At 41.5% G+C, this 144,179-nt stretch overlaps 1 protein-coding gene across 1 annotated transcript; it reads right to left on the bottom strand.

Moving 5' to 3' along the window:
- Nucleotides 1-31,658: 31,658 nt before the first annotated feature.
- cdh12a (cadherin 12, type 2a (N-cadherin 2)) lies at nucleotides 31,659-108,820 on the bottom strand. The gene is made up of 12 exons (XM_056244922.1): nucleotides 108,503-108,820; nucleotides 94,199-94,563; nucleotides 81,484-81,778; nucleotides 79,854-79,973; nucleotides 67,051-67,218; nucleotides 66,366-66,553; nucleotides 55,580-55,833; nucleotides 49,463-49,599; nucleotides 48,880-49,001; nucleotides 47,400-47,514; nucleotides 35,791-36,042; nucleotides 31,659-32,444 (listed from the first exon to the last, which is right to left on the bottom strand). Exons 2-12 carry the CDS (start codon nucleotides 94,430-94,432, stop codon nucleotides 31,915-31,917), a joined length of 2,415 nt encoding a protein of 804 aa, XP_056100897.1. The 5' UTR covers nucleotides 94,433-94,563; nucleotides 108,503-108,820; the 3' UTR covers nucleotides 31,659-31,914.
- Nucleotides 108,821-144,179: the final 35,359 nt, after the last annotated feature.

Below are 144,179 nucleotides of genomic sequence, written 5' to 3'. Positions count from 1 at the left end.
AGACGTACCGCCGGGGGGAGAGAGATGTTTATATCCCTGAGTAAGATGGGTACATCCTCAAAATACCCACATTTCAACGTATACCGACTCGTTGATAATTTTAGAGGTTTCTGAAACGCATCACCCCTAACAGGGAGCTCGTGGTTATCCTGCAGCAGACATTGATCACAAACAATAACAAAAAATGCGTCATCCTCATTAAATGCATACCACGTCAACGGATATTCAAATTCGACCAATGCCACCTCCCACAGGCCTTTTAAAATTATACTTCTGGCCAGTCTAGTTCTGTAATTGGATATACAATTCTCAGGATAGATGCCACTCGAGGCATTGCACGGGAGCGTGACGTAGAACCCCTCCTCAGACATAATTCACATAAATGACACCTGTCACGAATTCACTACGGCTTTAAGACGGTTTGTAGATCCATCACCTGCTTTTCGGGGACCCAGCTGTTGAATTTTGTAGGCCAGCCAAGCCACTTGACGAGAACGTACATGACTTTTCCACGACGTTGCTTGTCCAGTATTTTTTCAACTTTGAAAGCCGAATTATTACTAACTATAATCCTCTGTAATTCTTGTTCATAAAAACAACCTTCAATCAAGTCCCCATCATAGTCCTGTATCCGATACACGACCGGATTTCGGGGTATACACGCCGTTATGGTGAAGTATTCTTCAGTATAATTCTGTTCGTACCCCTTTGCGAAAATATTACGGGTTTTAGATACTCGTACAACGTCTCCAATCGAGAATTTAAACTTGGGTGTCTCTTTACGTTTTTCCCCATATAAATTATTAAACACCACATTTTCATTTTCCTTATCCACATCCACTGGTCTCATTTTAATTGATTTGTGGTAGCTTGAATTATAGCCATCTGTCAGGTCTTGCAATATGTCACAGTAGCGTTTGGAATTTATAGCTGTCAAATAACGCCACATTCGTCCTTTTAAAGTTCTATTAAATCTTTCGACCACACTCGCTTTTAAATCGCTGGCTGTTGCAAAATGATGTATGTTATATTTTTTCATCAATTGCTGAAAATGTTTATTGAAAAATTCTGTACCCTTATCTGTCTGTAACTTGACAGGTATCCGGCCCTCTCTCAAAGTAGACGTAAAAGCTTTAACCACTTATTTTAACCTCTTATTTTTCAAAGGTCTGGTCCAAGCGTATTTACTGAAAGTATCTATAACCGTAATTATATATTTAATACCCTGATTGTGTTTAGAAAAAGAAGACATATCGACTAAGTCCATCTGAAACTGTTGGTTTTTCCCATACACCACTACACGGTTCCGTTTATATTTTATTGGTGCAGTTCGATGGAGCGTGTATGTGTCCTGACTTGAAAGCCATTCGGTCACCTCTTTATCAGATAATTTTACACCGTATTCCTGTAAAACAGCCTGTTTTAATCTGTTTTTACCCCCCAAAGCACCGGAATTTGCAGGGTCATAGTAAATCTTTTTCATAAGGTCCTGATTAGCCATGTCGTCACTGTGGGTTTTCAGAGAATAATGAGTCAGATGGCGAAAGTTGTCAAGATTTTATTTTTATTTTTTGCAATCACACGTATGTATATATATATATATCATCAAACAACAAAGGCTTTTTTATTTTTTCCATGTACATTTATTTTTTCCGTGTACATTTATTTATTTCAGGAATATCAATTAATTTTTTACAAAAACACACATTTTTTCAGGATTTACAAGCATACATAATGAATTAAATGTCGATCATCCAAACAGTAAAATAAACCTCACACATTTCAAAATTTCTCTCCAGAATGTGTTCAAGTAACAGGTCAATAATTTGGGGGACATCCGCCCCCCTCTTTCTTAACAATCTGCAGACATCAGTTACATACGTACAAAGACATACAATGTTTCCTATTCTAAGAGAGTTCTGACATTCAGGCATTAGTTCGAGGATGTTTTTGACAGTCGTGTACGGATCGGAGTTATGGCTGACGGATATGTTCACCATGTTATTCCAGTCGCTCGATGACTCGCGTGCAGTGTTCATATGACTCATTAACTTCGCTAGACCTGTATCATCCATAGTCGCGTGGGTATTTGTTGCATGATTATCATCGATAATCTTGTAGAGCAGACTTGATACCCCGTGTTTAACATGCGATTTAAAGAAATACTTGGTGATCCAGAATGTGCAGAGATTTCACATTTTCACACAGCGGTAGACTCAGGTTTTTCGACTGCGACCAGTTTCCACTTATCGACAGCAGAGTAGATAATCTCCTCGCAACTTTCATCCACAAGTTTCTGTCTGATAGATCCTAGGTGTTCCACGATGTACATCTCATCCCGGAGTTCGAACAAAATCGTCTCGATAGACCCCTGGATTCTTTGCAGGTGCGGAGTAGTTCCATACAGAGTCAGAGCATGCGCCAGGATATTTTTTAACCCATGGCTGAGGACCTCCTGTCTGATCTCGTCAAAACATCCATAGAAGTAATAGGGACACGGCTCAAATAAACAGGAATGTCTTGTCTGGGACGGATGATCCACAGTGCAACCGTCGCATGTTTGCTTCATCCGCTTGTCTATTAAAAATTCCAATATGATGGCTACAACCGCCTTAATAATCCTATGACCGGCATCCCCTATACACGCATCCGGTTCGTCACCGGTCGTGACGCCAGGGCTCTCGTAGACTGCTGGGGGTGGAGCCGCAGAGGATGCACCAGAACCATGACTTGTGAGGAATGCAAGGTTGTGGTATCCAAAATCTGTACAAAATTTATTCAGCCAGTCGATGTTTCTCTGTGTACATCCATTCGATGCATCTGACACCCCCAAAACCGGTGATAATCCTATTGGTGGGTATCCATCAATAGTTCCAAGAGGTGAGTATGATGAGGTGACATCTTCCTGAGACATGTTGTGAGTGTGAGCCAGACTGTCAGTATGGGGAGGTATTTAATGTTTGTAGAGTGTGGGAGGAGCTATATGAACACCCCTCCTGCTGGGCGTGCACCATTCAGGGTGAAACAGTTTGACTTTGATGTTTTTGTACCTCTCATAAGCATCGGACCATTGAAAAAGCTTATGTATTTTAGAAAAAATGTCTTCCAGTACGGGTAAATCCTTCCATTGAAACATAAATTTTAAATCGTAGTATTCTAAATGTTCACTCTCGGTAATGGGCCATGAACACACGGATGCATCCTTTCCGAAATCACTGCAGAGTATGTATATGTAATCCTCTGCATATTTGTGGACAGGATCAGCGAGTAGTCTGTATCGTGTCCCCATTGTTAACCCGCTCCACTCAGCAATGAAAAGAGGCTCGTCTCCTCCGTCTTTCAAGTCTCTCCAGACTTTTGTATAAAATAAAATCCAATCTCGCTCCGTGAACATCAAATCGGGGTCTTCCGTCATATTCGTTGTAAATTTCTCATCACCGTCCACGTTGCTCAGTCTAACTTCTCGATTGTTTTTATCAAAATTGTACATGCACGCACGGCCACCTGACAGGTGGAATACATATTCCACACGCTCCGCTGGCTCGTGGAGAAACCTCGTTAATGAAGGACCGTGTTTTTTCCGCGGTGCCAAAGTCAGATCCTCCATAACCTCATCAATCCTTCTTTCAGGAGTCTTGGGGGCTGCAGTGGCCATAGTTTTCTACTTGAATAAAAAAATCACAAGTATTACGCTCTGAGCTCGCGCTCGTTTTTAAATCTCATGTGACATCACACCATGAGGGTGTGGTTTGTGTATGACGCTAGGGTCCTCCCTGTGCGGTGTTTTCCCACACACGTCACGTGTGGGTGTGCCGTGGGAGGAGTCAGGGTGTGGGGTGGTGTACAGACCTTGCTGTCATCATTGCTGTCAGACCTCCTGTACGATCAGATGTGTTTTTTATCGTGCATCCCGGAGATTACACTCTGTGCTCTTTCACACATGTTTAAACACAAAACTGGTTAAACTTATCTTCCTCTTTCAACGTTTTGCACAAACGATTATTTGTCTGATGACATTTTAACACTAACACTTATAAGAAATACAATTTATACTTTTAACATTTATACACTGTTTTAAAACTGGTTTTGAATGTACAACAGACTTTGATAAAACACTGAACTTACCTCGTCAACCTTACGGTCAACCTTCTTAAAAAAAAAATACAAAATAAAAAAAATAAAAAAAGATTTGAAAACACATTGTTTTAATGTTTTTTCAACATTTTTTAACGTTTTACATTTTTAAAATCATAAAACTCTCTCTGACACACTTCAAATCCTCACAACCCTAAGGGGAGGGGTGGCCGGAGGGGGTGAGGGAGGTGGGAAGAGGAGGGGGGACCGTGGGAAAATTCCCACGGTCCAGGTGTTCAGACCGGAAGTGGGTGGGAGGGATAAAAAGGGGCGGGGCTTGAGGGTGGGAACCATTTTATTGGGCAATAAATCACTCAAAGTGACATATTGTGCCCTTATACCTCTCTCTAGCCTGTCAAACTTTGGAAGATTATAAATGATAACATATAATTCATTTGAAAAAAAATAGTATTAGACTAATGTGAGTTCCTTGCATCAAGCATTTTTCATGTTTTATCATTATTGTTGCAGAGAAAGATTAATAAAGAACCCCTACCATGTTATTTTCCACAAAAAGCTGCATTTACAAAATTAGAGATACTTAGAGATAATTAGAGATGCCTTTGTCATAGCATTTTTTTTGCACAGAGAAGCCATACATGCATATAAGCTGCAATTGCAGATTGTGTACAATTCATATTTAAAAAAATAAGAATACAAAAAGTATAAATTATAAATAAAATGTGAGATAAATAAATTAATAATAATAATAATATATTGTGACGATCTGCGGCTGGAGTGCCCGCTTGAGCCTCTGGGGGGCACTCCTTCCTAGTTTATTGTTTCCTTTATGTTTTACCCTGGACTGATTATGGTTTATTTGTTGCACCTGTTTTAGATTGAGCGCACCTGTCTTAAGCCTGAGTTTTCCCTTGGTTTATTGCTCAGTATTGTATGTGTCTGACTGCATTACCTAGCCTTGTTCCAGTTTCCTTGTATTCTAGTGTTTCGGTTCCCTGATTATCTGCCTGTTCCCGGTTTCCCGTTTGCCTTATCCCTGCACGTATTTGATGTTTGTTTGGACTGCTTACCTGGTTTTGACCCCTGCCTGTTTCCTTGTACCTGTCTCTGGATTCTCCTCTTAATAAAGCCTGCGTTTGGATAACCTCTGTCCATGTTCCATGTGCAGTTTCATGACAGAATACTGAGCCACAACTGATCCAGCGGCTGAGAGGAACACGGACCTCGATATGGATCCCACAGCGCAGATCGTAAGCCTCCTTCAAGGAGAACGTCTACTCAAGGTTTTTGTGACAGATTTTTTGAGGCTCTCTCGTCAGTCCTACTTGAATGATTTCTGTTTGATGATGTTCTTTCGGGGAGGACTGTCTGAACCGCTCGGCTCTGCTATACCGTTTTCGTGTTCAAGCTGGACTCTAACCCAATATATTGACCTGGCCCTTTCCATGAGCGGTTCGGCTTTTACTGTGGATTTTTTGAAACTTTTGCTTCACAAAGGACCCGACGATTCGCCACTTTACAAGGTACCCACTGAATCCACGCATCAATTGTCTCCCGGCGAACCCGCGCTTCACTTCAGCCCTGCCGAGACCGCGCTCCACAAGCCTGCAATTCACGTCTGTCCAGCCGAACCCGTGCTTCACGTGAGCCAAGTCGAGCCTGCTTTTCACGACATGCCTGAGTTTCTGTCTTCCGAGCCCGCGGTTCACGAGTCAAGTGAGTCAAGTCCCGAGTCAAGTGAGTCAAGTGAGTCAAGTGAATCAAGTGCCAAGTCAAGTGAATCAAGTGCCGTGTCAAGTGAGTCAAGTCCCAAGTCAAGTGAGTCAAGTGCCAAGTCAAGTGAGTCAAGTGCCAAGTCAAGTGAATCGAGTGAGTCAAGTGAATCAAGTGCCGTGTCAAGTGAATCAAGTGCCGTGTCAAGTGAATCGAGTGAGTCAAGTGCCAAGTCAAGTGCCAAGTCGAGTGAGTCAAGTGAGTCAAGATCCGAATCTAACCAAGTGAGTGAATCTAGCCAAGTGAGAGATTCAAGCCCAGTGAAGCGCCGTCGCAGAAGGAAGAGGAGGACTCGTTTGGCTCGCCAGGCTCCGGAGGGCGTTCCCAGATTCCTCGCCCTGCCGGCCCCGCCTCTGCGCCTCGCCCTGCCTGCGCCCTTCAAGCTCCGGGAGGCCTTTCCTGAACCCGTTTACCACCTGGAGATTTCTCCCGTGGATTTCCCCAAGTATTTTTTGGGGGGGGGCAGGAGGTACCCTGTGAGGGTCATGGCGACGACGTCGACATGGACCTCACCCTCGTCCGAGTGTGCTCCGCCCTGGCTCCCTTCCGAGTGTGCTCCGCCCTGGCTCCCTTCCGAGTGTGCTCCGCCCTGGCTCCCTTTTGAGTGTGCTCCGCCCTGGTCGTCGGCACGCCCTGCTCCGCCCTGGTCGCCCACGCTCCACGGCCCAGGCCCGCCTTGCTTGTGTCCTGGTCCCGTTCCCCTGCACGGGCCTGGCCCTCCATCCCATCCCCCATCGACCTCCCTCCGGAGCTCTTAGGAGCGTCTGGAAGCCGCTCCTTAGAGGGGGGGTTATGTGACGATCTGCGGCTGGAGTGCCCGCTTGAGCCTCTGGGGGGCACTCCTTCCTAGTTTATTGTTTCCTTTATGTTTTACCCTGGACTGATTATGGTTTATTTGTTGCACCTGTTTTAGATTGAGCGCACCTGTCTTAAGCCTGAGTTTTCCCTTGGTTTATTGCTCAGTATTGTATGTGTCTGACTGCATTACCTACCCTAGTGAAAAAAAAGTATGCTAAGTATACTTGCAGCCAGACTAATTGTCAGTATACTTCAAGTGTGTTAATGATTAGTTAACTTGAAGTGTGCTATTTTGGATAAATTTTTTTTGTACTAAGTGTATTTTAGTTATAATTAAATTATACTAAAGTGTAACTTTAAGTGTATTTAGTGTACTTTTTGATGCTAAATTGAGACAATTTCAAGTACACTTTAAGTACATGCGTATTTTCATGCTTAAAGTGTACTTTATTTGTGTTACAAGTACATTACAAATTCATTATGAGTGTCTTCGAAACATATTTGTACTATATTTTAATGTACTAAATTATGCTAAAATGGAACCACTTCCAGTACATTTAAGTATTTCTTTGCAGTTCATTAAAAATATACTTTCATATGTCTTAAACTAGTTATAATATATGTGAAGCATAATTTTAATGTACTTCAAGAACATTTAAATAGCATTAAAAGTGTATTAGCATTACACTAATAGCTTATTATAAAGCTGTTTTATTCAGTATTTAAAATGGTATATTAAAAGTGCAAAAATAATTAAATAAACATTAAGACATGCACAGACTTTGAAAATCAAGAAAACTTTAATATAGTATCTTGTGTAAATTACATAAGAGTAAAAAAAGAAATAAAAGTAAATTAAAAAGATCAGTGAAATGCTATGACAGAGCTATATTTATAATTTTTTTGTAGAACATTTCAGTTATACATGTATTACTGAAAAGTACACTATGAATTTTACATCACTAAAGCATCACAATGCAATTTTCTTTAAAAAAAAAAGTTTCAGAAAAATAATGTGCAGAAGTGAATAATGCATTATTTACAAACTTAGGCCTACAAATGGCTGAACCAGAGAAACAGAAGAGTTTGAATGTCACATCTTCATCTTCAAGTAGACGATCACTTCTCTGAGTTCGACTCATTTTCTGCAACTGAGGCTTGTAGTATTTGAAGACTGCTTTATCAGAGGATCTTTGAAAAGGAAGAAGAATTAATATAAAATTAACCAATGATTAACATTTTTGTATCCATGTTTCAATATATGTATAATAATTTGCATAGAAATGCATTAGAATTCTGTTGACTTCTCAGTTTACCTTTAAAAGCTTTGGCTATATCCTCCTCAGCAAGCTTTATCCTCTTGTCTGTCGTCACTGTACAGCACTCTAGGAGTTACATTGAACATGAGATTAGAAGAAGCCCAACACAATTTACAGTGAGCAAAGTTCAATCAAAAAGTTACAGATATAGTTATTTGCAGCAATAAAGCAACCTGTGAGTATTAGAGGATATGTTTTATATTGATAATTGTGGTTTATTTAAAAAACCTAGGGTATTTCCCATGAACCTGTCTATTGCAAAGAAAGATCTAAAGATTTAAGGAAATTAGAAGTTGTTAAAAATATTGTATGCAAGGACAACTAGGACAAGTGACTTACAGCTTTACTAAAAAACACAATTAAATAAACTGATTTTTACATGAATGACTCAAAGGCAGCACAAATTAGACACCTGAAATGGACACGCGTCGCTAACATTTTCCTAACTGTCGACCACCGCTCAATTAGGCCTGATTCAAAAATCTCTATAATAGAGGTGATATGAGATCAAACCATACTTACTACTCTCTTCTTCGCTTGTCTCTGCACTCAGATTTCAGTTTTTCTTCTATAGCAGCTGGTCTGAAAAACAACAAATACTAATATGAAAAAAAGAAAGAATTATAGATGCATACATATGGCAATAATGTTGTCAAGCTTGAACTACTATAAACACCAATCAACACACTCTTACCATAATTGTCTGGTCAGCTTAAGACAAAGTAACTTTGTTCATAACATGTATTTTTTCCCCAAACTTTTCAAAGAAAGATCATTTACATAATGAAGCCAAATTTTTCAGGAAATCAGAAATAAACACACAGCTTCATTTTGCAAATAAAAATAATGTTAATGCAATGTTGTACATGTTATAATGACTAATTATGTTTTTTGCAGATGCATTGGACACAATGTTTTATATTTGTTTTAAGACAAACAAATGTCTCCACATAGATTTTAAAAAGATTTATTAAGATTAAAAAACTAAACAGTGAGCTTTTTATCTATGCAAACAGCAACTAAAACTTACCAGTAACTTCTGAGGCAGTATCTTCATCTCTTCGAGTCTGCTTCGACGTGAAAAGCTTGGCTCTGATTGGTCAAATTGAATGTAGCTCAACTGAAAAAGACGTGCTGTTACACTTTGTGTCAAAAATACGACTGGCAAAGACAAGTAACGTTAATGTAATACAAATCTTACCTAGAATAATCACAACATAATGAGGTTCCAAATGTCACACGCCATGCAAACTTGAAGAAGGTGGGTAAAATCACGTTTGTCATAACGCTACGTTTCAAAAAGTTAATCACAAAAAATACCACCTAATCCATATGAATCGCGTGGTTTCCTCCTACTCCTCTAAAGAGACACGATCGCTCTATATATTTTTAACAGTTTAAATTTAGACTTCTAAATCTAATCACATTCAAGTAACATACACGCACAGCATATTATCTGATAAACGGAAGCTCTGAGTGAGGTGCGAGCGAGCTCATTATCATAAGAACCAATCACAACCACTTAACGGCTCTGGAACCAATCAGGACTAGTCACGTGTATTATGCTATTGTTCGAATTTAACTAAGTACAAACTTTTGTTTGTATCTATGATCATGTATCTATGATCAATTTCAAATAATATGATGTTGAAATCCTTGTGGGAATTTTAGTAGTGCAAACGTAGCATGCAGTGGACAACAGCCTTTTACAAGTAGCCTAAAACAAGTAAAAGTGAACAACATTAATTAGGTATGCTTATTGCAATGCTTAATAATAGTTGACAAATGTGTCTAATACATTATAAGTTGGTACATTGTAAATATATATATTTTTAAATATTAAAATGATAAATACATACATATTTAAAATATATTGCAGTTAGGCCTAAGTGTTTATAAAGTTCATATATTTTAAACACACTAAAAGCTTAATCATTTTGCTATGTTCTTACACAAAGTACTCCAAAAATGTATTGTAAGTAAGAGCAACATAAGTATGTTTTCTTTAAATGCACTAAAACTTCACTAAAAGTATTCTTGTGTTTAGCATATTTCTTAAAAATGTAACTAAGCATATTATAATTACCAAAGTATACTTATAGTGCACTTTTTAGAAATATGTTAAAATTATGCTTGTTTTTAGCATATTTTTAAAAGTATAATTAAACATGTATTTATTACCAATGTACTTCTAGTGCACTTGTTAGAAATATATTAAAAGTATACTTGTGTTTAGCATATTTCTTAAAAGTGTAACAAAGCATATATTTTTATCCAATGTACTTATAGTGGACTTTTTAGAAATATGTTAAAAGTATGCTTGTTTTTCAATATACTTTTAGAAAATATACTAAAGTACAATTATTTTAAAGTGTGTTAAAAGTTGTATTGTAAAAATAGGTAAAAAGGATGATGCTAATATACTTTTAATATATTTAAAGATAGTACACTTTTTGTTAGTATATTTGCAATGTACTACTGAAAAAGGGAATATATTTCAAATACAATAAAGTATACTTTTTTTCCACTTGGGTAGCCTTGTTCCAGTTTCCTTGTATTCTAGTGTTTCGGTTCCCTGATTATCTGCCTGTTCCCGGTTTCCCGTTTGCCTTATCCCTGCACGGATTTGATGTTTGTTTGGACTGCTTACCTGGTTTTGACCCCTGCCTGTTTCCTTGTACCTGTCTCTGGATTCTCCTCTTAATAAAGCCTGCGTTTGGATCACCTCTGTCCATGTTCCATGTGCAGTTTCATGACATATATACTGCCCTGTTGTTGCATTTCAAGATTCAAGAGAGCTTTATTGTCACACAGTCATACAAGTATGAGGCAGTGAAAAACTAGTCCTTTAAGGCCTTGTGTGCAACATTTAAATTGGCACAACATAAATGTATAGAGACACAAAGTAAAAAAAATATCAAGACAAAAAGTACCACATGGCACTAGAACAATTAGTAAACAATTACACATAAAAAGAGGCAAAGCAGCGCAAGGTGAGTGGTTTTCATGCGGCATTGTGTCTGTTAAATTATCTATTGAGAATTGTTACCATTCTGTAATTATATTGCTTTCACATAAACCTCTGAACCGATTTGGGCATATGAAGACAAAAGTCTTGACACACTTGTAATGAGGTTAGATGAGATATAGTTGCAAGGACAGTGCGACTCTCATCATTAGTGCACCTGTTTTTCAGAATCACTACCATGAAACCCCAGTGTGAGAGCTTTGGGGTCAAAATAAATTAGCACCAGTGATTCTAAAGCCTTGTAGAATGGCTGAGAGGGCTGTCAGAAAGTCCAGATGGTGTTTTCAATGGAAGGTGTGCAGACAGAATAAACACACCCTGCTTTTCAGAAATACCTGGAAGTGCGAGGCTGGTAACAAGCAATTTTTATGGTTTCTGGGGTAAAAAATAAAAATAAAAAATGACAATGCCAGTCAATAGCACACTAAACTCTAGTGACCCTACATGTGAGAGGAGAGCAGCTCTGGAGAAATATACCATTAATTACAAAGCAATCGTATGACGGATCCTATGGTTCTGCTTGAGAACCTTAAAATGTCATGCTGGATGATAAAAAAAAAATTGTAAATAGAACTGTACCCTGTACTATTCAATAGCAGTCAGCATGTGCTGGTCTGCAGGGGCTGCCTGAGGGAATGAGCAATTTCAGGCTCCAGAGCAGCGGTGTGGAGGGATCCCCGCTCATGTGCTCTGAATGTGGATGATATCTGCTGGAGAGAGACACCATCTGATGTAGCTGTGTTGTCTCTGTCCTGTTCTAGATAGATAGATAGATAGATAGATAGATAGATAGATAGATAGATAGATAGATAGATAGATAGATAGATAGATAGATAGATAGATAGATAGATAGATCACTCAAAAAATGAATTTATTACCTTACTTGATTCAATCAAAGAAGGTTTTTTACACACAATTTAATTTATTTCATTCAAATTAAATCATGTGATTAAATTTAATTAAATCAAATTCAATTATGTTTAATTCATTTTCTTATGGTTAAACATGCATTTTCATTCATCATTATGCAATGTATAATGAAAAAGAAGAAAGAAAAAAGACTGGTGTCATGTCTTACTGACCCCAAACTTTTGAACTGTATACAATGTATACAATTGTTTTTAATACAAGTTTGTAAATAACTATAAATATAAATAAAATTAGATCAATTAATACAAATGTTTAAAGAAATGTATTATTTTTAAAAATATTTATGTACATATTTTATTTATATAATTTTATCTGAGTATCTCTCTCTGTCTCTCTCTTTTTGACTCAATTTTAAAGAACCCTTTATGCAATAAAGGTTCTATATAGAGAGAAATTAAATGATTTAATGTTTAACATGTTATTTCAAAATTGTCTAGTGATAAACTGTTTAAGAGCTTTTTAATTAAAATGTAATTAAAATTGAAAACTAATTGAAACTAAATTAATTAATTTAAACTAAATCCATAAAATGTTCCAATATTTAACCTTTTCTTCTAAGAGTGTATGTGGTTATTTTTGGAGTACAAGTGGCAATCCGCTTCTGCCTAAACTCTAACATGTTTGGATTGGACCCTTGGTATTTCTGTCTGTGTGGCAGTGAATGGTTAGGCATTTATAGCTGATTTCCTTCAAGTTCTTTCTTTTAAATGGCAGAAAATATACAAGGGGCACACATAATTGGAGCGATGTGATTAGTCTGCTTTTTAGAGGTGTGCAAATGAAGATGAATGTGAGTTTCTCCAGTGCTAATGGCAAACTAAAATGGAAGGGGATACAGGGTTAAGAGCAAGGCGAGTGGCAGTATTCTGAGAGTCTAATGATGACAGCAAGAAATGGGCCACCCTCACAGTGGGGAAGTGGAGGAGACAACCAGTTTTCAGCTCACACACGTCAGACAGACATGAGGCAGATTGACGTGTACTGGTGTAAGTCAGTGGTGTAAGACATTCTTTCCAAGGACACCATTGTGTGAAGAAGCAGAGTGGCAGGTAAGAAACCTTTCACATCACGACCACGACAAAAAGATTTTAATTGGTTTGTAGACTCTACTAAGTCTCCCTCGAAGGTATATACGACCCTTAGCAGAGCCAGTGTCTTGTTATTATCTTATAGAATGGCACCTGAAAATGAGTGTTATGACAGCAACTAAAAATCAATGGAATACTGATATTAAAGAAATACCAAAAAACCTAAATATTTTTTTCTTATGTGAAATAAAAGTTTAGATGCAGATGCCTGAGACAAGATGACTGACAAGACGTTGAGTCACCGAGATAGATGTAGGCCCTATAACAATATCTCTATTTACAACTGCCATTATCATTTTTTACCACTTAGAGAATATTGACCATGATAGTCAAAGACTTTCTACCACTGAAGCGAAATGAAAACCTTTGACCTCAACCTTTCAAACAAAGACCACTTTGTCATCTCCAGTTACTTTGTCATGGCCACCATGGCTTTGGGGGGTATGGTTCCTTTGCTCTACGGTCCATAAATCTGGCGAGCGAGTGCTGGTTCGGTGGGCTCCAGAGATGAGGAATAGTCCCGCTGAGATTGATGGAAAGGAGCTTGATTAGGGGACAAGGGGTGATTAAAAAGCTTGCGGAGAAATCAAAATGACTCCCATGGGAAGTGGATGGAGGACTCTGAGCTTTGGTATTATCAAGCAATATATTTGTCTTCTCATGTGCAAGCAGAAATATGCTAGCCTCTTCAATATGCTAATGCCATCTCATAATCAAATGCAAAATATGAGTATTTTCTGCAGCGGGAATATTGTTTTCATTATTCTTTGCGTTATGCAGCAAACATGCTGACATATTCTGAATGTAAAAAAAAAAAAGGCGAAGGATAGCAATGGGTCCTCTGGCCTTTAAGGATAGCCTATGCGTTGGATTCACTCGCGCATGACCAGTCTAATCTGTAATAACTTACTGCTCACTCTATAGTGTGAGGTTGTGTGCACATGGTAAAATTGGAAGGATTTGTGGCCTAATCTGGAGTGTGCTCTACCTGAAAGAAATGCATTTGATGTTCACGTTTGCAGATGCATTTTCTTTCCTTCCTAAACATATTGCTTAAAGGGAAAGTTCACCCCAAAATGAAAATCCTGTCCACATTTACTCACCCTTATGTCAATCCAGCTGTTTTTGTTCATACAGTGAAAGGCAATGGGATCCAAAACAACATTTGTCCTCATTGACTTACATTTTATGGACAGAAAAAAATAAATCAGTTTTGTGTTCCATAGAGGAAATAATGTAAACAATGGCAGAATTTTCATTTTTGGTTGAACTGTGTCTTTAAACATATACTTGCACCTCGCCAAACATGCTGCCCTTTTTATAAGGAAAATCAGAGGCAATTGCATAGAATAATTTAATGCTGTGACCAGCTCCCCAAAACACTTTCTCCCTATTAAAGGAAAACGGCCTGATTTTGTGATGGTGATGAGTTCACTGATCCATTTTACACTGCTAACATCATATACAACAGTAGTGAATGGAGTGCTTTTGCAGATTGAACAAAGTTTTTTATTTTTAAGGTGTGTTGATGCCCTCTGGGGGAAAACACAACACATTGTTTTAATCTGTAGGTTTAAGGTTTTCAATGAGGCTTAAAATAAATTAAATAACACTTGCTTTAAATACTTGGTTATTGGTACTAGACATGTAATCATTACAGATACAATATAGAATTGAAGTAAGCCTTTTGATTTACCTGGATTTGTGCAGTCATGAAATTTGATCAGACTCATCAATGTTATTTTTCAATGGGTAAGTATAAGCTATATTTTCTGTGAATGTATACGAGAATTCCGATTCATTAGCCGCTATAGGGAAGAGGAAGAGGAACTAGAAGAATGAGAAAGTGCAGTACAAACCAGTGTGTTTATTATTACGATAATAATGTATTATATTTTAAAGACCCCCCCTATATGGTGAAAATCAAGTTGTTTATAATGTCTATTAATGTTGTTTATATGTCTATGGGGTGTTTTTACTGCTTTAAGACAAACATGTGCAAATTCATGTCAACACCATTGCTGAGTATTTTCTCTTTAAAAGTGCAGTGAAAAAAAGACAAAATCGCAAAAATGCAGTTTGAAATCGCTGGTATTTCTTACGTCACAAACTACCTTGTTACCAATCACATCAACGTGCCGGAGGGCTTTAGCAAATCATTACTATGCTCTGAAGCAGGGGAGTCTCAAGAGAAGCCAGATTATCCCAGTATATTTTTCTGTTGATATGAAAAATTGGGTACATTGAGCAATATAGCAGGTGTATGATGTACAGTATATTGCGATGTTATGATTAACTACGTATATACAGGGGTGCACATAGCTTTTTTGGTCTGGTTCTCAAGGGAGCACCTGCGATGCTTCTTGGTACTCACACTTTACACGGCACACTTATCCTACAAGCTGCCTAAATGTAAAATAACACCATTTGTTCACTGCAGAAATTAAATATAGGTGCATCTTTGTTATTTATTTTTTATTTTATCAAAATTAAGTGACACAGACAACAGCAGGGATATTAGGATGCTGTCACTTTAAGACCGAATACACGGACGGAATATACTGACACACATCCAGTTTCTTTCTCAACTGTTCACTCATGATATAACTGAGAGAATACTTGCCGAGATGGGTATTTTGGTATTCACGATACAGCACAGCTTCTCGTAACTTATTAATTACGCGTATACTAAAAGAAGCAAGGGTGTAGAGTTACATTCAAGCTATTTTAAGTTATGAAGAATTCTTTTACACAGGAAAAAAAGTTTAAATATGTAATTTTGGTGATCAAAGATGAGTTTTAAGGGATACAATTATTGACTACAGGGGGACTTTAAAATAATATATAATAAAAAATACCCAGGAAAATAGACAAGTATAATCTGCTTAACACGCAATAATACGTCTTCATGATTTTATTGAACACAATGTCAGCATTCACAGCAGAAGGTGGAAAAAATACCTGAGCCTTTAAATCTAATGGACTGATTGACTCTCACTTGGCGGCAATGACCTACACCGAATGTTTCCTGTAAATGCGGTTCGGACCTGCACAACAGTCTGGAGTGATTTTGCACCATTCTTTACAAAACTTTCGCAGTTCAGCAGTATTCTTGACTTGCCTGGTGTGTATTGCTCTCTTGAGGTCATGACAAAGCATCTCAGTCTGGTTGAGGACTCCAGAAGGAGCATTTTCCTCTATTGAAGATGTTTTTTTGTTGATTTACTCCAGTACTTTGAGTCGTTGTCCTCTTGCAGCACCTCAACTTCCGTTTCAGCTTAAATTGGCGGACATACACCCTTACATTATCCTGCAAAATGTTCTGATAAAATTGGGGAATTTTTTTTTTGTCGATGATAGCAAGCTGTCCAGACCCTGAGGCAGTAAAGCAGAGCCAATGCATAGCATTTTGTGTCTTTTCCCAAACAACTCAACTTTGTGTTATTTTCTGTCCAGATAAAATTCCGCTGCACCACTGTGGAACAATTTTGGTCTTTAAACACTAATCTTGTTTAGGGTCGACAAAGATGTTTGGATCTGCCAGGGATTTCCACAAGTCTTAAACTGACAACCTGAGATTCTTCTCAACATCAAGTACCCTGCGTTGTAATCTTGCAGTCACCTTGGTATAGGAAACCAACTAGCAACCGTGCTAAACTTCGTCAATTTATAGATGTTTTGTCTTACGGTGGAACGGTGAACATCAAGCCTTTTAGAGAGATTGTAATCTTAAGTGATCTGAGCTCTCTTTTGTTCTCGGCAAGGCACAAACATCTCCATTCTTATTGATTGGACTCAAGGTTAGTCAACCCATGACTCCAGTTAACTGTTGGAAAAGTCAATAGCCTAGGGATGTACTCACAATTTTTTTTTTTTTACAGTGTCTCCAATAAAGACATAAAACCTTTGTTGTGTTATTTGTCTAAGCTGACTGTGTTTGTCTATTATTCTGACTAAGATCCAATTTTATTACCAATACATGTGAAAATCCAGCCAAATATAGAAGGTTAACACCTTTTAGAGCCACTATTCTCTGAAATCATTTACATGTAAATCAGTTGACACACACACACACACACACACACACACACACACCATTTTACAATGATCTGAAATAATTGATGCAGTTGTGTATTTCTCCAGGAAACGTAACACACACATGACGACAGGCCTGCGCTCATCCAATTACTGAGAAATAATTTTTTATTGTTAGTATCCTAACTGGGGATAAGAGAGTATGAATCACATACTGTAGTGCTTGGTAGCAACTAGGTGGAGATGGAGTACGCTTCCATCACTTAAATGAAATTGTTGCGCTATGATACAAGAATCAATATTAATTTCAGGAAAGAACAGAGGCTTCAAAATAAAGCCGCCTATCTGCTCTGTCCTATTGGTTCTTTTTATAAAGCGAAATAACACTCACTCAGCAGGGGAGAAAAAAGCTTTTTACTTCCAAACAAAAAGACACCAGTGTATAAAGGTAAAAATATAAAAATAAAAATGGTGTGCTTTTCAACACTAACAAGCAACCCTCTTTGTCAGGTTAAGAAAGACTCTTTTGTTCTGATACAATGAAGCAGACACATTGTTTGCTGGTACTAAGTCAATTTATGTTGCAGTATGTACCAGTGAAAAATAGTTATTTAAAAGTGAATATAAAACCCAAAACCAAACGTGACACCTTCAAAGTGGCAGTTTTATTTTAAAATGAAACCCAAAGGGGTCTCCAAAAGATGATTTCTTAAAAAGTAATTGAATACATTTAGGTAGTAAAACAATACATAAATCTTTCCAACAACCCTCTAAAACTTAATGATTCCCAACCTCCTAAATTACTTGTGTGAAAGAATTTGTCTGATAATCAAAGGGTGGCTGATCAATGTGACATCATCAACTGTCAATTAAACTGCCATATTTTGCTCACTTGTCACGAATATAATTATTTTGATATCTGTTTCACCTGAGGTGCTGTTAACATATATCCTTGTGCTCAATCAACACCCTTGAAAACCACATGTGACTTGATGTGTTATAATCTGCAGCATGTACATTCGCACATAGGTGTCATCTCCAATGGTTCATTTTGTATCAAAGTTTCTTACAGCTCCTGAAATTTTATTGCAGCTTTGGATATGCACATCAAACAGCTTACAAACAACTTCAGCGCAGTGCTGTTTTTGATATCCTCTAGATGAAGCAAAAAAGCCATTTATCACCATTAAACTGTCCTCATGCAAACTCATGATGTATCAGTATATTAAGAACACTTTCAGTCCGCCCCTTTCTCTGAGAGAAGAGAGAGTGCGACAAGAAGAGAGGCTTACCTCTGAATCCCGGATGGTTGGTGAAGAAACTTTTTAGTGACATTTTTAGAGCAATGAAAGTGAGTGTGATTCAGCAGAGACTGAATCGCTTCCTTAGAATTCATAGCACTTGCAGAAAACAATGCATTTGTAGTGTGGAAAAGGGAATTGGGGCCTTGTTATGGAGGAGGGAAGGAAAATATAGCCTCCAAAACACCCACGTGATGCAAGACAAATGTCTCTCATTTTTTATTAATATGACCTATATATTACTTGAGAATCTTCATCTTTGTGTGAACTATTCCTTTATCATTTACACACCCTCATGATGGTTTAAACCTGTGTGATGGTCTGTTTCACATGGAAGACAAAAAGAGAAATTTAGCAAAGTCAAATTTATCACTAGTCAGTTAGGACAATTAGATGCAGACATTAATTATGCATGATTTACGAATAATCAAATGTTTCGTTTGATTAACAAAGTTATTACAGGCAGGAGACTGCGGTCCATCAAGACTAAAACCACACGCCACAAAAACAGTTTCTATTCATCGCCAAATGGCCTCATCAACACTGTTTCAACAGTGGCGTAACTTTGCTTTAAAAAGTGGGTGGGACAGGTGGGGGGCTAATACAATGCTAAATCATAAATCAGATGTACCTATGTACAATAACATAACGATGTCCAGCAATCGATTTAAATAGTACATTGTGTTTAATTTGTCGTTTTATGAGATCTAATATATGTTGGTGCCGAGAATTTTCACGTGAAGAAAAACATAGATGGTCCAGTGGCAGTCCGCACTCGTATAGTTTTTTCTTTTCTTTTTTTTCACATTAAAACCGATTATGTTTATCAGTGGTTGTATATCAAGCAGGGACACATTTGTGTGCATTTTACTTTGTGATTTCACCGGAACGAATAGAGAGTCTCCGCAACGGATTAAAGCGTGCGTCCATGTGAAGACTGTGCACGACGCAGCGCGAGCCACAAGAGAACACTGTATCCGCGCCACTGATCGCAGTCAACGAGCACTTTGATCACTTGATTTCAAAAACAACACATTTCAGCATGCTAGATCGCCTCTTATTTAACAAACGAACGAAATGAATGCTCTGCTAGTTAACTAGAGATGCTTTATTTGTATTAGTTACATCCGTGCCGCGAGATGTTTCAAAAGTGGTGGGGACAATATCGACCCTGGCAAAAAGTGGTGGGGACATGTCCCACCCGTCCCAGCCGCAAATTACCACCTATGGTTTCATACAAGTTACATTAATAGCATTGTCACATTAGTCTGCTATGCTGCATCTTCAAAGTTCAAACTGTGACTTTTTGCACACATTACACTAATGTACAGTTTAATGTACTGTGTTCAATTTGAAAATAGATGTATATTTCTATTAATATTTGTATTCCTTGTTTTTATTTATTATTTTGATGCACATGTGCACCAGGACAAAGTCCTTGTACAAGTTGTACTTGGCAATAAAAGCTGATTCTGATAGACCAGCCCGTTCTCATCCCAAGGCGTCATATATGTGACGCTTTTGACATTTCGTCGAAATCTTACGCACATGGCATCCTTTAGCGTCAATATGAGACGCAGAACCCAAGGCATCATACGTGTGATGCTTTTGACATTTCGTCGAAATCCGACGCACATGGCATTAGCTTCAATATGAGACGCAGATCCCAATGCGTCATAACCGTAACCCTACCCCAGACCTAAACCTACCCATAACAGTGCGTGTTATATTGACGCTAAAGGATGCCATGTGCGTAAGATTTCGACGAAATGTCATATGGCGTCACCTATATGACGCCAAAGGATGAGAATGTGTTGGATAGACTATCAATCTTTTTAGAATGCATAAAGTTACTGATGATTCAAATGTGCATGCATGCAAACAGATGAAAACACTTTAGAAATACTTGAAAATAAGACAATTCGGCGATTATAACTTCATCTTCAAGGCATCTTCTGTACGCTCAAGCTCTGAGGATCCTATCACTCTCAGTTAGAGTCAGATGTGCCCAATTTAGTTAGGTGCAGTGTGTATTTTTTAGCGACATCTAGCGGTTCGGTTGCGAGTTGCACTAATGGCTCAGCCCACTGCTCACCCCTCCCTTTTGAAGAAGCTACGGTGGCTAAAACAGGACAAACATATCGTCGTCTGAGACAGCAGAGAATAGCCAGAGTAAGCCAAGAGTGTGTAACATTGTCACTGTTTCTGTACCACAACACAGTCCATTAGAAACCACATCATGGATAAAGTTTTCAAAGCCATAGTCAGGTGAGGATCAAGGGTCTTTATATAATATAATAATAGGCTAGTAATCAGCTGATTGTCTCACAAACGTAACCATCACATTTCTCCCCACATAGCAAACCCATAATACAGCGAGGGAGGAGAACCACATGAAACTATGCAACTATATATTTTTTCTAACAGGGTAGTAAAACTTTAGCTGGCTAATATGAGCTGTTACTGTGGCTGAGCTGGTTAAAGCGTAAAGTCTTGTTTGTACTCGACGCGTTCGCATGAGCCCAAAGGTGCGTGCGGAAAAAATGACATGATTGTAATAGCGCACGCCCCTCCGCATCCCCTAGACACCACTTACTACTAGGGATGTAACGATTCACTCGCAACCGGTTGAAAATCGATAAAAATGTGTGACGATTCAAGTCGGTTGAAATGTTAAACGAATCGCGATACACGTTTTAAACAGCAGGGCGCGTTTACTGTATAGCCTACTGTGAAGTTGTGAACCTCGTTTTACAGACACAATAGCAGCGAGCACACACTGGCGTGTTTTCACTTCATTCATGGAACTTGATTGTGTGAGCCAAGCTCAACTTCCATAGGAATGAACTGAAAACGCTCGGTTTGCTCCGCTCGCGCCGCACCAGTGTGTGCACGCGCCGTCAAACAGTAGACATGGCGACGGCAAGCGTAGATGTTGACGTTGACTCATTCAAATCGGAGGTGTGGCGGCATTTTGACTTTCCGTAGACTAATAATAATCACCACCGTGAGAAGCACCAGCCACCTCCGTTTTCATGTAAAAGTCATTAATACGACAATTGCGAGTCACGGAGATCACAAGGTGCATCAGTGTTTCCGTGACAACCAGATGTTGTATTTATTTTACTATCTCTTTCTCTAAATGTGTTTTTTTTTTTACTCTTACTAGTGTAATGATACAAATTATAACAAATTAGAATCTTGCCTTTATTACAATGTAAAACCCCTGTCAATCTGGTACTAATTTTACACAGTCTTTTACATAGAGTGCCAGTGTCCAGCCTCTTGACCAAACAGAAAGAAGGACTGAGTTGAAACAACCTTGAAGGGAATTTTTTTAATGTAGTTTTATTATTTGACAAATATATTTTAAATTAAGAAGAAATGTGCAGCATTTTGTCTGAGAAATAATAAAAGGGACACTTTTGTCTTAAATCTCATTTGTTAAAAAAATCGTGAGAAAATCGTATCGTGAAACAAGTATCGTGAATCGTATCGCATCGTGAGATGAGTGAATCGTTACATCCCTACTTACTACACACAATAGGCTTTTTTTCACTGATTTTGAAAACTCTTCGCAATCGACTTAAAATGCTTCCAAGGTCGACTTGTCGACCGCGATCGACGGGTTGGAGATTCCTGTAACATACTGTTTTACGGTCAATGACGAGTACTAATCAGCTGTCTCACGAATGTAACCAGCACATTTATCCCCACATAGCAAAGTCATAACACAGGAAGGGAGAAGAACTAAGTTACATGAAACAATCCAACTACATATTTGACACCACTGACAAGGGAAAAGTCACTACTCACGGTGTTTATGGCTAGCTTCTAGCTTTCTGCGGCTTCTCTTTTAAGGTAGTGACGAAACGCGCTCTGTAGCGCTGTTTGTTTGCTGTCGGCTACGGTAGAAATATGACGTCACAAATATGTCGACCTTCATAGAAGGGGGTGCCCGTGGTTATGTAGATATAAATGTCTCATTCTAAGGTAATAAAACATTATGGTTTATTAAGTAAGTTCTTTATGCACCACTGAAAACATAGTTATGGATGTCATATTGCATTTCTGTTAATAGACACTCAAAAACTTTACACAATGCACCTTTAACTAAATGACTCACTTCGACTGGATCAATGAATCAGTTGTCCACTCAAGAATAGCTACACTTGGATCAGTACAATTTGTAAATGAATCATTCTGTGTGATTTGTGAACTGAATCAACAGGATCATCGAAGATAAATTAAGTTTCAAAAGAATGATTCGATCATGAAGTGGACAGCTTTGTTACATTTCGGAGTGGGTTTAGATTTCTTCAGTTCGAAATAACAAGGTATGAAACATAGTTGATTTGGAATGTAGTGATGTAAAAGTTTCCCAAAATGAAAAAAATCTTGTAAAGTATTTGAAAAATCCACTGTTTTTGTGTTGCACTTAAGATTGATAGTCAGATAGGTTTGCAACAACATTAGGGTAAATTAATTTTTTTCATTCATAGTTAATAACCCTAGTAAAACAGATGTGTTTTTACCTTTCCTTAAGTATTCATTTTTAAAAGTGATTCGTTGGCATTGCAGGGTGACCCGTGTAAAACGATTCCTCTAAGAGAGACGTGGAATGTCTGTTCCAGTACTCTGTTGTAGGTCAGTAATCTGCCAGTGTTGGGAGTAACGCGTTACAAAAGTAATGCATTACAGTAACATATTACTTTTTGCTGTAACGCAGTAGTGTAAGGCATTACTAATACATTTTCAGTAATATTTTACTATATAACATGTTCAGTTACGCTTGCGTTACAACACACTTTTTGTTTTAATTGTAAAAAAACAACAGCAAAAAAAACACCAAGACCGCGAGACGAATGAAAAATGCAAGTAGGCTAAGTTACCCGTTCGTGGTCAGTCAATAGCGCCAAGTTTGTAAATAAAGACTAAATGGCAGCGTCTGATATATTTTTTATAGCGATTTATTTTTTACAGGAGTGCCGTGAGGCATGATTTCGGCCTCTGTGCTCGCGCTGGCCAGTGGAAAAGCGGATACTAGTGAAGATGGCATGAAGAAGACTGTACATTCGCGAGATGGACGTATGCGCATTAGGCTACTCCATTTGTTCTGTGTTTTCTTTCTAAACAGTTAGGCTATGTTTATATGGTATTTTTCTTGTTTTCATCGCAATCATTTTTGATGCAGTGGTGACGCGTTCACGTAACATGATGAAAGGAAAGCAACTAAAAGCTGTCACAAAGAACCGGCAAAAGCAATGATTATGAATATGTCAAAAATAGCAAGGAGACGTTTTAATTGTTTAATAATAAAGATGAAGTTGACGTTGCTGACTCGCGATCTTCGCAGTAGTGAATGCACCAGAGAGAAAGGTACATTTCATACAGATAAGCAGAGAGCAGTCCGTTTACTTTCGTTTTGAATTGTTCTGTTTACAAGTAGACATTTCAATATTTTTCAGGTCTGTGAAGTAGACTAGGCTACCTTATAGCCTACGCTGAGTTTCGGTTAATTCCGGTTCACGCGCAGGCGCCTCCGTGTCGTGATTATCTATTGTCTGCTATATTTACTTCTTATTTATTAAATCCAAGCAATTGGTGGATTAAACATTGATTAAAATTAAGATACAATTAGTACAAATCGAAATTCACTTTAAAGAAATTTGTGTCTTCTGTTTTAGGTCTCTGTGAAAGTTTTAAAACAGTCTTTTAGTGCCGCTTCAGAGCAGTTGCGTCCGTAACGGAGAACTGTCACGTAGCTACATTGTTTTTTCCTCATAAATGCCAACACGAAAAATAAAATAAAATGAATATTTTATGTTCTGTGGAGAGCCAACCCTTCTTCATCCGGTGGATAGTATTACTTTTGATTTGCGCAGTGTAATTCACAGAATTACAAAAAATATATTTTGCCTCCTAAAAGTAAAAAAAAAATTTGTCACGCATGAGTGCATTCGTATTTCCCTCATATAAAATATAAAACGCATGTGTAGACTGATATTTTTCTAATGTCTGGACCCTTTTAAGGAGGTATCCTATGGATAAACAGACGTTTCAATATATTGGTATTAAATGCATTTTCTGAGAATTTATATTTCAAGTTTTGACTGCAAATGTCACGTCCAAAACGCTGGTATTCACCAATTTTAAATAATTTATCCTCAACTAGTTTTGTGGTGTAGGTCTATTTTATAATGTTAACTTCAAAATTCAAATAATACTAATAGTAATTTAAAGATGTGGTAGCATTGGATCTGGACGGGAAGGATAACTCTTGGAGTTGGAAGGGGTGTGTCGCGATTCTACAGGTTCGTGGATCTGAGTGTCGCGATTTCGGTTTCATATAGCATATCGTTACAGCCTTAGAATGTTAAGTTCTATACTGTATAGCTATTTTGGTGAAAGTAACTCAAAAGTAATACAGGAGTAATGTAACGCATTACAATCTGAGACAGTAATATTGTAAGGTAATGAATTACTTTTAAATTATAGTAACAAGTAATGTATAATGTATTACAGTTTGGAAGTAACTTGCACAGCACTGTAATCTGCAAAGACCTCTTCAGACTGCACACAGCCTTGAGCTTCTTCTGCAGAAAGCATGTCATCTTAAAACAGACATGATGTTTTGCTTGATTTTGCATTCTTTGTTTAACCCTCTGGGGACGGATTGGGCGGTACCGCCCAAAATGGCATACTTTTACAAATGTGTAATTATCTTAAAAACTATTAATGATAGAGAGCTGCGGTCTTTTTTACCGTCTTCCTCAGATTCCGCTGAAAACAGTGATACCCGGCTTTGTAAATATACACACTTCCTTGTTGCGCAATACCACTATGTAAAAGGCCAATGAAATCGATGTTGTTTGGCAGATTCCGCGAACAACAACCAATTGAAAAATTGCCGATGGAGAAATATTTTTCTTACCCAATCAGAGGAAGGTTTACCATGACCTTTCTAGCAAATCAGAGGACTCTGTAGCCTTGCAAGGGGTGGTACTATATCCACCTTATTCTGCTCTAAACAATGCGCGCCGCCATGACGACGACTCCGGTTGCCTACTTCCGGTTCGTAAGTTACTGTATTAGCAGTGAGAGAATGAGTTCAGGCTCTACGTGCTGTTGTTGGTTGTTTTAACAATTCAAAGAAGATTAAAAAAAAATTTTTTTAGAAACTGGGTGCTTTGAGCATAAGATAAAAAGGAGAGAATGCCCATGTCCGGTTCGTATTCAATGCTAGAGAGTAGACGTTTTTGGTTAGCTACGCTAAAACTGAAGCATCCAACGAAAAAGGTGTAGGCCTATGTCTCTCCGCACCATTTTGTTAACAAACGCCTAATACGTTAACAGTAGGGATGGGCATTTCAAGCAAAAATAATAATCGAAGATCACTGGGTATTATTCAATTATTATTCGAAAATCGCACCACTCCATCACATCACGCACACATGCATGTATAGGCTATAAGCTACACACCAGAGCACATGAGCAAAGCGGAGCAGTGATGCTTAAATATAAGTTAAAACAAAAACTAAACATACGTTTTATATGTAAGTTTCACAATATAATGTTTTTTATTTTTTATTTCATCTATGTTGATTATATGAAAAGGGAACCGCATGGGATGAGTCAGATATGAGCATAATGCCCAATATATCGGAAAACATTTGGAATGGCTCAGACTCAGACAGAGATTTTGACCTCTTATTAAGTTTTGTTTTGTAGAAAGCCTTTCAATAAAGTGAATTTCGTTTAGTATAAATTGTATCTTCATTTTAATCAATGTTTTATCAACAAGTTGCCTGGAATACTAATAAATAAGCAGCAAATATATACAGGACACGGAGCCGCGGCCGCGTGAACTGGAGCGCGTCTTATTAATCAACGAAACTCAGCGCAGGCTATAAGTTACTTGCCTCACATACATGAGAAGTATATCTACAGAAAGATTGAAATATGTACTTTTAAACAAAATAATTAAAAATGAGCAAAAATGGGCTGCTCTCTGCTTATGTATAGGTTATTCGTATGAAGTGTGCATTTCTCTCTATAGGCGCGTTCTCTACTGCGAACATGGCGAGTCAGCATCATCAAATTTATCTTTACAGTCGACACTTACAGAAAACACTAGTTTATTAATAAACAATTCAAATGTTTCATGCATAATCATTACTTTTGCTGTTTTTTTTTTGTGGCAAGCTTTATGCGTGCGTTGTGATGCAGAATAGTCAATATATTACGAAAACGCCCATTATGGTTTAGCATTCTCTCCCATACAGTATACATAACTTCCAACCCAACTTCCGTCGTGCACGGGCAGGGGCAGCCCTACTTATTTAACATATTTTCTAACCAGCACATCACTGCGGCGTTCTGAGCGAGCGGCGCTTAATCTTCATAAAGCTTCGAACCGGAAAAGGACAACCGGCTTCCGGTTCAAACCCGCTATGAATCATGGGTAAATTCGCTAACCAGGAAAAAGGTGGATAATTAGGGATATGCCGCAAACAGCGTTGAATGGAGAGAAGGAGAGAGAGCGAACGGAGGTTTACGGAGCGGATTATCAGAGATTTATATGAGAGAGAGAGAGACAGAACAATTATAATATATATATATACACATACATACAATTATAGCATTATTTATTGTTTTAGCACTTTTATGATGGCAAGCAGTAAAGATTTACGGTGGAACAAGCTCTGGAACAATTACTGGAGAGTGACGAGGAGAAAGCATTGCTTAGAAAATTCTAAGCATTCCTAAGAAAAACGCCTGGGACTATTTGTAAATAAAGTTACATTTTTCATTGTTCTTTACACATTTTATTTAACAATTACACATGTCTGTCAAGCAAAGGCTTTGACAAATATATTTTTTGTTCAAAAACTGTTCACTATTTTTGTGTGATTTTCAGAAATAAATGAGAAAAATCTAATTTCCGTTTTTGAAATTCTCTAGTTTATAGTACATTTTTCACTCATACTTCCTTTATAAACACATTACATGCATGCTTATGTTATCTTAGGGTCTTCTGAATCCATAGATACCAAACACATAGTGATCCATCTCCATTACATATGGTTTACAAGCCCAAATGTAAAAATAGAGAAAACGGACCAAAAAGGGCGCAGTCCCCAGAGGGTTAATAAGAAGCGCCAGATGGTGTTTACATGTTTGATGTGGTTTTGGTGCTATATGGAATTGAACATAAGGGATTTCTTTTTGAGTCTGTGCAATGTCTTTGACTGCATATAGTACAAAAAAAGTGAAATCCTTTGAAGTCTAAGGCGACTGCATCTATGAGTTTTATGAAGGATAAGTCATTTGGCAGGTGAGGCAAGGACACTGTCAAGTGTCAAATTTTCTGGGGGGAATAAATAATAAAATACAAAAATAAATATGTATATATATATTTACTTTTCTCCAGTTGTTTAAAGTCACAAAAGTTTTAAAACTTAAAACAAAGAAAACAAACCTAGTTGCAAATGGGTAGAGAAGAATAAACTTCTTATTTAGGTAATTAAAGTAAAATCTATCTCTTTTTATGATGATGTTATAAATGTAAAACAAGAAAAAAATACTAAAATATTAAGAGATGTATGGCCTGTACTTAATTTATATATATATATATATATATATATATATATATATATATATATATTACAATTATTTGTTGGGTATTATTTTTGTTAATTAGTGGTTAGTGCTAGAAAATGAATAATTTACAAAATATTAAGACAATAATACTGTCACCATTAGGCTCTTTGGACTTTCAGTTTGTTTTGATTTCCACGTGTGTTCCCCTGTCTGAGTTTCCCGCCACCAATCTGTATCCATGGACACTGATTACCTCCCTCACAGCTGCCTGTCATTTGTATCAATCATCTCTGTGTATTTAGTTCCTGCCTGTCTTCAGTTCAGTGTCCGGTATTGTTTGTGTTTGACACGCTGTTACACCCGTTTGCCTGTCTTGAGAATAAAACTCGTTTTGGATTTATTCCTTCTTCTGTCCTTCCTGAACCACCCCGTGACAAATACATTAGTAGAGGGACAATTCAAAAAGATGTTGATACGAGACAATTAATCATAACTTTCGTGGAGCAAGACCTGTCAAAAGCTAAAATCATCCTTGTTTTACTGTGTTAATTGCATAACTTTACAGCATTATTATTAAAGTTCAGCTTTATCTGGCTCAGACTTATAGAACTTGACATTTAGAATCTACTTGACATTTCTATGTGCATTAACAGGTTCTAAAACTGAAGGCAAGTCATCTTTCTCAATACTTAGTAAGTATTGTAAGAGTAAGATGCCCTCTTTCGACTGTGAGAGAGCACAGAAGGTGTTTTTTGGTTTTTGTTTAGTTTCTGGAAAGGGAAGGAATTGAAAAGAGGAAATGTTTTTATAAAGGATACGCCGTCTGTGATCAACAGCTTGATTATACACAGGAAGAGAAAAATGCACGTGCAACCAGAAGAAAAAAAGTAATTTCCTTGTTTTTTTGTGTCTTCATGCAGGTTATGAATAAGTCCATGTTTTTATTCTATTTATTAACTCATATTGGTGAGTTCAGTATTTGTAACAGTTGAAATTGACAATGAAACAGTAAGCAAAATTGGCAAAACATTGTTTGTCAGGCCTGTTTCACACCACATGTGTAAGCAACACATTTATTTCAGCACCAAATTAACAGTTTATATTCATACCGAGTTTTAGCACTGAGCCTATGCCATATGAAGCATACTAAAAAAATAAAATTAATTGTAAACCTGTTTATCCACCCAAACCTGAAATTATAGCGTGAACAATTACCCATTGTTTACCCAAAAAATCTGTTGGGCTGGATTTAAGATGATTTAAAAACACTTTTAAAGACACACAGGCAGCCTTTAAAGGGCACCTATTATGCCCCTATATTCACAAGAAGTAAAATACGTCTCTGATGTCCCCAGAGTGTGTATGTGAAGTTTTAGCTCAAAATACCCAACAGATAATTTTTTACAGCATGTTTAAATTGTCACTTTTTGGGGCTCAGAAAAACGCGCCATTTTAGTGTGTATCCCTTTAAATGCAAATGAGCTGGTGGGGTATGTGCAAAAGTAGTTACATTGCCCCAATCTGAGAACGGCTTGTTCTGAGATAGTGCATATGTTTTATGGGGATTAAAAAAAAAAAAAAAAGCACTGGGTGGATTTTTATCATTATAGGGTGGTTGTGTACACACACTTCCATTACACATTTATGTTCAAACGCATGTAAAAGTGAATTTTGCATAATAGGTGCCCTTTAAGTCTGACTGAATCCAGAAAATGTAACCAGTTTATCATAACTTTGAGGTTTAGGTTCCACATATAATATGATTCATATGTTTGTAATAGTTTCCAATACGCAGGTTACAAATCTTATTATTTTTTTAAGTAATGAGTAAAGTAACACATTACTTTTAATATATATAACTTTTAAATATCTGAGTTACTTTTTCAAATAAGTAAAGCAAGCTACTTTGTTTTCCCATTTATGGACTGACAGCTCTCCTGTTCACTTGTTGAGAGAAATTGAAGGTACAGAGGCGTTGTGTGCTCTGTGTGAACATGATGGTTATTGTAGTTCTTAAATGTGAACATACATTTACTCTCACTTGCACAAAAACAGATTAAGTATTCTTCAAAATAAATAAAAACAGAAATGAAAATATTACACAAACCTTCAATAATTAAATATGTTATAATACAAATATACTTTATGTATTAAATCTCACTTTATTAACCAATGTCTTTGCTGCTGACCTACGACGATCCAATTCAACCATACCAATAAGAGGTATACCGAAGGGGGGCCGGTACGCAGAGTGTGGCATTTCAAGCACTTCGAAACAGTGAATCATTTTACAAAATAATTACTAAAATTGATTGGACATTTTAAAAACCTTAGTTACTGCCATCACTACCCAGGGGGCACTATATTTTAAAATAATTTTAAAATAGAAAAGTTATTATTATTATTTCATAATATTACTGTATTTTCCTATATTTTTGAGCAAATAATTGCTGCCATGGTGAGAATAAAAAAAAAACATTAAAATGTTTACCAACCCACAATTAAATAAATGTTTTATTATAATAAACATAAAAATGAAACGAAATATACAGTAAATCTATATAATTGATATAAAAATACGCGTAGGCCTGCGGTATGTAACAGGCCTAACTCGAATCTGAACCAAGAGGGGAAAAGGCAAAGAGCATTTATCACAAATATAATAACTTTATTTTCCAAAGTTTCCATTCGAGTTTGTTATAGACAAGTTTATACAATATATTCAATAATAAATAAGAGATTCTTTCAAATTCTCTTTTGATAACTTTTGACAAAGAGGTCTCATTAGCTCCTCTATCAGAGAGACTGATAAAATAAAAATAAAAAGTAAATCAAAATTCGGTTGGCCAATACAGAATCACTGGAATCAGCTGCCCTTAGAGTAAGCCACAGCTCTGATGAATCGCTGTAGGGTGATGTCAGAGCGCCACCACAACAGTTAGACAGGAAGACAGCAGGCACACAGAGCCTGTGGCTATCAAACTAGTGACAGAGGCCCGTAGGACAGTATGGAGAGGGTTGGAGGGGCTTGTTCACCATGGAAGCAAGCAGCACAGTCTGGGGCAGTTTGTGAGGGCGATCTAAACAGATGTGTTCATGAGGCATCTGTGAGATGTACTGATTTTGACGTCCAGGGCATTGGCCTGACAGAATTCCTGCTAAGTGCTGGTAAATATGTTTGGAAGGAGAGCCAGCAGGGTGACGCTTTTTTTAATGTGATGTTTATCCTATTTTTCCCCCTCCTCTTAGTCCATGTACACAGAGCTTATAGACTTCCCTTGCTTGAATCATTGCAAAAACACTGTCAACAGTTGAAAGATAAATAAAACTGTTAATGAGGCACTTTTTATATCAAAGAGGTTTTTTTTTGGTTCTTTGACTTAGAGAAGTATAAAACAGACATTAAAATGCAATCGGAAAAATTACAGTTCCACGTTTTTCTTTCCTAAATAATGAACAGAAGAGTGTAAAATATGCATGAGGTATAGGAAAGGCACATAGCCAGCCTTGTCAAGGTGTCTTTCCCAAGCCACGTCGTCTTCATTTAAAGGATCAACTCACCCCAAAATTAATATTTTGCCAACATTTTCTCACCCTCATGGCATTCCAAACCTGTTTGACTGATTTTCTTCTGCGGCAGAAAGTTTTTTTTAAACTTTTTCTGACTTTCATTGTCTTTCACAGTTTGAAAGTGACTTCTGTGTGGACTGTACTTCATACATTGCTACACTACTGACAAATTCTCGCTGTTGTGAAATTAAGCCGATTTTTTTCCCCCGAATGTGACTGCAACTTTACACAGAAGAAAGTAAGTCATACAGGTTTGGAACGACATGAGAATAAGTAAACGATGACAATTTTCATTTTAGGGTGGACAATCCCTTTAAGTGCCATGCCTGAAATAAATAAATGTTGTGTTTGTCACAGAGCGCCTTAAAATGCTCTCAGTCCAGTCTGTCCTTTAGTGCCTCAGCATGTGCTTCATTTTCCACCTTCTCCATGGCCTTACACTCATTCTCTTTAAATATCCCAGCCAGCGTTTTGAAACGAGGACCCCAGTCACAGAGATTTCTGTAATCCTCCTTGGGTTCGAGAACCCAAGACTCAATGGAACTGAGGGACTCTGCCACCGAACCCTCTCCCTCATATGCATATGTAACCAGAGAGTCATACGGAGGTGTGGAGTTCTCTAGAAGACAATGATGGATGTAGGTTCTGATGTCCTCGCTGTCCTCTTTGGACACGCACGCACTAGCCAGATCAGGCTCGTCCTCTGATCTTATTTTTTGCAGCTGAGCCGTCTCTTTGATGCCTTTGGGATTGCGTAACGTACCTATGTCGAAGGCCTGGGTGTCCTCTTCCCCGCCCCCCTCATCGTCGTAGTGGATCACATTGTCCCGAACGTCCTCTTTGGACGACATCAGAGTGTCCTCCTTCTTGTGTTTTCTCAGGCCCATATAGAGCACCACCATCACTGCAAGACACCAGAGGCGCATAACTTGTTTTCTGGCGTAATGCACATTGACATACATACAGTACAGGACCTTTGAGGGACAACAGACTAGAGAAAAAGAGGGGTGGTCACATGTTCCAGAGCCATTAGCTGATTTTTTTTTTTGTTTTTTGTTTTTTGACGTCGGTTTTCAAAATGAGACTAAAGAGAACGGCAGCCCGAGGGTAGCCATAATGCAGTTTTGACATGCTGTCTGTCAACATCGTAGTGCCTCGGTTGTGTGAGAGGAGGGGAGGTAGTTTTTTCTGAGCTTTCATCTCCCTCCTCTGAGGCAGACAGTACTCGCTTGCCCCACTCTGCTCAAAGAAAGATGTGAGAGAGAAAGAGACGGGTAGGCACAGGCGCTGCTGTGAGAATGATAGATTATACCTAGAAATTCAGACTTTCAGATGAAGCAGAAGGGAAAATTTGGACAAATCAACCTGCATGTGTTATTAGGGGAAGGTTTTCTCATGTTGTTATTTTCCAGTCTTTAGGAACATACTATTTATTATCACATTCGAATCATTATTTCTGCATCAGCTCCCCCAAGTGGTTGCCATATAAAGGAATCTTTTTTTTTTCTGTAATGCTGCCAAATGAAAATATGAAGTCAAAGCACATCACTTCACTGCACTGTCTGCTACAGAATTCACTTGCCTAGTACTTATTGCAATACAGTGCTTTTATTTCAATTCTTCCTCAGGCGTTTCTCGTTACTCCTGTTCCATTTTTTTTTATTCTTTATTTTAGGGATCATAACCTGCCACATTCCGTACTTAAAGGACAACTCCGGCGCAAAATGAACCTTTGGTCTAATAACACATTGGTACCTAGTCGACCGTTCTCTGAGATTTGTTTTTATGATAATCAAATGTAAAGAGTTTTATCTCTAAAAACTGTTTAGCGTATAACGCTATATAGGGCATGGAGTAATGAAAAATCGCTAGTTAATACCACTAACAAGGCTCAAAATAGCCCCACACTAACACGGTAACATAATGAGGGTCCCCACATGCAAAACGAAGCCTTGAGAACTTTGTAAGTGTACAGACAGTTTAATAAGAAGATATTTCATAAAGACAGTCCACTTCACATATACAGGCAGGAGCCATCTTTGGAAAACAGTCTCGACCAGTCAAACCACGAACACCGTGCCAAGTGAGCTGAACTGTGACTTGTAATCTCAAATGGTCCATTGTTTCCGGAAGAAAGCACTGAGCGCATAAGAGAAGCACTGAACGCAAGAGAGAAAATAATAATAATAATAAAAAAAGGAGACTTAAAGTAGACACTAAAGAGATGGCGGATTATTCAACCGACGAACCGTTTATGTTTGATGGACGGTCTTATCTTTTCGAGCCGGAATATACTGATGAAGAGCTGTAGGAGCTCTGTGAAAGGGCTACGAGAGCGAGAAAGCTACCGGTGGTCAATGCCGCAACACAGCCTCGTACTTCGGGAAACTGGTGGTGTACCTGCGGACATTGTGAAGCTATGGACACCGAACAGGAGTGCCTGTGTTGCACGGAGCGGGACCTGTTGAGTCGCGACAACCAAGAGACGCATTGTTTTGTACAGTCTGAAGATTCCCCCGCTCTGATAAACAAGGCTGTACTTGAATCTTTTTTCCATGTCCCGAAAATAAATTGGAGGCGGCGACCCGATATCGGAGGGACCATATGGACAGTTATCCACTGAGTAAGTGCACTAGACAAGTTATGTTTTAAATCGGTGCAATTATTTCTGATATATAGAGCAAATATTGCGTGATTTTAGTTTGCATCGCCAGCTGTAAGTCTTGCTCATTGATCTGCATGAATGACCGATAAACCTCTTGCCCTCCCTCTCCCCAGCCAGTGCAGACTTTAAACAGATATAATTCATACATTTCCATGTAATTAGATTTCACAAACGTAATTCCGTGTTCGTGGTTTGACTGGTCGAGACTGTTTTCCAAAGATGGCTCCTGCCTGTATACGCGAAGTGGACTGTCTTTATAAAATATCTTCTTATTAAACTGTCTGTACACTTACAAAGTTCTCAATGCTTCGTTTTGCATGTGGGGACCCTCATTATGTTACCGTGTTAGTGTGGGGCTATTTTGAGCCTTGTTAGTGGTATTAACTAGCGATTTTTATTTTTCAATACTCTATGCCCTATATAGCGTTATACGCTAAACAGTTTTTAGAGATACAACTCTTTATATTCGATTATCATGAAAACAAATACAGAGAACGGTCGACTAGGTACCAATGTGTTATTAGACCAAAGGTTCATTTTGCGCCGGAGTTGTCCTTTAATGTAGTGCATACTTATGTTTATATATGGTGTTTCTTTAACTATGGGCACTTTGGCTCAAAAACCATACTTTCATATCCTCACTGTTTTATTTAATTTGTCCACTAACAATGTCCTACAGTGTGTTTACATACATAACAAAACAATTGTATTTTTTTCTGAAAGTCATTAACATTTCCACATCTCGCATCTGTTATTAATAGCATGCTGTTATTAATGAAAAAAAAAAAAAAAACAGAAATTCCAAAAGGGTTTAAATGAAGTACAATACAAGTAATCTCTTAACAAGTTATATGAAAAAGAGTATACAATCTCTACACTAATGCTGTTTTTTTTATTATTTATTTAGGCAATCCTGAATTTTTTTCTATCATAGTTTCCACAAAAATATTAAGCAGTACAATATTTTCAACATTAATAATACTAATAAGAAGAAATGTTTCTTGAGCACCAAACCAGCACATTAGAATGATTTCTGAAGGATCATGTGACCCTGAAGACTAGAGCAATGATGCTGAAAATGCAGCTTTGCCAACACAAGAATAAATTACATTTTAAAATATAATACAATAGAAAATTTTCAACTTGAATAATATTACACATAATATCTGCTATACTTTTGAGCAAATAAATTCAGCCTGGGTAAGCATGAGAGACAGAATCTTACCAACCTCAAACTTTTGAACGGTAATGTATATACTGTATAAAGGCATATAAGTCATGTAAGTTCTTTGTGAAAGAATCAGCTATAGTTGTAATAAAAATCCACCTCTAGGAGATAAAAGTCACAGAAGTTGAAGAAATACCCATACTTATAATATTTACTTTTTGATTTTATATACTTTGTTTTGTTTCCATGATTTTCGGTATCCTTGGGCCAAATAAAATGATAAATAAAAACAATATTGATTACAAAAACGTAACCCCTGTTTTTTTTTTATGTCTTCTCTATTTAGCACATTAAATGCATTATTCTTTGTCTTGCCATAATCCAGTATTCTGTTGGACACAAACGTGTATAACTCACCCAGCAGAATGACAATGCACAGCAGTATGGCCATCAGAGCTCCAGTGCTGAGTCCCATGGGAAAGAACACGGCTTCCGCATTGCAGGAAAGGAGGGAGCCGTCTGTGTCGCAGGTACACACCCGCACAGACACCGTCCCAGTGCTGCTTTGTATCGGGTACCCGCTATCCTCCACGACGACCGGTACCAGGTACATGCTCTGCTCTAGCCTCCGAAACCCCCCTCGCCTGGTCGCCACTCCAGCTGTGTTGTCTGAAAACCGAGAGACCATCAAAGTATCTATAATGCAGATTTAGTGGAGGCTATAAACAATTCTTAGATAATCAGTGATAATCACACTCATGCTCTCAGGGATCATAACCTGCCATTCCAACATTTCTCCATGACAGAATATTATGAATTCATGAGGTACAGACACTGGCCTAATTCCAGAATTAAGTAGAAAAATGGATCCCTTTGAAGTGGAAATAAGTACAGAAAAAAGTGGTTCTGGTTAAGGGGATAACAAGCTAACATGAGTTACTCCTGGGAAAAGCATTACCTTTCTGAGAAGAGCCTCTGACGTAGCTGGAGTCCAAACAAAACTAGAATGCTCAACACCTCAGGCTGTTTTTATTCAGTGTTTTAATCTCAATAGGTATGTTTCTGCCAATAACTTTAATTAGCAGAATTAACTATACATTTAATTTCATCCTAACTGAGGAATTATTGGTTAAGTGGTAATATAGCCTTAAGATAAAGCTTTAGGCTAAAATATTCCCAGTGTTTTCCCTTTTAAAAAAGACCCACAAGTTGTTTTTTTTAGCAAGGTACTTGATACCAAGTCATTCCAGGAGGATTGTTTGGCCCTAAGTGTACTCTAAGTCGCTTTGTATAAAAGTTTCTGCCAAAAGACTTCTTGCTGACCACTCACTCAAGCTACTCAGGCCAAAGCAAAAGCTTTTATTTCCCAATGTCATTGTAGATAGGCAGAGCGAGATAGCCATTGTAGATAGCCAGTGCGAGCCAAAGCTAGCAAACGTGTCGGGCAGGGCCAATAGCCTTTGAACCTCAAGCACTGAGCCCAAAATCAAGGTGTTTCCGGGGCGGTAGCCCCACAGTGCTAACCTAAAACCTGCCCTTACCACGCCTCCATCACAGAAAAAAACATCACACAACCCCACCGTTTCAACAGCTGACTGAAAACTAGATAATAGATCCCAAAATGAGCATGCCAGAAGTGAACGTTTAGTCTAAAGACTTAAGATTCCAGCATTGATATTTGACAAATGTTTTACAATAAAAATGTTACAGTGACAGTAATCTGTGCCAGACGTGCACAACAATCATGCTGAATCAAACTGATAATTACCATTTCACATGAAACGAGAACACCCATTCAGTTACACCTGCTTCCATTTATTTGCCATCACAAGCATGCACAAAACAACCCCATTAAGGCTTTTAAGTCCAAAGGCTTACACATTTAGAAAAATATTGATAACATATCATATGTTAACCACATCACATTTCTTCAGAAAGAGTGAGCATTTCTATTTCCACGAAATAATGCAATGTTTGAGCGATTCCTCCTGTCTCACTATCCTGTTATCCCTTCAGCAAGAGCAACAGAGGGAGCTCATGAGAAGAAAACAGGAGTTAGCCTGTGAGTTTTATGAGTAAACCGGTATGTAAAAGTGCATGCAATTTATGAAATGCGGATGCATTTGTCCGGTATGGCACAGGGAAGAGACAGATGAAACATGAAACCAATTAAATACTCGATTTTAATCATGTATGATTTGTCTACATTCTTCAAGCAGTCTCTGGAATGTTCCATACACATATGTGTGTATTATCGCAATGGTTAGGGGTAGGCAACTTCGGTCCTAGAGAGAACTGTCCTGCCAACCCTGAAAGAAACTCACCTGCCTGTAGCCTTATTCCGAGTTCACACTGCACGATTTTCAAAGTAGTCGGGTCACTGTTCTTTTCACACTGCGTGACTATTTGGGTTAACATTCAGCTGCTGTGTTCACACTGGATGATGGATTGGCGACAGGAGGTTTCACACTGCATGACTTTACAAAAGAAATAATCACCGACAACTTCTGTCTGGTCCGTAAACTACGTTTCACAACCAAACACGCGAGAAGTGATAAGGAAATAACGCAAGATCACGCGTGCGTGAGACCGAGTTCTTGTGCGAGACTGAAATTGTTATTAAAAATGATAGCCTGCAAAAAACTTGTGATCCAAATTGTATGTGCACTGATTTGCAGCGAAAAGGAGAAAAAGAAAAACAGCTTATGCAGGAGGAAATGGTTGGGGAGACGAGAGCAAGGATTGTGTGTTCTGCAAAGAGAGTTGGGGGTAAATGAATAAATGTGCTGCTGGTCAAGCAAATGTGTGTGCTTATAATTGTTTCTGTTTGATATAATTGTAAAAATATATCTATTAAAATAATGATATTCTGGATTTAGGATTTATGGAGTTAGGTCCAGATTAGCATTCCAAATATCTCACATGCGTTGGCGACTCAATCTGATCGCATCTTTGATAATTCACACTGCGTGATTGTCACTCGCGTGAACGAGCACCGATTTGCCTATGATTTCGGGCATTTGTCGGCGAACTCCCCAAACCTGTCGGTGAGCGAAAATTGGGCCTAAATTCCTTCAGTGTGAACTCGGCATTAGGGACTGTTTACATGACACCGTTTTCAACTAAAAACGCACAACTTTTTGTAAGTTTTGTCCATTCATTTACACGACAAGAGCATTTTGGATGCCTGAAAACGCAAGTTTTAAAAACGGGTTTCAAAGTGCACGTTTTTGAAAACGGTCTCCCTGTAAACAACAAACACGCGAATCTCTGAAGACGATGGCGTCACGCACATGCTTATTATGTAGTGTCCGTGACGTCACTTTTGGATGCCTGAAAACGCAAGTTTTAAAAACGGGTTTCAAAGTGCACGTTTTTGAAAACGGTCTCCCTGTAAACAACAAACACGCGAATCTCTGAAGACGATGGCGTCACGCACATGCTTATTATGTAGTGTCCGTGACGTCACTCGTAGGTTTCTGAAGAGCGTTTTTGAAGCCTAAAGTGGGCGAGGCCGGCCATCGCCATCTTGGCAGCGTGTCACCTCTCGTCACTCCCGGATAAAATAAAATGGGCAAAGAGGCGTGACGTGGGTTAAAATCTGATTTTGGCCACCTCTCAATTTCTCAAATAGGTTAAACCAAAGGTATTAACTTACCTCAGAAGTTCAAGTAAATGCACTAGAAATCCGCACTCATTCAAGGGTGTGCATCTATTGCATGGACGGAGAGAAAGCACTGACACCTGCAGGATTTCATCTGACGGTACTTTTTATTTAACACTAAAAAGTTAAATAAGCATATCTGTTCCGTGAGAGCAACAGTAGCGCATAACGAGTGTGGTCTCTATATCTATAGACGTTTTTAGCAACAAAATTGTTTTAAAATGTCTTAGGCCTAAATGTTGAAGTTAGCTGGTAGCCTGGAATAATAACATTGCACAGCGGTGTTGACCCTCTCCTTACTCAGGTAAACTCTGCCTTTGTTTATGACCACTCCTCAAGCCCCAGTTGGCTGGCTTTAGACCAAGGTATTTGGCGGGCCAAAACCTCTTGGCCATTGCCCCTGAGGAAGCCCCGGAAGTGACAATGGAAATGCGACTGGCCCTGGCACACACTAGCACGCTCACTTTTGTCCCGACAGTGGATACATGGCTAATGAGGTCTCTGCAATTAAAAATCCCATTCTCCATTGAGAAACTGATTTTTAATGATTTCATAGAACCCTTTCAAAAGAGACCTATTATGAGCTCTATCAGTCAGTTTAAAACGTTTTTCATTAAGAATATATTTATAAATATTTATATGCAAAGTTCCAGGTGATGAAGTACACAATAATTATCCTGAAGATAATTAGCTCCACCAATCAGAGAATCACAGCAAACTAATCAGGATAAAAGAACACAGCAGTGACTGTCGTCTACTATGAAGCATTGTGATTGACAATCAATGGGGTCAGTAAGATTTTTTTTTTTGGATAAGTCGTCTCTTATGCTCATCAAGGCTGTGTTAATTTAATCAAAAATACAGTAAAAACAGCAATATTGTGAAATAGTATTACAATTTCTAATAACTGTTTTCTATTTTAATATGTTTTAAAATGTAATTTATTCCTGTGATGGCAAAGCTGAATTTTCAGCATCACTACACCAGTCTTCAGTGTCACATGATCCTTCAGAAATCATTCTAATATGCTGACTTGGTGCTCAAGAAGCATTTCTTATTATTATCAATGTTGAAAACTGTTGTGCTGCTTAAAAAAATTTGTGGAAGGTGATCATTTTTTTCAGGATCCTTCGATGAACAGAAAGTTCAAAAGAACATCATTTATTTAAAATAGAAAACTTTTATATCAATATAAATGTGTTTTACTGTGACTTTAGATCAATTTAATGGCTGAATTAAAAAAAACAATTATTTAAATAATACCCTAAAATCCTGAACAAAAATAATGGTGTGATTCGTCTTGGAGCTGATTCATTTGGTTTGTGGCTTAGAATTATTTATTGACGTATATGTTATTGACTGATAAATTAAAATAAGGCAAATGGCGTGCAACTTTAATTCTATCATAATTCAGTTTATGTAAAAAAATATGATACAGATTCAAATTTGAAGCATCAAAGTCAGTTTAGACTACCCTCTTTGATTCAAGTGTCTAGCCAAGTGTTTGTTATGACCCAGAGGAAATTGAAAATATTTTTCATCCAAGCTTGAAAACACAGCAGGTGCCTGTTGGTCTGACGGTGAGGGCTTTGCTTGGCGCTCATAGCACTGAGTCAACGCGTCGAGATGCGCTTGTCCTCGCCTGGAAGGTTGACTGACCCCGTCATGAGAGGTTTGTTACGCCTGGCCAGCTGGGGGATTTCTCTTGACAAGGTAGGAGTCATTAAAGCACACCTTGTGCCTGTTTGGCTGTGTAGCCCTGAGTGACCCTGTCTCTGTGAATCACAGTTGATGATATTCATGTGTTGAGAACACTGTGGACTGAGCACAGAGCGAGGCTCACGCGGCAAATGGATCACGAGGTGATGTGCTGCTCTGGGATGCGACCACTCACGTCACAGCACTAGTTCGGTAGCTTATTTGTTCTCCCAGTAGATACTGCTATACAGTATGTATGTTGTTTATCTGAATAATATGGTCTAAAAAAATCTAACTTTTAGTACATTTCACATTTCATCTTTAAATGCTATTCCAGGTGATTTTTATAAGGGTATCTACTATAGACAGTTCCCTTTCGAAGGGAACTCAACAATACGTCATCGACGTTATGGGGAACGCCTCAGGCGTGACAGGTGTCTGAAATCACTATCAAATCACGTCAATCACATTGACCGGCGACAGCCCGTGAATCATTAGCGTGAATGATTAACGTGCGACCTGGAAGTATATAAGGACGCCTTGCAAACATGACAAATCATCTTTTCATCTTCAGGGACTGTTTTGTCTGTAACTGCTTTGAAAATCAGGTAATTATGAAATGCTTTCAGAAGTGTGCAGACCCGTGCCCAAGATATTTGTAGCCGGGTGACACACGTGAACTGTGCATTTTTTGTCTGGGAAGGAAGACGCGCACAGGCGGTTCTCGAGGGAACTGCCTGTACAAATTGTGATCGCGCCTGTCCCTCTTCTCGAGAGAAGAGGGTTCAGCGTCTGGATGTCACAGTTGAAGCTCGCCGATCGCCTTGAGAGGGGTGTAATCCTCTCAGACGATGCGGCGGCTGATGAGAAGCTGCAATTGGATGAAGTTTTTCAAAAAAAAAAAAAAAAAAGGGAAAACTTAGTCCGGCAGCAAGCGCTCTCCCGGACAAACAGGAGATGGCTGATGAGGGTGGAAATAATAAAATATTTTCCTGTATCTTCTCAGCCACCCTGCCCCGTGTATGCTGAGCTGGTTGGTATTATAGAACGCGCCGCGGGCAGGCTGCAGCTGCCGTGGCTGCTCGTTGGGGGAGAAATCGCTCGCGATGAGAGCGGTTTTTCCCCGGTCATGGAACCACCAGCTCAGGTGAGCCTTTCATTTCTTCCCGATCTCATACTGAGATCGAGAGGACATGGAAGGACCCATACTCTGCCTGTATCCACCAACATCAGCTGGCTAGCTCGCTGATGTTGAGAGGATAGGAGAGCGTGGGTATGCGTGGATGGGAAGAGGGATCTGAGGGAGGTGATCCGGCACAAACGCACGTTGCGTTGGTCTTGGATCATCTTCCCTGAGGGCGTGATTATATCTTTGCCTTTTCCTCTCTTCCCCGACTCCCCAGGCGCTTCTTACATCAGGCCTGAGGCTGGGCTCATGGTTAGAACAATGTTCTGATGGCCCGCCTCGGCTTGGTTAGTGAGAGTGCCTCTTTCAGGTATGTAAAGGTGGTAGACCCCATGTTCATGAAGAACTGTCTGGTGAGTCTTCACTTTGCACGCTGCAGGTGAGCTGCTGGTCTTTTCAAGGAGTATATTTTTTGTGATAAAAAATAACATATTTCTCTTTACAGACCTCGTTCCCTGTATAAAGAGTTATGGGGTCATGTCAAGGTAATAAAGGTAAGGTAACTTTATTGGATTATTAGGGCCCTGAAGTTCCCCGTTAGGTGGCCAGAATGATAACTATGTTAGCCTTCGGGCTACTAGCCACCTCAGGGTAGAGTAGTTGGTCTCTCTCTGATAGAATGTTTACTTAGAGTGTTGACTGACGCTAGAGCTTCAGATAGATCTTATGTCCGGCCCATGGGACCGTTTTGACTTTTCTGAGTATTTCGCCCCTTGAGCTCTGTTGAGTTTTCATTAGGTTGAGCGTTCTGCAGCCCTTTGTATGGAATAATACAGACTATATTCTTTAGTAGGCTGTGGCTCCTCTGAGCCCTCAGATAGATCTATGCTTACAGGTTGGCCCTCACCAGGGCCGCCTCTGTAGCTGGCCTAGGCTGTGCCAGGGATATTAGAGGCGTTCTGCTAAAATTAGCATTTCTTCCTCTGACCCTTCACTTTGTGAATGTAGGTTTTGGCATCCCTGTGTAATCAGCCTCCTCCCATGGGAGTCGTTAGGCCAAGGCCCGCCCCCTTCTCTGCATTCTGGGGTGACTAGAGTAATGCAGCGTGGTGCAGAGGATGGTTTATAAGGACATGGTAGGCCTCAGTTAGGCCTCCGTGGTATATAAGTCCTTTTGAGCAGGGTTAGGCCGTCTTTCGCTTCACGAAGAAGACTGAGTCTCCTGCCCGACCCTGCCGTGCAGAACTGGCCTACGGATTTAGGCCACCAGTGTAGGCTTCACTAATACCTTGCTGAGCTACTGCTCAGGCTGTGGGTTGTAGGTGGTTGGCTTTCATTCAAGCCCCACTCCCCTAGGTTGGGCACAGATGTTTTTCTGTTACCCCTAGAGCCGCTGGCAGGCCCGCACCCTGGTAAACTCAGGGTGAGGTGTGAGTATTCCCCTGTGATTCAGGGTAGGTCTGAGCACTTCACTCCCAGTTCTGTTTTTATCCTACCTCGCACTACTATGGCTCGGGTCGAGTATGAAGTAAGCCTTCACTTCTTCTTTGGTCGAAGTTCGCTCCCCTGAAGCCAGAGCATTGCCCTGTGCTGACGCCCATGCATAGATGGTAGGCCCCTGACTAACTGGGGCCTCCACTGAGGCAGAGTGACGTATGTTGTACTCCCCTTGTTCTAAGGGTATTAGCTCTCTATGCTGAGTACACTGCCATGGGCAATGTGATTAGGCACCAGGATGCTGTAGGCGCTGTGTAAACAGCTTATCTGCCAACGAAGGCTGCGCCATCAGGTAGTAGGCCTCAGCAGGCCTCCTTGTATGAGCAGCCCCCAAGAGGGCGCTATAGGCTACTTCTCGAGAGAGTTGGTTGGCCTTGGTGGTTCGGGCAGTTGACTCACAGGTGGGTAGTAGGCCTTAAACAGGCCTCTTCGGAGGTGAGTCCCAACATTGTGGGTCATGCTTTAATGCCGCTACAGGTAGCTAGCCGTACTAGGCCTCCTGTGGGTGGGCCCAATAGTTACATTGGTGTAGTATGGTTCCCAACAGTGTTCCTTTGTAGCAGAATTGACTTGCTATCAGCTAGTAGGCCCAACCGGGCCTCCCTGATAGGCGAGTCCCCAGCTGGCTGGCCTTAGCAGGCCGCCTTGGAACTGTCACCCGGACTCAGCTACCAGTTGCTATCAGGCAGTAGGCCCCTCAGGCCTCCCTGAGGGTGAATTCCCACTTAAGATGGTTATCAGGTAGTAGGCCTCACCAGGCCTCCCTGAAGAGACAAGCCCAAGGACGGGCAACTGGACAGCTAGCCTGGCTTACTATCGGGTAGCAGTAAAAAGCTCCCAGATATTATGGCTGTCAGGTAGTAGGCCTCACTAGGCCTCCCTGAAAACGAGTTCCCACATGCTGTGATTATCAGGTAGCAGGCCTCACCAGGCCTCCCTGAGGGTGAGTTCCCCACGTACTATCGCTATCAGGTAGTAGGCCTCTCTAGGCCTCCCTGTAGGTGACCACATACTGTTGCTATCAGGTAGTAGGCCTTACCAGGCCTCCCTGAAGGTGAGTTCCCACAGACTGTAGCAATCAGGTAGTAGGCCTCACCAGGCCTCCCTGAAGGTGAGCTCCCCACATACTGTGGTTGTAAGGTAGCAGGCCTCACCAGGCCTCCCTGAAGGTGAGCTCCCCACATACTGTGGTTGTAAGGTAGCAGGCCTCACCGGGCCTCCCTGAAGGTGAGCTCCCCACATACTGTGGTTGTAGGGTAGCAGGCCTCACCGGGCCTCCCTGAAGGTGAGTTCCCACATACTGTGGTTATCAGGTAGTAGGCCTCTCTAGGCCTCCCTGTGGGTGACCACATACTGTTGCTATCAGGTAGTAGGCCTTACCAGGCCTCCCTGAAGGTGAGTTCCCACAGACTGTAGCAATCAGGTAGTAGGCCTCACCAGGCCTCCCTGAAGGCCAGGCCTCCCTGAAGGTGAGCTCCCCACATACTGTGGTTGTAAGGTAGCAGGCCTCACCAGGCCTCCCTGAAGGTGAGCTCCCCACATACTGTGGTTATCGGGTAGTAGGCCTCTCCGGGCCTCCCTGTAATGTTTCTCTAATGGTGCTGGGTTTATGAAGCTAGTGGCCTCTTGCTATCAGTTTCAGCTAGCCTTATTAGGCAGCTGCTGAGGGCGAGCTTGCGCCCTGGCTCGCTAAAGTGTTTATTCTCTGCTATTTGTTCCCTCCTGGAACCTTTCCTGCCTACAGCCTGGTTTGCCTACCAGGCAGACCTTTTGCTCCCCTCACTGAGGGTCTCTATGAGCATGCGGCTTCCTGAGTCTGGTCAGACGGTCGTAGGCCTCTTGTGAGGCCTCCCGGTTAGATCAGCCATTAGGCCTTCACAGGCCTCCTCAGTGTTTGCAAACACTGGGTTGATCCATGGATCGAGTAGAGAAACTCCCCTCGCTAGCAAGGGTCATAAAGCACTATGCTGAGTCATACTCTCCGGGATATCCCGTCTCTGAGATCCGGGCCGAGTGGTTCACTACCAGCGTCGCAGTCCCTCGGGTTGGATGCCTTACTTAAGGCAAGTGTCCAGAGGCTCTGTCTTCGGACAGACAGGAAGTGGCCAGACTAAGTGTCTATGCTCTGACACCAGGTCACGCCGTCCTGGTGGCATATCGGGGTGAGTACGTTCCCCTGAATAGTGACTGGCTGGGGTTCCTTCGGGTTCCCTAGCCACATTCCCTAGAAGGGACCCCTTCTAATTGAAGTTGTGGTCCCACATACTGTTGCTATCAGGTAGTAGGCCTCACCAGGCCTCCTTGTGAGATCAGGAAGCTAGTGGCCTCTTGCTATCATTTTAGCTGGCCTTATCAGGCAGCTGCTGAAGGCGAGCTTGCGCCCTGGCTCGACTGAAGTGTTCATTCTCTGCTGCTGGTTCCCTCTCGGAACCTCTTTCCTGCCTACAGCCTGGTTTTGCCTACCAGGGGGACCATATGCTCCCCTCATTGAGGGTCACTGTGAGCACGCGGACTCCTGAGTCTGGTCAGACGGTCGTAGGCCTCTCGTGAGGCCTCCCAGTTAGATCAGCCCTTAGGCCTTCACAGGCCTCCTCAGTGTTTGTAACACAAGCACTGGGTAGATCCATGGATCGAGTAGAGTAACTCCCCTCGCTGGCTACCAGGGGGACCATATGCTCCCCTCATTGAGGGTCACTGTGAGCACGCGGACTCCTGAGTCTGGTCAGACGGTCGTAGGCCTCTCGTGAGGCCTCCCAGTTAGATCAGTCCTTAGGCCTTCACAGACCTCCTCAGTGTTTGCAAACACTGGGTTGATCCATGGATCGAGTAGAGAAACTCCCCTCGCTAGCAAGGGTCATAAAGCACTATGCTGAGTCATACTCTCCGGGATGTCCCGTCTCTGAGATCCGGGCCGAGTGGTTCACTGCCAGCGTCGCAGTCCCTCGGGTTGGATGCCTTACTTAAGGTTTTTTTCCAGAGGCTCTGTCTTCGGACAGACAGGAAGTGGCCAGACTAAGTGTCTATGTATCTGACGCCAGGTCAGGCCGTCCTGGTGGCATATCGGGGTGAGTACGTTCCCCTGAATAGTGACTGGCTGGGGTTCCTTCGGATTCCCTAGCCACATTCCCTAGAAGGGGCCCCTTCTAATTGAAGTTGTGGTCCTAGGCCTTTGAGCAGGCCCAGGTAGGCTTTCATTTAACTATGTTTATGGAGGTTTTCCTGTTAGGCTTATAGCTTGGGCTATGACCGTAGGGAATGCTGTCACTGACAGCCCAGTGTGACCTGAGGGTGAGTGGTTCTAGCATTTCATTTGAATTTGCTGGTTCGGACAGTTGTCACTGCCTGAGGGCATGCACTCCCCTCAGCATGGCGGCGTGGGTATATCGTTCCCCATAACGTCGATGACGTATTGTTGAGTTCCCTTCGAAAGGGAACGTCTCAGGTTACAAATGTAACCTTTGTTCCCTGAGAACAGGGAACGAGACAATACGTCTCCCTGCCATGCCTCGGGGCTTGCCTGCCGTACAGTCCCTTCAGACGATAAGGTGATTTGTCATGTTTGCAAGGCGCCCTTATATACTTCCAGGTCGCACGTTAATCATTCACGCTAATGATTCACGGGCTGTCGCCGGTCAATGTGATTGACGTGATTTGATAGTGATTTCAGACACCTGTCACGCCTGAGGCGTTCCCCATAACGTCGATGACGTATTGTCTCGTTCCCTGTTCTCAGGGAACAAAGGTTACATTTGTAACCTGAGACGTTTCTATAGAAGGTGTCTAAAGATATTCAGTTGAAAATAACCTTAGTTTACCCCCAAAAATAATAATTTCAAATAATGAGGACCGACGTTGTTTTGGACCCCATTAAGCTCATTAAATGAACTAAAAGTTAAAACCTTTTTTAAATTATCTTCTTTCGTGTTCAGCAGAAGAAAAATAAGTCATACATGTTTGGAACAATATGAAGTGCGAGTAAATGACGACACTTTTCATTTTTGGGTGAACTATCTCTTTAAGTGACGAGTTTTTCCAACTTACTTCCATAGTCCCTGATTGTGAAGTTTCTGTTCCTGGTCTGTGATGGGGATTTGAAGTAGAATCGGTGCTCTACAGCTGGCATGTCTTTGTCTGTGGCACTGATGATCTGAATCACCTAGAGAACAGATACAGGACAGTGATCTGAATAAAACACCACAGGAAAGAGCTTGCATATTCGTAAAAGCACTTCTAGTGTTCAGAAGACAGCAGTAGTCATTTTGATTGACAGAGCTGACGTGCTTGACTCATCAAACCTCAAAGGGAGCATTTGAGGTTGCTAACTGTCTTTATGACTCAACCACATGGGGCATAATTTATGACTGGTTCGCTGTCAACTTCATAAACCTCTAATGACAAAGTCATACATTCTGAGAGAATGACAGGATTTAACATGGCAGAGAAAAAAAAAATCTAGTATCAATGCTCTTTAGTTATTTTATATTGTATTATAAATGTGTGCAAATAAAAATTAAGTTTGTACTTTCTGACTACAGTCATTTGTTTCTGACTACATTAGAATCACCAAACAGTACCGCAAAAGTAATGATTTGTTTCAAACAGGTTTAACACTTTACAAACAGATATTCCCTCCCCCAGACCCATGCTATTGGCTCCAATGTTGCTGTGTCTTGCTGGTTAGTGTTTACACTTTTCGAGGGCTTATAGTTGTCTCTGCATATTAAACTGGGATAAAAGAAAGTTTTTCAAACTTGACAACATTGTAAGCTTTTTTTAGTAATAACATTTATCATGAAAATATATTATTGTCAGACATTCAGCAAGTAATACGAAAGGAATCATTAATAAAAAAATAAAATAAAAAAGTCCAGCCTAAAAAAAACAGTAATTAAGTTAAGATTTACACATTTCAATTATGAGACATTTTCAAATAAAGCATTTCAGAATAAATTGTGAATTCAGAATAGATATGAAGTATACAAAATGTAAAATATGAAGCTTTTTAAAAATATTTGTTAAATTGCTAGCGTACTTGTAATGTATCATGAATATCTATTAGCCTATTGCCAGATATTTAGTAAATGGTAATACATTGATAATTATAAATTTAAATAATCCAGCTTAAAATAAAATACTTATCTGTTTTTAAGATTTTCACATTTCAATTGTATGAGAAATTTCCATCAAATTGAAATTAATAATAAAAATGGAAAAATGCATCAATTTCTCTTCAAGGGTTTGTGTTGATCAGTTCTGATCATCTTTAGTAAATTCTGAAAAGGCTTTGTTGTGTCATCTACTTCGCACATTTCTGCATATAAGCAAGGCAACTACGTTCTCTGGTATAAAAGACTGAATAGGGAGACACTGATAGGCAGGGTTGTACTGGGAGTAGCTCTCTTTCAGCATGAAAGGAGAAGATCAAGGCACACTTCTCTCACATTAATTCACTGCGGCACCCAACAACAGGCACAGAAACTCAAATTGAAGCACAGGTAGATATTCACACACACATACTTACCTGCCCTACTTTTGCATTTTCACAAACAAACGTCTCATATATAAATGGAAGTTCTGGGGGAAACTCATTGACATCCAGCACCTTGACTGTGACAGTAACTTTGCTGGACAGCAGGGGGTTGTCTGAAAGATCAAACAAGGTATTGTCCATGAATAAGATCAGTGGAAACTGAAAAATATGAGACACATTTCATGGAATACATTATTGCAACAAAAAAAACAACGGAATTTGGCTGGATCGGATATATATTTGCTGAAAACTTTGTAGTTGTGGCTGCATTTCATTAGCAAATCAGCTTGATGTAAAAAATATACATATATAACTTATTCGGTTGATCTCTTGACAAATCTCTTTAATTTTAGCAGGACTGAGCTTTTATTTATGATTTTAAAAATTAAGTTTAAGCCTCTAGAAGTAAAGCACTGTTGTATTTTCATTCTTCTCCACTAGATGGGGGTGTGGTCTTTAGAAATGTGTTCAACCATCTCCATTTCAATGAACAGTTATAATATGCTGGTAAATCTGCTATGCTGGTCATATTGTATCTGTGCATCTGGATAAACACACAATCCACCATACTTACTAACTTTTGTTGCTACAACAGTGACGTTGTGTTCAGCGATTCTCTCTCTGTCCAGGGCTTCACTGACAGACAGAGTTCCTTCAACAGGGTCAATGTCAAAGTGGTTTTCAGAGTCCTTTCTCCACTCAATAGAATATCTACAAACCAATTGATGAAAGACAACAACAACAAACAAATGGATCAATCACATTCAAGGATTATATATATATATATATATATTTGATTAGTTCACTTTGGTATAGATAATTTAAATATAAAATGTTTGGTTATGTTTCATCAGTGATTAATTATAATGCCAGCTAAAGATTGGTAGATATTGAATCAAATGTAGGCTATATTATTTTAACACGCATGAGTTACGTGCATATTTAAAGAGATAGTTCACAGAAAAATGAAAGCGCTTTTCATTTACTCACTGTGCATTTCTTTATTTAGCCGAACACAAAATAAGGTATTTTGAAGAATGCTGGTAACCAGTGATGCCCACTGATTTCCATTGTAAAAAACAACAACAACAAAAAACAGACACTTTTCAAAATATCTTTTGTATCCCACAGAAGAAAAATCCCACATCCCACATATCCATGAGAATATGCAAATTGGTCCCCGCCTTCACTCAATCACACCAGCTCAATACACTCTACAGTCATTTACTGTAGTAAATGCTATGGCAATTGTGAATAGGCTACTCCAGTATACTCGGACGTGACAGCAATGATCAATCATGAAAACAATGATCGCCGTGACAAAAAACTATATATATATATTTTTTTTCTGATTGGTTATTGTGGCATTTTGGGCAGTTGCTGATGTCTGATTGGTTAGGACAGCATGCAGTCCAGACTGGCGAAATAAAGTGAAATGGATTTAACTGCACACAGTGGTGCCTGGAATCACTTGAAAATACAGTTAAAGGCAGACTGAAGTGCCTTGAAACGTGCAGCTTCATTTAATGTGTTGTTGATGTAATTTCCACTGAAACAGGAAGACAGGACAGGACATGTCGAACCTCTCCTTTCTTCAAATAGCCAATAGAGTTTAGTTTATATCACAGGTCAGCCAGAGCCGTTGAGCTCATTAAATTGCTTTAAGAGCTCCTCCATATTGCTTTAAAATATGCCATTCTGTGTAGAATTCAAATGGATCCGAAACATTTTCTGGTCTGCGCCTACTCGCGCATGTGATCCGCTCTTTGCTTCTGGACCGGAGCAGACTGCGTGTGAGCTGCGACAGTTCGTGTGACACTAATGTGAATCCAGACTTCAATCCCCAATGGAAGGCATATTTACACTGTCTGAATCGTTACAGTAATGAAATTAGTTAATAATGGAATATTGTAACGCATTGCAAGAAAAAAAAAAAGAAAAAAAATCCCCATTTCTGATATTAAAATTACTCCATATAGAATTGATGAGTTCAGAAGAGTAGGTTTTCTCAATAATGATATTGTTCTTAAAATAACTCTAATATCTAAATTTGATTAAATACATAAGATCAATCACTAGATGCATGAATCATGCTGTTGTAGAAAAGTATGTATACACTTAAAGGGTTAGTTCACCCAAAAACGAAAATTCTGTCAGTAATTACCCTCCCTCATGTTGTTCCAACCCCGTAAGACTTTCGTTCATCTGCGGAACACAAATTAAGATATTTTTGATTAAATCTGAGAGCTTGATCACTCCTCCATAGGCTTCTTAAGGGATCGAAACTGACCGGCCCAAAAGTTATTAAAGACATCGTTAAAATAGTCCGAGTTACTACAGTGGCTCAATCTTAAGTTTATCAAGCGACGGGAATACTTTTTGTGCGCAAAAAACAAACAAAAATAACGACTTTATTCAACTAATCATTTCCTTCTCTGTTCGGCCGTGATAGTTCACGTAGTGAAACTACGCAAAACGTCTGTTGTACGTCACGCATCACACACATGACCAGCGTCGGCCAATTAGTGAGCCTACGTGTGACGTGCAAACTAGAAGCTTTGCGCAATATAACTACGTTAAATATCACGGCCCACAGAGAAGGAAATGATTAGTTGAATAAAGTCGTTATTTTTGTTTGTTTTTTTGCGCACAAAAAGTATTCTCGTCGCTTGATAAACTTAAGATTGAGCCACTGTAGTCACTTGGTTTCGATCCCTTAAGAAGCCTATGGAGGAGTGATCCAGCTCTCAGATTTAATAAAAAATATCTTAATTTGTGTTCCGAAGATGAACGGAAGTCTTACGGGGTTGGAACAACATGAGGGCGAGTAATTACTGACAGAATTTTCACATTTGGGTGAACTAACCCTTTCAATTCTGCTTACTGCCCCTGTGTATGAGCACTCTGGTCTTTTTGAACCTGTCTGTGTCTGCTACTTTTCAGCCCACAGCTTGACCCTGTTCCTTAGTACAATCAGCCCAGTGGATCATCTGAAAAAGAGGAAGTCTGCGCTTTCCCTGTAGCATCAGACTTTATCAGGGTTACATTCCTGCTCCTTTCTTTCGGTCTCATGTGTCTCCCTACCTGCTTGCCTGAGGTATTCTGCTATTCAAGCAAAACCTCAGCGAGAGTCTCAACTGGATTCTTCTAGTAAGCACTACTCAATACTAAACTTCAACTTAGTAACTTCACAAAATGAATTTTATTTTCAAATCACCCCTCATCAAATATTCCATCATTTAGTAAAGTTCAGCAGGTTCTACATTTTAAAGTGTAAATTGCAGGTTAACCACCACAACCAATTAATGTGTAAATTAAAGTGCTCAATGTGTATATATGTAAAAATTTCTGTCTTAAAATGCGTTAAAATAACATTTATTGGGGTTTCTTCAAAGGTAGCATGTTTTTTACCGTAACTGGGTGATGACGTCATAAAAGGGAGCGCGGGCGGTAATGCACTCACTCTGTGTGTGCCGGTTGAGGGAGAATAAAACGATTCGCGGGTCTCCCGCAAACTAGAAATATCTATGAATTAGGGCTGTCAAATGATTAATCACGATTAATCACATCCAAAATAAAAGTTTTTTTTACATAATATATGTGGGTGCACTGTGTATAATTATTTTGTATATATATAAATACACACACATGCATGTATATTTAAGAAAAAAATATTATTTATATATAAAATATTTATATTTATATATAATATAAATTATATATAAATCTATATACAGCATATACATGAAAATATTTCTTAAATATATACAAGCATGTGTGTGTATTTATATATATAAAATAATTATACACAGTGCACCCACATATATTATGTAAAAAAAAACTTTTATTTTGAATGTGATTAATCGTGATTAATCATTTGACAGCCCTACTATGAATAAAACATAAAAACTAATACATTTTTATTCATCTGTTGCAGAAAAGCAATAAGAACAACTAAAACAAAATAGAAACGGTTTACAGGCAGAGTTTCTATTTCTAACATGTCTGCAGCGTTGACCGATGTAGCCAATCACAGACATATGTGTTGATTTCTTGAACGCAATAATGGCCAATCAGAAGCATTTACGATGGACTCCCCTCACCGCTCAAAACTGACTTTTTGTTCAGTGCTGAATTCTGTATGCTGGCAAATCCTCAAATTATAACAAACATAGTGTATATATTATGAAAGATTCATTGATAATAACAGAGATGTGTGAGATCGCGATGAACTGATGTCAGCTTTTTAGGAATTATTATGGGAGCGCACTTTGCGCGCAGTCATGCCAGACTATGCACGCAGTTATAACAGTGATCAGGAGCATGTATGCTGATGTGTATGGTGGAGACACATAGGCTAACTTGAAAGTATTTGGAGGTACAGAAAAAAAAAGTCTTTTTGCGGGTGGGAGCAGGACAAAACATAAATGTTGCGGGCGGGAGAAAGTAATATAGAAAGTATGTTGAGAACGTCAGTTATAACAACCCACGTATTAAAAAATAGTCGGGTTTAAACCGGGCTCATAATTACAGTTAATGTGTCGGGCAGAGCCGAACCGGGCTCGGACACAGCGGGCTCGGGTAGGGTCTTGCTTGATTTTTTTGGGCCCGATCTAAGCTCTACCTCGGGTAAGTTATGCTAACACTTACAGGCACGAATCAGCCGTTTGTCCTTGGGGAACTTGTGGAGCCTCTCCCCAGTTTTTGATGTATTCGTACATCCCGCACAAACAAAATAGTTAACCATTTTTGCTAGCTAGGTCTCCAATATAACGTAACTCCAGGCCTGGAGCATAGACAGTAAAAGCTTGGAGTACCTTTTATGACGTCACGCCCAGCCTAGTGGAAGGGAGGGGGCGTGCTTAAAACCACTGTAAAACGCACCAACTTTTCATATTATATTCAGCATTTTGGTATAAAAAACATAAAAAAACAATGGTGGGCGGTTCTTATCTTTATGTTTAGTAAGCACATTGCATTATCTTCGTAAAATTTTTTACCTGCAATTTACACTTTAAATAAAGAAAACTTGACTTGGGGGGTTCAGAAGATAAACAGTTATCACCATGTTCAGAATTGCATTATACCAAATTCATATTTTTGCACAAAGTTGCATAATGTACTGTATATCATGTGACATTCAAGTATATCAACTACTATACAGTTCTACAGTGCCTGTCCACTTTTAGCGGCCTTGGTGTCGGAAAAATATATATATATATTTTTAAAACAAACCAATGAGCTACAACATTAAACTTTGATTTGAAGCAAAAAATGTGTTTGTAAATCAGACAAAAGACGAATATATATATATATATATATATATATTAAAAGAAAAAAGGCTAATGGCTTCAATAAAAGTATATTCCATTGATTAACAACCTCATAGCTAACAGTTGGTCTGTCTGAGTTTTCATTAAAAATCTATTCCCCAATAGTATAAATGGTATTTTTACTTCTGGAACCCAGAAGATGTTCGACTTGTTAAATGTACCAGAATAAATATAATTTTTTTTGTATCGGGCTGTCCAAAGATATGACATTGTCCCCAATAAATTAATTAAAATAACTATTTAATTACAAAACTGTATTTCCATCACTCTTTGATTTAAACACGCATGCGGTCACAAGGGCAACAACAATACAGTATACTATACTGCGTAAAACAGCATTATGCTATATTGCTTTTATTCAACAGTGTAATAAACAAGAAGTAAATATTGAGTAACTTACATTTTACACACAACATTAACAGTTATTGTATGTATTTTTGCTCCGCCTACAAAAATAGTTTCAAACAAAGTAAATGCAGAATCAACCGTTGCGTCTCTGAGCCACACATAGCATGCCATTCATGAATGAATCAGTTTAAGTAAATGATTAAATAATCATAAAGAAATCATAAACTCACTTTTCGCCACCTACTGGCAGAACCAACAGTATTTGGAACACGCAAACACAGACAAGCGCAGTGATACAAACGGTAAAATGCCCGTCTTTATCTTGTTGAATGTCCATCCCACGAAAGTCACTTTGTATGTAACAACAATAACTTCATACAACAAATCTGTATATAACAATAAATATTAAAAACAAAATAATCACTACTCATATCATAGCTGAAATAGATACTTCAAAAAACATTTGAATCCACACAATGCAACACTAAATTTAACAAATAGGAAATGAATGCACTGAGGTGAAATATTTAACAAGAGCTGTGGTTTTCTAAATTACTACCACCTCCATTTATGTACGTCCATGAAATATTCATATTATAACAAATGCTTTCATAAAGACAATGTGCTGTCAAGATCTCAGATGCTTTAAACATGATCAACATTGTAGCTAACACTTTCAGGCGCTTAAATGAAGAACTAAATAAAGCAAATGTGCAACATTAAATAAGGTCCACACTTGCAAACTGCACCAGAAGTTTGTCAGAGTGGATTGAATCAAAGCGATACACACTCTGTTCAAACCAAATGTACTGAACCCACGGGACCACACGTTTTTTATTGTTTTATGTTGTCTAGTATACTTGGATGTAAAGTGGTTTTGAGTTCCCAAAGGATGTTGTCTACACATGTATTAAAGGCGGGTAAAATGGTGTGTGCTTCAATTTGACCTACATCTGTGTGTGTGTGTGTGTGTGTGTGTGTGTGTGTGTGTGTGTGTATTGCCCACATACCTTACAGGACTGTTGCCTACATCTAGGTCCTCAGCTGTGATGGCTCCGACGATGATGCCCACTGGTGTGTCTTCGTATGTCTCCATTCTATAAGACAGCCGGCTGAAGACAGGAGGTTCCTCCACATCTAGAACATTCACTTTAACTGTGGCAGTGTCCTTAAAAGGTCCCAAATGTAGGAACCGATGATCAAGAACTGCGTTTGAAGCCTCTACTTTAAAGGTGTAGGCCTTTCTGGTTTCATAGTCCAAACGCTGTAAAATGAATAATGAGACATGGTTAAAAGCCTTTTAATTTACTGATCTATTTATTTTCTTGTCATTTGTGGCAGCAAAAAGTAAGTGTTGTAAAATTGTTTGTGGCTGTATTGTCAAAGAATAACACAACACAACCAACTTTATTCAGGTCATAAAACTATAAAGTAAAAATGGTTTCCACAACAGAGGGCTCATGCAGAGATCAGAAGTGAGGGGAGCGGAAAGGAAAGGCTGCTGCTCACTCTACCCTGGAATCACAGGAGGGAGAATAAAGGAAAAGAAGAAGAAAGCAAGGAGAAAAGTCTTTGGCCAGTGGCTCTTGCATCACTGCGCTCATTCAGCCCTGTAAAGGCAGAAATTGGCACAGTCACACCTGAAAAGCAAAGAGTTGTGGCAACTAAGCTCACACATTTGATTTCGATGTTTTATGGGGACATTCCAAAGACATAATTATTTGATAGCGTACAAACTGTTTCTATCCCAGTGATATTCAAATGGCGGACCTGCTCGGTTCCATCCGGACCGCGTGACATAATTCAAAATTGCGCAATTTTAGCACTTCTACAGATTAAAGTGAGCAGCGCGTCAAAACAACGCAGCGGTTCACACCATAAGCACTCAGGGTCGTTTACGATAATGATCTTACGGCGGTACATCCTACAATATTTTTATGTAAAACCAAATGCGCTTCATTCAAGCCTTTTCCACTCCGTGCGCGTTGCTTCTCTTCCCTTGCTAAAGATGTAAAGAGCCACATTAAGAGCTGCAGATTACATGGTTATTTTAACAACAGTAAACACAGTGAGCAGAAAAATAGATCCTTTTGTTTAAACACCTCATAAAAAGAGGATGCAACAAATACAATTATTTTTATCTGTCATAAAAAAATAACTCTGACATTTAACTAAACCAGGTTTGTGACAAGTTAATGCATGGCACCTATAGACGGGTAGACGGGGGGGAGGGGGGGGGGGGGGGGGGGGGGCATTAAGAACATTTCATAATAAACATTTGGAAAATTATTTTTAGAGATGACAAGGAAGACAAATAAAAAAAAATCTGAAATTACTAGTTAACTTCATGTTGTGCTCATGATGAGAGTTTTTTTTTTTTTTACTTATTAGATTATGTACTGTACATTGCTTGTTTTTAGTAGTTTATTACTTTGAGGAAAATATAAAATGGTCCACACATTTCTTGAGGTAAACCCTGCGCCCCCAGTGTGTTTTCTCAGTCCCAAGGCCTTCTGCGTGTGTAGGTGTCTAAATGTAAAATAAAAATAAATAAATACATACATAAATAAAAATAGCCTGATAAAACATCTGATCTAACCTTTTTATATTCATATCTAGGAAGACATTTACTTTGTTTGGTAAATATTTTAGTAAAAATTTTGTAGGCCTACGTTGGTTAAAGGGATGGTATAATGCCATTTTCACAAGATGTAAAATAAGTCTCTGATGTCCCCAGAGTGTGTATGTGAAGTTTTAGCTCAAAAATACCCCACAGATATTTTTATATAGCATGTTAAAGTTGTCACATTTTGAGGGTTAGCAAAAACGCACAGGTTTTGTGTCTGTCCCTTTAAATGCAAATGAGCTGCTGCTGTGTTAGCAGCTCCGATTACCTCACGCAGACACACACTAAAATGTCAGAAACTGTTCTGCCTTTTAAGTTTAAACCGGAGCCAGACAAAGATGGAGAGACTACACGTAGAATGCAACAGGAAGTTTCTGTATGGTTAGTTGATGAATTTATGTTGCTGATGTGGAGTTAACTATCTTCAATTAGCATATTCTGTCATGATCAGGGGCTAGCACCAAATGTTGGGCCCCGGTCTCAGAACCAAGGGATGGGCCCCTTACAACACCAAGACCAAGGTTAAATTCAGAGTAGCAATTGCATTACCATAGACTAATTTTAACTATTTAACTATTTTAAAATAATTAAATAAGTGACTCAACATTAATAATATAAATGTAAATAATAGCTACATTAAAATGTAGCCTTCAAATATTTTTCAATTTTGAAGACAGCATTTCTGATTTGTCGCTACAATCATACGCTCAACCGACTTCTCTGTGATTGGCTACAGTGCTCAACAGACTTCTCTGTGATTGGCTGCAGTGCTCAACAGACTCCTCTGTGATTGGCTACAGTGCTCAACAGACTTCTCTGTGATTGGCTACAGTGCTCAGCGCTGCATGTATCTAATTAAAGGCAGGGTAGGTAAGTTTGAGAAACTAGCAGAAAACTGCTGGATTGTGAAAGTATCCAACAGAGAAACTCCCACCCCTTCCCTTCTGGGCTCCTTCCAAAGCCACACCCCAAAACACATGAACGCGTGATGCCGACCGCTCAGCTGGAGGACGCGTTTACCAGCGCCGTGCATGGAGTGACATCACCTTTTTTTACCTTGTTTGCCTGCGCTGACTGTATATCCAGGTACAGGTGGTACTGGGAATTTTGACTGCTCTTTCTCTGCCATAATTGTGAGACCTCCTAGCTTCTGGCCGGTACGTGCCTCTCCTCTTTCGAAATGAGCGAGTCAACCAGGTGCGCGCATGTGGGCAGCTCCTGTAGCAGCAGGGGTGGTAGCCATGGTTGCGAGGGAGAGTTACAGTCGCCCAGCCAATCATTGCATTCGTTCCGAATGGAAAGAGTAGCTGTGTTTATTGCAGCCCTGAGAGGACTACAGACGATCGATTTTATACCCTCCTTTTTAGAGTACTTACATTTTATGTATTGGTATATAAAGACAGTTTAAACAAAATTGGGAAAAAAGTGTTTTAGAAACAAACTGCCTACCCTGCCTTTAAGTCTCTGTACTCAGTAAAACCATGCAGAAAGACTGGTATCGTCACATTTGCACAATTTAATTAATTACTTTGTATAAAGTACCATAGGCTACTTTTGACAAGACTACTTCACTGAGGTAAAGGGATAAGTAATAAGTTACACAGTTACACTTTTCTCTCGCAAGCCTCCAAATCGTCGAACTTCACCGGCTTGTATTTGAGACAGGCGTCTATATGAGACAGGCCTTTATCATTTTAATGTTGAGATGTTGTTCATTGAGTGTGGCCTAGAGTCTCTATCTCTAAAAATCTCCAAATGCTCCACGTGAAACTGCGGTCTTCCAACCTTTTACTATCGTGTCAATTGATTTTGATCAATATGCACAAGGGAGAGAGAGCAGGACAGCGCTCGAGTTGTTTGAAGATGCGAGAGTGCGCGCGCGCGGCCGGGGCGCTCTCTCTCTCCCTCTGCTCGTTATGCGCCCTGTCAAGCGCAGCAGTCGATCATCAAACGTTAAACAGCATATAAAAAACCTGCCAAATGTTACCCGAATGAAATGTCGAACCCATGAGGAAATGACTGTGAAAGCTTTGAGGGTGTTGATGGACTCGATCCACTCCATCTATGTTTTGAACATCATTCTGAATCCAATCCATACGTATTGTAGTCTTTGACAAAAATTTGATTTTTTTAGCTTTTCGTTTAAAATGTGCCATTGTGCCTTTTTTTTTTTTTTTTTTTTTTTTTTACAACTTGACCACATTCAAGTGTTGATTAAAAAAGGATGCATGAAGCTACAATAAAATATTTTTTTTTAATGGAAAGAGAGTACAGTTGGTATATAACAAGTATTAAAAATACCTAAATAGGAACATACTGTAGTATGTAAACAGTAAACTATAATGTTATGTTCACTTAAATAATATTTACAAGACTTGCAGTAGTATACAACAACTAAACTAGTAGTTTACTGAGAGTATACTTCAAAGTGTACTTTCATAAACTAAAATATGTGCCACAAGTATTTGACTATTAAACAACATATTATACATATAAGTTCAATTGTAGTATTGTTTTTGCCGTACAAACGAAAAACTAGTTGTAAACCAGTGTACTCAAAGTTTAGTTACACTTAAAGTATACTTTTAAACACTAAAAGTGGGCCAATTTAGTCCCAAATAGTATATATATATGTATATGTATATATATATATATATATATATATATATATATATATATATATATATATATATATATATTGAAATAAAACACCATTTAAACGGAATAGTTATTGTTTTGCTCATGGACGTATTTGTAGCAACAGAAGCAATTCTTTGTCTACATTTTTTGACATCACTAAAAATGATAGATATTCAGCATCTACATCAACAGATTTTAGATTTGTAAAAAAAAAAAAAGAAAAAAAAAAAGGAATAATTAATTTTCAGCACACCCCTGTATAAACCATTCCAGACCAGAGTGCAGTGTGTTGTTCTGAAAGAGAAACTTTTAGTGCACTGGGGTTGGTTAATGAGTGTATAAAGAACAATTTGTACCAAAACAATACACATAAGTCTTCCAGAACAGCTCAGGGTATATCATTTCTCAACAATGTTAAAAGAGACATTTTCATAAAAAAAAAAAAAATAAAAAAAAAAGATTACAAAGACAACTTACTGTTGTCATTGTCAGCCAAGAATTTTTCAAAGACCTCAGTGCTACTCAAAAAGCATCAGCTTCATGTCTACATCACACTGCTGTTCTACGGGAGGTCTTGTCATTGGTGACAGCATGCAACAATGATGTCTGCCATTGTCATTTCAAGCTAGTGTTGAGATACGCGTCTGCCTCGCAGGCTGAGCTAACCATAGTGCTGACCATGCTGAAAGGCCTCAGACATGACAGGACAGAGACCCAGCTGGCCAATCAGAAGCACACAGAAGCCTCGATTTAGCAACTTTTGGTCACAGTTAAAGACTGTAGCATTAAAACTTAGCTCACAAATTATGACCTGATAAACAATACATCAGTATCATAGTTGTTTTAGTCTGGTCTATATTAAAAAAAACATTCATTTTAGTATAAACATGTCCTGTTTCTTGCCATTGTGTCCTTTTATGCCTCTGTAACAGAGATTACATTGGACACCTTTAGATGCCACTGGTAGTTGTTTCAGAGTCTTCTGGCTCTTCCTCTGAGAATTAACACAAAGACCCGTTTCTCTATTTTGGATCATTTCCACTCAAAAGAGTATGCTAATCAGATGCTAGTCCATAGAGTTGTTTTGTTATTCAATACAATGCACATTGCAAAAATTTCATTAATTCCCCTACTAATTGAAATGTATTCATGAATTTTTTATTGCACTTCTACACTGTAAGTTGTGAAGTATTTAAAATGTGTTCCAACTTTGAATACTTGTTTCTTCAAAGAAAAATAAAGACATTTTGGTAACACTTTACAATACGGGTGCACTAATATGCATTAATTCATGTTTTTAACTAATGCACAGATAATCATGAGTTAATGTATAACTCATGAAGAACTAAACCATTAATTAGTTATTACTGCATCATCAACTAATATAGAGTCTATATGATTAATAGATTAAGTAATACACGAATTATTAATTCAATGTGTCATTGTGTATTAATTGCTTAATAACATATTTTATTAACTAATAGTGTAAATTAATGTGTTAATTACCACAATTAGTCAAAGCTATGCACTTCAACTTCCAGTTGTCTGCTTTAATTAATCATTAGCTAATGATTTGCAAAGGTATCATTATGTCATGACTTTACTTGTTGAGGCACATCATTATTAACTAGTCATTACTCATTTAGTAATTGTAGTAATTTTAACTTTGCACTAACAATGAAGTAATTAATCATGTATTAATGGATATTAGTGTACCTGTATTATCTGGAAGTTGAAATACAAGGCTTTGGCTCATTCTGGTAATTAACATATTAATTAACACTATTAGTTAAAAAAATGAGTTATTAGGGAATTAATCCACAATTACATATTTAATTAATAACAATTCATGTATGAACTAATACATTAACCTTACAGACTCTTAATTAGTTCCTAATGTGGTAATCATTAATGAATAACTTAGATAATCATTAGTTACACATTAATTCAGTATTATCTGTGCATTAGTTAAGCATGAATTAATGCTTATTAGTTCACCCATATTGTAAAGTGTGACCGCACATTTTTAAAGTTACCGTCCGCTCTATGTACAGTACAATAAAACAGTTTTTATTATGCTGCTGATATGACTGGATTCTTCATCTCATATGTGTGTACATCATTTTAAACTAATTTTTCAAAACTATACTGCTGTACAAAATTGTTTCATTGAGGAAGGAATTGCGTTGCCAGAACAAAGCCCACCTTTCAATCCTGTTGATAATATAGAGACAGTTATCCCTTGAACCCATTACCTCAGTAGATCCTCTTTATGCTCAAACCAGCACTGAGCCCATAAAGCCACGAGACTCCAAATGTTCAGCCTTAGTATTTCAGAAAAGTCCCTGTTTAGAGCAGGGGCATGATGGAACAGCTCATCAAAGAGAAATAAAGGGAGAGGGAAGTATGTTATTGAGGACAGAGGGAAGAAGGGTTCATTGTCATTGACCCTCTTCCATGCCCCACGGTGAGGATCCCACATTTCCATTTCCAGACTTTTTTTTTGGGTCACCAGATATGGCACATCCATTTTGCAATGTAAGGACTATGTCTCTGTGTCCTGTACAGCCTCAGCCTGGGGAATAAAAAAGTGGAGATAAAAGACAGAATGAAGGACAGACTAATATTTTCATTGTGCCTTTTATAATTTACTGTTGATGACATTTTAAATAATGAATTTTGGGGCCATTTCACAAATAGGGTACAATATATATATATATATATATATATATATATATATATATATATATATATATAGTGTGTATATATATATATATATATATATATATATGGAATGTACTATGAAACCAGGCATAGCCCCCTAAAATGCTTTTATATTCGTCATATGCATCTCTCCATCTGCTGCAGAGAGAGAGATGAATAGCAGCAGTGGCCTGTCATTATGTGTCCACAGACTACACTAACTTTGAGTAATGAAAGAGTAACCTCTCTACTCCCTGGAGGATGAGAGCACTCCAGCCTCATCCACACGCCTTTACCAAGGCATTTGTTTCAGCTAAGCATTTATAGCCAGCACATCTATGATTGGCCATGTGCGTCTGAAGGGATTTCTACTTGTCGCATCATATCAAGACGACGTAGATGCTCTGATGGCCATGGTCGCACTCATTTATTCATGTCCACTAAATCTAAAAAATATTGGGCACTTTCTTGGGGAAGCTCAAACAATGTATTTTTAAATCCCCTGATTTTTAAATCCACATTTTTTTTTTTTTTTTTTTTAAACATGTTGGCAAAACAGGAATGGGAAAGCAATGTTCTAAGGACAACCACAAAGAACATAATGAATTGATAAGTCCAAGAGCAGGCATTGCGTAGTGTGGGTTAAGCATTCACACTTTTATGGCTTTATGCATTATTCATAAAGGATGCTTTGGATGGCCATCCAGTAATAAGATATGACTCACCTCGGGTAAACACACACAAGCCCCTGAATGAAGGAGCACAAGGGGTTATTGCTATCATTCTTGAATTCACGTGTGTGAAAAAGATATGCAAATGGAATTGTGATTTGCATCTGATGTCACCCGGCCTTAGCCAGAATATAAATATTGCCTAAACAAACATCCAAATGCTGTCAAAGAATTAAAAATTAACTGTGGTATATATCCGTGCGCTATATTATTAGTCATAATAGATTTGTACGAGAAATAAATTTAAGTCATTATTCTCTGACATTCTTCTCCCCAGTAGTAGCCTGGTTAAAACCAGACCATTCTCAGTTGTAACTGAGTTATGGTCTGGCAAAGCATCATAGACAAATCATTTCCAGAGGGGCGTCACCAACGGACGTCGTGGATAGAACTAAACCAATCAGAGCGATGAAGGAGATGACGTATGCAGAGCGGCGAAACACATCTCCGAGTGTTGTTCTTTGCTCGGTTTTTAACTAAAAGGAAACGTTCAAATCGCTTAAAACAGACGCGCTAGCTGATTCGAACGAGTGATGTTCGACGGCGGCATCCATCTTTGTAATGTAGGCTACAAAATCTGATTCAAAATCCCAGCGCTGTCGTCATCGTGTAAAGCCCGCCCCAACGTTTCTGATTGGTGCCGCGATTTCGACGGATTGGAAATGAGCTTGAATGAGCTCTTTGCCAGACTAACTTTCAGAGGAAATCTAAATTTGCTGGAAGTTGTCTGGGTTTTCCCAGGCTACCCCAGTAGCAGTTCCGTCCTCCCTATACGCAAAGTATGCAAGTTGCGTAGGGCCCCCAAACCACCAGGGGGCCCCCTTTCTCTCAAAGATGATTTAATGACTAGGGATGTGATAGTTTCGGTTTTGACTTTGGCCTCCAACTATTCTGAAAACACGATGCCGCATTCCATTCCTTTCCCTTAAAGCAGTACGCTGTCGCCCCTTGCATAGCATCCATATCAAATCATGGAACAAAAAACAAAGAAAAACAAAAAAACAGCAACAACAAAAAGGTAAAAGCATATTGAGCTGCGAAAGAAATGCTGCTCCCCAGGCGGCTTTCTGTCCGTGCAATCCGAGATGGAGCGAAACACAGACAATAGGCTTATTTGGGCTTCGGGTGTGGACAAATGGACAAATGCACTCAAAAATGTCACCAAGTTTTTCAGTTATGTCTTAACCCTTTCACACGTAAGTTTAAAATATTCTAACTGACCCCCCAGCGTGAGTTTTTCAAGGCGACCGTTATTTAGAACCTGTCACTTTAATGTTTCCATGGTGACGCGTCATTTCTTGTCACGTGACACAGCGCAATCACAACACAGAGCTGAATGAGTGATGATCTGCTTTTATGTCTTTTTTCCTTTTCTATTCAAAATATTCACAAATGTATTAGCTACAGCATGAAACACTGATATTCCGATTGTCAAATATGTGCAAGGGGATGTGTTTTGTTGTTTAAACATCTTTATAACGATCGCGTTAGTTGAGCTGTATGCGCGATGGGCGGCGCCATGTTAGTTTGTTTCACAGTTCAGAGAATCGGATCTGTTGTTTCTCACGAAATACATGAAAGTAAGTGGCCGGTGAACTGGGAGAAGAATAGGGTCAAATGTAAAGCTACTTACACAATGTGTATCTGATATGAATAAAACGTTTCGTCTTATTATAATGGAAATGATTATTGTTGCCGTTTCCATAGACATCAGTGTCTATTTTACTAATTCAAAATCACTGTTTTGCTAGTACTTATGTGTATTTAAATGTCTGAACCCTAAAATAAACATTATGTGGTTTAAAATACTCAATAGTTGTGATATATGACAGCACTGAGTGCGTCCTTCTCTGGCTCAGCGCCAGCCAACGCGCGAAAGCACGTTTGAATTTAGCAGTTGATCACGTGATGCACTGACCGTTCTAATCACACCGGTGTGATCGTACGCTCCAGGGACCAGCCAAGACTGATCACACCGGTGTGATCGTACGCGTCAAAGGGTTAAGTGAACATAAACAGTTGGGTAAGTAAGTAAGTAATCCAATGCTTGTCAGTGTATTAGATCTGTGCATTTGGTCTTAAAGTGACAGCAGCCTAATATACCTGATGTCTGTGCCATTTAGTGTTAATCAAAAAAAAAACAAAAAAAACAAGAGTTCAACAATTCACTGCTCTTTACTGAATAACTTTAGTAACTTTATTAAGAATCAAAGTATTTTTAATTTAGAATATAGCCTAAATAAGACTATACAGACTTTTATTTTTACATTTGATACTTTATTCAATTTCTGTATAGGCTATTATTACTAGTAGGCTAAATTGTTTCTTTAATGAGTATTTTTTGCTATTGTATTTGCCCTATCGTTTGTAATTTTTATATAGTATTATTACTGACTGTTTCAACTCACAGTTGTTTGTTGACTGAAACTGCTCTGAAAGATCATATTGGGGGTCATTTTTTATTTTTTTTTATGAATGCATTGACAGGGGCCCCATTACAAAGTTTTGCTTAGGGCCCCCAGAGTCCAGAACCGGCACTGCTCTATAGCTCTCAAACCTCATTCATCTTCACATATATTTAAATACGAACAAAAGAAGAAAGAAGAAATACATGAAAAATAAATCAATATAAATGTTATAAAATGTTAATAATAAATAAATGTACAATACTGTTCAAAAGGGACAGTAATATTTTTAAGGAAATTAATAATTAATATTCACCAGGGATGCATTACATTGATTAAAAGTGACAGTAAAGACATTTTTAATGTTACAAAAGATTTCTGTTTCAAATAAAAACCTTTCCATTCATGAAAGAATCCTTGAAAATATTGAGTACACAGCTGTTTTCAACATTGATAATAATATAATATGTTTCTGCGCCAAATCAGCATATTAGAATAATTTATGAAGGATCATGATGTGCCACTGAAGACTGAAATAATGGCTGCTGACAATTCAGCTTTGCCACCATGAGAAAAATAGCATTTTTAAAATAAACGTCTGAACGGTAGTGTAAATATACAGTAAAAAACAGCCACATACCTAATCGTATTTTTCTGAGACCGAAAATGACTACAAGAAGCCATACTCTACCTTTTTCAGAATGACTGTTCCTTCTTGTGTGTTCTTATTGCTGTAAATGTCAAACATGGAGCTCCCATCACCAGCAACAATGCTATATTCCACTTCAGCATTCTTCCCAGAGTCAAGATCATGAGCTTTAACCCTTCCCACCGATGAGCCCACAGGTGAAGATTCAAGAACACGCAAGTGAAAGATACCTGTTGAAATTCACAAACAACTTTATCAGTAATCACATTCTCCCCTCAGGAATAGTCATAACCCTCTACATTTAGACATCACAGTTAACAATAATCATCCTCTAATCACTTCAGGCGCTCTGGAGAAAAGTGCTGGAATGCTAATCACATTGGCAAAAATAAACTCTGTTTGTTGTTTGTGTTTGGCAAGAACCCTTGAGTTCTTAATCATGGCCAATTGTAAATCTGAGGTTCTTCTCAGGTCATGCATTACTGTTCAGTCCCTGTTTTAAAGAAAGCCCATCTCTGCTATCAGTGACTGCCATTAACTGAATTAAACAATTCAAATAATGGACTCATGTTTAAGGTTTCCACAGAGCAAACCAGATTAAATTCACATTAAGATAAACCCCAGGGATAAACTGCTGCTGATATAGAAATGCTGACAGTATACTGTAAGCCTCAGGGTGTTCTATAATGATTCCTGCACATCTAGAAAGATCTGTTTTTGAACATACTTTTAGAAAACCGCGGTGGGTTGTCATTGACATCACGGAGAGTGATATTGATGGTAGTGGTTCCAGCTAAGCCCCCAAGCTGACCGCCCATGTCCTTAGCCTGTATGGCCACCTGGTACATTTCTTTAACCTCCCTATCCATATTAGGTAAGGCAACTCTTATGACCCCTGAGACAGAAAAAGAAAGAGAAACAGAGAGATGGCATGTAAGAACATACACATTTTAGCAGAAAAAAAATTTCAAGATAGAGAATTAATAGGCTAAAAAATATTCAATGAATAGTTTATTATAATCAACTAGTATAGATATTTAGTTAAAATAGGCCTACACATGAAAAAAAAAGTAGTTCAGTCTCATTTACATTCATGAATAATAACCATTCGCTAATTCTATTTTTAGTGTTGCTCTTGAGTTTGTTCTCATATTTAGTAACTTGCTATAGGTCTGTATATGCAGTATATTAAAGTATTCAATGAGTGTGCATGTGATGTGTTCACACAGAACGTAGTTCTCTTACGAGAGGTTCTCTCGTATTGCGTAAGCTAGTTTACGCTACGGGAAAGATTAATCTTTTCTGAGAAATTGAAGCCAAAAAATTATCCTATAATTTTGTATCCATTGTCAATGCAGTTCAGCTGCAGCAGACCATGAGCGGGCTAGCTAGCAGCTCATTGGTTCGCTCACAGAGAACTGCTTAAGCCTATGAGGAGACGCGAATGAACTCTCGGCCAATGAGAGTCTGACATGCTCTCATTGCGTCAGAGCCCGCCAAAACGGCTGTAAACACTCATAAATTCGCCTCTCAGGCTGTAAACACTGATTTTCATCTCTTCAGCGAGGCTACACGCATCTGCTGATCCTGAGAGAAGCCGCCGTCGTCGAAAAGGCACCTCTAGCGAGCATCTGGGAGACTGAGGAAGCCGGCTGTCTTCGCCACCTTCAGCCGTCCTGCGAGCTAGCGCCATCCGACGGATTTGTATCCTTTTTACGAAAAAGCTTCCTGTATTGTATTGTATCTAAAAGAGCCGAGCGTCTTTGTAAAGATGTCTCGTAAATCTTCCTGCGGTTCTTGCCGCGCTCCCCTCGAAACTGGAGACCGCCACGTCATCTGCGCCCTCTGCCTCGGATTGGAGCACGCCGAGCTCGCCCTCGCCGATGGCGGCTGCGTTCTCTGCGAGGAGATGCCGTTGTCGACCCTGCGGGCTCGACTTCAGGCCACTAAAGTTGCTTCCGCGCCGCCTCTGACTTCGCCGCGGTAGAAGAAACGCCGCTCTCAGAGGCCGCCGGAACCACAACTGGAAGCGTTCATCCCGCCGGAGCCTGTCGCCTCCCGCTCTCCTTCTCCGCCGCTTCCGGACGTACAGTTGCCGCCGAGTGGCCGCTCTGTCGCCTCCGATGACGCCGCGGACATCAAGGAAACCTGTTCGCTTCTCGCTTCAGACAGTGAGGAATGGTCCGGTTCTCACGCCTCCTCGGCCCGAGAATCCTCTGGGACCCACGCTGGAATCAAGGAGGAATTAGTGCGCCTCCTCTCACAGGCCGTCGAACGCCTCGGGCTCGATTGGTCCCCTCCCCCCGAGCAGACCATCAACCGTATGGACGGCAGCTACTTCCGCCAGCGCTCGACTCCCGTCACTAAACAGGCCGTGCCCTTCCTGCCTGAACTGCACGCGGAACTCACAAAGTCCTGGAATGCCCCGCTCTCTGCCAGAACTCGCTCTGACTCTTCCGCCCCGCTTCGCGTTGTGGACGGAGCCGCAGAAAAGGGCTATCTCTCCATTCCCCCTCTAGAGGACCTGGTCGCCGCACATTTATGCCCGCCTTCCACGAGATGGCGCTCATCACCTGTGCTTCCCTCTAAAGCCTGCAGAGCGACTTCGAGCTTTCACGCCCGCGCTTACTCAGCCGCCGGCCAAGCAGCCTCTGCACTCCACTCCATGTCCGTCCTTCAGATTCTACAGGGCGATTTACTTCGTGAATGGGACGAGAGCGGAAAAAATCCCCCCTCAGTCACGGATTTGAGGAGCGCCACGAACATTGCCCTTCGCGCTACAAAATCTGCTGCTCAAGCCCTGGGGAAATGCATGGCCGCCATTTGTGTGTCTGAAAGACATTTGTGGCTCACACTCGACGACATGGGAGATTCTGAGCGCGCCGCCTTTCTCAATGCCCCGCTCTCTCCATCCGGCCTCTTCGGATCTGCTGTCACGGGTATCGTTGACCGTTTCTCCGAAGTGCAGAAAGCCTCCCAGGCCATGAATCTTTTTCTGCCTCGTCGCGCTAGCTCCTCTGCAGGCCGCTCACGTGACCAGCCTCCTGCACGAACCCCGCCCCAGCGCCCAGCTCAGCACAGTCAGACTTCTCAGCGACGCCAGGGCGGCCGCCCTCGTTCTCGCTCTGACAGCCGCCACAGACCGCCGCCTCCCCGGGGGCCTCGGCCCAGGATCACGCTGAAACCTGATCACTCGAAGTCTGCCTAGCACAGCTGAGGAAAAGACGGCGCTCTCCCGCCGCGGCCGGACCGCCGTCAAAGTTTCGCCCTCTGTTAGTCCCCGCTCACGCGGCTACTACAGCAGTGTACCCCGCCATTACCAAGCCGGTCCCCTTTCCCGCTTGCATGAGCACAAACGCCGTTTTCACGGCGACCCAGAGAAATCTCAAAAAGAGCATAAAAGCCTCATGTGTAGAAAATGTGCCCACAACACTGTGTTCACTCATACACAAAAGCATTTCAGTTCCCGTGTGTCTCACAGAGCCCACTCTCATAAAGCGGTTCCAACCCGCTTGAGTTTCAGAGTGCATAAGCGCGCCCACGAGCCCGTGTGCGCGTCCCACCTCTGCTCACTCTGTTACACGGCCCTTAAACTCCTCTCTGAGTGTAAGTCCCGCTGTCATAAACACTATGAGCGCGCCCGCGCAGCCCGCTATGTGCAGCAACGGGGACTATGTAGCCATTCACCCCTTAGCGTTACGCTTCAAAGCGTGGGAAGCTATTCCGGGAATTTCCCAGTGGGTGCTAAACACAATAAGGCTAGGCTATCGCTTACAGTTTCACCGCCGCCCTCCACGTTTCCGAGCGCGGCTAGAAACTATTGTGAACCCAGAAGCAGTGACTCTGCTCCGTTCAGAAATAGCAAAACTATTGTGCAAAAGGGCTATAGAGAGAGTTCCTCTATCTATGAGCGAGTCGGGGTTTTACGGCCGTTATTTTCTGGTTCCAAAGAAAGACGGCGGCCTCAGACCAATCTTAGACCTCAGATTTTTGAACAAAGTTCTCATGAAGAGACCGTTCAAAATGCTCACTATCAGAAAACTCCTCGGGCACGTGCGCCAGGGGGACTGGTTCATTTCACTAGATCTGAAAGTTGCTTACTTTCAGATTCAGATAAATCCCCTTCACAGGCCATTCTTACGTTTCGCCTTCGAAGGCCAGGTTTATCAATACACCGTCCTCCTGTCGGCTTATCCCTAGCACCCCGCACGTTCACGAAGTGCATGGATGCGGCGCTCGCCCCCCTGCGGAGTCAGGGGCTTCGAATACTGAACTATTTGGACGACTGGCTGATTTTGGCACAATCACAGAGAGAGCTACGGTCTCATCGTACAGTTCTCCTCGACCATCTGAAAGCTTTGGGCCTCTCCGTCAACTGGACAAAGAGCGCACTACAACCCAGTCAGACTATCTCCTTCTTGGGTATAGAGCTAGACTCGGTCACGATGACGGCTCGTCTGTCAACACAGCGCGCGCGGCGTGTTCAGCGTCTCGCCGCATCTTTTCAGATGAACAGACTCACACCTCTGAAAACTTTTCAGAAGGCGTTGGGTTACATGGCCTCAGCCTCCGCGGTGCTCCAGCTGTGGTTACTGCGCATGCCCCCGCTTCAGCTCTGGTTGAAGAGCCGTGTGTCTCACCGCGCGTGGACCACGGGCCGCCAGCTGATAAAGGTAACGCAGACCTGTATCACAACTCTGCAGCCATGGACCGTGGCAGAATGGTTTCAGCGGGGCGTTTCCATGGGGACCTTTTCTCGCCGAAAAGTCATCTCGACAGACGCATCCAACACGGATTGGGATGCGGTCTGCGAGGGCTCACCGGCCTTCGGCCCCTGGTCAGCTCAGGAGAGTCTCCTCCACATAAACTGTTTGGAGATGCTGGCGGTCGAGAACGCGCTTACGCGCTTTCTTCCGCGCATTCAGGGCGGAGTCAGATCCAGGACTCTCTTCTAGCTGACAGAACGCATCTTAGCTTGGTCTCAGTGTCACCTGCTCTCGCTCAGAGCGACGCACGTGCCGGGTCATCTGAACGACGGTCCAGACAGTCTGTCCAGGAACCCCATTCCCCCCGGGGAATGGTCCCTGCACACACTTAGAGTCCAAAAGCTGTGGCGAATATTCGGCAGAGCAGAGGTGGACCTCTTCGCCTCAGAAGAGAACACCCACTGCCCAATATTTTTCTCAAAGAGCGAGGACGCGCTAGCCCAGACCTGACCCAGCCGCCCGCTTTATGCATTCCCTCCGGTTTCTCTGCTACCACAGGTGCTTCAGAGAATCAGGGAAACACGCAACTCGGTGCTCCTCATAGCCCCACGTTGGGAGGGTCGGACTTGGTTTCCGGAGCTCACTCAGCTGTCACAGACAGCCCCGTGGCCCATTCCAGTCAGAGCAGATCTCCTCTCCCAAGCTCGCGGCACGATCTGGCATCCCCACCCAGAGCGCTGGGCGCTACATGCGTGGGTGATCAACGACTAACCGTCGCTTTGCCAGAGGGAGTGTTAAACACGATCACGCAGGCTAGGGCGGCTTCTACTAGAAGGCTCTATGCGTCTAAATGGTCTGTGTTCTCTAAATGGTGCACCGACAGAAATTTGGACCCACGGTCATGCGAGGTCCCTTCCTTGCTAGTTTTTCTCCAAGAGATGTTGGACAAGGGCAGGTCCCCGTCCACTTTCAAGGTGTATGTGGCAGCCGTCGCAGCGTTCGTTGAACCCCGGCGCGGCCAGTCACTGGGCAAAGAGGGCTTGGTCATCCGCTTCCTCAGGGGAGCTAGAAGGATGAACCCCCCGCGCCCCCCTTCGGTGCCGATTTGGGACCTTTCCTTAGTTCTCGAAGCTATGAAAGCCCCCCCATTCGAACCGCTAAACACCGTGGACCTCAAATACCTTTCGCTCAAAACCGTTTTTCTGCTCGCGCTCGCGTCAGTAAAACGTGTGGGAGACCTTCACGCGCTGTCTAGTTGCGCTTCCTGTCTCGAGTTTTTGCCCAATGACTCCTTAGTCGTTCTCAAACCTAGACATGGTTATGTCCCAAAAGCGATTGGTACCCCGTTCAGGGCACAAGTTATTTCCCTATCGGCTCTGCCTGCTTCCAATCGCGAATCTGACTCTAATCTCCTGTGTCCGGTCAGGGCCCTGAGATTATACATTACTCGCACTGCTCCGGTCAGACGATCTGAGCAGCTTTTTGTTTCGTTCGGTGGGCGCACCAAGGGGTTGGCCGCCTCGAAACAGACTCTATCCAGATGGATAGTTGATGCCATTGCAGCCGCATACGCATCAAAAGACCTGCCATGCCCTCTGGGCATCAGGGCTCATTCCACTAGAGGCATGGCCTCATCGTGGGCATGGTCCAGCGGAATTTCCACTCATGACATTTGTGTGGCAGCGGGATGGGCTTCCCCCTCCACCTTTGTCAGATTTTACAATCTGGAAGTTCCCGCCTTGCAGGCTAAACTACTAGCAGTCTAGTAGGTTACAGCTCTTCTGGTTGAGCTGCACTATAGGGAATTATTCACTCAGACCGGTTTCGCTCTGTCCCTCTCTATCATGTGCTTATGTACTACACAATCTCCGGCCCGTTCTGCTGGCCTTTGTCACAGGTACATATATTTATTCCCACTCATAAGGGTTCCCCGGGGTCTCCCCTGGGACTCATAGTGGATGCTTAGCACGCACGGCGTTGACCAGGTGTTCCCGTAGCGTAAGCTAGCTTACGCAATACGAGAGAACCTCTTGTAAGAGAACGAATCGGTTACCTAACGTAACCTCGGTTCTCTCTAGATGAGGGAACGAGTATTGCGTTCCTGGCCGTGCTTGTGCTACTAGCGTTCTCGCTTCATTCTATGAAAACCAGTGTTTACAGCCTGAGAGGCGAATTTATACTCTCTGACCACGCCCGTTTCGGCGGGCTCTGACGCAATGAGAGCATGTCAGACTCTCATTGGCCGAGAGTTCATTCGCGTCTCCTCATAGGCTTAAGCAGTTCTCTGTGAGCGAACCAATGAGCTGCTAGCTAGCCCGCTCATGGTCTGCTGCAGCTGAACTGCGTTGACAATGGATACAAAATTATAGGATCATTTTTTGGCTTCAATTTCTCAGAAAAGATGAATCTTTCCCGTAGCGTAAGCTAGCTTACGCAATACTCGTTCCCTCATCTAGAGAGAACCGAGGTTACGTTTGGTAACCGATTCGTTTTGGTGTTAAACACGCAAGGTGTAGGTCAGTGGAACGGAAAAAAGCACCAGTTTTTTTAATGAAATTTTTTTAATTTAATTTTTTTATAGAACGTTGTCACGCTGCGAAGGACGGTAGACTCGAGAACAACAGTTGCACGCCCATCTAGCGCGTGTTTACTTTGAAAAACAGTGGGAAAGTAGAGAAGTGGAATAGAAAAAACACATTCTGTATGAATGGCCCCTAAAACACAGTGTTATCTTGCATCTGAATAATTCTACACTACCATTAAAAAGTTATACATAAAAAATATTATACATACAGTCGGCAATAGTCATAGTTGGGGGCGTGGTCTGGCGTGGCGAGGGTGGAGTCGGCGGGCGGGGAAAACACCACGAACACCGTGTGTATTTGAATGACAAAAATGTCTATTGCGAGTCATTGACGCCTGTCGACCGGCAACGGTACATTGCAAAATTAACTGCAATAGGTTATGATTGCCCTTATTTAATTAAAAACGTCTCAGGTTACTACTGTAACCATAGTTCCCTGAGAAAGGGAACGAGACGATGCGTCACTTGACGCTTTGGGAACGCCCCCAGCGTGAATGCGTCTGAGCATCAATGTCAACTAGTCCAATGGAAAGAATGAGCGTCACGGGCGGGTGACGTCATGACCAGGAAGGCATAAGAGCACATCCGGTGAAACGCGGCATTAGCTTCAAAAAGTCGAAGCAAGCCGATCACAGGGATGCAGGAAGTATGGCAGGGTGACGCATCGTCTCGTTCCCTTTCTCAGGGAACTATGGTTACAGTAGTAACCTGAGACGTTCCCTTTCGAGGGAACTCGCGATGCGTCACTTGACGCTTTGGGAACGAGAATACCCAAAACGCCAGAATTCCAAGTACCTGAGTGTCAGTCTGTTGGAACTAAGCACTAAGCACCTGAGAACCTGGGGCAGCATCCAGGTCCAAACTGTAAAACCTGACGAATGTGAGCGGTGAAGACCAGCCTGCCGCATCACAAACGTCTTGGAGAGAAACCCCAAATAACAAGGCTTTAGAGGCCGCCATACCCCTCGTTGAGTGAGCTTTGACCACCAAGGGACACGGATGGTCAGAGTACTCGTATGCAAGTGAAATAGCCTCGACTATCCACTTACTAACCGTCTGTTTAGAAGCAGGAAGACCCTTCTTAGGTGATCCAAAGCAAATAAATAACTGGTCGGACTTCCTCATTGAAGATGTCCGATGAACATAAGTATCCAGTGCTCGCACTGGACACAAGAGGTTCAGCCTTTCCTGGTCCGCAGATGTAAAAGGAGGACAGAAACCTGCAGCACAATAGGCCTCGGAATAATGGTAGGCACCTTTGGAACATATCCATGTTTCGGGTAAGAATGCCTTGGCCATCCCCGGTGCACTCAAGGCAGGTGGGGACCGAAAGGGCCTGAAGGTCTGACTCTAATAGGGACGAAATAGCTAGCAGAAAATAGTCTTAAAAGAAAGGAACTTCTCTGAGACCAAATCTAAGGGCTCGAAGGGAGCCCCAGATAGGCCTTCTAGAACTATTGCAAGGTCCCAAGCCAGCACCCTAGTGCAAGTTGCAGGCCTCAGCCTCAAAGTGCCACGAAGGAAACGAGTGATCAGGGGGTCTCGACCCAAAAATGTACTACCCACCAGGGCGTGGAAAGCCGCAATGGCCGCCACGTATACCTTAAGCGTGGAAGGACATAGACCTGATACAAAGCGTTCTTGCAGAAACTCGAATACTGTGTTTACTGACCAGTTAACCGGATCCCACTGACGCTGGTAACACCAAGAAGTGAAAAACTCTCGAAATAGTGAATATAGTTTCCTCGTAGCGGGAGCTCTGGAGCTTAGAATGGTCTCAACAACCTCGGTTGAGAGACCACTCTCTATGTGTTGGGCCCCCTCAGAGGCCAAACCCACAGTTTCCAAATCCCCTGCCGGGGGTGCAATATTGCATCCCCTGCCTGAGACGGAAGGTCTCTCCTGATCGGGACCTCCAAGGGAGGTCCGTCGAGGAGAAAAATTAGGTCCGCAAACCAAATTCAGCTCGGCCAGGGTGGTGCTACTAAATAGGCTTATTCAATCCTGGCGGAATCACTCCAGAACTCCTGGGAGCAGAGCAACAGGGGGAAATGCGTACAGACGTAGCCTCAGCCACGTCTGCACCATAGCAACCAGCCCCGAGGGGACTGGTTGAGTGAGGGATAACCAGAGTGGACAGTGCGTCGTATGCTGAGACGAGAACAAATCCACTTCTGCCTGGCCATAAAACTCCCATATTTGCTCCACCGCCTCGGGGTGGAGTCCCCTGGCCTCAGCCCCTGCCTCGACAGGGTGTCTGCTCCAATATTCTGGCCCCCCTGGAATATACACTGCCCTCAGACAGCGTAATTTCCCGAGGGACCAAAATAATAGGCCACCAACGTGTTGTCTGTGGGTCAAGAACCAGAGTTTCCTCCATATAACCAAGGCGCGGGGATACTGCCGCGTGATCTTGATCGTACGGAGTGGGTTTCCCCTCAGGGAGAACCCTCTGGTCCTGAGCCACCACTGTAAAGGTCTCACGTACAGCAGGTCAAAGGGTATCACATTGAACGCTGCTGCCCTGAGGCCTAACAGTCACTGTTTCAGAACAACACATGATGGCCCCTCAGGTCTGGGAGGAGATGTCTCAACGCATTGAAGACGACCATCATCTCTAGGCAATTCATGTGCCAAGCGAGATGATGACTCCTCCCAAGCCCTGAGCTGAGCGGCCTTCCAATACCGCTCCCCAGCCGGTGAGGGAAGCATCTGTCGAGATAGCAACTCGATGGCAAAGAGCTCCCAACACCGGACCCTGGGTTAAGAACCAGTGTTTCCTCCATATAACCAAGGCACGAAGGCACCGCCGCGTGATCTTGATCATACGAAGTGGGTTTCCCCTCAGGGAGAACCCTCTGGTCCTGAGCCACCACTGCAAAGGTCTCATGTACAGCAGGCCAAAAGGTATCCCGTTGGACGCTACTGCCACAAGACCCAACAGTCTCTCGAACTGTTTTACAGTGCGTGACTGGCCTAGCCTCAGCTCTTTTGTGGCTGTTAGGAGAGCAGCTACACGAACGGGCGACAGAGTGGCCCGCATCGTCACTGAATCCCATACCACACCAAGGAAAGTGGTTCTCTGTACTGGAGAAAGCACACTCTTCTTGGCATTGAGCCTCAACCCCAACATCTGCATATGAGCGAGAACGACACCTCGGTGCCGAACCGCTAACTGTTCTGATTCCGCTAGAATCAGCCAGTCATCTATGCAATTCAGAATGCGTATACACTGCAGCCTGGCGGGGCCAGAGCTGCGTCTATACACTTCGTGAATGTGCGGGGTGATAGAGCTAGACCGAAAGGAAGTGCCTGATACTGGTGTTCTTTGCCCCAAAGAAAACCTCAGGAACCTCCTGTGCTGAGGGAGGATGGAGATATGGAAGTATACGTCTTTTAGATCTATCGTGACAAACCAGTCCTCGGATCTGATTTGAGTCACGATCTGTTTGAGTGTCAGCATCTTGGACTTGAGTTCCAGCACCAAACACTCCAACAGACGAAGATCTAGTATGTGACGCTGCTCTCCATCCTTTTTTGGAACAATGAGATAACGACTGTAAAGACCCGACGCAATGTCGGGTGAGTACACCTGCTCTATAGCTTTCTTTGCTAACAGGGCCTTTACCCCTTGCTCCATTACCAGAGAGATTACCATTACCCATAGAGATATATTTGGCAGTAGCTTCCGCGCTGCCAGAAAATCTACCAAGGGAACCAGCCCCTCGAGGCTGGCCTCTGGTGTAATAAAGACAGCCAGTTCGGGGACCTGAAACATACTGGCAGGAACCACCCGAACTGACTGTTTTCGAACCCCCCTCAGAGGGCGCGAGTCCGACGCAATGTCGAGTTGACGCTGCGCCAGAAGCTCGCTGGAGAACGCTGCGCCCCGAAGCACCAAGGGTGGCGGGGTTGGCAGAACGGTCCCCTGAGGGCACAGAGATGGAAAGGGCACCGTATAATGAGGTGTACACCATTCCACCCCGGTTGGGGCTGCCCTCACCGGTCTGACGCCGTGGCGCCAGACCTTTTCTTTTGAGCCGCAGCCTTCTCAGCATGAAGAACGGTCCTCGGATCCGGCTTCTGCTTTGAAGGCTTTGGCTGCTGTGTTGTGTATGAGAAACTAGCCGGCTGGAGCTGCTCACGCCCAGCAGCCCCAGTGGGTTGGACATAGCGAGGGAGAGATTATCTTGTATCTTTCTCCATGATTCCCATCAAATTGAGCCAGAGGTGTCTCTCAGTGACCACATTTCTTTGGCTGCCATCCCTGAGAGATAAATCTGAGGCCCGACGGAGTTCTCAAACCCCATCGGGCCAAACTCCCTCACTTCTGTCCAAATACCACAGCAGGTCAGCCTGATATGCTTGCAGCACTGCTATAGTGTGCAAGCAGGCTTGTGCTAGACCCACTGCCATATATGCTTTTCCCACTAGATTAAAAAATAGTTTTCTTTAATGGTTTAGTGAGAGAAGCCGACGGCTTCAGGGACGATACTGAACCGGGGGACATAGCTCGCAAGTGTCTGTTCTACCCGGGGTATTGCCCCATAGCCATACTCTCTTAACCCCCAAATATCTGAATATACATGAATGTGGGGCTAAAAAATGAGTAAGGCTTTTTCCATGATCTAGACAGCTCGCTGTGCAGATCGGGAAAAATGGAAGGCCCCGTGATGGAGGTGGAAAAATAGAGGGAAGGAAACTCGTTCAATTTATTTTAAGGACGAGTGCCCCCTTATTTCTGCTGGCCATTAAATATTTAATTTATCTACAGCCTTAGTAAACACCTCCACCAGCTTATTATTATATATATATATTTTTTATATACATTCTTTATATATATACACTTTATTTTATATACAATATATAAACTATCATATATATATATATATATATATAGGCTATATATAATTCTCATACGCTGGGGAAGAGATGGCAAATCCACTTCCCCCATGATTGTGTACACTTTCAATGCCCAGCACATCTACCTCCTCGGAGGTAGAGCACTGAAGCATTGATTTCTCTCCCCGGGCGGAAGAGACCGCAGCGCGGGCTTCCGAGACCGGAGAGAGAGCACTGGAACCCTCGTGGAAAGGGAGGAGATAAGATCCGCGGACCCGTCTCCAACCCCGTAACGAGATCCTATTCGCGATCCACAGGAATGCATTCTCCGCGCTGCCTCGGCAGACGCGTGTCCTGCACCCCGAGGATCGCGAGCCTGGCCACTTTCCTCGAAAAGTGACAGGCGGGAGTGGAGCATGCGAAGCGAAAGCTTCTCATAATGTTGCAATCAGCCCCCTCGGAGGCTGATACCGCATGCTCCACTCCCAAACAAACTACACAAAGCTCGTGTGTGTCCCCACCCGTAAAATAACGCGGGCAGGGAGAAGCACAGAGTTTGTAAAGTTGTTTCGCCATAACTCTTCCCAATAATATCGAACAGACAACAATAAATAGACAGAGACAGAGTAACACAGATCGCTTGCTGAGACACAGAAGCTAATGCCGCGTTTCACCGGATGTGCTCTTATGCCTTCCTGGTCATGACGTCACCCGCCCGTGACGCTCATTCTTTCCATTGGACTAGTTGACATTGATGCTCAGACGCATTCACGCTGGGGGCGTTCCCAAAGCGTCAAGTGACGCATCGCGAGTTCCCTCGAAAGGGAACTGGTTCAATGACCCAACCAAATGGCCAGAGGTGTTGTCGTATATGTTGCATACTATAACTCCATAAAAAGGGCTGGTTTTATCTTCCAAGAGACCTTAGTGACATCAAAAGTGAAATCGAATCTAAAACAAGAATAGTTTTGAGACGGTGTACATTTCGAAACACAGAATAAAGTGACATTTACTAAATAATTAAGTTAACTTGAACTCAATGAAACTGTTGCCCTCGGTTCTAAGAACAGCACGATTCTCTTCTGATGGACGTAAAAGACCTACAGCGATATGAAGAATTAAACAGGCCTTCATTAATCTGTGCTGCAATGCCTTTGTGAGCTGTATCACGAAAAGGCGAACCTCTCTGACATCCTTCAAAAGACTAATCAGTCCTAATAGCTCCCCTCTCAAAGGAGCTACTTTTTGATCAGAAGATGATGGCATGACACAAGGTGAATAAAATGCCAAAGGCAATGCCATAGAAAGGCTTTGAGCAGAGCGGTGAGTTCAACTCAATAGAATGCAAAAGACCATGTGTTAAATATAACAACCACCCAAAAATCAACTATTCCTCACCTGTCTTGGGGTCAACAGAAAAGTAGGGCTGCCCATGAAGGATGCTGTACACAATCCGCGCGCTGTTTCCATAAGTGGGGTCATCAGCGTCAGTGGCGGTTATTTGCGTCACACATGTGCCTGATCATGAAAGAGACCATACGAATTTCCACATGCAAAAAAATAATGATGAATACAGACTATATTAATAATAATAATGATACTTCCCTTAAAAGAAAAGCTAAATGATCATACTGCAATTGTAATAGGCATGCATTGTGTAACAGATTTATGTTTGTCTCAATTTGTTTAATCATGTGTCAGCCAGAGGAGAAATGACTCCTTGCTGAGTCTTGGATCCTCCAAGGGTTTCTTCCACATCAGCTTAAATATCTCAGAGAGTTTTTCCTTGTCAGTGTCGCTTATGGCTTGCTCACTGGAAGTTGTAAAGCAGTATACTTTGTAAAGCTGCTTCAGAACAACGTTTATTAAAAGCAGTATACAAAGATAAATAATGATATCTTTAATATACATTTCTACTTCACATTAGATTCCACTATCTAAATATGAATATATGAAGAGCAGAAGAATGACATAGCACAAAGGCATTTGCTCTCATTCTTTGCATTTGTAGTCCAAATGCTGCATTTAATGTTTCATGAAATTAAGTTGGTATGAAAAAAAAAATAATCACAAAATATATTTTATAAATGCATGTATATTGTTCATTCATCATGAATATGTTTTTTCTCTTCTTTTTGTGACCTCGTAATGTTTAAGCAAAATGTCATAACTCGACCTTCAGGAAAAAACAATTCTCTGGTGATGTATGCCAGACTTCTCTAATAATTTAGTTCGCTTAAACCCCAACCCTTCACAATCGACTGCAAGTTTGCATTCTTTTCAGTGCAGTGCCCACATTATAAAATCCAATCAACAATTAATTGATAGAACCAAGTCCTCACCCATTTTTTTTCTTCTTTTTGGATAATTTGTAACACAGATGTGTTGCTACTTCTGTTTCATAACAAATTAAAGCAGTAGCCTATATATACATTGCTTATTTGTCATACTTTTTTAACTAACCAAATCATATCATTCTTGCAAATGTACACTATTAAAAAAATATGAGTATAGGCTGCATAGATGTTCATCTAATTGCACTAGGGTGCTAATCTAAAAATGGCCTTGAAAGTGATCAATTCGAAATGATGTTTAGAAATATAATAGTCAGAATAATTGAGAATTGTGAATGCTTAGGGGAAATGCAGTGTTCAACAGCATTTGGGATTAGTTGTCTGGCCAGCTGGTCTCCCAGCCTGGACAGCTGAAAAGTGCCCAAAAGCCTTCTAAAACAATCAAAACAGACCAGCTTAACCAGCTTGGCCAGGCTGGGAGACCGACTAGCCACCTTAGGCTGGTTTAAGCTGTTTTTGCAGCAGGGATAAATCATTCAGTGCAGTTAATTACTAGCAGCAACAGACTAATGTCTAACATCTTTCACTGACCTTGAATATGTATGTGAACAATAAAGAAGAAGAGTTCAGATCATCACATCAAGACGTACTTAAAAGCAACATGCTTTGAGGCCAGGATTTTCCCTCAGTATCAAACACCCAACCATCTGGGACATAATGAGAAGTGAACTCACCGATGGGTGACATCTCTGGGATGCTGGCTGAGTATGGGCCCTCCAGGAACTTTGGCTCATTGTCATTGATGTCCTGGACTTTGATAATAAACTCTGACTCTGGCTCTAAGGGTCTGCCCGTGAACACGTCCACAGCCTGCGCTCTCAGTGTGTAATAAGGCTTCTCTTCTCTGTCCAGGCTCCTTAAGGCATGGATGTCTCCAGTGCTCGGCTCGATGGTGAAAATAGAGCCAACTCCTTCACCTGAGAGAGTGTACTTCACCATACTATCTCCCTTATCCAGGTCAGAGTGAAGCTGAAATGTGAAAAGAGACGATGAGATATCTCACTGGGAGCTGGTGAGTAAATTATTACTAATTACCATAATTTAACTGTAAACAAATGCAAATATGCAAATACAAAATCAGCAAACAAAAGCAGGAGACACTTGTGTTACAAGAATCATTTTTAAACACAAATGTAGCATATCCAATGCGAATTGTATTTTAATCCATTTACTTACAGTAAATCAGATTTGGCCTAACCAAACCAATCCTATTTCAATCTCTGATCATGTGACTACATGTCGGCTAACATATGGGTGGCATATCATTACCCATACAGTTTGAGCATGTCCAAAGAGGATTGATGTGGATAACCTTCATTATTAATTTTCTGTTAGTTGCTCAACAGCACGGATATTCTTCAGCTGAAAATATGATGGCTTTACTGGAGGTTTTATAGAATCTCCTTTTTTCAGACAAGATAAAAAAAAAACTACTAAATAAAGGATTACAAAACATAAGGATCCTAAGATAATAAAGTGTTGAGGGAAACCGTTATCTTTTCAACTCAGAGGAAGCGTAAGGAAACACCACATTTATCAACTGGCGAAACAGAGTTTGATCCTCTGACTGGAAAGGAAGGATAGTTTGAAGTTATCGAATTAATACTCTGAAGTGAAAAACAAATCACTGATATAATGTGAAAGGATGCAAAATTATCAAAATGGAAGAAGAACTGTACTGCTAAATCCTGCCATGTTCCTGCATGGCAGGGTAGCTAATAATAAAAGTACATTAGATCGGGAACAGGCCATCAAATGATTCACATTAGCAGATAGTAGATAATCCATGAGCTTCAACCCAGGATTGAACGAGCTAATCTGTGTCAAGTTACAGTTCATTACAGTTCAATATCACTAATCTTTTATGAATGCCAATGAGGCCAATGAATTAAGAATACACTATCCTAAAATGGTGACCGCCAATGGCTGTATAACCGTACATGGTCTCACAAAATGTGTTTAGAGGTAAGGACAATCCTTGGAGTGTTGACAGTAAAATACCCAGAAAAAAGGCAAGGCTATCAAGAAGAGTTATTTTCGACTGAAAAGGTCATACTTGGAAAGAAAATGTGACAGTGGGGTAATATATCCTCACTGCAAAGGGCAAACAAGAAGTGTTCCTTGCTTCACATGGAAAAATAAAGACAAAAAGAAAACTTGCAGACACATTTGATATAGTAAATTGGTACATTTCTCAGCATTAAAGAAATATCAAGAGTTGAGAAATTATCTGATTGCTGGAATTAAAAAGATTGCTATTCTTAATCCACTTTAGTGTAATTGTTGGTGTATCTGCAATAATAACTGTAATTTATTCAAAAAATAATTGTAGTAACTCTGCAAAACATTCAAATTAGATTCCAATTAAAGGCTTTCTTGGATTCTGAACCACATTATTTGACCACAACCAGCAAATAGGCCATTCGGACTGTTACACCAGTTAGCACACCAAGTTATATGATCTAGTATTTTTCTACAATTGGCTCCTACTGAGAAAGAAGCAATCGTTTAACTGAACACTCAACATTCTCAATCATTTATTCAGACTGACCCATTCATTTTTAATCAGGATATAACTGAATTGAGAGAAGCCTAAAATGCACAATGCACAGTGTTAACACAAAGCGCACAATGAATTTTCCCCTTGCACATTCCCTTTTTTTTTTTTTTTTTTGCTCTAAGTAAACTTTTCCTGTCATGTAACTTTGATGTAACATTTCATGTGAGGTGTCACTTTAATTGTGACAGCAGCTCAAACATTATGTGATGGACTGTGTTATAATTTCCCATGGTGCCAGCTCTGATCACAGTCTTCCACTACTAATAATTACAGCTATGGGAGGTGTGAAGCCACAATTGCAAAGTTTAAAGTGTTATTATCTAATGAAAATGTACTGGGACCTACAATCTGAAGTTTGCAGTGTGTCAGGCAGTGAATATAAACTTCCTTCACACATCAGTGCTGGGGAATAACTAACACTACTAAATGAACTGCACAAATTTACCTACATTTTCGCAACAATTATTCGATTATTATTAGCTTTAAACCAATAATCAAACAGGCTCTCTTGCATTGTTTCATTTTAAACGCCAGTTTCATCTTATTAATTTTATTCACATGGTTGAAAATTATAAAATAACAGTGATTATAAAATATTAACAACTGTTAACAATTTCTCTTTAAATAGCAGCTTGCTCATTTGATGCTAACATGCGCATCATCCATGCAATGCATACGTAGCCTAAGCCATATTCTTCCAGTGACCCAAGTTAAAGGAGGTAATAGCCAACAAAGTTTTTTTATAGTGACAGGATATCATGTTTGTTTGCAATTAAAGCTTTATTAGCTCTTTCTACAGCTGTTCTCAGGTTATATAAATCAGAGGTTACAAAGGCTCTTCCATGACATTTGACTGATCTTGAGTGAAGAAGAGCGAGTTGTTTTTCAATGTGTTGCAGCCACAGAAGTAGAGGTGGCATGTGTGGTTGTGAACACGCCTGTGACAATCCCCAGTCTCCCGATGTGCATCCGCACAGACAGCTCTCAGTTAGGCCACACTGATTGCAATGGCATTGACTGCAGACTATTCAATTTAACTCTGATCTCATTTAAGCTGAAGGTGCTCAATTCCAACCTCTTTTGTAGAGGACCTTGACATTGAATTTTCATCCTGGGATCCAATATGGAGCCCTTTTAACCTTCTCCATTTGCTGTGAATACTAATTAAATGGTTTCAGATTATACCGTCCACATGTTTGACAATGTAACAATTTTGGTGCATAAGAAGATGTCCCATAAACAGAAAAGATGATGTTGTGGACCCAAGTCCACAGACATAAGATTGTCAGTTTGTTTGGTTGGTGTAAAATCAGTTTTCCGAAATTTAAAGGGTTAGTTCACCCAAAAATTAAAATTCTGTCAGTAATTACTCACCCTCATGTTGTTCCAACCCCATAAGACTTTCGTTCATCTTTGGAACACAAATTAATATTTTTTTGATGAAATCTGAGAGCTTGATCTTCTGAAGTGAACTGCTTTGGTCAGGGTGTTGTGAACTCACAGTTTGCAGTTTGGTATGAAACATACATACTAACTCACGGAAATTGATTTATGTTTTTAGTCACACCTACTATAGTTTAATGCATTACTCCGCAGCTTTGAATAAATTACCTTCAGAAAGCAGCTAGCATTCTTTGCTTCTCATACGGCAATCAAAAGTCTTTGCCATTCTGTTATTTGGTGGGAAATCCAAGGGAACACATTTTAAAATAACACTTTAAAACGACTGTCTTCTCCAGAGTTGGAACCCATAGATATACTGTATATACATAGATGCCTCATTTGCCTATATTTCTAACTGTGAGTGACTATGCTGACTGTTCCAAGTGGCAGAGGCGCCGATGTGTCTGAAGCGGTCGAATGTGGCATCTACATACATATATGGTTGTTGCCTATAGCTAAAATTAAAATTAAATACATTTTTTTTTAACATTTATGTAACAGGTTCCCTTTCGTTAGGGAACTCCTACGTCTCGTCGGAGGAGTTTCCAATGAATTGGGATCACGCTAGGGAGACCAATTGCCTTCGAGTGAATTAAAACGAGCCAATGAATATTGGCATGCAAGACTTGCATTCCGCGCCCGCCTGCCAGTGCGGGTATGCGGAAGCGAGCGCACACACATATGCTTTTAGCTTCGGAGCCGACCGGTGGTGTCCTCTGAGTGGATGAGCTTCAAAATTAATAATTTATCTTCACGCTCAACAAGTCTGCTGTTTTCTCCGAGACCTCTCTGTGTTGGTGTGACGGCGCTTCAGCGATCTTCGCGATCTCCCGGGGACCAGCTGCTGCTTCACGCGATCTGCTGTTGTTTCAAAGAGCTGTTGTCACGGCTGGTATTCGGTTGAGTGCGCACAGCGGGCTTGCAGTTTCCCCGCTGTGTTGCCGCGTATATCCCTGTGTGCTTCAGCACAATAAGAGAGCGTTTTCTGTGAAAAGAGCAACACGGGTGAAGATCACGTCCTTTTCAGGATGACGTTTCACCCGTGTGTTTCTGGATGCGGTCGTTTCCTGTCCTCATTTGACGACCACGATCACTGTTTCACGTGCCTGGGCTTAAGCATGATGAGACTGCGTTCGTGGGTGGTTTGTTCTCTCATGAGAGCTTGACCACGTCGGCGCGTTGTTCGTCTCCCCTTTCTCATAAGGGCTTGAGCCGCTCAGCGTGCCGTGTGCCGTCGAGCTGCCGGCTGACAGCGCGGGTTGTCACGGCAACCCAGCGCGCGTCATTCAGCGCTCTAGATGTGCGCCTTTGACTGTTTCCCGATCTAGTTCCTCTTCTGGTGGCCAACGGTGGAGGGCTATTTTGCCTAATGGCATTGGTGATTAGAGGATTACAGTGAGCGTTCTCTGACGAGACCATCTCCTCGGAACCCTCACTCCTCTAGCGCATCGCAAACATGCTGAGACTGTGTTCGTGGGTGGTTTATGCTCTCTTACAAGAGCATGACCACGTCGGCACGTTGTTCGCTTGCCTTTCTAAAAACGGGGGGTTGAGCGCTCAGCGTGCCGTGTGCCATCAAAGTATGGCCACGTTCATTGTTTTGCATGCCTGGCAGCTTTCGGGTGGAATCTCTGGTCCTTCTCATGAGGGACCGGCTATTTCATTCAGGGCTCCATGGGAGGACCAGATGTCGATCGCTGCATCGGAGAGAGAGCTGTTACACTCTGGAAATGATGACGCTGAGTTCCCACTGTAATGGTGTGTGTGCTCGTGCTGAATCGGATTCAGACTTGACAGCCACACTTCCCGGGCTACTCTGGGGGCGCAGTGCAACGCGTAATCGCCTTGCCCCGCCCCCGTTCCTGCCAGGATGCGTGTGAAAGAGCTTTTAGCAGTATGGAAGCATGTTGGTGCTGTGGAAAGCCAAGCATGCCAAAATCTGCAGAAAGTTTTTTCCTCTCTCACTACCCTTAGTGGTTTGACTACACAGGGGTAGTTCTGAGTCGGGGTTGAGCTGTGCAAGTTATAGCACTGGCCCTCGGTCAGACGATGTCCACACTGCTGGTCAGCATCCCAAGGCTAAACCTTGTGGGGTACGAGACATCGCCAAAGTTCGCTTTCTCGGTGCTCCTATCTCGCAGGGTTTGCCGTTTTCGGCGACACTGTTGGAGACTGTGCCCAGCGGATCTCCACAGTTCAGAAGCAGGTTGAGGAGGCCAGGAGCTGACCCGATATGCTGTCGACTCACTCCTGGTTTCTCCTCAGTCTGTTTGTCGCCATGGGTGTCAGCCCCCTGTGAAAAAGATGTCAGCCAGCTTTATGGTGACGTCTAGCTTTCGCAGGAGGATGGCGCCACCTGTCTCAGCAGCCCTGAGATGGGTGACACAGGGTTGGAGGAGGTTGCTCTCAGGGAGATGGTGTCCTCACCTCTCCCGCCCCCGGAGGAGGGCCGGGTGGAGAATTTGTTCAGTTTCTGTTCCGCTGCTGGCTCCCTGAGTCCAGTGGTACCCTCATTTTCAATAGAGCAATTTCTTCCATCTCTGGGTTACAAGAGGTGCGGACTGCAGGAAGCGACGCTCCCGTGCCTCGCCACTCCTTCCCCCCTCGTCCAGCACTCAGATGGCAGTGACGCCGCTACGGCCTCGTCACTCTCGTCTGTCACTGGCCAAGGAGGCGCGGAAGACAGGACTCGACGCCCCCGGGCCTCGCTCCTGGTTTCCCCTCCTAGAGGGTGAGAATGACAGTGACGCCGCTACGGCCTCGTCGCTCTCGTCTGTCGCTGGCCAAGGCGCTCAGATGCCAGTGTCGCCGCTACAGCCTCGTCACTCTCGTCTGTCGCCGGGCAAGGAGGCGCGTAAGCCAGGACTCGACGCCCCCCAGCCTCGCTCCTCGTTTCCCCTCCTGCCTCGGGACAGTCAGCAGTCGAACGCCCCAGAGAAAGATGGGCCTTCCCTGCTGTTTGCCCCCGGTGGAGGCAGGTAAGTGTTGTACCACACACACAGACCCCACCTTCGGCCGCAGCAATGCCTCTGAGGGTGGGTCCCTGCCTTCCACCTCGCTGCCCCTCCGCGGGTACGCCGGTGGTTCGAGTGGGCTCGTTGGTTCAGTCTCTCGAAGCCTGGCGCTTCCGAGACCGTCCAGGTGGCTCATTCGCACCATCCGGTTCGGCTATGCAATTCAGTTTGCCCGTTGGCCTCCCAGGTACAGGGGTGTCCTCTTCACCAAGTGCGGAGTGGCAACGCCCCTGTCCTGAGGAAAGAGATCGTTGCCCTGCTGGCGAAGGACGCGATCGATCCGGTCCCTCCAGCCGAGATGAGGTCTGGGTTCTACAGCCCTTACTTCATTGTACCCAAGAAAGGCGGTGGGTTACGACCAATCCTGGATCTGCGTCTTTTGAATCGGGCCCTTCACAAGCTCCCGTTCAAGATGCTTACGCAGAAACGCATCTTCGAGTGCATCCGTCCCCAGGATTGGTTTGCAGCGATCAACCTGAAGGACGCGTACTTTCATGTCTCGATTCTGCCTCGACACAGATCGTTTCTTCGGTTTGCGTTCGAGGGTCGGGCATATCAGTACAAGGTCCTACACTTCGGCTTGGCCCTGTCGCCCCGCGTCTTCACGAAAGTCGTGGAGGCAGCCATTGTTCCCTTAAGAGAACATGGCGTTCGTATTCTCAACTATCTCGACGACTGGCTGATAATAGCTCACTCGCGAGATCTGTTGTGCGATCACAGGGACCTGGTGCTCCGGCACCTCAGCCGGTTGGGACTTCAGGTCAACCGGGACAAGAGCAAACTCTGCCCCACGCAGAGGATCTCTTATCTCGGTATGGAGCTGGACTTGGTCAGTCAGACTGCACGCCTCACAGAGGAGCGCGTCCAGTCAGTGCTCTACTGCCTCAGGTCCTTTTGAGGCAGGTCAGCGGTCCCACTGAAGCAATTTCAGAGGCTCCTGGGCATATGGCAGCTGCAGCCGCAGTAACGCCGCTCGGCCTGTTGCATATGAGACCGCTTCAGCGCTGGCTTCATGATCGAGTCCCGAGATGGGCGTGGCAGAGCGGCACGTTCCGGGTCAACATTACCCCGCACTGTCGCCAAACCTTCAGTCCTTGATCGGACCCTGCCTTTCTACGGGCCGGAGTGCCCTTAGTTCAAGGGTCCAGGCATGCTGTGGTTTTCACGGATGCCTCTGCCAACGGATGGGGGCCACGTACAACGGGCATGCAGTCTCAGGTCTGTGGACGGGGCCTCAGCTGCATTGGCACATCAATTGCCTAGAGTTGCAAGCAGTACGCTTAGCCTTGTGCCGCCTCAAGGGGCTGCTTCTGCACAGGCATGTACTGGTCCGTACGGACAGCACTGTGACCGTGGCGTACATCAACCATCAAGGTGGTCTACGCTCCCATTGTATGTCGCGACTCGCCCACCATCTCCTCCTTTGGAGTCAGAAGCATCTGAGGTCGCTTCGGGCCATTCACATCCCGGGTGTGCTCAACCGTACAGCCGACGAGCTCTCACGGCAGCCGCCTCTTCCGGGAGAATGGCGACTCCATCCCCAGGCGGTAAAGCTGATTTGGGGATTCTTCGGAGCCGCTCAGATAGATCTGTTTGCCTCTCCGGACACGACCCATTGCCAGTGGTTTTATTCTCTGACCGAAGGGTCTCTCGGTACAGATGCACTGGCGCACAGCTGGCCCCAGGGCCTTCGCAAATATGCGTTTCCCCCAGTGAGCCTTCTCGCACAGACACTGTGCAAAGTCAGGGAGGACTTTCCCAGAACTTATGCTCCTCGCAACAGCACCTCCTTGGCCCATTCCTCTGAGGAAGGACCTGCTTTCTCAGAGACGGGGGACTCTATGGCACCTGCGTCCAGACCTCTGGAGACTCAATGTCTGTTCCCTGGACGGGACGCAGAGGTTCTAGGGGGTCTACCACAGGCAGACTCTACCTCTACGAGGCGCCTCTATGCGCTAAAGTGGAACCTGTTTGTCGAATGGTGTTCCTCCCGTCAGGAGGACTCCCGAACTTGCTCGGTCAGAGTCGTGCTTTCCTTCCTGCAAGATGGGTTGGAACGAAGGCTGTCTCCCTCCACCCTCAAAGTGTATGTCGCCGCAGTAGCCACGCATCACGATGCAGTAGAAGGTAAGTCTTTGGGAAGGCACGACCTGATCATCAGATTCCTTAAGGGTGCTAGGAGGTTAAACCCACCTCGTGTTTTGCATTCTGTTCCCTCTTGGGACCTAGCTTTGGTACTTAGAGCTCTTCATAGTCCTCCTTTTCAGCCTCTGTCGACAGTAGAGCTTAATATCCTGTCCATTAAGACAGCGCTCCTGTTAGAATTGGGTTCTTTCAAGAGGGTCGGGGATCTGCAAGCATTTTCGTTCGACGAATCGTGCCTGGAGTTCGGGCCGGCCCTTTCTCTCGTTGTGTTGAGACCCCGGCTTGGATATGTGCCCAAGGTTCCTACCACTCCCTTTGCGGACCAGGTAGTGAACCTGCAAGCGATGCCCCTGGAGGAGGCAGACCCAGCCCTAGCTTTTCTCTGTCCCGTCCGCGCTCTGTGGGTTTATATCAACAGAACGCAAAGCTTCAGAACCTCAGATCAGCTCTTTGTCTGTTACGGAGGCCAGCAGAAGGGGAAGGCCGTCTCCAAGCAGAGGTTAGCCCACTGGCTAGTGGATGCTATCACCAGAGCGTATGAGTCTCTGGGTGAGCCTTGTCCTCCCAGGTTGCGCGCTCACTCTACTATAGGGCTGGGTATCGATTCAGATGTTCAAATTCGATTCGATTTCGATTCACAAGCTCACAGCTCGATTCGATTTCGATTCTCGATTCGATTTCGATTCCTCGATTCGAATTTCGATTCCTGATTCGATTCTCGATTCGACTATAATGAATATAGATTTAATACAAATCTCAGTCTAAATATCAGTTATCATTTTTTAGACAATTTTTTATTACATTGATCTCACCTAAATGTTTGTTTTTACAATGGGGTAATTTTTTTGTTAAGAGTTTATGCAACACATGGAAGCTTGATTTCAATCTTTGAATTAAATTGAAAAAAGTAGCACAAATAAATACAATAGAATAGGCCTAAAAAGACTAATAAAAAGAAAAGTTTTTGGGTAGGTCAGAAATACTACAGAAACTGAATAAAGTAATCCAATGTAAAATAACACTGGATAGTCTTTTAGTCCTGACTGAATTAAATACATAGGCTATTAATTCTGATTCCTTACAATTAATGCTATATTATGTTGTTTTGACAACAAAATTAATGACAGACACATATGGCTGCGTTCACTTTAAGAACTAGTGCACGGATCCATTACTGTTTCATTATACTGTCTGTCACACGCGTTTAATGCTTATTTAAGACATAACCGACTGTCTTTACGAGGTTACTCACCAAGACCAGAGTTTTGACATCATTTTGCGTGTTTTTAACTGTTAACCCCCTGGGGTCGGCTATCGCGCCGGCGCGATTGTCTTGTTTTTTTTCTTATCAGTGCAAAAGAGACTCAAAATACTCGGTTGATTTTGATTTTACATAAAAGTGTGATACATCATTAGATCCTGTTAAGTGACTATTTTTTTGTGGATACTCACAATAAAAACAAAGTGTTGTGCTTTTCACCAAATAAAGAAAAACAAACATGATGCGAGTTCTGCGTTCTCTCTGTCAGTGAAGTCCATTCTGAAACGCGTCCTAAGATTAACTGTAACTCTGCGATTACTTGTCACACAGGCACGAGAGATTTTTCTTTATGAAGCTTGAATTCTCTTCTTTTAAATGAAGTAATTTATATAAAAAACAAATATTCTCAGTTTATGCAATCTGTATGAAAAGAGAGTGCTGTCAGTATTTTTTTTTCCCAGCTCATTACACTTCATTACGCGTTAATCTGACACGCCCACGGAGGACGCGCGCTATTCAAACGCAACTGTTGAGGCAAGCCATGACAATGCCCACATCAGCCGTTCCACCGCGGCGGTAAAATGTGTGGTGTATTTGCTGCCTTTTACCGCTAAGAGGCGCTACAATCATAGACTCTGAAAAGTGTTCGTTTATTCTATGGTTTATTCCGGTTTATTCTCTCTAATGCGTAATCTGCGGCCGCACCGCGCCTGATTCAGAGCGATTGAAAGCTGGTAGCAGATGTATTCAACAAGTGAAACGTAGTTAAAATAATTCATAATCACAATACTGAAATTAGGCTACTGAAATGTAATTGAATATTGAATTTTTTCAATAACCACGCATAAACAATATTCTCTCAAAAATACAAACATGTACATACATGTTGCTCACACATTATGGTAGTCCTGTGTGTGCTATATAGAGTGTAATTTCACCTGTGCCATTAATATGTTTATAAGCAACTGAAAAAAGCACAAATGTCAGAGCATGCCAAAACATCTCAAGGACCCCGAAAACACCTCAGACCCCAGAGGGTTAAAGCAATATAATCCACGAAAAAGAACTTTTGTTACTGGCGAGCTGTTTGTTGTGAGGCGGATTTAGGCTGCACGCAATGAAAAACATGCACGAGTGCGCGAGCACAGGATAGTTTAAAATTGCTTGAAAAAGACGTGAAAATGATAAACGTTAGTTACGATGCAATGCTGGCCCGATTGTTCAAGTGAATCATGTCCCGACTCCTAAACACGAGTGTGTATCGACGCCTGCAGCGCTTGACGCTTGCCTTGTGCAGAGTGAGAAGACGCAGCACCGCGAGCCCTGAATATGGAAAAAATCGATTCGTGGCCGTTGAGAATCGATTTTGAATGGACCACATTTAAAAAAACGATTAATCGAAAAATCGATTTTTTTGCCCAGCCCTACTCTACTAGAGGTGTTGCCGCTTCCTGGGCTTTGGCTCAAGGCGCCTCGCTGACAGATATCTGTAGAGCTGCGGGCTGGGCGACACCTAACACGTTCGCTAGATTTTATAGCCTCCGTGTTGTACCTGTTTCCTCCCGTGTACTCAATACGGCCAGTAGCGCGAGGAATTAGGTATGTCGGCTTGCTGCGCCATTCCCGCCCCAGGGGCCGGATAAGTGCGTCTTTTTTACCTCGTGAGTTCCTCCATCACCCCTCCGGTCTACTACCTCTCGTGTGAGTTGTTATTAGACTGGGTGGCCTTACAGTGGTCCCTACGGTGACCCATTTTTTCCACATTCCAGCTACCCTCCTGGTTAACGCCGTGTCTTTCCCTCGACAGACCTGTTCTATCGTCCCTGCTGAGTACGCTCCCACCCCTCGGGCTGGGACTACCTCAGGGACTGCCGTATGTTTCACTACCCTACGGGTTAGTACGTACGTGTATTCCAGTGCCTCCCTTCGGGCGGGCAGGGGCTCCGCAGTGTTCCCTCCTACGGGGCACGCTTCCCCAGTGTTATCCAAAATCCACTGAGCGGGTCTTGCGGAACAGCAGTGTGACTCTTCCTAGCTAGCTCCCGCCGTAAAGAAAACTAAGAAACTGCTTAGGCGGGTAGCTAGGCTGGGAGCTGGAAGGGGCCAGCACCATGGCATTTTATTAGGGATCCCAATTCGTTGTAAACTCCTCCGACGAGACGTAGGAGTTCCCTAACGAAAGGGAACGTCTCGGTTACATATGGTAACCCTCGTTCCCTGAGTAGGGAACGGAGACGTCTCGTCCCGTCGCCATGCTTGCTGTACCTTCGCGGAGGACTGGACACCGTCCGGCTCCTCAGCGTAAAGCATATGTGTGTGCGGTCGTTTCCACTTTATACCCGCACTGGCAGGCGGGGCGCGGAATGCAAGTCTTGCATGCCAATATTCATTGGCTCGTTTTAATTCACTCGAAGGCAATTGGTCTCCCTAGCGTGATCCCAATTCGTTGGAAACTCCTCCGACGGGACGTCTCCGTTCCCTACTCAGGGAACGAGGGTTACCATACGTAACCGAGACGTTATATAAATATATATAAAGGATTAAATAAAAATGTGTATTTTTACATTTAAGATTCTGTCAATTCATCCATTTTGTATGTTTCAGCATAGATCTGAATGTAAAAATTAATGTAAACTTTATGGCCAAATACGCAAATTTCAATGCATTGCTAAAAAGTTCTCCAAAATTATGTTTATTTTTATCTTATGATAATTTTTTTTTTATCTATCTCAATTGCACCATCTGGTTGCTCAAACCATGAACCATGTTATGTGGTTGAGAATATTTACTTTCAAGCAACCAAAAGCTGGTTATGAAAATAGAAGTGAAGATAAAAGAAGAATAAGTATACCTAGAAGCAGCGAGTTCTAGTTCAAGCCTTTGAACTCCCCCACCGTTTTATTCTCAATCTATTCTCAATACCTTTGGCCCAAAGCCTCGGCTCTGAGAAGATTTTTTCTTCTTACCTTTCCGACATACTGCGGATCAGATCCCATGTATTCCTCTAGAACAAAGAACTGGTTCCACACCCATCCTCTCTTGACTCTGTGAACTCCCATCATTCCATGTTTCCTATGTGCCATCATGTTCCTGTGCTGCTCCTTCCCCATCCTGCTCTGGGATGAAGAGTGGAGGGGAGAAACAAAGCTTTTGTCTAAGAGGCACCAGAGGAACAGCAGCAGGCAATTCCCCATGAGCATTGGAACAACCTTTAGATGCAAAGATGGACACTTTTGGTGGAGGCAAAGAAGCGATGAATCCAAAGCCTTGGTGGCACAGATCAACTAACATCCATGGAATTCCTGGGGTGCTTGAAATTTTAGTTAACCACCTGCAAGAGAAAAGAAGCAACTAAACTTTAAATCAATGAGATTATGAGGATTTGTAGAAGTGTCTGGGTATCATGTTGGCATGCAATGAAACCAGAAGAAGGTCACACTGTCTCTTATGTTTATCTTTGCAGTGTAAATCTTTGTCTGTTCAGCTACAATGTAATCTCACTTGAAGGGCTTTACAAATACAGGAAATCTGAGTAATTTGGCTCACTCGAGTTTGTTTAGCACATTTAGCACTGGGAGGTTTGAGAAACAAGCGTGTAAAAGAGACTGCAAGAATGAGGGAGTTTGGCAAGAGTTGAACAACTGTTGGCAGACCTCCAGGACTATCCTGGATGTGCAATTCTGTGCTCATTTTCAGTGCATTAGTCTTGAAAATGAGGTGGTCCCACTTGAATAGTAGGGTTGTTTTTGACCTGGCAACACAGATGTTAAGTCACAGGAAGCACAAGCCAGTCCAGATGCTTAGGGTCATAAATCAGACAACTTTTCTCTTAATCACCAAATCAATTCCTAAATGGAAAGATCTTGAATAATTATGTACAAGAGGACTATCCATCACTGTTGTACCAATTGTTATGAGAATTAAGGCAGTATATTAGTTGGCCACTGTAGAAAATGCAACCAATATCTTTACAATTTTGATTAGGTAGATGGAAATATTTTATGCTAATTAATTTAATACTGTGTCTGGAGGAAAGATATAAAATGAGGCCAATTTAAGACCTTGCCACTCCTTTTTAAACAAAGGAAATCTTACGCTGGCTATAAAGTTATCAAGTGAAGCTGTTCAAATCAGTGTATCAATAAAAGTCTGCAGAACAAATAACAGAGCTTATTCTCAAATATCAAATTGTAATATTATTAAATAAATAAGCTGCAGGAGAGATGTGAGATAGAATAAAGAAAATTACACATTCATCAAGTATACAATATACAGTACATCCACTATAATGGCTATGGTAAATTATACTTCCACCACCACACACTTTAAAATAAAGCCACAGTTAAATGCTGATCCTCACTGACTCTTTCTGCAGGTTAAATTGGTAGGCCAGGGAATCAATTGCTCTAGCGATTTGCTCTAAAACACAGAATCGTTCAGAAACGAAACAAGGGACTATGCATGGAATACCATAATACTACTCTTGCTATATTGTATTTAGATACAATAGGAATAGTAGACCTATGCTACAGTGATGAACTATTTCGAACACATTAATCATTCACTCAAACACTTCTTTTAAAAACACAGATTCATAAAAAAGAAATTAATGTTTTTCTGAGTGAGTCATTTGCACATCTGATTTGTTCAAAACACTGATTCCTTCAGAATGCCACTGCTGTGTATTGCTCGGAGAAACAGTTAGTTCTGCTATGGACAATAGACAAAGAAACTGGCAATATTGTGTCTAAAATGTGACTTATTCTCTTTTAACTTATTGTTTAAGCAACATCACACAGTTATAGTTACAAATGTTGAAAAAAAAAACAGACTCAGATGGGGAATCTGCCACTAGTGTATATACCAACAGTAAATTGAATGAGTAATACAATATGTACATTAAATAAATTAAATTAATTATTTTTTTATTTATATCAGCTAGTCGCTAGCCTTAAACTGTAAGGGTAATACATCATCAGCCAAATTCAGATCAGTAGGATGCAATAAAAAAACAAAAAAAACAACCAAAACAAAAAGACATGAGAAGCACACTGCAGTGATTTCAGAGCACTATTTTCCCATACTCTAAGGACTTATTTTCTCCTGCACTTATGTTATACCTGTTACAGTAAATACTGTGCCCCAACGGAATATATTGGTTTACTATTTCTACAACATGCACAAGCCTGACAGTGTGGGAGATGAAATATATTTTATTTACATGTGATTTTATGCTGCAAACTGCAAAACATCTATGTAGACAAAGAGGGCAGGAGAACAAATAGTATAAGCTAGTGCAACATCAATTGCCAGACAGACCACCAAGCAGAGCGAATGATTGCAAATACGAATCCCTGGAGACCTCTTGTGTGCCGTGGTAGTGAGATGTCTTATGGTTGGCAGGACATTGTGTCTCTGCAGCAATATTATTATTCCCCACGGAGAAACCTCAGCAATTGTCTCAACACTTAACAAGCTCAAAGACCTCAAGTGCAGTGTACCCAGAAAGAGCATTTTCAGTGTCTGTCCAAAGGTCTTCACACAATAAAAACTATGCCCTCATTATTTTAAACTTTACTTTTTATTTCTTTCGTTTTTTTTTACTATGAAAGTTTATTGCCAGTCCGTGGCAAATGAATGAACTGGTGTATTCTGGCTGACGTGATGTAACGTGATCGTGATGTGAGTGAACTTTACTCTCTGGGTCTGTGGCTGAATAAACATGCGACATTCTAGCATGCATCACCCAGCAGATTCACTGAAATTGCGCTGTCATTTCACGTTAGAAACGGAGGGCTGTTAGCAGAGGCTGAGGACACAGAAACTAGAGACACACAACCAACTGATGTCTCAGAGAAAGGACAGGGAGGCACATACTGGCATATCTCCACTGAAGTGGCAAATATATGAAATGATACTCTTAAATATGTTTCTCGGTACTGCTTTAAAAGCCTAAAAGCACTGTGCCTCGGTTCTTTGGAGCAGAGAAAGATATGCAAATGAGGGGAAATCATATAATTCAATCTTAAAACTTTATTCAACAATGTAAAAAGTTGAGAATTCCCCTGTGATTAAAGGGGATTCCAATTACCAATCATGTTAGCTCCGTAAAGCTCATCCAATTGAAAGCCTACAAGTTTAGACACATGGATTAGGCTACAGTAGAGAGAGGAGTCTGTATTAGCATTTGGGCTTAAAGTCGGCATGAAACGGAAGTTACGACAGTTTTTTCTTCCCTTTTGTAAAGTATTGTCTGAGTGAGACGACTTCTTGAACAAGAAAAAATGTAGGACGGGACTTGATTTTGTCCATCGGGAATTGATTGGATCGCCGTGGATGTCGTTGCATATGAATTTAAAAACTAAGGACGTGCAAAGATATTTAGTGCATAGATTTGTGAATTGTGGCACAGCTATCACTATGGCGTGTTGCTTGGGTATGGTGATTTGACATCATTTGGAACTATTTTAATTAACAAAACAAAAATAGACAAAGGAAGCTCTAAAATTTACTGTAGGTTAATGTACATAATTTATTGTTTATTGAACTGTTACAAAAAGTAATCATAAATCTTGTTGGTTAGAATATCACAGCCTCATGTTGCAATACAGTATTTCTTATTTGCAAGTCATTCAGAGGATACTTTCTCGGTAAACTAACCTGCAAAGTGTGTGAGTCTGAGAATAGTGGCAATTTTTCCTCCAAAGCACTATGATACTCAAGAGTAATAGACATTAGTCAGGGTAAACAGCATATTTCACGACACAAGCGGAAATAAGGTTTTGAGGGATAGATAAGAGTCAGTATATTTTACTGTTATGTATCAACCATTCAGCCAGAGAAATGTCAAATGTGTATTTCTGCAAATTTCCAGTGGAAAAGAAAATGAAAACATGAGTTGTAAATATTAGATAAGAGCTAGAACCTAGAGACAAAACAATATATTGAATCCATCAAATAAAAAATGCCATCTACCCTGAATAAGGTCTGTTGGTGCTTCACATTTGTGTAGTGGGGAAAGGCATCAGTGTAACATGTCAAATTACATTTAAAGATCTGGCGTTGTTGATTTTGCTTCAGTTTCAAGATTGAAATGGATGGCTAGGCTATTTCTTTCTCTTTTTTTTATCATATTGTGGATTTATTCATTCCTTCTGCCCTGACACCTTCTCTGAAATTGGATAAGTTGCCTCATGTATTAACTGCCCTTGGCCGACTGTAGCCCCTCAGAGAAAACATTCAAATCCCTTTTTCATTTGTGCTCAACAAGAGGGCATGGCAGACACAACATGGCTAACCCAGCAGAACTTAGAAGTGCACTTCACAGGGCCAAGTCTTTTGATTCTCAGGGCATTTTGAAAATAGATGCGTGGGTGTGCATGCAAGTTGTGCATTTCATGACTTTAGAGCACATGGGTTTCTGAACTCGGTGTTCTTTTGCTAGTATTACTGTATGTCTGCCCTCTCATGCTTTACTGCTCTCTTTTTTGCATGAGTGATTTTCATATTAACAGGTTGCATTAACATTTACCCATAGGGATGAGAAAAATGAGATTAGGCAATAAGGTTATTTGGACATTTTATTTTTATTTTTTATTAAATAGGGTGAATTACTAACTACTAATCCCCCAGATAACACAGGAATAGTGCAATATTATTCGACCGTGGCCAAACTTATGTTCATCTCACTTCGGTGTGAGTCTTCACTGATATTAAAACCCTCACAAATTGCTTAATTGGGCCTGTAATCCACTCACAATGACCATCCATTTTCACAATGAGACTTTGGTGAATATCAGGATATGTTATAAATAAAAGTGCCCCAAATATACTTTTCTGATATTACTGTATCTTTCATGTAGTTTGTAATTAAACTGTTTGTGAATGTAAAAGGTCTGCAAGGTTTCTAAGATCAAGGTGCACAATAAATGGAGTTGTCTCCCAAAAGAAAGAACCAGATTCTGCCTGAAACGAGTCATCAGTAATTCTAGCCTTACTTCCTGCATGAACCTGTGGTTTGTAACATAATGCCCACCTATGATCTTCATTGGCTGCCCGCAAACAATGTCTACTTTGACCCGCCCTCAAACATTTTAGTTGAATCGGAGGCCTGTGAGAGTATGGTTTGTGTTGTCGACATGTCGAGAAGACACTGTTCCCTTTCGAGGGAACTCGCGATGCGTCATCGACGCTTTGGGAACGCCCCCTGCGTGAATGCGTCTGAGCATCAATGTCAACTAGTCCAATGGAAAGAATGAGCGTCACGGGCGGGTGACGTCATGACCAGGAAGGCATAAGAGCACATCCGGTGAAACGCGGCATTAGCTTCTGTGTCTCAGCAAGCGATCTGTGTTACTCTGTCTCTGTCTATTTATTGTTGTCTGTTCGATATTATTGGGAAGAGTTATGGCGAAACAACTTTACAAACTCTGTGCTTCTCCCTGCCCGCGTTATTTAACGGGTGGGGACACACACGAGCTTTGTGTAGTTTGTTTGGGAGTGGAGCATGCGGTATCAGCCTCCGAGGGGGCTGATTGCAACATTGTGAGAAGCTTTCGCTTCGCATGCTCCACTCCCGCCTGTCACTTTTCGAGGAAAGTGGCCAGGCTCGCGATCCTCAGGGTGCAGGACCCGCGTCTGCCGAGGCAGCGCGGAGAATGCATTTCTGTGGATCGCGAATAGGATCTCTTTACGGGGTTGGAGACGGGTCCGCGGATCTTATCTCCTCCCTTTCCACGAGGGATCCAGTGCTCTCGCACTGCGGTCTCTTCCGCCCGGGGAGAGAAATCAATGCTTCAGTGCTCTACCTCCGAGGAGGTAGATGTGCTGGGCATTGAAAGTGTACACAATCATGGGGGAAGTGGATTTGCCATCTCTTTCCCCAGCGTATGAGAAATATATAAGCCTTATATATATATATATATATATATATATATGATAGTTTATATATTATATATAAAAAATATATATATATAAATAAGCTGGTGGAGGTGTTTAGTAAGGCTGTAGATAAATTAAATATTTAATGGCCAGCAGAAATAAGGGGGCACTCGTTCTAAAAAATAATATGAGTTTCCTTCCCTCTATTTGTTCACCTCCATCACGGGGCCTTCCATTTTTCCCGATCTGCACAGCGAGCTGTCTAGATCATGGAAAAAGCCTTACTCTTCTTGTTTTTTAGCCCCCACATTCATGTATATTCAGATATTAGGGGGTTAAGAGAGTGTGGCTATGGGGCAATACCCCGGTTAGAACAGACGCTTGCGAGCTATCTGTCTCCCGGTTCAGTATCGACCCTGAAGGCGTCGGCTTCTCTCACTAAACCATTAAAGAAAACTATTTTTAATCTAGTGGGAAAAGCATTTACGGCAGTGGGTCTAGCAGGAGCCTGCTTGCACACTATAGCAGTGCTACAAGCATATCAGGCTGACCTGCTGTGGTATTTGGACAGAAGTGAGGGAGTTTGGCCCGATGGGGTTTGAGAACTTCGTCGGGCCACAGATTTATCTCTCAGGGATGGCAGCCCTTGTGGTCACTGAGAGACACCTCTGGCTCAATTTGATGGGAATCAAGGAGAAAGATACAATATAATCTCTCCCTCGCTATGTCCAATCCCCTGGGGCTGCTGGGCGTGAGCAGCTCCAGCCGTCTAGTTTCTCATGCACAACACAGCAGCCAAAGCCTTCAAAGCAGAAGCCGGATCCGAGGACCGTTCTTCATGCTGAGAAAGCTTCGGCTCGAAGGAAAAGGTCTGGCGCCACCGGCGTCAGACCGGTGAGGGCAGCCCCAATCGGGGTGGATTGGTGTACACCTCATTATACGGTGCCCTTTCCATCTCGGTGCCCTCAGGGGATCGTTCTGCCAACCCGCCACCCTTGGTGCTCGGGGCGCAGCGGTCTCCAAGCGAGCTTCTGGCGCAGCGTCAACTCGACGTTGCGTCGGACTCGCGCCCTCTGAGGGGGGTTCGAAAACAGTCAGTTCGGGTGGTTCCTGCCAGTATGCTTCAGGTCCCCGAGCTGGCTGTCTTTATTACATCAGAGGCCAGCCTCGAGGGGCTGGTTCCCTTGGTAGATTTTCTGGCAGCGCATTAGCTACTGCCAAATATATCTCTATGGGTCCTGCAGTTAGTAGTAAGAGGCAGATTTGGTTCTCGTCCTCCAGGCTACAACGGGGTGTTGCTCACGTTAGTGCATTCCGAGCAGGCTCTGGTAAAAGAGCAAGAGGTAAAGGCTCTGTTAGCAAAAAAAGCTATAGAGCAGGTGTACTCACCCGACATTGCGTCGGGTCTTTACAGTCGTTATCTCATTTCTCCAAAAAAGGATGGAGAGCTGCGTCACTTACTAGATCTTCGTCTGTTGGAGTGTTTGGTGCTGGAACTCAAGTCCAAGATGCTGACACTCAAACAGATCGTGACTCAAATCAGATCCGAGGACTGGTTTGTCACGATAGATCTAAAAGACGTATACTTCCATATCTCCATCCTCCCTCAGCACAGGAGGTTCCTGAGGTTTTCTTTGGGGCAAAGAACACCAGTATCAGGCACTTCCTTTCGGTCTAGCTCTATCACCCCGCACATTCACGAAGTGTGTAGACGCAGCTCTGGCCCTGCCAGGCTGCAGTGTATACGCATTCTGAATTGCATAGATGACTGGCTGATTCTAGCGGAATCAGAACAGTTAGCGGTTTGGCACCGAGGTGTCGTTCTCGCTCATATGCAGATGTTGGGGTTGAGGCTCAATGCCAAGAAGAGTGTGCTTTCTCCAGTACAGAGAACCACTTTCCTTGGTGTGGTATGGGATTCAGTGACGATGCGGGCCACTCTGTCGCCCGTTCGTGTAGCTGCTATCCTAACAGCCACAAAAGAGCTGAGGCTAGGCCAGTCACGCACTGTAAAACAGTTCGAGAGACTGTTGGGTCTTGTGGCAGTAGCGTCCAACGGGATACCTTTTGGCCTGCTGTACATGAGACCTTTGCAGTGGTGGCTCAGGACCAGAGGGTTCTCCCTGAGGGGAAACCCACTTCGTATGATCAAGATCACGCGGCGGTGCCTTCGTGCCTTGGTTATATGGAGGAAACACTGGTTCTTAACCCAGGGTCCGGTGTTGGGAGCTCTTTGCCATTGAGTTGCTATCTCGACAGATGCTTCCCTCACCGGCTGGGGAGCGGTATTGGAAGGCCGCTCAGCTCAGGGCTTGGGAGGAGTCATCATCTCGCTTGGCACATGAATTGCCTAGAGATGATGGTCGTCTTCAATGCGTTGAGACATCTCCTCCCAGACCTGAGGGGCCATCATGTGTTGTTCTGAAACAGTGACTGTTAGGCCTCAGGGCAGCAGCGTTCAATGTGATACCCTTTGACCTGCTGTACGTTAGACCTTTACAGTGGTGGCTCAGGACCAGAGGGTTCTCCCTGAGGGGAAACCCACTCCGTACGATCAAGATCACGCGGCAGTATCCCCGCGCCTTGGTTATATGGTGGAAACTCTGGTTCTTGACCCACAGACAACACGTTGGTGGCCTATTATTTTGGTCCCTCGGGAAATTACGCTGTCTGAGGGCAGTGTATATTCCAGGGGGGCCAGAATATTGGAGCAGACACCCTGTCGAGGCAGGGGCTGAGGCCAGGGGACTCCACCCCGAGGCGGTGGAGCAAATATGGGAGTTTTATGGCCAGGCAGAAGTGGATTTGTTCTCGTCTCAGCATACGACGCACTGTCCACTCTGGTTATCCCTCACTCAACCAGTCCCCTCGGGGCTGGTTGCTATGGTGCAGACGTGGCTGAGGCAACGTCTGTACGCATTTCCCCCTGTTGCTCTGCTCCCAGGAGTTCTGGAGTGAATCCGCCAGGATGGAATAAGCATATTTAATAGCACCACCCTGGCCGAGCTGAATTTGGTTTGCGGAACTAATTTTTCTCCTCGACGGACCTCCCTTGGAGGTCCCGATCAGGAGAGACCTTCTATCTCAGTCAGGGGATGCAATATTGCACCCCCGGCAGGGGATTTGGAAACTGTGGGTTTGGCCTCTGAGGGGGCCCAACTCATAGAGAGTGGTGTCTCAACCGAGGTTGTTGAGACCATTCTAATCTCCAGAGCTCCCGCTACGAGGAAACTATATTCACTATTTCGAGAGTTTTTCACTTATTGGTGTTACCAGCGTCAGTGGGATCCGGTTAACTGGTCAGTAAACACAGTATTCGAGTTTCTGCAAGAACGCTTTGTATCAGGTCTATGTCCTTCCACGCTTAAGGTATACGTGGCGGCCATTGTGGCTTTCCACGCCCTGGTGGGTAGTACATTTTTGGGTCGAGACCCCCTGATCACTCGTTTCCTTCGTGGCACTTTGAGGCTGAGGCCTGCAACTTGCACTAGGGTGCTGGCTTGGGACCTTGCAATAGTTCTGAAGGCCTATCTGGGGCTCCCTTCGAGCCCTTAGATTTGGTCTCAGAGAAGTTCCTTTCTTTTAAGACTATTTTCTGCTAGCTATTTCATCCCTATTAGAGTCGGACCTTCAGGCCCTTTCGGTCCCCACCTGCCTTGAGTGCACCGGGGATGGCCAAGGCAATCTTACCCGAAACATGGATATGTTCCAAAGGTGCCTACCATTATTCCAAGGCCTATTGTGCTGCAGGTTTCTGTCCTCCTTTTACATCTGCGGACCAGGAAAGGCTGAACCTCTTGTGTCCAGTGCGAGCACTGGATACTTATGTTCATCGGACATCTTCAATGAGGAAGTCCGACCAGTTATTTATTTGCTTTGGATCACCTAAGAAGGGTCTTCCTGCTTTTAAACAGACGGTTAGTAAGTGGATATTTGAGGCTATTTCACTTGCATACGAGTACTCTGACCAGCCGTGTCCTTTGGCAGTCAGAGCTCACTCTACGAGGGGTATGGCGGCCTCTAAAGCCTTACTATTTGGAGTTTCTCTTCAAGACGTTTGTGATGCGGCAGGCTGGTCCTCACCGCTCACATTCGTCAGGTTTTACAGTTTGGACCTAGATGCTGCCCAGGTTCTCAGGTGCTTAGTGCTTAGTTCCAACAGACTGACACTCAGGTACTTGGAATTCTGGGGTTTTGGGTATTCTCGTTCCCAAAGCGTCGATGACGCATCGCGAGTTTCCTCGAAAGGGAACGTCTCAGGTTACTACTGTAACCATAGTTCCCTGAGAAAGGGAACGAGACGATGCATCACCCTGCCATACTTCCTGCATCCCTGTGATCGGCTTGCTTCGACTTTTTGAAGCTAATGCCGCGTTTCACCGGATGTGCTCTTATGCCTTCCTGGTCATGACGTCACCCGCCCGTGACGCTCATTCTTTCCATTGGACTAGTTGACATTGATGCTCAGACGCATTCACGCTGGGGGCGTTCCCAAAGCGTCGATGACGCATCGTCTCGTTCCCTTTCTCAGGGAACTATGGTTACAGTAGTAACCTGAGACATTTTCTATGCTGCAAAAGCAAATCAACTTTGCATGCACTTCGAAAGGATGAGGACTCACGCTGGACTTGATATGGTAAAACCGATGCTGCGTATCACTGTGTATAGTTCTAAGGAAGCGTCCTGGAGCTGAAATTCAGATATGGTTATGGATGTTTCATTTCTGACACGTGCTGCCAGTGGTAGACCAATACTACTAGGCCATCTAACAAATCAGAGCAAGGTGGGCTTTTGGAAAGGAGGCGTTTAGAGAGAGCAAATCCTTTATCGAACTGTTTCATACTTTGAGAAAAGAGGTGATTCTGCAATGCAACATATATTATGAGAAAACTAAATTGTTTTTTGATCTCTAATGTATGTTAACCTGTTGTAGACATCCAAAACAAAATTAGATACCTTTAAAAAAGCATATAGGGGCACTTTAAGAAAAAATTATGCATTGGAGAAATCTTATGGTCCATAAAAATGCTTCTCGCTGCTACTTATTTTTTCTCTCTGATATCATGTGCTGGCCAGAACAGTGTGGTAGTTCCACCCCAAGGCTGAATGATTTTCAGCACCCACACTTGCAAATATTTTTTATTTAACTGAGCTTCTAGCTGCTGCAATGTTTGAATCCTCTTATTTCTATGATATGAAATATGGGTTTTTGTTCTTTTGTTTTTGAAGTAGATGAAAGTGTTTTTTTTTTCTCTGTGTCACTGTACACAAAGATGTGTAGGCCTATATGTTGTCTGCATTTATTCACATGAATCTTAATCTTGAAAGTGAATTTACATGAAGTGAATGACTTCAAAGTTATTTGCACATAATGTGGCTTTTATATAGCTGCATTTTTTTTAATGATTTTAAAGATTAACATGAGTGTAAGTGTTTTTTTCCCTCTTTTGCTTCAATGACAGCATTTGAGCTCCATAAACTCCATAAGTTTGTGTCAAACCTGATGTTCTCCAGCATGATTTAAGATGATCCAAGGAGCATCAAGAAGTATCAAGGAGCTTCAACTTCTGACTGTCTATACAAGGTCACAAGATCAACAAATTTGATTATTAGATTAGTGAATTGACACATTTATTGTTCTTTTTACAGCATACCCTTATCATTTTTCTGTTTAAATTCAATTTTGAATCCCAGATTTTTATTTTATTTTATTGTGGTCAGACACGGTGGCAACCACATCTGGGAACACAAAAATAAACTACAATGTACTTGTGTAGTTATATAAATTGCTATTAAAGGTACAATATATTTTGTAAAAATAGCTTTTTTTGGTTATTTCACCAGATTACATTTCTGGCACGTACAGGACAGTATGGGTGTATTTTCTAATAAAGTGTTTGTTCTGATAACCTGGTTATGATTTAGGTTGATTTGAGCATGAATTCCCTCATGGTTTTGGAAGAGCAGACATTCATAGCCCCTTGAAAGCTATTTGTTCCATATACACCCTGCACAGTGTCATGATGATTTCTTATTCTGTTGTGTTTGGAACAGTAGAGTGATTTATCATACCTTGAATTTCATGGCCGATATCGAATTTCGACCAACATCCAGTAAAATACTGAGTGGTATTAAGACCTAGTTGGTACTTAAAGGGTTAGTTCACCCAAAAATGAAAATTCTGTCAGTAATTACTCACCCTCATGTTGTTCCAACCCCGTAAGACTTGTTCATCTTCGGAACACAATTTAAGATATTTTTGATGAAATCTGAGAGCTGTCTCACTCCTCCTAGGCTTCTATTGTAATTGAAACCTGCTGGCCCAGAAAGTAAATAAAAACATCGTTAAAATAGTCCAAGTAACTACAGTGGCTCAACCATAAGTTTATCAAGTGACGGGAATACTTTTTGTGCGCAAAAAACAAACAAAAATAACAACTTTATTCAACTATTCGTTTTGTTCTATGTGGGCCTCTGAGTGAGTTCACGTAGTGTAACAGCGCAGCGCTACATCAGAACGTAGGCTCACTATTGGCCGACGCTGGTCATGAGTGTGATGCTGGCCAATAGTGAGCCTACGTTCTGACGTAATAACTGACAGAATGTTTCGGTGAACTAACCCTTTAACTGGTATTTAAAGGAGCAGTTCACCCCAAAAAAGTAAACATTCTGTCATCATTTACTCGCTATCATGTCATTCCAAACCTGTGAATTTCTTTCTTCTGTGTAAATATATATATATATATATATATATATATATATATATATAACTATTGTAAATTATAAGATGTTATAAAATGAAATAATTAAATAAATGTAAAACATACAGTAAGCATATTTTTAATATCTCTTTTCTCCACTTCTTTCTCATTGTGTGTTTCTCATTCTGTATTTAGCCACCACATTAATGCAGGCTGTGGTAAATAAAGAGATGTGTGTAATTGTGCTGTTGTCCTCTGAGTCTGAGATCCAATGAAACACTGTATCTAATCTCATATTCACAGAGTTATTGGCCCTTCCAGATGAAGCCCAAGAGAGCAACCTAGACACTGATATACTGCCGTTTGAAGGTCTGAACACACATAGCTGACGTTAAGACCATGAACAATGGCTTTCCATGGACTATTATCAGCTGAGGTTAGATGTTGAAAGCTGTGCCATTGGGAAATGGAGAACAAATGTTATTGTGTGTTAATTTAGCGGCGAATCAATGTTGAATGGATTCCTTGTCAAATGCAGATATGTACATTCCACTGTTTTTAATATGGAAACAATGGGGTAATTATGCAAACACACAGGAATACAAAACATTCAAACACAATAACAGTCCATCTTAGGGACCATTTCAAACATAGAATCATCCATCATTGTTCTATGTGGCATGAGGCAACTCAGATATACTTATGCTTGGGCAGAACATTGTGATTCTAATTGTAGTTTACAGGAAATGACTGAAGATTTCAGGTTGACTTAGTTTATGAGATCTGTCTGCACAGTCTTTTTTCACCTCCGGCATGTGCAGTGTCATTATTTGTTTAGTAAACTTCTCTGTTTGATACCTGAAACAAGGTTCTGCACTGACAGTATGACAGCACAATGCTCATTGTCAGCCATTTTTATTCCGAATTTGCTTTCCATCCCCGTCACTCTGAAGATAAAATGCCTGATGTTAAAATTCATGAAGAACATATTTGAACCATACGCAATCTTTCTGTGCAAAATCTTAAAGAAACAGTTCACGCTAAAATGAAAAGTCATTAACTCACACTCATATCATTCCAAACCTGTATGACTTCTTTTCTTCTGTGAAACACAAATATTTTGTTCAAAGTATCATGTTTTTAGTTCCGCAGAACAGAGAGAAAATCATACAGATTTAGAACAACATGAGTAAATGATGACAGAATTTTCATTTTTGGGTTAACTATCCCACGACATATATAAAGTAGTTTATTCTTAAATATGGGAATAAATTCATCGCAAATCATTTCTTATTCATAACAGCACTCACTTAGGATAAATATTTTATCTATCACCAGTGCATCACCAAGAGCTGACCCCTAGCATCTGCTTAATGGCTGCAAGCTGCCCATCACATGCTTCAATTAGATCTCAATAACACTCACACATTACGCATATCTACATGAGCACTTGTCTTTTACAGGATGTCTCATTCCAGAGTGATACTAAAAAGTGGTAGACTCACATTTCAGTACTCGTTTAAGTAACAACCTCTGAATGATGATTGCACAACAACTGCAGGAGCTCCCCATTGGCTATTCAATTTTTGGAATTTCTATAGTTTGCTTTCACTTCACATTTAATCTGAAAGAAATTGTCTTTGTGGTCACCTTTAAACAGGCTGTTTAAATACAAACATTTGCACGTACCTTCCAAACGTCCCACAAAGTCTCCCGTGGATTAAAGCGGCACAATCCAGACCTCCAGTCGCTATTGCAATAAACTCTTCGGTCTTGCACACACGCTCTTATTCTGGTCTTCTCCTCAATCACTCTCTGTAATGCGCTCACCCTCTCGCTCTCTCTTTGGCTCTCTTTAACTTGCCCTCTCTTTCTCTTACACACTGTCTCTCCCTCTCTCATCTGAGCATTGTGCAGAGCTCTGTGAAAACAGAATGAGGGGGAGAGCAAAGCGCTTGCTGAATTCAGTATTCACCCCTGCAGTGTCAAGGGGACAGAGAAGCGAGAGAGAGAGAGAGAGAGAGAGAGAGAGAGAGAGAGAGAGAGAGAGAGAGAGAGAGAGAGAGAGAGAGAGAGAGAGAGAGAGAGAGAGGCTGGCTTCTGTAACGCTCATGTGCGCTCAGGACTGATGCTCTCGGTACAGGGATCCTGTGGGTGTCAGAGGCTGCTCGTCCGGCGTTACTTCCCTCCCAGAGATTGGATCTCCTCCCCCTTTAAAATGCCAGATTAATGCGGGTCCCACTAGTGCTAAAGATAGTCGGCGTGGTCAGCTTTGCTGTGTTACCCTCAAGGGATATAGAGCTTTTCAGTAAGCGAGCCGGCGGATTTTTGTTACATTGACTTGTTTTCACCTTGCTCATGAACGTTGAACGTTGGTAGCCTATAGCCTATTCTCGAAATCTCGCTAATTAAATTTTCCTGTTTGGCTTATTTCACTCTGTGTTAATAACGTATGTGTGAATCCCTGGATGTGGATTGACCCCATTTAAAAGACTTTTAAAAGTCTTTATGACTTTATGATGCAAAGCCATTGAGCATGTTAATGGTGTGCCTGAAACGCACTGAGCAATACAGAGTGTTGTTATTTGTGTTTCTGGGTTTTCTCATCACAAACACTTTACCTTAATTTACTGCTGGTCAGGCATTGGCGTGAATCCCTGAGTCTGATCATCCTCGGAGCAGATGGCATGGCAAGCTTCCATCCGGAGTTAGACTAAGAGATAATCCTCACAACACATGGTGGGCTATAACAGAGAGACTCTTTTTTGAGTGAGGAGGGTCCAAGTGTGGGGGTAGAAAATCTCTAAAGTTCTGCAATTTTCAGTAGACGCCAAACCATCAAGGCGTTGAGATCATTCAGGCCTCCAGGTGTGAGACAAGCTTCTACTGGATACGGTCTGTGATCACTAAACTTCTCACACACAGTGTACTGAAAGAGACAGATGTTAACTATTCCCTGCTTACACCTGGTATTAGCATCCAGTGAATCCGATCACAGCGAGTAAAGCAGCGAGGGTTAGTAAAGGAGGTCCAAAATGTTGTATGATCTGATCACTAAAACCACATTCAGAGGAAGTAGGACCACATGTGAAGAATGCATTACATAATACAAACAAAAATCAGCATTCTTGCTCCAAACATCACATTTGCAGTGAAATGGGAAAGTATATAAGTATTTTGAAAACAATATTGTGCTTTTTTAAAAAGTTTAAAACAAAATAAACTGTAACATTGTAAAGCCTATGTTGTGGGAGAAAATGTGAGGGTTGTGTTTACGGGTAGGGTGAGCTAAATCTGAGAAACTCTCCATTTGGAGACATCCACATTTCTAAAAATAAATTAGATAAAGTTTTTGTTTTGTTTTTGTTTGTTTCTTTAAAAATGACAAGTCATTTAAAGGCAGTGTAGGCAATTTCAGATAGGCTACCTAAAGCAAGCTAGCTTTGAAAGCGTAATATCCCACCCTCCCTTCAAAGCCACGCCTCCTCCAAAAGAATTTACTTCCACACTACTCTTTAAAAGTTTGGTCCCATTAATATTTTATTACTTTTATTTAGCAAGGGCAGATTAAATGAACCAAACGTGACAGTAAGAACATCTATGTTACAAATGATTTGTATATTTTAAATTAATGCTGTTCTTTTGAACTTTCTATTCATCAAAGAATCTAGAAAAGAAAAAATATATATTTTCCACAAATATATGAAGCAGCACAACTGTTTTTAATCAAAATTCATATCAGCATTCATATTACAGTTTATGCAAATTATTTCTGAATGATCATGTGACACTGAAGACTGGATTAAATGGCTGAAATAAATTACATTTTAAAATATGTTAAAAAAGACAACGGATATTTTTTGATAGAGTACGAAGAGACTGCTTTCCAAAATATCGTATTGTGTACAACATTTTTAATTTATGTACTTCCTTATATTCCATAAATTAACTTTATGGATCAATGTTGAATAACACGTTATTTCCCAGAATGTCATTATCCATTGAATTCTCTTTCAAATGTAATTCAGTATATTTAAATTCATGTAATTCTAATTCAGAATGCGGCCAATTCAAATGAATTGAAAGGGAGCCACTTTTTTTCTTTCTTTCTTTCTTTCTTTCTTTCTTTCTTTCTTTCTTTCTTTCTTTCTTTCTTTCTTTCTTTCTTTCTTTCTTTCTTTCTTTCTTTCTTTCTTTCTTTCTTTCTTTCTTTCTTTCTTATCTATTTATGCCCAAACCTGCTGGATAGGAGATAAAATAAATATATATAATTATATCATTAAAACAAGTAATTGAAAATGTCCAACAACAGAAAACAAATGTGTGAAAGTTTTGCATAGGGAATATCGTGGGACTCTTAGCTCTACCACAATAACATGTTGTTTGGCAGTTATCCTCATCCATTCACTTATTAATGAACAATATTAAATGCTTTATTGTGCAGCAAAGACTTCAATGTCAAAACTGTTTCACCATACCCGCAGTGGGGGATTCAGCATAAAGTTGTGACAGATGGGTAGGGATATCATTTCAATAAGGGTATTTGAAAGACAATCCGTTGCATTGCTGATGGAAAAACCCCATATAATTTATCAGACAGGAGAGGGGAAAACACAGTAATTTTAAGATTTCCCCTGTGCTCCTTCCATCAGATGGCATCTGACAGCGATGGATCATTTCTCTAGTGAGCGGAGATCCATATGGAGCTAGCTACGATTCAGTTCCTTTGTGAGAAGAAAGGGCTCGGAGTCCAAACGCAGTATCTGAGAGGCACAGGGGGAGCAGAGGAGACCACCTTCAGACCCATCAACCCTGCCGTGTGTGTGGAGCAGTCTGCATCCAGTCTGATAATTTGACTGCTGAGGTTTCATCATTGGAATGCATAAAAGAAAGTCTATTTTCTCTGCCAGTCTATTTCCCTTCACTCTCTTTACATTGAGAGCTCTTTAATTTGTTTAGGCCCCGTCACTCACACACAGTCAGCCTGCTTCTTTTCAGTCTCATTAGATACACGACCACAGCACTTGACCGTGCTTGACCGTCTGAGTAAGGTGAAAGACCTGCTCTCACAAAGTCGATTTGCTGGAACTCCATGGTTCTTGGTGCGTTCTATCCACTCATACATTGTAAATTGTTTTTTTGTAGAGGAAGAGATTTCACTTGACTCCATTTCTGGTCATACACTTGGTTTATGGGATTAGATCGAGGGGCTGAAATCCCCTGAGCTTCATCCACTACTATTTTATATGACGCTCACCTGAGAGGAAACTCTGTGATACTTGAAAGCACATGTATTAAATGTTCTCTGAGATGTTTATGGGGCTGAAGAAAAGTTAGGGCAAGCACAGGGGAAAAGTAGGCATCAGTTGTCAGAATGAGCTATTTTTATAGATTGCATGCGAGAATGTTAATGTGTTGAAGTCTGCCACTCATTGCGATGAGGTGAATGGAAATCAGCATATGGCTTCACTTTCCTCTTCGAAGCAAAACTAATATAACACTTTTGTAAGATGTAAAAAGGCCAGCAAAAGGAACTTCAAAAAGTTCCCTAATGGATTGGACGATTGTACTAGGTGTTAGACTGACGAGACCTTGTGATGCAGACTGCTGGGATATGACTTGATTTACAACAAGAATAGAAAGCAAACCACTCTCAGGCAAAAGCTTCATGACATAATCTTTCTTTGAAACATATGAAGCGCCTGCAGCAGTCGGGCAGAAAAATAAAGTAGATGATTACTAAGAGATGTGGGTTGGGCAGTAAGCTTGGCTATTTTGTGACATAAAAAAAAAAGAAAAGAAAAAAAAGAAACTAAAACCAGAAGATAAATAAAAAATGAAGTAATTATATGTCCTGTACTTTGTTTGATCCATTCTTTAATCAGTTAACATTCAGATAATTATTGTGTCAAATTATTCCAAACATATATTTTTATTAGGTGTTCAAGCACGAAGTGCTGAAAACCTATTGTAATTGCTATTTGAAAAAAAAAAAAACCTAAAACGCATCGTGCAGCCCAAACCGTAAGGCCTAGAGACTTGAAACCTGGCCAGGTGCTAGGGCCTCAGTTTGGGGAGAACCTATCAGAGTATGACCCTGATTGGCCCATAGGTGGCGCTACAGCAACCAAAAGTACTAAATTGCCCATAACTCATCGACCGTATGACCTAGAATCAAGATTTGTACACCACTGTGTTCCTTGGCTCAAGACGGACAAGATGTATATCTCGGATTCTCGATTTGAGCAAAAAAATTTTGTTATGGACAATTTTGTCCAAAACCTACTTTTGCGAACTAGTCTCTGTTTTTTTGCCTGATCGGAACCAGACCGGTCTAGGACAATTCTATGGACTCTCTAGATCAATAATTATCAAAAAAAAGTTGAACTTTGCCCTTTGGTTCACTGTAACAGGGTCATTTAGTAAAGGGGGCGTGTCAAAATACACTCAAAAGCCTATAAATCATAAATAAAAACTCAGAACTTCACAAAAATTGATGAGCACATGTGTCATGACATGGTGAAGAAGCATGCAGAGTTTCATGGAGATCGGACCATAGGTGGCGCTGTAACTGTCAAAAAGGTCGCCTATTATTAGGTGTTCAAGCACGAAGTGCTGAAAACCTATTGTAATTGCTATTTGAAAAAAAAAAAAACCTAAAACGCATCGTGCAGCCCAAACCGTAAGGCCTAGAGACTTGAAACCTGGCCAGGTGCTAGGGCCTCAGTTTGGGGAGAACCTATCAGAGTATGACCCTGATTGGCCCATAGGTGGCGCTACAGCAACCAAAAGTACTAAATTGCCCATAACTCATCGACCGTATGACCTAGAATCAAGATTTGTACACCACTGTGTTCCTTGGCTCAAGACGGACAAGATGTATATCTCGGATTCTCGATTTGACCAAAAAAAATTTTGTTATGGACAATTTTGTCCAAAACCTACTTTTGCGAACTAGTCTCTGTTTTTTTGCCTGATCGGAACCAGACCGGTCTAGGACAATTCTATGGACTCTCTAGATCAATAATTATCAAAAAAAAGTTGAACTTTGCCCTTTGGTTCACTGTAACAGGGTCATTTAGTAAAGGGGGCGTGTCAAAATACACTCAAAAGCCTATAAATCATAAATAAAAACTCAGAACTTCACAAAAATTGATGAGCACATGTGTCATGACATGGTGAAGAAGCATGCAGAGTTTCATGGAGATCGGACCATAGGTGGCGCTGTAACTGTCAAAAAGGTCGCCTATTATTAGGTGTTCAAGCACGAAGTGCTGAAAACCTATTGTAATTGCTATTTGAAAAAAAAAAAAACCTAAAACGCATCGTGCAGCCCAAACCGTAAGGCCTAGAGACTTGAAACCTGGCCAGGTGCTAGGGCCTCAGTTTGGGGAGAACCTATCAGAGTATGACCCTGATTGGCCCATAGGTGGCGCTACAGCAACCAAAAGTACTAAATTGCCCATAACTCATCGACCGTATGACCTAGAATCAAGATTTGTACACCACTGTGTTCCTTGGCTCAAGACGGACAAGATGTATATCTCGGATTCTCGATTTGACCAAAAAAAATTTTGTTATGGACAATTTTGTCCAAAACCTACTTTTGCGAACTAGTCTCTGTTTTTTTGCCTGATCGGAACCAGACCGGTCTAGGACAATTCTATGGACTCTCTAGATCAATAATTATCAAAAAAAAGTTGAACTTTGCCCTTTGGTTCACTGTAACAGGGTCATTTAGTAAAGGGGGCGTGTCAAAATACACTCAAAAGCCTATAAATCATAAATAAAAACTCAGAACTTCACAAAAATTGATGAGCACATGTGTCATGACATGGTGAAGAAGCATGCAGAGTTTCATGGAGATCGGACCATAGGTGGCGCTGTAACTGTCAAAAAGGTCGCCTATTATTAGGTGTTCAAGCACGAAGTGCTGAAAACCTATTGTAATTGCTATTTGAAAAAAAAAAAAACCTAAAACGCATCGTGCAGCCCAAACCGTAAGGCCTAGAGACTTGAAACCTGGCCAGGTGCTAGGGCCTCAGTTTGGGGAGAACCTATCAGAGTATGACCCTGATTGGCCCATAGGTGGCGCTACAGCAACCAAAAGTACTAAATTGCCCATAACTCATCGACCGTATGACCTAGAATCAAGATTTGTACACCACTGTGTTCCTTGGCTCAAGACGGACAAGATGTATATCTCGGATTCTCGATTTGAGCAAAAAAAATTTTGTTATGGACAATTTTGTCCAAAACCTACTTTTGCGAACTAGTCTCTGTTTTTTTGCCTGATCGGAACCAGACCGGTCTAGGACAATTCTATGGACTCTCTAGATCAATAATTATCAAAAAAAAGTTGAACTTTGCCCTTTGGTTCACTGTAACAGGGTCATTTAGTAAAGGGGGCGTGTCAAAATACACTCAAAAGCCTATAAATCATAAATAAAAACTTAGAACTTCACAAAAATTGATGAGCACATGTGTCATGACATGGTGAAGAAGCATGCAGAGTTTCATGGAGATCGGACCATAGGTGGCGCTGTAACTGTCAAAAAGGTCGCCTATTATTAGGTGTTCAAGCACGAAGTGCTGAAAACCTATTGTAATTGCTATTTGAAAAAAAAAAAAACCTAAAACGCATCGTGCAGCCCAAACCGTAAGGCCTAGAGACTTGAAACCTGGCCAGGTGCTAGGGCCTCAGTTTGGGGAGAACCTATCAGAGTATGACCCTGATTGGCCCATAGGTGGCGCTACAGCAACCAAAAGTACTAAATTGCCCATAACTCATCGACCGTATGACCTAGAATCAAGATTTGTACACCACTGTGTTCCTTGGCTCAAGACGGACAAGATGTATATCTCGGATTCTCGATTTGAGCAAAAAAAATTTTGTTATGGACAATTTTGTCCAAAACCTACTTTTGCGAACTAGTCTCTGTTTTTTTGCCTGATCGGAACCAGACCGGTCTAGGACAATTCTATGGACTCTCTAGATCAATAATTATCAAAAAAAAAAGTTCAACTTTGCCCTTTGGTTCACTGTAACAGGGTCATTTAGAAAAGGGGGCGTGTCAAAATACACTCAAAAGCCTATAAATCATAAATAAAAACTCAGAACTTCACAAAAATTGATGAGCACATGTGTCCTAACATGGTGAAGAAGCATGCAGAGTTTCATGGAGATCGGACCATAGGTGGCGCTATAACTGTCAAAAAGGTCGCCTATTATTAGGTGTTCAAGCACGAAGTGCTTAAAACCTATTGTAATTGCTATTTGAAAAAAAAAAAAAACCTAAAACGCATCGTGCAGCCCAAACCGTAAGGCCTAGAGACTTGAAACCTGGCCAGGTGCTAGGGCCTCAGTTTGGGGAGAACCTATCAGAGTATGACCCTGATTGGCCCATAGGTGGCGCTACAGCAACCAAAAGTACTAAATTGCCCATAACTCATCGACCGTATGACCTAGAATCAAGATTTGTACACCACTGTGTTCCTTGGCTCAAGACGGACAAGATGTATATCTCGGATTCTCGATTTGACCAAAAAAAATTTTGTTATGGACAATTTTGTCCAAAACCTACTTTTGCGAACTAGTCTCTGGTTTTTTGCCTGATCGGAACCAGACCGGTCTAGGACAATTCTATGGACTCTCTAGATCAATAATTATCAAAAAAAAAAGTTCAACTTTGCCCTTTGGTTCACTGTAACAGGGTCATTTAGAAAAGGGGGCGTGTCAAAATACACTCAAAAGCCTATAAATCATAAATAAAAACTCAGAACTTCACAAAAATTGATGAGCACATGTGTCCTAACATGGTGAAGAAGCATGCAGAGTTTCATGGAGATCGGACCATAGGTGGCGCTATAACTGTCAAAAAGGTCCCCTATTATTAGGTGTTCAAGCACGAAGTGCTGAAAACCTATTGTAATTGCTATTTGAAAAAAAAAAAAAACCTAAAACGCATCGTGCAGCCCAAACCGTAAGGCCTAGAGACTTGAAACCTGGCCAGGTGCTAGGGCCTCGGTTTGGGGAGAACCTATCAGAGTATGACCCTGATTGGCCCATAGGTGGCGCTACAGCAACCAAAAGTACTAAATTGCCCATAACTCATCGACCGTTTGACCTAGAATCTAGATTTGTACACCACTGTGTTCCTTGGCTCAAGACGGACAAGATGTATATCTCGGATTCTCGATTTGACCAAAAAGGTCCCCTATTATTAGGTGTTCAAGCACCTGCTTATATACCATTAAAAGAGATTTTCACAATAACATATCCCGTGTGTGTGTGTGTGTGTGTATGTAAGCATGCATAATATAGTTAACAACTGGTTTGTTTTAGTGCAGAATACTGGTGAAACCAAGTGTGTTCAAAATGAAAGTGAGTCAGTAAGTGGTCTTCTACTGCCCTCTCTACTTATTAATAGTCTTTTCACATGTGCTTTTGCATTCATATATATAGACAATAATAAATCACTTATATAACAATTACTATTATAACACAATCATATTTTGTCAGAGTTTATCAATTCAATTGTTCTTATGCTTCACATAATGTCTATCAACGTGGTAAATCATGGTAAATAACGCCAGAAACATGGTAAATCATAGTAAATAAGGTAAATCATGCTAGAATCCTGGTAAATCATTCTAGAATGTGCTATATCATGGTAAATCATCCGATAACATGGTAAATCAAGGTAAACTAAGATAAATCATGGTAAACTATGGTAAACCATGTTAGAATCATATTAAATCATACTAGAATGTGTTCAATTCTGGTAAACCATGTTAGAACAGGGTAAATCATGGTCAGTCATACTAGAACTTGGTATATCATGGTAAACTATGGTAAATCATACTGGAACATAGTAAATCATACTGGAACATGGTAAATCAAGAAAAATCAAACTGAAATGTGGTATATCATGGTAAATCATGCTAAAACATGGTCTATTCCATCTATGATGTCAGTGGGTAAATGCTTGCTACATAAAACTTAATGTCTTTTGATGCTTTTGTGCTTAACGGCCTTAAAGGCCTTAACTGCTTGAACACCGCTAAATGCTGCTTGCAGCTTTAATTATTATTATTATTACTTTGTTCAGGGTTGTTGCAGACACCCAGGTGGATGAAGTTTAAAGGGATACTTCGGGATTTAGCATTAAGCTTTGTATTAGTAGAAAACCTGTAGTATTTTCGAATTACTATGCTTTCCACCCTCATATCCCCCTGAGACGAGAGATTTATGTATTGTTTGTCTGGAAAAAAATCCTCCGATGACGCAAAATGACTTTTTGGCCAGAGGCTAAAGACTAGAGTCAGCAGTAGGGGCTGTCCCGCATGTTCTCAACCCGCACATAGTGTCATGACTTTACGAATAACAGGAAGCAATAGCAGGTAATAACTCTTTATTAAATGGAAGTCCAAACAGAAAGACACGGGCGTGGGGATGACACAGGGACGTCAATGGTCAGCGTGGTGAATCCCAAGTGGTGCAGTGAAGACAGACGAGGAACGATCTACAAGCGGTGATAATCCCCAACCGACGATAATCCACGAACAAGACGAAATCCACAGGTACACACGACGAGAGACTCAGGAACACAAGACTGGAACACGGACACATCCAACAACGATCTGACAATGGAGATGAGAACACTGTGAGCATAAATAGTGAATGAGATCGGCTGCAGCTGGTGATGAGATGATGATCAGCTGGAGCGGATCAAGGAATGACACACACTCACTCACGCCCACCACACACGTGCTTTCATGCAACAACAATAACACGAGACGAGAAGGAAGCAAATGGATTTGTATACCGTGACAGTACCCCTTCTCCTAAGAACGCCTCCTGACGTTCTCAGAACTCCTTACCTGTCGATTGTAATCATCGATCAGAGAGTGATCCAGAATGTCTCTAGCAGGTACCCAACTTCTCTCCTCCGGACCGTAACCTTCCCAGTCCACCAAGTACTGAAATCCGCGTCCCCTCCGCCTCGAATCCAGAATACGATTAACCGAATAGGTGGTATCCCCATTTACGAGACGCGGCGGGGGGGGGGAACCGGGACTGGCGGATTAATGTGTGAACGAAACACAGGCTTAATTTTGGAAACGTGAAAAACGGGGTGTACCCTCCTGTACGCTGGAGGTAAACTAAGGCGGACTGCCACCGGACTAATGATCTTGGTGACAGAGAACGGGCCAATAAATTTGGGAGCAAGCTTATTAGAGACGGAATGAAGAGGAATGTTCTTAGTAGAAAGCCACACTTTTTGACCGACGACGTATATGGGAGGCTTAGACCGGTGGCGATCGGCCCTCGCCTTGGTGCGCGCCCCCACTTGGAGTAAAGTCTCACGGGCTCTAGTCCAAGTGCGGTGACACCTCTGGATTAAGGCGTGTGTGGAGGGGACCGCGACTTCGGATTCCAGACTGGGAAAAATAGGTGGCTGGTAACCTAAACTACATTCAAACGGAGATAGGCCCGTGGCCGACACTGGTAACGTGTTGTGGGCGTACTCCACCATGGAAAGTTGCTGGCTCCATGAGGAAGGATTCTTGGAGACTAAACATCGCAACACCCTTTCCAGATCTTGGTTGGCTCTCTCGGTTTGACCATTGCTCTGGGGATGAAACCCTGAGGATAAACTAACCGTCGCCCCCAGTAATTTACAAAATTCTTGCCAAAATTTGGACACAAACTGGGGTCCTCTGTCAGAGACCACGTCCATCGGGAGGCCATGTAAACGAAAGACGTGGTCAATGACTGTCAACGCTGTCTCCTTAGCTGAGGGTAATTTGGGTAAGGGAATGAAATGAGCCGCCTTCGAGAACCGGTCCACCACGGTCAAAACGACTGTGTTACCCTGGGAGGGTGGGAGGGCGGTAATAAAATCGAGAGCGATATGGGACCAGGGTCTCGAAGGAACTGGCAGCGGTTGAAGGAGCCCATCTGGGGGTCGATTGGAAGTTTTACCAGTGGCACAAACCGAGCAAGCCAAAACAAAACTGTGAATGTCACGAGCCATGAGTGGCCACCAGAATCGTTGCTTGACTAGAAACTTAGTACGATAAACTCCTGGATGACAAGCCACGTTGGAGCAATGACTCCACTGAATGACGTCAGACCTTAATCCCTCCGGCACGAATAAGCGATTCGGTGGGCAACCGGGCGGAGGCGTTACCCCTTCTAAGGCCGTCTTGACCTTCGATTCGACCTCCCATACGAGTGTGGAGACAAATAGACTCTCCGGTAAAATGCACTCGGGAGTAGACGGGCGTTCGGAAGGATCAAAAATGCGAGATAAAGAGTCGGGTTTGATGTTTTTAGACCCCGGGCGGTACGAGAGAGAAAAATCAAAACGTCCGAAAAAAAGTGCCCACCGAGCCTGCCTGGAGTTCAATCTTTTGGCAGTTCTGATGCATTCTAAATTCTTGTGATCAGTCCAGACTATAAAGGGTACCCCAGAGCCCTCTAACCAATGACGCCATTCCTCCCACGCTAACTTGACTGCCAACAACTCCCTGTTACCAATGTCGTAATTGCGTTCAGCTGAGGATAACCGATGGGAAAAAAACGCGCAAGGATGCATCCTGTCGTCTGTGGGAGAACGCTGGGACAGGACTGCTCCTACCCCCACCTCTGACGCATCGACCTCCACCACGAACTGCCGTGAATAGTCAGGGGCAACGAGGATGGGAGCTGAAACAAAGCGGCTCTTGAGTTTGGCAAATACAGCCTCGGCTGTATCTGACCACCTGAACGGAGTGCTGGGGGAGGTCAAGGCAGTCAGAGGTGCGGCTAGCTGGCTGAAATTACGAATGAAACGTCGATAGAAATTGGCGAATTTCTCCCTCTGGACACGGTCAGCCAACCCATGCAGGAACATGTCCCACTGCGCCTCCTCGTTCCACTGACATTCGGCCGCCAGGGTTCGGAACTCGATCGAAAAATCCGAGACCGACCTCTCACCTTGACGGAGGTCGGCCAGCACCCTAGCGGCCTCTCTCCCCGCGAAGGCACGATCGAATACCCGTCTCATCTCCGCGGAGAGTGCCGGGAACGAGGCACAGCAGGGATCTTGATTTTCCCACACCGCCGTCCCCCACAGCGCTGCTTTACCGGTCAGTAGAGTCAACACGAACGCCACTTTCGCCTGCTCATTTTGAAATGTTCTGGGCTGTAGAGCAAAATGCATGGCACATCTGGTCAGGAATGCTCTACAGTATGCAGACTCACCCGCGTAGCTCTCTGGAACAGGTAGGCGTGGTTTGCTGTGCGCTGGGATCTCAGGTGGAATGGGGGGAACGGCTGGTGTGGGCGGCGCAGCGGGAGCTCGAAGAAGTAGAATCTGCTGGGTCAGCTCGGACACCTGTGTCACCAAAGTTTGAACCGCACGACCCGTGTCATTCAGATTCTTCTCCTGCGAATCCATTCTTCTCATACTGTGTTGCACAAAGTCCTCCAAACTAAATGTTGACGTACCCGCTGCTTCCATGGTTGCGTCAGATCGTTCTGTCATGACTTTACGAATAACAGGAAGCAATAGCAGGTAATAACTCTTTATTAAATGGAAGTCCAAACAGAAAGACACGGGCGTGGGGATGACACAGGGACGTCAATGGTCAGCGTGGTGAATCCCAAGTGGTGCAGTGAAGACAGACGAGGAACGATCCACAAGCGGTGATAATCCCCAACCGACGATAATCCACGAACAAGACGAAATCCACAGGTACACACGACGAGAGACTCAGGAACACAAGACTGGAACACGGACACATCCAACAACGATCTGACAATGGAGATGAGAACACTGTGAGCATAAATAGTGAATGAGATCGGCTGCAGCTGGTGATGAGATGATGATCAGCTGGAGCGGATCAAGGAATGACACACACTCACTCACGCCCACCACACACGTGCTTTCATGCAACAACAATAACACGAGATGAGAAGGAAGCAAATGGATTTGTATACCGTGACACATAGAGGGTGGGATCTCACTCACAGAATGTACACATATGCTGCGTCCCAATTCGCCTACTTACACTACGCTCTAAAAGTATGTACTCTTTTTGTGAAGAAAAAGTACATACTTTTGAGTGTGTAGCAAAAGAGTAGGCAAGCTTTGGGACATACTACTTCGTCATCTTTAACGGACAGATCTGTCGCGTGCATCCTGTCACCGTAAACTGCCCTGTCAATCATCTCGTCACAGTTAAAATCCTCCATTCAATCTAATATAACTTCTTACCATTTCGGAGAGAATTGTTGTCACACGTTCATCTGCCAGTCATGGGTCTTTCATGCCGAGACCATCCTCATGTGTTTGGAATTTGAATATAATAATGCATTTAAAAGTGAATGGCTAAACGTATCTTTGCAAAAGTTCACAATGCTGCTGCAGATGCAATATAATGTAGACAACATTGAATAAATACATTTTCGTCAGGTTAGATACTGACAATTAATCACTCAAACCCCTTTGTCTAAACCTCTCTACATAACCGTCAGACTCGCGCTGAGTCTGATACTGATACTGAGTCTGATACCATGTCTGTACTGAACACTTTTCACTTGTGTTTGTAGTTCTAAACGAATCCTCGTCCAACGCGCGATGGGTTGTGGCCAATATCAGCCGTAGAGTGTGCAACGATCTGCACTTCGGATTCTGACCGGATATAGTAGACCATCCGGGTCTCTTTGGGACACTCATTTCAACATACTATGATTTGGGACGTACTAATTCTATTTTCGAATACTATTTAGGACGGATAGTATGCGAATTGGGACGCAGCAATAGTGTCAGCCATCTTTTTGTGGAAGCTAAGCTAGCAGGCTCTTGTTCTGTGGAGAAAGCTGAGTAGTAGAATGTCCGGCCGTCGATGTCCGGGATTCAGCTTTTGCTTTCTGCAGTCGCCATTCATTGTTTACATGCACACCTTTTGTTTCAATCTAACTGAATTCAATCCGATTCGTGAATCTGAATGTAGTGTTTATGAACGCTAAACAAGTGATCAGTTGATGTGCGTTTTAACATTGCTAAGAAAATTCCCGCTCCTCCGTGAGAGATACGAGACCGGTGCGTCTCACAGGTGCCGCTCATCGGTAATCACGCTACCGACCACGGGCTGTTTTCCCGCGGCCCTAGCCTCGTCCTGCTCGCCACAGTAAACATAATGAATGACGACTGTAGAACGCAAAAGCCGAATCCCGGACATTTTGGGGCGATCTCGAAATCCCGGGCAGACTCATCGCGGAGACTCACTAGTAGCCTAGCCCTAGACTTGTTGTTTAACTGTCCTCTGTTACCGGTAGGCGTGGCCTCCTTAGGGCAGCGAAGCAAGTGCATTCTGGGAGTTGTTGTCTTTCATCCACATAAGCCAAAAATATATTTTCTGGCTTTTCTCAGTCTAGAAAGCTCCAAATTCAAAAATAGTTTCACATTTCTTCTACATAAATGGCCCATTTTAAATACACATTAATCTTTCCAGAGGTGAAGTATCCCTTTAATGAATACAAACATACTTCAGCAAACATGATGCCTCCAGGAGAACTGCAGCAAGACTGACATGTTAAGTAACCCTTTCTTTCTCCCCCTCTCTCTCTCCTTCTTTCTATGAATAAACAATGAAAATAAATCCGACATTAAAAACAAATGATTATGCATTCTAATAAGTCTGGGTATCGATATAGAATCAAATGGGAATTAAATCAGTATTCTAATTCACAAGCTGTGGATTTGATTCAGTTTAAATTTGTATTTGATTTTATTCAATTCAGATACATTTGGACAAACCTGAGTTATAATTTTTTTATAATGAAAGAAATTCCTGCTCATAAGAGTCGTTTTTCAGTCATTGAGCTGTATGTTTTTGATTCACTAAAAAAATAAAAAAGAGCCATTTGTTATGTAACCTGTTATGAATCAGACTAAACTGGTTGCACCGTATGTTTTTGATTTACTACAAATAACCACTTTAACCCTTTAGGCGCCAGAGGTTTTTTCCTAAAACGTTCGATTTTGACATCTTCATTTCAAAAGGCTATATCTTAAAAGTGATAAAAGATAGAGACTTTCTTTAAATTAGAGAAATATTAAGGATAACCCGAAGTTTATGTAGGTATTACATTTTCCCAACTAATTTGCATGTTATGACGTCATATGGAGGCGGCAATCTTGGATTATAGAATTTTCATGAAAAGTCACATGTTTAAATGATAAAATGCAGCACTTCTTTCCCCCCAAAATGTCCATCACCTTCTGTATTCTATATTGCACAATACCGAATGCTCATGTATATAGTAAGTAGTAAACAAACTGTGTTAAATGGTAGAAACAAACCGAATGCATGAAGTGGTTGGCCTTTTGCTGTAGAGATTTTCCATTTACTAAATACAGTAGGCACTCTGATTCCATGTATGGGGCACATATATATTATTCATATGACATACAAACACAAGTAGACAAGACCTTTTTAGTTCAAAAGCTCACTCGCCACGGCAAGGCACAGATCATGAGTGAGATGATACGAGCAGCGCGGCCAGATCTGCCTCGAGCGCGCGCCGAGTCTGCACAGCTCGGACTACTGTCATTGTCATTGCGAATCCCCACCCTGCCTCCACGTTGCCCCCTAACTGTCCTATGAATACTTCGACCTCGTCTAATATACCCAGTGGTATTAGACAAAGTCTCCACCACAATACTGTCGCCGCGATTGCGGAGAGGCTCTGATAACATGGCTCACTAGCACAGTAGCTCCGCTTTTGACAGCACTGATTCATTTCAATGCGCTCTAACTCAAACATTTTGTATAGAAGCATGACGTTTTTTTGAGTCGGGGATGAAGTATGACATGTCTGCCATCCAGTGGAGGGGAGGTCGAACGAAATTTGACACCCAATTTGACAAAAATCGGCCGTTTTATTCAGTGCCGCATCTTGTCGAGTAAACTCGACCGTGGCGCCTATAGGGTTAAAGGGGTGGAATAATGCCCCTTTCCACAAGATGTAAAATAAGTCTCTGATGTCCCCAGAGTGTGTATGTGAAGTTTTAGCTCAAAATACCCCACATATTATTTTTTACAGCATGTTAAAATTGTCAATTTTTGAGGGTGAGCAAAAACGTGTTCTTTTGTGTGTGTCCCTTTAAATGCAAATGAGCTGCTACTGCCACACAGAGGGCGGAGCTTCAAGAGCTTGTGTGTTAGCAGCTCCGATTACCTCACGCAGACAAGCACTAAAATGTCAGAAACTGTTCTGCCTTTTATGTTCAAACCGGAGTCAGACAATGATGAAGAGACTCAAGAAGAAGTGACAACACGTAGAATGCAACAGGACGTTTATGAATGGTTAATTTATGTTGCTGAAGTGGAGTTAACTATCTTCAAGTCTTTGATTAGTAGACTTGTAGTCAAGACCACCTAAACCGAGACCAAGACACTACCAAGACCAGAGGGTATCGAGACCAAGACAAGACCAAGACCAAGACCAAGACCAAGACAGACCAAGTCGAGACCAAGACCAAGACAGACCAAGTCGAGACCAATACCAAGTCGAGACCAAGACCGAGACCAAGTCGAGACCGGAGGGAAAAAAACAGACTAGTGTTGAAGCTAAGTAATAACTTGTAAGATTTTGTTTTGCATTGCCTGCCTATCTCTGCTGATTTCGAAGTCTCCAAATGAATCCATTTTGCAACTTTTAAATACATAATTATATTTTTAAAAACGAAATTATAGGCTTAAGTGCAGAATCCGAAAGTTGGTCGTTTTGTCGCTATGGTTACACACACACACACCGTTGGCGGTGTGCTCAATGTCATCTGTCAGTTGTGCAGTTACCCAAAATCTCCTGAATGAAGTTAAAACCCATCATGTCACTGATATGTGTTTTACTAAATATTAATACATCAAAAACTGTACATGATAGGCCAATGTGTTTTTTAAAATCAAGTGATCAAAGTGCTCGTTGCCGCTGCGATCAGTGGCGCGGATACAGTGTTTTCTCGTGTGGCTCGCGCACACCGCACTTGTCTTCACTCGGACGCGCGCTTCAATCCGTTGCGGATGTCGCCGTGGATATTGTAGTATTGTATTGCTAAATCCCCCGACCACTGTCTCGGTCTGAGACAGCGAGACCTAGACAAGACCGAGAAAAAAAATCACATAAAAGTGGTCTCGAGACCGGTCTCGAGACATACATCACTATTGATTAGCATATTCTGTCATGACAATCTATAAAATTGCTAGTGTGGGAACTGTTGTAAGATGCCTACAGAGTGAGATGCTGTTGCATTTGTGTTACGTATTCCATGTGAAAAGACGGATGCGATAGCTTGAGCAGACTCACAAATGTGCTCTACTACAACAACTCTTCCTCTTCTTAACATGGATTTGTTGTGTGTTTCCAGGGGTGGGGTTTATGTAAATTTTAGGGTTAGTGATGTCACTAACCCGGGAGGAATCTCGTGTAGTCCCTACCAGCCTTTTGTTGTAGTCCTTAAAAAACGATTTCTTTAAAAGCAAACATCTTCCTTTGTTTTGAACTTTGAGCGTTACAACTTTGCAGATGTTGTTTATGCTCAAACAGCAAAATTACACACTAGCTAGTAGCTAAAGTTAGAAAAGTGAAATCATAATCATCCACCCCTTTAAAAGAGCGATTAGTTCACAAATTGGACTATACTGATTGTGCTGTATGTTTTTGATTAACATACAAAAATGAACCAGTCGTTTGTTTGTGAACTGGATTTCACTGTATCCTTATTGCATGCAGCCTACAAGCACACCCTTATTTCCTGACATTTTTCATACATTTTCTCTTAACACATTAAATTTGACAAATTTGAGTAAATAAAAAAAAGAACAATAAAGATTTTCCTTTATTCAGCCCCCAATGAGGGTATGATTTATAAAAAATTAAAAAGCTAAAAAGTAACACTTTAGATTAAGGTCTAATGCTTACTATTAACTTTCATTACCATGCAATGGCATAGTTTTATAATCACTGGGATCCGGAATTTGAGGCAGGTTAGTTAGGGGTGTTCGGGGGAAATTTGGGATTTTTCTGAACTACAGATGTGCATTTTAAAGATGTTGTGAAGGCACAAAAAAAAAAAAGATTCGATAACAACAGCTTTAAAACCATGTCAGTGGGCAGCTGATTAGTTTTCTCTCCTCATCAGCATCACACTCTTTTTCTCTTTGTTTTTATCTTGCCCTGTCTCTTCCCCTCCTAAAGTTGACTTTTTTAATTTACTAAAGGTTACAATTTGTATTTTATTCTCAATATGTACACATTCATTATAAATCCTGTGCCTAACATGATGAAAAAGGCTTTGTTCATGTTTCTTGTCCCCTCACAATGACAGTAGCCTAAACTATTACACTAGGCTACATGTTACATAGGCCTATTTTCAGTTCAAAATGGCGAAATTAGACAAAACTATATTAGTTTGCCTAATTATTTTTTGTCATTCGTTTAACATTTATGACCTAAAAAAACTGTCAAATAAAGTTAAGTTTAGCTACTTACATCTTATCTCGCACTTGACCGTACACTGAAGCGTCGAGTTGCACTGTTAAAATTCGCGCTCAGCGTCTGTGAACATAAAGCCCGCCTACTTTGATTTGATTGGTCATCTCAAATATTCTGACATTGACGAGCAGTGACAGACCAATGAGGCTCAGATGAACACACACATGAACACATCACACACACACACACACACCCTGTCCTGTGTTTCTGACGTGCTCTCTGTCTCTGCTCGGCGCCGCTGCGGAATGAAGAGGAATAACGCGCTGAATCTGATTATAACAAGAAATTTGATGATTGGTTTTTCATTAGGCTATTTTTTGTGCCCCCTCAGCACTTGGTGCCCTACGCACAGCGCGTGATGCGCGTGGTGGGAGCGGCGGCGCTGGGCATAGATTAACACTCCTACTCACAATTAATCAGAAAAACTATATTTTTACTCAGACCTACAGTTGCAAAAACAGGTACACATGTATCCATTTTCAGCAGCAGTTGGGTGGGTGTATGAGGCTGTGTGTCCTGCAGGGGTGGGGTGGGTGGGGTGGCAGGCTGGTGATGGTACAATGCTTCTCACAGAGCACAGCAATCAGGAGGTGACCAGAGAAACCGTGGAGACACACCGTCTCTTTCAGTTGATGCATTTAGCTGATGCATCATACATCACAATAAGCCATGCCAGCGACGAGACTTACAACATCACCGGCATGTAGTGCCAATGTATTTGCACAACAAATTATCTGCAACAATTAGAGAACATTGAACAAACAGTGGACCATGACATGCCAAGAGGGCAAATTGTAAGCATGATGCCAAGCTTAGATAATTGCCTTTAGCTGGCTACAGAATAAGGACACTTCAAATGCCGCGGGGGGACATCGCAGTGACTAAACAATTAATTCACCCATCTTGTCACCCTTTCGCTACTGTGCTTAATTCACACATTAGATTACCTTACATTGTGTACTGGGCTTACATTGTGTACCTTACACTGAGTAGAGGAATAGGCTTTGGTTGTTCAGGGTGTTTAGGGCTATCATTACGCCATCATTCCACAGTGAAATTAATCGTATTGCCGTGGAAATAAAATAACTCTGAACGCGTTTGTTTTAGGCATCTGTGCACTATGGTTATTCCGATGGTGTCATCAAAGAGAAAGTCTCAGAAAAGCAGCAAGCCATTAGGAACAGTTCATTCAGTGGGTTAATATCACATCTGGCTAGCTAGAGTTGAGTCCCAATTATAAGCTGTAAATTTGGACTGGCCTGATTTTCTGCTGTTAGAAATTGCACTAGTAATGAAGCAGGGAACATCAAACAATGTCAACTGAAGGGACGCTCGCAAACTCTATATAAAATATTGATATAAAATATTGTGAAATATTATTACAATTTAAAAAAAATGTTTTCTGTTGTTGTAATATATTTCAAACATTAATCTATTCCCGTTATGGCAAAGCTGAATTTCCATCAGCCGTTACTTTAGTTTTCAAAGTCACATGATCTTTCAAAAATCATTCGACTATGATTCTGATTTGGTACTCAAGAAACATTTTTAACATTATCAATGTTGAAAACCATTGTGCTGTTTAATATTTTTGTGGAAACCTTGTTAAAAAGAACATAATTTATTTTAAATATAAATATTTTGTAATATGGGGGCGGCGGCTTCAGCATCGCGGCTTGTCCTCTCTAGGCCCTGACAACGGACCCACGAGGACACCAGTGTGCATGCACAGGGAAGAGACCGGTCTCTCTAGGAGAGGCGCGCTCAGCATTTAACATCGGCGGTGATGAGGCTTCATTCTCGTCAGGTGTGCCTCATCACACGCCACAATTCTCCTCTTCAGAGCCCCTCCTCTCCAATCACACCCACTCCAGTCGAGAACCTGGCGAAGGGCGGTGAATTAAGGGACGGGGTGGCGCTGATTACAAGGGAGAGGCAGACGATCTGTCACAATGTGTAACGTAGGCCAGTGTTGTGAACTTTTTTCTTCTAAAGTTTAGGAACTCAGAAGCGAAGACCAGGAGACTTGGTTGTATCTTTAGCAGGATTCTTTATTGAGAAACACGAGCTGTTGGTAGCTGCAGTCATCGTCAAGTCTGACTAAAGCCCCGTTCACACTACACGCGACTTTTTCGCTGCAAGTCACCAGTCGCTGGCTATGAGGTCGCTAGTGGGCGTTCCCACTACTGGTTGACTAGTATGACATCCAAAAGACAGCGAATCAGCTTTCTTGCCGCTAAAAAACACAATTTCTGGAGGGAAAATACTAAATATAAATATACTCCATACATAAAAACGTCTGTAGTGAAGCATGAAGATGAACGAGATGATCGGGCTCGGAGACAGCACGGCGAGTACCACCGGCTGGTGCAGGAACTGCGGCTGGATGAAGTCCGGTTCCAGCAGTACTTCAGGCTGGACAGGACCCAGTTTGATGTGCTGCTGCGGAGGGTGGGTCCCCTGATTTGCAAGGACAATACACGGTTCCACCGAGCCATTTCCCCTGGTGAACGGCTGGCAATTTGTTTACGGTAAGTAAGCCTATTGAAGAGAAGAGGAGAAGGATCACGTGCGCTCCACTCCTATTGGTTGTCGCTCGCGAAAATCGCTCTTCATTTGCATAGTTAAAAATGTCTCAACTTTGTCGCGTCGCCAGACACGCCCCATCTAGTCGCCAACGGTCGCTGTCGTGCGTGTCGCCGGAAGTCGCCCGCTCACCATTGAAATGAATGGTATCGCGTTGCTTGGTCGCGTGTAGTGTGAACGGTGCTTAAGGGAACTTTACATTGCAATTTTATAAACATTTTAGGGGGAGGGATTTACATCGAGGGGGGAGAAACTCTGAAACAAAGCATGTAAATGAGCTGAGACACGAGAACAGGACATGGCAGGACTTCCCGCACTGAGACAGGAACCCCAAGACAAAAGGTGACAGAGAGATCACCAGTCAGGAATATCCCGCTGGGAACCTCTACCGTTTGCAGAGATTTTCTGATCTCATCATTTATGAACTTTCTCAATATAAAATACTATGGTATTGGAAATCTAAATTAAACATTTTAATAAATTTGTAACACTACACCAGCAAGTAAAGAGCTGTGCAGTTAAACCTCACTACCCTGACCTCAAGAAGTACAAAAGAGACACTGGAGGCTGCGGTCTTTAACGTCCTTTTTAGCGTGCCAGCCTATGCTGTTAAAGCCAGTTTGAATCCCGGTCGGTGTGGGTGCGAGTAGGACCAGATACATTGGTACGGTGATTTGGATGGGAGTGAGATTTAGGAGGGTGAGTGTAATGGAGGCCAGCTAGTAAAGAGCTGTGCAGGTAAACCTCAATCTTCTGGCCTCAAGAAGTGCAATAGCGACTGACGCTGGAGGCTGTGGTCTTTAGCATCCTTGTTAGCACTCCTGCCTCCCATGCCGTTAACGCCGGTTTGAAACTTGTCGGCGCATGTGCGAGTAGGACCAGTTATACAGTATATGTGTGAAATCTGTGAGCTTTTTTCTGTTCAAACCAGGAAATAAACAAAGATTCTACACTATTTCTAGGTTAAAATTGTGTATTAGAGACCATGTAAATTAATCTATACAAAAAGTCACGATATAGAAGCGTTTCAGTGGTCTTAGTGACTTTTGTCAGAGCAGCACGGCTGGATCAGTAGTAAATGCTGCTCCATCTGAATGCCAGAGGGCGCTCTCACGCAGAAACGCCAAATATGCCCCGCTGCAGAAGTACGATAATGCACATCATTCCAGGAAATCCCTATCGTTGTAGCTGAATAAACAGAAGATTAAAACTCTTTGATTGATTAAACATGATGATTGAATAAACTCACAACTGCCTTATTCTGGATAAGAAGCCACATCATCTCACAGAAGGATGCTAAACTGTCGTTATGAAGTGAGTTTGGAGTAAAAGCATGTTATTAAATATTGTCTTTTGTTGGACAAGAGGTTCATAAAAGCTTCTCATGTTTGGAAAGATGTTTGACGCGTGTTGCTTTGTGCTTTCAGATGGAGCAGTGTTTACAGAGCCGTACATCAATGACAAGCTGTGCATAAGAAATAATTGCAGCCTTTGCGGTTTCAAAATCGCGAAAAGACAGCCCATTCTCATCCCAAGGCGTCATACATGTGATGCTTTTGACATTTCGTCGAAATCTTACGCACATGGCATCCTTTAGCGTCAATATGAGACACAGAACCCAAGGCGTCATACATGTGATGCTTTTGACATTTCGTCGAAATCCGACGCACATGGCATCCTTTAGCGTCAATATGAGACGGAGATCCCAAGGCGTCATAACCGTAACCCTACGCCAGACCTAAACCTACCCATAACAGTGCGTGTTATATTGACGCTAAAGGATGCCATGTGCGTACGATTTCGACGAAATGTCATATGGCGTCACCTACATGACGCCAAAGGATGAGAATGTGTTGGAAAAGCCAAATCGGTTTAAGTGCGATTACATGTAAATTCATGTTTAATTTATTTGCAGTGCGTCAAGCTCTTTCGCAGCGCTTTGAGCTCTCTCGGCCTCCATACTTTTGGCATGCTGTGGTCAATTTATGTGCTCCTGTCCTGTTTCTGTGTCCGCATAAACATGTATTGGACTGTTGATACTAGTGAATTAAGGGTTTTGCAGCACAGTAAACCTCTCAAAAAGTCCATCTAATAAGACCTTAGAGATGCACCACAGAACAACATTTTGATTCAAGGATCGTCCTCAGTCAAAGACCAGCAACACCTCACTCATTCACTATGCACGGCTGGATGGTGAGAAACCTCTACTTGAAATCTGCAATTAAGAGAGTAGGCCAAGACAGAACTTACACTAATATATGAGAGATTTGGGACATTTTTTCTAAATTCTTTGTCATAATTTTTTTTTTCTTTTTTTTTTTTTTACTATACTTATAAAAAGTAGTATTGATTAAATTTACATTTTTGGCACTGTTAGTAGCTCAGTTGTTTTTAAAATAGTGTAGCTTTTTCCATAACAAGATATGTTTTGCAACACAGAACAGTACATCCCCATTTTTTTGTGTGTGTGCACAAACAAGCGGAGCCAATTCTTGTAGAACCATGTCTCTTTCTCAAGTAGCAGTCTGATTTTGTTATATAAATGAAGATGTTTTTTAATTAACTATATGTAATGTAAATTCATGTGTGTTTCTTAAACTATCACGTTTGGCTCTGTTTTGTCCCCTCTCTTAAATGCACTTTTCGCACAAGTATAGCAAAAATAAATGAAATAATGATAAAAAAAAAAATCCAAGAAAGTTTTCATGTGACCTTTATATTAAAAATAAAAAGTAAAAGAGCTTTTAGTACACATCACAAAAGTGCCTGAAGCTGAAGAAACACCCTTATATTTGTGTCATTGCTTTTGTTTGTTTGTATTTTTTGTTCTGATTTTTATAATTATATAATCTTCCGATTTATATCCTTTAAAACAATAAGGTTCCCCAAAATATATTGTAGTTAGCTACTTAGAACCATGTAATAAAGCTTTTGTACTTTTCAAAAGAATAGTTTGACTACTTGACTTATTATAAGAGTCAAGTAGCCCAATAGAGACATTACCGTATAGACAGGAGGAGAAGCTCGCAGGCAATCTTTAACTGTCTATGAGGCAATCAGGAGGACATGGAGGCACAAAGTCAAGAAAGAAGCCCATACATAAAGAGTCTATAAAAGCAATGGGACAAAATATTTCAACAACGTTTTTGAGGAATTAGGTGATTCAGATTTGTCTTGGTACAGCTACTATAAGATTTTCAACTGCCTGACTGTGCTACTTTTCTCGACTAATTTGGACTAGGCCTATATTACTTTTGTATTGCTTTTGTATATTAACATGCTTTAGACATATTTTATTTGTTATTTATACGAATAGCCTATTATGATGATTTTTCACGACCCAGCTTTTCTGGTGCCCCCCCAAGCACTTGGTGCCCTACACGCAGCGCGTGATGTGCGTGTGCGGAGCGCCGGCCCTGAGCCTAATCCAATCCTTTATTTGCACAGGTAATTCTGCATAAAGTCTGATAAATCATATATTGTTCTGTGTGCGCTATGGGAGTGGATAACTGGAAAGTAGAGGATGCAGGTGCCATTTGTATTCAAGTAGCCTTAGGCAGATCTGTGAGCCATTCAGCATTGGGAAATGTCTGCTGCTAAGCATGAGCTCACCTGCCATGTATGAGTCGTAGTCCATCTTCTAAAAACACATCCAACTGTCTTTCACCTTACCGACCAGAAAGCAGGCCTTGTGCACATTCAATTCACCTATGGCTGGCCATCAGCAGTCGATGCGGAGAAATAACAAGCTGATGAAAACACTCAGAAAGACAATCACGCCGACGGCCACAGCAGCATTGCAGATGTTTCCTCGTACATGCTAAACAAAGGGGCTGAAATCAAAATAAGCAGGGGATCTCTGAAAGCTTAACCAACTGCACACTTCAGGAATGATAATTGCCCTTTAGACCAACGTTTCGCCTGGAATAGAGACCCAAACTGGCACAGATCAATGCCAAATCACAAGGTGACCTTAGTACATACAGTTAAACTCCTTTTGATATTCTGTCCGCATTGGGAAAAGGTCCCTTTTGAATTAATGATGGCATGTAACTAATGAAATGTCATCTTAAAGGGTCATCTCATCCATCAACATTACATGTTTGTATGTACATGCATATGCCCTCAAACTTTAAAGTATATTCGATGATCTCGATGTAATGCATTGGTGCATTATCATTGGGCCATTCAAAAGACTGATAACATTTGCTGTACGTTCCAACATGGGCAGAACAGACTGGATGTTTGATGATCTTTCCACATTCACATTCAACTGGTAGAGGTGCAAGACCATGTAAAGGCTCCTGATTAAGAGTATCGGGCCATATATATATATATATATATATATATATATATATATATACATATATATCACATTACCCTGAATCTTGGCCTCAACATTTCTGAGAGGATCGCTATGAGATTCCTGTGACATTTCATTTGTTCTCACAGTGGTGGGCAAGACTGTTAGAATTTTAAATGTGATTGATGTGCTCCAATCACCATAAAAATAGGAGCACAAATATAATGGAATACTGATGGACACAAAGCACATCCACCAAGGTCAGGAACTCCTCTCATTCTACTCCCACATTTTCAACGAGCTGCCGCTTACGAACCAAATGCAATTGCACTACATTAAAGCTGTACCCATAATCATCGCCTGCTGCCGTGCTTAAAATATTTATACATATGAATTTGTAAAGGATATGATTTGTCAGCATGGGCAAATGGTTTAAATAGATCTACTTAGCATTTTAAATGGGATTATAATATTGGGGTGTATATTCTCTTTGTCAATCTTTCATATACCCATGAGGTCTTACAAACATCACGGAAGCTTCATTTCCAAACATGAATAGTCTGTTCACAGTAAATGCATATGTAATGTTCTAATGGTTTTCATTTTTTTTTTTTTTTTTTTTTTTTTACATATCATTACTTAAGCTTATTATCATAGAGAGTGATTCATTCATCTGTTTTATATCTGGCACAGAATATGTGCTTGTTTAACCATCTAATACTTTAATACTTGACAATATTTATACAAGTGTATATATTTTTAGGGGTAATATACTGTTTTTTGTTTAATTACAATTTTTTTAATGATATTTTCAGTTAACATTTACATGGCCAAAGATACAACTTTAAAAATGGTAAAACAATTTTTGTTGTCAAAGTTCAACAAGAAGAGGAGCTCGCAGACATAATAGGGATTTCTCTATAGCGTCTTAAAAAACAACAACTTTATAGAGGCTCAATACTACACAAAGACCAAACGTTTTCTATTTACATCGTCATCAGTGTTGTATCGCACACCTTATTGTTGAACTTTGAAATGCTTTTTGAGCTTACACACCAAAATAATTTTTATCACCGAACTTTTTCAGTATTTTGTGTGGACATTTAGCTTTTTTTGCTTTTTTTGCTGTTTAACACTGCAATTTTACAAGCTAAAATGTTATGGGGGCACAATTTCTTGAAATGAAAATCATTAGCTGACATTGTATGAGCCTATAGCTCTTTGGAAGAGGAAATATATTTCAAGGACCTCTTTCTCATTTGGTCCTTTTGCTTTCATCAAAGGGATTTGATGAAAACACCATCACAGACAGATTCAAATGCATCCAGTATCGATTTTCTCAACTAGCCTATTTGCTTCATATGGGCAAATGCTTCTGCTTATCTCTCTACTTGCTGAAAGGGTGTATTTGTGGGCTGGACATTGCAGGAAAATTGCCAAGCATGAGGTTTAAATTTAATGCTAATTTAAACGCTCTCCCTGCTTCTTGAGACAAAACACATTCTGTTTAATTTGTTTCAGTCTGATATTGTCTTGCGTTTAAAAGTCACTACAAAACTGAGCTTGAAATGACATAGACCTAGGTGTTGATACAAAATATTCTAGAAAATATAGTTTATTGTAATTAGTGGTATTTTTTTTATTATTATGGTGATGAGATTAGTAGTTTAGCGTAGTCTTTTTTTTCCATTTTATTTTAAGACCTAGGAATTTGTGCAAATAATATTGTTGTCACGATGTGGGTTTGTGTCATGTTCTATGGCTCCCTGTCTTGTCTATTAGTTATCCCAGGTGTTTCTGATTTCCCACGCCCCCTTGTTATCTTGTCTAGCTCGTTTATCCCTGATTATTTAAGCCCTGTGTTTCAGCCTTGTCTTTGTGAGTTCTTGTTTAATGTTTAACTGTTAACGCTAGTGCTGGTTGTTCCTGTTCCAGAGTCCCAAGTCCTGTATCCAGTCTGTATAGTTTGTAGTTTGTCAAATAAAGCGTGTGCTGCTTTTGGATCCTGCCTCATCTCTGCTTCAACCGCATCTCGTTACAATTTTATGCTAGAAAATATAGATATTATTATGGTGATGAGATTATTACTAGTAGCGGTATTTGTGCAAAATAAGCTAAAAAAATAGTTTATGATGTTGATTATTATTAATAATGTATTACTCTCAGAAGTAGTAGTAGTATTAGTAATTATTGATATGACGATTACAATTATTAAAATTGAAAGTAGCAGTAGCTGAAAGTTTTGTTTTGTTTTATGGCAAAATCGTATTTTTATTTAGGCTGAATGCCCATCTGCTTATTGAGACCAATATAGGCCTACTGTCAGTGTAAGGACGAGAAATGCACACTAAAAAGGAATTTCTCATCGCTAATAAGGATCGGACGATTCCGGTGTATCCTAAAGCGCTGAAAAGAGGGAAAAGTACACTTGCAATTGACATGTTAAAATAAGAGTGTAACAATAATCCGAGGCAGTCTTGATGGAGCAGTTGCCTGTTTGAGCTCTCCTTCTTATATACAGTATATTCTTCTTAACACATAAACTCCCAATAATTAAAACATTATCTATGATAATGAATAAAAATTAGATTCTGAGCCATTTTCTCTTTGCCATGGCAAAATATTCATTTGAGTAAGAGTTCAGTGTCTAGTGTTAATGAGGAGGAATAGTGCTTCGCTTTTAACCCTAAACGGAGCCTCTAGGGACTTAATCGCACAAGTACTGGCTGCAGTATTTCTTATACTGGTATTCCCAATGGACAGTCACAACATCCCACCTTAAACCACTTCCAGCTGTTAGAAAAATGAAATAGATGTGATGTCATCATATAAGCGCTCCACTAAGTCATACGCCACACAACTCTTGTGTAAAATGCTCTGATATTCCCAGGCCGCCCATGACCGGCCTCATAAATATTCATGTGGAGATGTGACATCTCATCAGCTTGCTGCTGAGGAACTGAATCTAGCTCTCATCTCTCTCAAATGCCCAGTTGCTGGTGGCTGGCAACTACAGCGCTTTTCAGATGCTAATACTGGATATATTTTGCTCACATCACAGACGGGTTGCTTCTGCATGTCAATCCACAAGCAATTTTAGGAGTAAATTGTTTTGATTATGGGAGCCAGTGCAATTTATCGGGTAGTTCTCTTTGAAGACTGGGACGTATTATAGAGAAAAACACAGCTTGATGTCACTGTTATTATACCAAGGTTATTACACCATAAATCATCATGTTTTGCATTTTACTCAAAAAAAAAAAAAATAGTTTGCAATTGACTTATTAAATCTTTTAATCAATTACTATTGTAATCTTGTAAGTTGGTTTGTTGTTCATTCATAAAGAAAAAAACAAATGCATTGAAAACAATACATTATTTGAGATGTGGCAGGAAAAAAAATCGAGCTAGTTGGTAGCATGTGGTAGGGGGCGGGACATTCTTGTTTAGAGAGCATCTGATTTGGCAAAAATCTGTTGTGCATGTATTTTAAATACGATTTTTTGTAACATTATAAATGTCTTTACTGTCACTTTTGTTCAGTTTGATGCATCTTTGCTGAATAATTATTTGAACACATACGACAATATGGTTAATGTACCTTTTAAACTTAGTCCTAAGGGTGTTTAACACTGCACTAATGCTGGAATGCGCCAACCACTAGTAGATGCCAGGGGTCATCCGTTGATGTAGGGGACACATCATCAATTGTGTACCTTTGCGTCATCAGGTGTTTCGGCCTTTTAAACATAATACATCCTCTGCAAAGGCACACACACCCTTGGCTGATCAGGCCTGGGTGTGTGTGTGTCCATCATCTTGGGGCCCAACTGGGGTCTTTATGCTTGATCCAAAGCAACTTACTGCAGCGGTTTATTTATTTATGTATTTGAACACAGGGTGTATGTTGTGTTTATTTTTTCAGAAAAAAATGTGCCTGTGCATTCTGTGGTTTTAAATCATCTGAAACTGAAAACTGATTTGCTAGGCTAGCTGACATCCTGGTCAAACACCTCAGCTCAGGCAATGCTTGATATGTTATCTCAGCCCGTTCTCATCCTTTGGCGTCATCCATGTGACGCTTTGTACATTTCGTCGAAATCTTACGCACATGGCATCCTTTAGCATCAATATGAGACGCAGAACCCAAGGCGTCATACAGGTGACGCTCGTCTAAATCCAGCGCACATGGCATCGTTTAGCGTCAATATGAGACGCAGATCCCAAGGCGTCATAACCGTAACCCTACCCCAGACCTAAACCTACCCATAACAGTGCGTGTTATATTGACGCTAAAGGATGCCATGTGCGTAAGATTTCGACGAAATGTCATATGGCATCACCTATATGACGCCAAAGGATGAGAATGCGTTGGTTATCTCTGGGTATTTAAAGATATTGTCACTTTTCCCTAAATGAAGGAAACATATTAGGAATACTTTTTGTTAGCATCATTTGCATATGGGTGTTTCTGTTTAAAGTGCTTTGACCTTTACAAAGTTGGTATAAGTGAGGATTTTATTTATTTTTAAGGCCAAGGCCAGCAACAATTTTTTTTTTTTTTTATTAAAGTCTGTCAAAAAATATTTTTATTCAAAGTGAAATTATCCCATACAAGCACCAATGCAGATCATTTTAAATGGCAAATGTTTTATTTTATATTTTAAAAACATCCTCCAGTTTGCCATTCTTTCATTGTGTGAAACTACTACAATATGACCTTTATCATTCCTATCTGTTATTAATTTCCAGTAGTTTCTCATGATGAATAGATATTACCATGTACAAATTATGAACTTTGATAAATCAGTGTTCCCATGGCAACTTTCCCTAGAAGGAAGCTCATAACACTGTATTGCTATTTTCGAGTCCAATTTGTAATTTTAACTCCAATTTTATTTCTCAAAAAAAAAAGAAGAAGATTTTATCAGTATTCTAAATTACACATGAAATAGCAAGAAATGTCATGGGAAATTGACAACGTTTTGAAGGTGACTGACCTTAAAGGACAGATTGAGATAAATTGAGTTGTTACTGGTTCTTGTAGAAGGCATAAGAACAGCATGTTCGGTTTATTTGCAGGCAGCGAGAGCCTGAACCAATTTTTTCAACTGACCTAATTTATTTTTAGTATGCATTATACTCTATAAGCATGCAAGCAAAATTAAACCAGGGACACAAGAGCTCTGTTACAAAATCTAGTAAGCTGTCTACTTTGACAACATTTTAAGACATCATAGGCAAGCTCCCAGTGTTCCAAAATGTAAGCAGCCTATTATTCCCTCTTTTAAGATATTTTGTTTTGGAATAATCATATAGTCTATATCCTTAATGTACAGGTCCTTCTCAAAAAATTAGCATATTGTGATAAAGTTCATTATTTTCCATAATGTAATGATAAAAATTAAACTTTCATATATTTTAGATTCATTGCACACCAACTGAAATATTTCAGGTCTTTTATTGTTTTAATACTGATGATTTTGGCATACAGCTCATGAAAACCCAAAATTCCTGTCTCAAAAAATTAGCATATCATGAAAAGGGTCTCTAAACGAGCTATTAACCTAATCATCTGAATCAACTAATTAACTCTAAACACCTGCAAAAGATTCCTGAGGCTTTTAAAAACTCCCAGCCTGTTTCATTACTCAAAGCCGCAATCATGGGTAAGACTGTCGACCTGACTGCTGTCCAGAAGGCCATCATTGACACCCTCAAGCAAGAGGGTAAGACAGAAAGAAATTTCTGAACAAATAGGCTGTTCCCAGAGTGCTGTATCAAGGCAGCCCATTCTCATCCCAAGGCGTCATCTAACTGATGCTTTTGACCATGCGTCAACATGCCGACGCACATGGCACCCCTTAAGCGTCAATATGAGACGCGCCTCCTAGTGGTCTAACCCTAACCCTACCTCAGACCTAAACCTACCCATAACGGAAGCGTCATCTAACTGACGCTAAAGGGTGCCATGTGCGTCGGATTTAGACGCATGGTCAAAAGCGTCAGTTAGATGACGCCCGAGGATGAGCGTCTCATATTGACGCTTAAGGGGTACCATGTGCGTCGGCATGTTGACGCATGGTCAAAAGTGTCAGTTAGATGACGCCTTGGGATGAGAATGTGTTGATCAAGGCACCTCAGTGGGAAGTCTGTGGGAAGGAAAAAGTTTTGCAAAAAACGCTGCACAACGAGAAGAGGTGACCGGACCCTGAGGAAGATTGTGGAGAAGGACCGATTCCAGACCTTGGGTTACCTGCGGAAGCAGTGGACTGAGTCTGGAAAAGAAACATCCAGAGCCACCGTGCACAGGCGTGTGCAGGAAATGGGCTACAGGTGCCGCATTCCCCAGGTCAAGCCACTTTTGAACCAGAAACAGCGGCAGAAGCGCCTGACCTGGGCTACAGAGAAGCAGCACTGGACTGTTGCTCAGTTTTGCATGTCATTCGGAAATCAAGGTGCCAGAGTCTGGAGGAAGACTGGGGAGAAGGAAATGCCAAAATGCCTGAAGTCCAGTGTCAAGTACCCACAGTCAGTGATGGTCTGGGGTGCCATGTCAGCTGCTGGTGTTGGTGCACTGTGTTTTATCAAGGGCAGGGTCAATGCAGCTAGCTATCAGGAGATTTTGGAGCACTTCATGCTTCCATCTGCTGAAAAGCTTTATGGAAATGAAGATTTCATTTTTCAGCACGACCTGGGCACCTGCTCACAGTGCCAAAACCACTGGTAAATGGTTTACTGGCCATGGTATTACTGTGCTCAATTGGCCTGCCAGCTCTCCTGACCTGAACCCCATAGAGAATCTGTGGGATATTGTGAAGAGAAAGTTGAGAGACGCAAGACCCAACACTCTGGATAAGCTTAAAGCCTTGTTTATACTCGACGCGTCCGCACGAGCGCGAGTCTCCGCTGACTGCACGCGCACCTCTCCAAACGGACGAGGCGTTTATACTTGACGCGCTCGCCGTTGTGCTATTCTTTGAAACGACAGGGGGCGACTCGGAGTAATTCTCCTCTAAACCACCAGGAATGAGCAGTGAAGAAGTAGTTTGCCGTTTATTAGTAGTTTATTAATAGCTGATTCATATTAAAAGAGTAATAAATGCAGTAGGTGTATTGTACTTTCTTGTACAAACTCGTCAAACAACTGAAGCCTTATTGAAGAGTGTTTAAACCTTAATTTCATCAGCAGGGCTTACTTCTGCTATTGTAAGCTTATTTTATAAATGTAAGCAGTTACTTTAGACAAGTGCAAACTGGGTGCTTAATGCAAATGTGTTCCTATTCACAAAATTAGAGGCTTTTGTGGTCGCCCATCAATGCAAATGTCTCTGTGTATAGAAGGATCATAAACATGCTTGTACAGACGTACCAGTTCGGCCTGATTTGGCTCGAAGTCGTTCATCTTCGGATGCGGCGCCCTGCGCGATGTTACAAAAGATGCCGTGCACACCGCCAGGCGAAATGGGGTCTTGCGCACCCAACGCGCACGACCGCCCACACCGCAATTACGTCATTTTGCCGTGCGCACCTTCGCGCTCTTGCGGACGCGTCGAGTATAAACAAGGCTTAAGGCCGCAGCATCCTGGGCCTCCATAACACCTCAGCAGTGCCACAGGCTGATTGCCTCCATGCCACGCCGCATTGAAGCAGTCATTTCTGCAAAAGGATTCCCGACCAAGTATTGACTATTTGAGTGCATAACTGAACATAATTATTTGAAGGTTGACTTTTTTTTTTGTATTAAAAACACTTATTTTATTGGTCAGATGAAATATGCTAATTTTTTTAGACAGGAATTTTGGGTTTTCATGAGCTGTATGCCAAAATCATCAGTATTAAAACAATAAAAGACCTGAAATATTTCAGTTGGTGTGCAATTAATCTAAAATATATGAAAGCTGAATTTTTATCATTACATTATGTAAAATAATGAACTTTACCACAATATGCTATTTTTTTTAGAAGGACCTGTATAAGACAATGCACAGCAACGAGATCAGTGAAAAAATCGACTAAATGACAGACAAGGTAAATGAACAGAAATGTATTATTTATAATCATTATATCATCCAGTACCAAATAATATTGATTAAAAGCAGTTAAATTTAGTTCTTTTAAACTATTTTACCCAATATTTATAGTGTTATTAACTAGAACTATTTTTAAAAGTATGCATTCGTTAATTTAAATAAAGCTGAAATTGTTACGATGCAGCAAGGATGAAGCAGAGAGTGAATCCAATCGCAAGCACTTTTAATAATCCAACGAACAAGTAGTCCAGGGTAAACTCAGAAAAGGGAACTAGGAACATCAAACAACGACCGACAAACACCAACTGAAGAACATGGGTATAAATACACAGGCAAACAAGCTAAACAAGATAACAAGGGGGCGTGGCTAATCAGAAACACATGGGGAGACTAATCAACAAAACGGGGAACAGCTGAATAAGAAAAGACAGGGGAACACATGACAGACAAGAACAAGGAACAAAACCCACACCGTGACATACCCTCTGAGGCGGCCATCTTGTCCGTAGACACTGGCTCGGAGGCGGCCATCTTGTCCGTAGACACTGGCTCGGAGGCGGCCATCTTGTCCGTAGACACTGGCTCGGAGGCGGCCATCTTGTCCGTAGACACTGGCGTGGAGTCGGCCATCTTGTCTGAAGACACAGGCTCAGAAAGAGGAAGAGGATCAGGCTCAGCAGAAGTGACGTGAAGCTCAGGATCAGGCTCAGCAGAAGTGACTTGAAGCTCAGTCTCTGGATCGGCAGAAGTGACGTGAAGCTCAGGATCAGGCTCAGCAGAAGTGACTTGAAGCTCAGTCTCTGGATCGGCAGAAGTGACGTGAAGCTCAGTCTCTGGATTGGCAGGCGTGACGTGAACAGCAGCCTCTTGCTCGGCAGGCATGACGTGAACAGCAGCCTCTTGCTCGGCAGGCGTGACGTGAACAGCAGCCTCTTGCTCGGCAGGCGTGACGTGAACAGCAGCCTCTTGCTCGGCAGGCGTGACGTGAACAGCAGCCTCTTGCTTGGCAGGCGTGACGTGAACAGCAGCCTCTTGCTCGGCCGTTTCTGGCTGGACGGTCTCTGGCTGTGCAGACGTGACGTGGACAGTCTCTGGCTCGGCAGAAGTGTTACATTCATCCACTGCGACTCCCACCGTGATTTCAGAGCCACTCAGCTGTAATGCTAAGTCTATATAATGTTCAAGAGTCCCGCTAGGGTCATGGAATGGCATTAAGGAGCTGAGTGGCTCGGATAGTCCTCCACGAAAAAAGATCATGAGACATACCTCATCCATCCTGGTCAAGTGAGCTAGCTCCAAAAGGTCCATTACAAAGTCCTCGATGGATCGATCTCCTTGACGGAGGCGCATAATTTGTGCTGCTGGATTCATTTTGGTCAGTCGTTCTGTTACGATGCAGCAAGGATGAAACAGAGAGTGAATCCAATCGCAAGCACTTTTAATAATCCAACGAACAAGTAGTCCAGGGTAAACTCAGAACAGGGAACTAGGAACATCAAACATCAAACATCAAACAACGACCGACAAACACCAACTGAAGAACATGGGTATAATTACACAGGCAAACAAGCTAACCAAGATAACAAGGGGGCGTGGCTAATCAGAAACACATGGGGAGACTAATCAACAAAACGGGGAACAGCTGAATAAGAAAAGACAGGGGAACACATGACAGACAAGAACAAGGAACAAAACCCACACCGTGAAAGAAATATAAATATAAAAAAAAATTAATTTATAAATCACAACTAGCTGTTAAATAATTGTTAGTTGAAGTATTAAAATGACTAAAAGTAAATTGAAATAAAAATAATTTTAAGCAAAAAAAAAAAAAAAATGATAAAAATGACAAAAGCACACAACAGCATGTGTGCTTTAAAATAACAGTGGTCC

This window comes from Rhinichthys klamathensis, unplaced genomic scaffold (assembly GCF_029890125.1).
Source record: "Rhinichthys klamathensis goyatoka isolate OS25496 unplaced genomic scaffold, OSU_Roscu_1.1 h1tg001161l_1, whole genome shotgun sequence".
In the NCBI taxonomy this organism is placed as follows: domain Eukaryota; kingdom Metazoa; phylum Chordata; class Actinopteri; order Cypriniformes; family Leuciscidae; genus Rhinichthys; species Rhinichthys klamathensis.
This window is presented reverse-complemented; position numbering and strand designations above follow the sequence as displayed.

Excerpts from the sequence above, each read along its gene's own strand:
- cdh12a (XM_056244922.1), bottom strand. The coding sequence starts at position 94,432 with ATGCTCATGGGGAATTGCCTGCTGCTGTTCCTCTGGTGCCTCTTAGAC. Across the intron at positions 49,002-49,462 it reads TGTTGTAGCAACAAAAGTTA|ACAACCCCCTGCTGTCCAGC; the intron begins GTAAGTATGGTG and ends TTGATCTTTCAG. Across the intron at positions 47,515-48,879 it reads AAAATGCAAAAGTAGGGCAG|GTGATTCAGATCATCAGTGC; the intron begins GTAAGTATGTGT and ends TCTGTTCTCTAG.